Here is a 144,179-nt window from a genome sequence, read left to right on the forward strand (position 1 = left end):
TGTTGATGTCCAGCAACTCGCCATTGCTCCATACTGGGGCTTGCCTGGCACGTGGAGGCATGGTCACCTGGAAAGATTTGCTGAGAGCACTCCACGCCTGGCTGAGCAAACAGGAAGGGATTTTTCAAAATTCCCAGAGAATTTAAAGGGCAGGTTTGACGGTTAGTCACCTGAGGGCAGGGCAGTAGTGTTCAAAGGGATGACCAGAGTGGCTAGCACAGGCATTGTGGGACACTTCTGGAGGCTGATCAGAGCACACTATAGGACCAGGGCATTCACACTGGCGCCGTGGCGCTCCAGCGGGGGAGCAGCAAACGTTATTCCACTCGCCAAGGTGGAGTGCTGTAGCCGTGGAGTCAGAGTGCTCTACGTGCCTTGCCAGTGTGGATGGGTAGTATGCTTGTGTGCCTGGGGCTCCTTTATTACGCTGTAACTCGCAAGTGTAGCCAAGGCCTCAGTCAAGTACCATCTGCCATACCACTAACCCCACTTCCTTTAGTAGCCAGGATTCTTAGAGCTCTCCATTTAAATATTGGTACAGTTTAATGCTGTATGTTGTAAGAGCTGACAGGATCACAATGCAAAGTGACATGGGCAGAGGTTATATTCAGCATACCTTTTCGACTATATCTCCAAGGATCCTTATAAATATTTTCCACTATCCAGGATATTCAAGAATAAAGAGAGCTACGACAGTGCAACAGTCAGGCTTTATTTCTTCCTCTGTACTATCCCATCAATCATTTCCCAAAAGTGGCATTTTCCATTTCCTAGTCTATACATAAGCATATTATAACATTTGCTATTGGGAAGCTATCTGTCATAACTGGGCTTAGCAGAGTTCAATTTTTATTAATTTTATAATTGACAGATATCCATGTTTATTTTATGCAATTGTTAATGTTTGATTTAAATTTTCAGTTGCACAAAATTATGAATTTTAAGCTTTATTTTTAGCAATTTACACTGTTCAGTATGAGAAGTTATGGGGGCAGATAATAATTGTCCGTAAATGTTTAGATTCAAAAAGTGAATCCTCTAATTATTAACACATTGTCAACATCATGTCAAAACATACCAAGTAAATATTCTTAAATCAAACCAAGTGCTCAAGCAGCATTTTTCTTACACTACGTAGCTGTAAATTTCAATAATTATCAATGGAAATATTTTTTCATCACTTTGTCTGTACAGTGAAAGTGACAGTTTCTGATAAAAAAATCTTTCAACCCTAATCATAACCTTGAATAGATATATGATCAGTAGGTACATTTCCTTTTGCAGCTGTTTGCCTATCATTTAAAAGAACCTTCATTAGAACAATGAATCTTTAATTCATGAGTGTCTGAAGAACAGAGAAGGTGATCCAATGTATTGGACGCATAAAGAGAACTGACTAGGCATAGTTTCCTCGCATTACTACAGATAAAATATAGTCCATTTAGAAGGGCAGCAGCTACATCTTGTGGAAACATATGGCATTGCAATCTTGTTCTTAGAAAAATCATAAAAAGAAAAGGAGGACTTGTGGCACCTTAGAGACTAACATTCATTTGAGCATAAGCTTTCATGAGCTACAGCTCATGCATCCGATGAAGTGAGCTGTAGCTCACAAAAGCTTATGCTCAAATAAACGTGTTAGTCTCTACGGTGCCACAAGTCCTCCTTTTCTTTTTGCGAATACAGACTAACACGGCTGCTACTCTGAAACCTAGAAAAATCATGAAATCCATGAAGATTCATCACAGTAACTAGTTCCCAAAAAATGTTTAATGGAAATAATTAATATTCAAAGAAAAATTCCAGGGAGCGATAGATCTTAAGACGACTGATAGAGCAGAGAGCTTTCCACTACAAGCTGGTTAAATCCATTGCAAATCAGATCAAAAGTCAATATCCTCCAGCCATCTCTACTGGCTAAAGTTGAAATGGGCACAGGAAATTTTTGCTGTATGTGAGGTACCTGTTCTGGGAATAACGTTACTATCTTATAGGAGTCTGTCACTTTCATGCCCACTAAATTAGTTTAAGTAAGGAAAACAAAATGGGTAGTAAAGCAGTATGAAGAGGGAGAGCTTAATACAGGGCTGTAAGGAGGGAGAGGGGTCAAAGCTGGTCCTTAGCATGGACTGGTTAGTGCTTGCCCTGCAGTGTGAAGCTCTATATTGTACCCCAAGTTGCATATGAGTGGCAAAATTCCTCCCTCCAATGCTGAATGTAATAGGAAACACTGCAGGGCCTTGAGGCATATTTAAAACCACAGCTCCTGTTTTGAAAGAACTGAATCTAAAATAAAGGCATTTGAGATTGTCACACTGGCTCCTTGAGCAAGGGTCCCGTGTTCTTTGCAAACAACTCTCCTCTCAGTCCTGACAAACTCAAGTCAAATACATAAAATGACATGTGTACGATCTCTATTGAAAGCTTGCAACTTTTCAATGTTAATTATCCTGGCATGATGGGAAGTGACAATTTAAGGAATAATGTACCTATATGAAGTTTATGCCCTTAAGGTTAAGAGGAGTAATCAAGTACTTAGTGATAGCCTATTTATACCAGAGGGAGTTGGCACTGGTTAGCCAGTGATGTAATGCAATGCTCAACTGTCTACCATTGTCCCATTAATATGAAAACTTCAAAAACACCGAACACCCACAACAACAACTGCAAACAATAAAACAGACAAGGGATGACCCTATGAATAAAGGCAAGAAACTGTTGTACGCTAACATGAGATGGAGAAAAGGTACTTTGGATCCCATCAATCAGAAGGCATCATGTTGATCTGGGCTGTTTTTCCATGAAAAACTGGATCCTGGTTCCTGTTAAACTAGCCAGCTCTGAAGGATGAACATGGTTGTGGGGGAGGCCTACTTAGACAGGAAAGGTAACTATTAGTAAGTTTCGGCCCTGTTTAGATTTTATGACTGTTTTGTGTTGTAATCATATTTTTCTGTCACTGATTTCTAGAGAAATCCTAATCTTTCTTAAAATAAACCTTTTGTTTTATTACAAGTGTAGATATAAGACAGGACTGGAGATTTAAGGTAAAACTGGGGTGCACTTTGGGGGCAAAGTATCTGGGATTTCTGTGAATAATCAGTATCGGGCCTGGATATCATAGGGGAACGCTTCAAGGATATTTGGAGTGCATATCTTGTTAACGGCAAGGCAAACAGAGGCCTGGTGTAGCCAGTGGGATATTGAGGTCTTTAGTCCAGAGCCCCTGAGAAGATTGCCACAGCTAATGGATTAAGAGCCATGAGTGTCCAAATTTATTTTATTTACAAAATTTGAGTGAAACTTACACTTGCTCATTTATTCAATTGACTTTTCATAGGCATTTGATGAACCTGCTCATTCTAGTGTATTTCTAAATTAGGCAGACATTCCACATTCATTGCCAATATACAAACATTACGTGAAGGAACAAGTGCAAGTGAAATCTATTACTTTTTATTACTTTCCACATACATAATTAAAAAGTCACTGAACACACAAAGAAAAAGGACAGAATGAATCTGAGAGTGAACATATGTACAACAGTCCAAATATTAGATTTTTTCCATCTTTAAAATCAAGTCGTCACAGATTTTTGTTAATTCATCATTTTCTTTTGCCTGTTAAGAAGACAAAGAATTAGTGAGTCAAGAACAAACTGCAACTCTCATTCATAGCACGAAATTGCAGTCACAGAGTCATAGCATCTTTGGTGTTGTGTGGAACAGGAGTTCCATTGCAAATGCTCAGATTCTGTAAATGCAGTAAAAGACTTGGAACAAGGCATCCTAAGGAGGCATATCTTGATTAGATTTTAAAGGGACAGCTACATTACATTGTTTCCTTAACTTTCCAGGCAGTGTCTAAAATTTAGACTGTAAAGACTATTGTTAGACTGTTGTACACACTTTTGTAAGTTCTCTTCACAACTAAATAGAAGATACAACCATCAACATACCTATTACTGGTGCCTGTTTTTCCACTTCCTAAATGGCTGAAGCAATTCAATATGATATTATGTTTATAGCATGCGTGATGCTGGTTCTCAATGCTTTCATTCTCCTAAAGCAAAGAGTATTTAAAAATGCTTTTGTGGTGCCATTAGTTAATCCTTATGATGACAAGTGGAAAGTGTGATCGCACTACACAGAATTTTAAAAAGTTAATTTGGAGGAAGTAGGTTGGGTGTGGGACTTCCCTCCACAACAGCTGGATACAGGGGGAAGACACATCAATGTCAGTAGCATCACAGAATTAGTTGCCACTCTGTTCCTTTCAGCAGCACTATAGGATCAGTTAAATATAGGGAGCAGGATGCTAGTGACAAGCGTTGGTTTTGCTGACATACCAAAAGCAGGGAAAAAGCTTTGCATGTGTATTTGAAGAACTTGCAATGAGCCAATCTTTGGTAAGCCCATTTGTGCCATTAGACTACACAATAACAATTTACATGCAAATATGAAACCCTCCACTTGCAGAAAACTAGATTTTCAGACCTCACTATTCAGGCCATTGAAAAGATGACAGCCAACAGTACTGTCTATTGGATGGTAGTGGTCTACAAGTTTACATACTGGAACACGATAGTCTATTCTATTAATATCAAAATCTATCTAGAACTGATACAGTGCAATCATATTTAAGCCTCATTCCCAGGACAAGGTGTACTGTTCACTTTCAACCTGAACCTATATTTTAGTTACACCCTTTCAACAGTTCAACTAGTATCCAGTCTTGAAAGTCTATATATTGTTAGTCACTTCTGAAGTTCATCTATGCAAATGAACCCATTATTCACAATAGATCCCTGTGCAAGGATAGATGGATTCCATCTCTCAGTATCAAAGGGTTCTGCCATATCAAAATTTGAGACATAAAATCAAGACTCCTATTTCACAGTATCAGGGGGTAGCCATGTTAGTCTTTAAGGTGCCACTGGACTCCTTGCTATTTCACAGGGGTAATCCTGAGAACACCAGTTCTGATGCTAGTTTAGAACGTAGCTTATTACAAGTTTAAACCACACAAGTAGCAGATACTTAAACTGACCTTTTGTTCAAGGCTTCTTTCTAGAGACTGTACCCTCATTTGTTCTTTACGCAAAGTCGCTTGCAGTGCTACAGACTCTGTCTTGGCTTTGCCCCGTACCTGGGCAATCTCTTCATTTGCTCTGGAATGAAAGTGAGCTAATGTTTAAATCTGACTTAATTCAAAACAGCTAGCAAGTTATGGTCTGAAGTCAAGTTAGGTTCTTCCACTTTAGAAGTGGTTACGATAGTTCTAAGAGAGGTTTTGAGATTGAGACACTAAAGTGAAATCTTGGCCCCACTGAAGTCAAGGGGAGTTTTGCTTGTGAATTCACCCTCCATATAACGTAAACATGAGGAATTAAGAATGAGAAAGTACTCACTGATACAGTTTTTCTTCAGCATGTGCCTTCAGTGCTTGATATCTCTGCTCTTCCTTCTTAATCCTTGAAAGATAATCCTCAGCACATTTCTTCAGAGCCTCTTCATTCTATCCCAATATAATTGGAGAGTTCAGTTAGCATCAAGGTGGTTGTTTGAATTTAACCTCATTATCCCATAGGCAGGCAAGACTCTACTACTGCAGGGGTTTTTTTTTGGTTGTTTTCTTGAACAGGTCCTTTGTTTAAGAAAACAAATAGATAGTTAAGGGCATAGCTGAATGTCAGATCTTTCCTCAACACCCAGCCACTAGTTCTTGCTCACCTCTGTTTAGGCTCACTTATCTTCAAAATGCTGAGAAAAGGAGAAATTCATCCTAGTTTGTATCCTCAACTTTGTCTCTTTCTCTCTTCTCTTACCAAAAGCCACCATGTTCTTGAAATTTTTTCATTCTGTGCCACTTCTATTCGTTCAATCAATGTACCCCCTACTCTGGTTCAAACCAAGGCTAAATCAACCCTCTTCCAGGAAAGGCAGAAGATGACGGGGAAAATTCAGGATTTAGACCCTGCTGCAGTTGAATCAAATATTAAATATTTAATACCAAGTATGAAACCATGCAGTGCAACAAAAAAGTCGCTACAGTGAGATGGGAGGAGAAAAGATAAGTCACTTTCCCGAGTGAGACTTTAGAGCAAAGGCCTGGTCCGCCTTGGTTCGTACAGTTCTGGCACAAGGGAGTCGCGATATAAAAGTTAGGGTCTCCCAAGGGCTAATGTAACAGGCAGACTTCTCTTGAACCTGATCCTTCTAGTAGAAATGATCTTGGCCCTTGTGATCACCTAGTCTGACCTCCTGCAGCCTTGGAACCTATGAATAATCCAGAGACAGGCTGTCTTTGGACACATATCTAATCTCCTCCTCAGAGTCACTCATTCAATTGTTTGTGATAGAAAAGGACACTGAGCTAGTCACATTTTGATGCAACTCTCAAGACAGCCAGGAAGATGTGGAGTACCTTCAGTTAAAAAACAAACACACACACACACACACACACACACACACACACACACCCCCCTCCCCAATGGATTTTTTTAAACCACACTTACTGCATTTTAAAAAACATGACTTGAACCTTGTCTACCCTATCTACTAACATCTTTGAGACTTTAACCAGCCACATTTCTAGGGGGAGTCAAATTTTGACTGTGACCTAGTGTAAAGTGAGGTGTTTTAGAATTTCAGCTATTTCCCCAGTCTCAAGAGGGCCTTAGTCTTGTTTGGGATTTGGAAGCACAGTACCAGTGTCATTCCATCATCTTACTTTGCGATAACCTTCTAAAGCCTCTTTCTGTTTTTCAAATCGTTTGAAGAGTTCAGAGAAAGACTTCTCCATGGAGTTCAGATCTGACAGAACTTGCTGTTTCTCCTCCAGCATCTTCTGGTTTTCCTTTTTTGAAAGCTCCTTCTGTTTTTGGGCATCCTCTAAAGATGAGAAAAAACAAAACAAAAACACACAACACAAGAGGGCTGGGTGTTTTTTGTTTTTCTTAAAGCAAAGCACCCCCTCATCCCAGTTACTAAAGACACAGGACCAGACATTACTATAGCATAATGAGAACTTCCTTAGAATCTTTAATTCTTATCAGCACACGCAGCCATATTACCTTTCCTGCAGAATTCTCTTTAAAAGGACCAAAGGACAAGCATTGTAGAACTGTCATTCTTGTAAACATGAGTCTTCCTTAATTAAGGATTTAATCTAAATTATGCACAGCTTTAGCATGCTTACTTGTAAAATGATGACTAAATATATACCCCAAATTAAATAGGAAAAAAAGCCACCAAGGTTAAAACAGAGTAAAAGAAGCTGTTAAGAGGCATCCTTTAAAAATTGGAAGCCAAATCCTATTGAGGAAAATAGTAAGGAAAAAAAACACTCTGGTAAATCAAGTATAAGTAGGCAAGCCAAAAAGAGCAACCAGCAAAAGACTAAACAGCAAAAATAAATAAAAGTACATCAGAAGCAGGAAGCCTGCCAAATAATCAGTAAGACCACTGGACAACTGAGGTACTAAAGGAGCATTCAGAGAAGACAAGGCAATTACAGAGAAGCTAAATGAATTCTTTGCTGCAGTCTTCACTGCAGAGAATGGGAGAGCAATTTCCACACCTGAGCCATTCTTTAAGGGACAAATCTGAGGAACTGTCTCAGATTGAAGTGTCAATAGAAGTTGTTTGGGAACAATTGATAAAATTAAACAGTAATGTGTGATCAGGACCAGTTTTGAAGGAACTCATATGAAATTGCAGAACTACTAACTGTGGGATGTAATCTGTCACTTCTGTACCAGATAGCTAAGGTGACACCAATTTTTTTAAAAAAAAAAAAAAAGACTCCAGAGATGATCCTGGCAATTATAGGCTGGTAAGCCTAACTTCAGTACCAAACAAACTGGTTGAAACTACAGTAAAGAACAGAAATATCAGACTTGGATGAACACGATTTGTTGGGGAAGAGGAGAGATGTCTTTTGTAAAGGGAAATCATGCCTCACCAATCTATTTGGATTCTTGCGGGGGGAGGTGGGGAAGGAATCAATAAGCATGTGGACAAGGGTGATCCAGTTGATATAGTGTACTTGGACTTTCAGAAAGCCTTTGACAGTGTCCCTCACTAAAGGCTCTTAAGCAAAGTAAGCAGTCATGGGATAAGAGGGCAGGTCCTCTCATGGATCAGTAACTGGTTAAAAGACAGGAAACAAAAAGGGTAGGAATAAAATGGTCAATTTTCATAATGGAGAAATAGTGTCCCCCAAGGATCTGTTCTGGGACCAGTGCTGTTCAACATATTCATAAATCTGGAAAAAGAGGTCAACAGTGAGGTGGCAAAATTTGCAGACGATACAAAATTACTCATGACCATTAAGTCCAAAGCTAACTGAAGAGTTACAAAGGGATGTCTTAAAACTGGGCGACTGGGAAACAAAATGGCATATGAAATTCAATCTATACATACAAAATGATGAGGTCTAACTTAGCCATTACAACTAAAGAAAAATCTTGGGGTCATTATGGATTGTTCTCTGAAACCTTCCGCTCAATGTGCAGTGGCAGTCAAAAAAAAAAAAAAAAGCTAACAACGTTAGGAACCATTAGGAAATGAATTATAAGATGACAAAATATCATAATGCTACTATATAAATCCATGGTATACTCACACCATAAATAGTGTGCAATTCTGGTCATTCCATCTCAAAAAAAGATATTAGAAATGGAAAAGGGCAACAAAAATTAAGGGTATGGAACAGCTTCCATCTGAGGAGAGATTAAAAAGGCTGGGACTGTTCATCTTAGAAAAGAGAGAACTAAGGAGTGGAGGGGGTATGACAGAGGTCTATAAAATCTTGAATGGGGTAGAGAAAGTGAATAAGGAAGTGTTATTTACCACTTCACGTAACACAAGAACGAGGGGTCACCCAATGAAATAGACAGCAGGTTTAAGACAAATATGAACAAATACTTCTTCACACAATGCACAGTCAGCCTGTGGAACTCATTGCCAGGGGATGTTGCAAAGGCCAAAACTATAACTGGTTTAAAAAAAAGAATTAGATAATTTCATGGAGTATGGGTACATCAATAGACAGTCAGGGATGCAACCATGCTTTGGTTTTCCCTAGGCCTGACTGACAGTTACTGGGACTGGATCACTTGATTACCCTGTTCTGTTTGTTCCTTCTGAAGCATCTGTCATTGGCCACTGTCGGAAGACAGGAAACTTGGTTAGATGGACCATTGGTCTGACCCAGTATGGCTATTTTCATATTCTTATGGACTCAAGATGCAAGCTTTTGGATGACATGTTAATTAATGCCTTTGCAGGTTAGAACAATAGTGTCCACCAGAGGGTTCCACTGACATTTGGTCAGAAGTGATATGGCTGTGTGTGATCTATAGAAGTGGAACAGATTATTGTTCTCATTTAGTAGCAAACTGTTGACATTGCTTAGTAAGCAACTGGAACTTGTAGCATCAATGGACCATCTAGAATTGAACAGCTATGAGACATATTGTGGCTACTACTGTGCATGCCTCAGTTAGGTACAAATCAGGCACCTATCTTGCTACGTGCATGTTTGCTTGACTTGTACAGACACATGCAAGTACCCCAGTTGTATAATTAAGATGCATACAACTGTGCACATTCTACTTTAGAAGTCTGTCCATAAACACATTAATTTGTCTAGCTCCGATCTCTGTTCCAAGGATTCAGTATGATACAAGTATGACATGTAATGCAGTATTGACAGCATGACTAAAGTACTAGCCAGAAGAGTACTAAATATTCTTGTGTCAAAGCCAGCTATATATTTAGTGTCCCCTTCAGGTCTAAGCAAAAGCCCATCTCAAGCAGTGTTCCATTTACTCAATATACTTACCCATCATTTGGGTTATTGTACCTTCAAACTCTGCAACAATTTTTCTAAAAAACAATATTGAACATACATTAGAGAAAGCAATCAAAAGCAATAAGTCAAGCTGTATAATTAGCAGGCACTAACCCCATTTCCAGGTATTCCATATAAAGCCTGTCGTACTTCTTTTTCCATTCTAAAACTTCCATTTGCTTTTCTTGAACCTTAAAAAAAAAAATTCTAAATTTACTTAACAGGAATTGAGATAAACTGACATTCAGAACAACCTGAAGGATATCTTAAAAAGGTGTTGACAAAAGGTAAAATTTTCCCTATGGACACTATTTCATAAGTATCAGTTATGGCAGAAAGCTCTAGTACTAGTCACAGTCAGAGACAGACCAGTAGACTGGGTGATGTAGTGTTATCACTAGTCTCATGGTTCATTGTAATATTCAACACTTCTCAATCAAAAAGATTCACATAAAAAATTGTTTTAAAGCAGATTACAAGTGACCTTCCCATGCTATCCCTGTACACGCAGCACTGGTGTTTGTTGCATCACACAGCAAGACTAAGTTTACTATTTCTTCATACATTGATCATAGACTTGTTTTTTCCAAGTAGACTTCCCCTCATTTGTGATATAGGCATCTTACTCCCTCACTGTTAGAGGTTTTATACTATTGACTCTCACAGCATGCAGCCAACTCTTTTAATCTATTCAAGTCAATGATAAATTGCAGGTTGAATCAATCTGTGTTTACACAAATTTGGAGAGAACAAGGATAACCTTACATTCTCAGAGAAGTTATATTAAGATGGAGTTACAGTTGAGAAAAAACATTAGCTATGTAGGAACTATCCTAGTAGTAAGCATTATAACCCCAGGAAATTCACAGTCTTAGTTTAAAATTGTTGGCTCTCTTTTAAGTTATAAAATGCAGTTAAGGTCCCCAGACAAACATGACTCTGTCATGTAGTAAAGCCATGCAATAACCATGAAGTTATATTCATGTTTGTGACTCCAGATTAGAAGAAACTGATTTGTAAAGATAAGATTCTTCCCCTTGTGTTGTCACTACAGGGCATTTTAAAAATAATTAAAAAAAAAAAAAAAAAAAAAAGGGGTCTTCCTCCTTCAGAGGAACTCATCAAGAATTGTCTTTTCAGGGCATCTGTCATTTCTTGTTCTTGTCACAAATATTGCTTTTGGCAAATATGGCCTCTGCCTCCCGCTGGAGTCACTCCCACGGGAGAACAAACTGTGTAAGAAGAGATGGTGCACCCCATGCTATACGGAAGAAGAGCGGAAACACTAAGAAGTGCAGATGGACTGTAGATATTAGCCATCTTTACTAAGGACATTCTGTACACTTAGCCCTATTGTTCTCAACGTGACTTGCCAATTTAAAAACCTTTTTGAAAACAATGAAGAAATTCTATGAAGATAAGGAAGAGTGATTATTAAATCTGAAATTTCTCTTTACAAAAGCTATCCATATACAAAGCACACCTCCACCAGTTTAACTAGACAACGCCTGAGCAGAGATATTTGGGACAAGAGATTTGTCAAAGAGTGCTCACTTCTTACATAAGTATCTCTTAAATTGGATGTTTAAATTCTACAGTTTATTCAGTATTTTAAGAGCAAGTGCAGTCATTTAGGGATGGCTACACTGTTCATAAATTAGCACTGAATCCCTGTTTCGTGACAAGCACCTTTTGTAGCATGAAGAGCAGGGGTTGCATTAATATAACTCCTTGCCTGCTCCTCTGAAATATGGTCCCCACCACCTGTAGTTCAGTGCAGCTGGCAGACTTTGTTCCTTTTCCCCTCCACACTGCTTGCCCAGGATCAAGTCACTAAGGCAAATGTCATCTTGCCTCACTCTCACCAAAGCTTGTTTTGGAATGAAAGTTACATTAGTCCCTTTATGTGGGAGTTTAAAATTTCTCTGAAGGCACCAATCAAGGCAAAAGATTTCTTGCTAGTAGTCTCCTCCACCACTGAGGAGAGCTGTTTGGAGACTACCTTAAAAGGTAGTAAGTCAAGAAGATTTAACACATGGGATATGGCAGGTATATCTCCAACTCTGAAGAGTGCTGGTTCAGGCTACTCTACCCACTTAAGCAACAAGCAGTAACTCATTAGGAATGGGACACTGTACAGTAACTCCTCACTTAACATTGTAGTTATGTTCCTGAAAAATGCGACTAAGTGAAACAATGTTAAGCGAATCCAATTTCCGCATAAGAATGAATGTAAATGGCGAGGTTAGGTTCCAGGGAAATTTTTCTTGCCATACAGTACAGTACTATAGTTGGGAGGTGCCCCCACCTTACCCCACACCGGCACAGCCCACTGGCACTGGAGACAATGAGGCAGGCAAGGAGGCTGAAGGTGCTGTAGGCTAGAAGCACATTGCACAGCAGCAGTGGCAGTTTCCCCTACTTTGCAAGCACTAGGGGTGGGGGGCTCAACCCTCAGCCCGCCCACTTCACCAAGCCCCCACTCTTAACCCACCTCTTCTTCCCCCCCACCTCCCTCTTTACTTCACACGCTGCATCCTCGCTCCTCCCTCCCTCCCTCCCTCCTGCCCGTAGCAATCAGCTGGCTTGCGGTGTTCAAGAGGCAGCGGAGGGAGGGGGAGCCGGCGCACTGTGTCCTCGCTCCTCCCCCCCCGCCTCCTGAATGCCGCAAGACAGCCGATTGCCACGGGCAAAGGGGGAGGGGGAGGAGGAGTGGCAGAACGCTGATCCATGGGGTCTGCCAGCAGGCAGGAGCGCTGGGGGGCGGCGGCGTAGGGGAGCTGATATGGGGGCTGCCAGTTATGGACAAAGCAGGCAGCCAAACAATGTTATAGTGAAGCATTGCACAACATTAAATGGAGCACGTTCTGTAATTGAGCAGGGACACAAGATCGAAACAACGTTAAGCGAGACGACGTTACGTGAGGAGTTACAGTACTTCAAAACCTAAAAAGGGGAGGGGGGGAGAACAACAAGTGTTGAAATAGATGCCCAGTATTTACTGAGTAACTCAAAGAGGGGAATGTTTGCATGTGTTGGATCATATTAAAGAAGTTCTGTATTAAAATCACAAATGAGTTTGATTCCCCATAATTAATAATACCCTGGAATTTAAACTAAGATGTCTCTTGGTTTTTGGTACTGTTTCTCTCCCTCTATGCGTGAAACTTGCAAGCTGCTAATTGTGTTAGTACATTCTAAGACAGAGTCTGTTCTCAAAGCAATTCTTTGTAACAACTACTCACACAGAGAGAGACTCAAAGCAATACTCTAACAACAGAAACCGCACCCAGAGACTCCCCGCCCTTCTGTTGTATTCATCTCACTTTGTTAACAATTGTGATTAAAATAGAAATAAATAGAGGATGTATGTGGATGGATGCTTGGTGTAGGTAATAACTGAATGATCAGGGAGGTGCCAGCCTAAGAATCCAGTGTCCAGGCGTCAAGTGGAAATAACCAGAGGATCCTGGGAGGGCATACTGGAATCCACCCAACAGCCTCAAGGATGGGAGAACCAAAGAACAAAACAACATCTGGCAGCACAGAGCTGTCAGGAACGTGCTATCTGCTGATTGATTCAGCAACAGCATGATGAAGCAATTCCCATAGACTGGCACAGGAAGAATTTCCTATAAAAATGGACTCTAGAAAGTGAGAATTTTGGGGTCTGATTCTGCAAACCAACTTCCAGGATCATCAGGTGAGCATCTGACAAGGCCCTGCTCCCTCCTCATGTCCAGGCCACCTGGCCAGTGGCTTGGCATGAGCAACTCTAAGGCTGGTAACTAGGACAACAATCTTGCAGTACACGTGTGTGTGTGTGTGTATGAATATGAAATTGAATGGAATGTTATAGCTATAACTGCTTACTATGATTCTTTCTGTATTCACAATAAATGTGGCATTTTGCCTTTTCCCCTTTAATAAGATCCTGCTGGTTTTTATTTTATTGGTATAACATGTTATAATGACACGCCTTTTCAAAGTAAGTGCTACATTCCTCAAGGCTTTTAAAGCTTTCTTCTTACCTCTAGTTTAACTGTTTCAACAGCTGCATCCATATCTTTTTGGCTATATTTCAGCACTTCTATAATAGCGTCAACTGCAGTGTTGGTTGACGCAGCAAAAGGAGAGAGCGGTGAAGCGTTACAGGTTGAGATATCTGGAATTAGAGGAACTGTATCCTTTGTGGAGAAGAAAAACAAAAAGTTTGAGTGGCTATCACATCAGTTGCAATAATCTGAATAGATTCTAGTGTAAGTTACTTTAACCCTGAAGCTATCCCTATAAATTACTTAGTCATTTTCCTAGCTTGATAAAGAGATGTGGTAATACTATAACTATATTGAGATGCAGCACACTGCACTATTTGCCTATTCATGAGCAGCAGACAAAGAAACAGCTCCCCCCACAGCAAGTTAAGCATTACTGCTGGACAAACAGAAAAGGAGTACTTGTGTCACCTTAGAGACTAACAAATTTATTAGAGCATAAGCTTTCGTGAGCTACAGCTCACTTCATCGGATGCATTTGGTGGAAAAAACAGAGGGGAGATTGATACACACACAGAGAACATGAAACAATGGGTTTATCATACACACTAAGGAGAGTGATCACTTAAGATAAGCCATCACCAGCAGCGGGGGGGGGGGGGGAGGGAGGAGGAAAACCTTTCATGGTGACAATCAAGGTAGGCTATTTCCAGCGGTTAACAAGAATATCTGAGGAACAGTGGGAGGTGAGGTGGGGTGGGGGGAGAAATAACATGGGGAAATAGTTTTACTTTGTGTAATGACTCATCCATTCCCAGTCTCTATTCAAGCCTAAGTTAATTGTATCCAGTTTGCAAATTAATTCCAATTCAGCAGTCTCTCGTTGGAGTCTGTTTTTGAAGCTTTTTTGTTGAAGGATAGCCACTCTTACGTCTGTGATCGAGTGACCAGAGAGACTGAAGTGTTCTCCAACTGGTTTTTGAATGTTATAATTCTTGACGTCTGATTTGTATCCATTCATTCTTTTACGTAGAGACTGTCCAGTTTGACCAATGTACATGGCAGAGGGGCATTGCTGGCACATGATGGCATATATCACATTGGTAGATGCGCAGGTGAACGAGCCTCTGATAGTGTGGCTGATGTGATTAGGCCCTATGATGGTGTCCCCTGAATAGATATGTGGACAGAGTTGGCAACGGGCTTTGTTGCAAGGGTAGGTTCCTGGGTTAGTGGTTCTGTTGTGTGGTTGCTGGTGAGTATTTGCTTCAGATTGGGGGGCTGTCTGTAAGCAAGGACTGGTCTGTCTCCCAAGATCTGTGAGAGTGATGGGTCATCCTTCAGGATAGGTTGTAGATCCTTGATGATGCGTTGGAGAGGTTTTAGTTGGGGGCTGAAGGTGATGGCATTGTGGCGTTCTGTTATTTTCTTTGTTGGGCCTGTCCTGTAGTAGGTGACTTCTGGGTACTCTTCTGGCTCTGTCAATCTGTTTCTTCACTTCAGCAGGTGGGTATTGTAGTTGTAGGAATGCATGATAGAGATCTTGTAGGTGTTTGTCTCTGTCTGAGGGGTTGGAGCAAATGCGATTATATTGTAGAGCTTGGCTGTAGACAATGGATCGAGTGGTATGAAAGTGGATGAAAGCTGTCGGCATGTAGGTAGGAATAGCGGTCAGTAGGTTTCCGATATAGGGTGGTGTTTATGTGACCATCGCTTATTAGCACCGTAGTGTCCAGGAAGCAGATCTCTTGTGTGGACTGGTCCAGGCTGAGGTTGATGGTGGGATGGAAATTGTTGAAATCATGGTGGAATTCCTCAAGGGCTTCTTTTCCATGGGTCCAGATGATGAAGATGTCATCAATGTAGTGCAAGTAGAGTAGGGGCATTAGGGGACGAGAGCTGAGGAAGCGTTGTTCTAAGTCAGCCATAAAAATGTTGGCATACTGTGGGGCCATGCGGGTACCCATCGCAGTGCCGCTGATTTGAAGGTATACATTGTCCCCAAATGTGAAATAGTTATGGGTGAGGACAAAGTCAAAGTTCAGCCACCAGGTTAGCCATGACATTATTGGGGATACTGTTCCTGACGGCTTGTAGTCCATCTTTGTTTCTGGACAAACAGACCTTCATCCACATAAAGAGTTATACAAGGAGTCAAGTTTAAAACTTTACATTTAATTGTAGAATTTGGCACAGAGTGCTGCTTATTCAAGAAGCAGAGGAACTACAGTGAAAACCCATTTCTCATCTTACATGGGTTCAGTTGTATGAAAAAAGAATGCTTTGACTGAAATAGGAATTTGAGCTGCCTCTAGGGGACTGAAAGGCAACATGCAATAACACCAGTCTAGGAGCCCACTATCCAAGAGCAAGCCTGTTTTAGTGTTTAACATCAGAAACACTGTATATCATTAATAGCACCAATTTTCAGAGATATGATCAATGCTATTAGGCATCAGAGAACCATTTAATCAAGTTTAGTTTAAAGGATCATGCACAAAATGCTTCTCGTCACACAAGGTTTTGTAAGAGTTTAGCTTAAGGTTATGGTAAGCAAGTGAGATTTCCCCTATCCCCCCCAAAGGACCAGTGCTTAGTGCTGGAATTTCCTCCTTATCCTGAATTTCTGTACTCAGGCATACAATATCTTCGCCTAATTTTAAGCCAAAAATGAAATACGTTGAGATTGTAACATTTAACTGCTCTCTAGAAAGAGATGGTGTGGAAGATACTAGGAAGAGAAATTCAGGGCGTGGAAGATACTTTTGGAGATTTGGTTTTACTTGCCAGAGTAAAACAAAAGCACCAACAAAAATGTTATTATATAGCACAATTATAGGACAGTGACTCTGGTGAGGAGGCTTCTATCAAGCTTGTTTTGATATCAATGATAACAGTTCACTTAAACACTAAAAATTAAGCTAGTTTTAATACCCAGTATTGGGGCTAGAAAATATTGTAAATATGAAGATCTTGTGAATAGGCCAACTGCCTCTTAAGCACCTCTTCATGGCCTGAGATTACTCTGCAGGTACCTGGCTCTATTAACAGAGTCATCACACTCAATCAAGCTACCTAAACAAATTCTAATGTTTAGCACAACCCTCCTTGGGGTTGTTTTATCAGAGTAATCAAAAATAATAAAAAACAAAGTCCTCAAACCTCCATCAAGGCTGCACTCTCCATTTCCTGCCGAGGGTCTCCTAGGCCTTCCCTACCTGAAGCCCTTTTCCCTAAGGGCTCAGGATTTCATGCTGGAACCTGCTCACTCCCAGCAGTCTCCAACTTCCATTTCACTGTTCTCTCTCCCTGAGCACTCCCATTTTTGCAGCTTCCTGCTGCTTTTTATAAAGGAATCTGCTCCTCCATATACAGCTGGTTCCACTAACTAATCCCCATATCCGATCTGAGGTGTGGCCGGCAGGGCTAATTGTACAGGGCTGGCCAGCTAACTAACTTTAACATTCAGTTTTAAAATTTCCAATTTGGAATATCATGGGATTCTGATCAAAAACCCAAATAATCTGGTTCTGTGGATCCTGCCAAGACTATGACAATGTGACCTGTGGCAGCCCTCACTAGAAATGCCAAGGGAGAGCAGATACTCCCAAGACTGGTGGGAAACACTGAAGTTTAGCTCCTCAACCAGTCACAAACCATGCTTCTGATTCCCCACACTGGTTATCAAGAAGCAAAAAAGGAAATCACACAGCCCTCGTATTTCATTCCAGTTCTCTGGCTCCCAGTCAGCACCTAGTCCCAGTACAGTGAGAAGTTTTAAAAACTAAACTACTCACATATACAAAAGTGTTCTTCTGACCCCAAAGGGCCAGTCATGTTACCAGATCAGTACAGGTTTGGATTTTACCCAAAATACCAAGCTGCTGGCCAGTCCTTTACAGGGGAGGGATAGCTCAGTGGTTTGAGCACTGGCCTGCTAAACCCAGGGTTTCGAGTTCAATCCCTGAGGGGGGCCGTTTAAGGATCTGGGGCAAAAATTGGGGATTGGTCCTGCTTTGAGCAGGGGGTTGGACTAGATGACCTCCTGAGGTCCCTTCTAACCCTGATATTCTATGATTTAGTGTCTAAAACTAAAGGTTTATTATGAGGGGAGGGGAGGGGAGGGGAGGGAGAACCAGAAGAGAGATGTTAAATGGAAAAAGGATGTTCCATTTAACATCCTTTTTCCAAAGACTTCAAAAGTCCATATATCAGGCTCCTAGCAGTACTGGTGATTTTGCTGGCTTGAAAGTCCCTCTGGAATACATCCACAGCGTGGATGGGTCATTCAGTCCTTTATTCAGAGTTTCAGTGTGTAGCAAAGTTCCTCCAGAGGTAAGAAGCAGGATTGAAGCCAAAATGGAGAAGAAGGCCTTTTTACAGTCTTTTGCCATGTGGCTTGTGCTTCCTTTGTTTCAAACAAACTGCCCAGCATATGGCTTGGAAGCCTTTTCTGTCCTTAGGCATGCCCTACATGCCTTGTTGAGTCATAAGATGTATCCCTTTACCTTCTCTCAATGGGTCAGTTGCATAGGTGATGGTCCTTAATTGGCTATCAAGCAGACTAGATAGTACTGACGCCAAACTGTCTGGGGGTGTCACCCAGAAGCATAGCACAAGTTTGAAATACAGATATAGATATCTAGAACTCATAATGAACACGTAAATCAGATCATCAGATCTGGCAAATTATAACATTTTTGCAGATACCTTACATGGCATCTCATTACAACATGGATATTCATAATATCCTCAAGTGTACCCCAGATTCCATACATTGTCACAGCTGCTTTGTCATTTTAAAACTCAGAGACAATCTATATGTATTAAGCCATTTAAAGTCTCTTGGCAACACTTATAATGCCATTCACCCAATGAATGCATATGTTCTGTTTGGGGGTACTGGCAATTGTAACACCAACACTAACCCACAGCAGTGCAGGAACACTAAGCAGCCAAGAAATTGATAAAGGTTGTTTATTCTTCCCACTAGAAGAACGATCCAAAAATCCACTAACATGAAAATTTACTTACTGGAGCTGGGAAAGTTCCCAGAAGATCCAATCCTTTAGGCTTTTCTTCATTTTGAAGAGATTTCACTGCAGGCTTTGGGGTTTCCAAAGGCAGGCTATTGAAGTCAGAAAGAGGACTAAAAACAAACAAACAGTTAAAATGAGAGTGTTCAAAACCAAATTTATGTGCTATAATTTAGATTAAAATCTATACTTACCCACTTTGAAATGATGCATTGATTACACATGTGCTTATTGTTCCAGGAGCCAGCTTTTTGGGGCTGTCTCTGAGCAGAGGGTCAAACTTCAAATACAGTGATTGCTTCCTCAAAGCAGACTCTTTAAACTGGGGAGAGATAGGCGAGATATTACTCACATTGAAGGATATGTTAACTTTGTAGCATAGCCAACTCAAAAACTTCAAGTGGTGTGTTCTCTCCAGAAGATAGTCTAGCCAAGGCTGAGGTTTGACTAAGCTTACCAACAAGGACAGCAGCTAGTTGTAGGGGGATCATGTGAAACACTGAACTCAACCCATTGTCTATCTACTCATGAGATGGTACATAAACTACTACTCTCAGCTGGGCCACATTTGAACCTACAACCTAGCAGAGAAAGGCTTAGATCTTATTATTCTCTCCCCATCCCTAACTCTTGAGCCAAGAAGTTTAACTGCTTAAATATCAGATACTTACTGAGGATGTACCAAATTGTTCCAGGTAGTCTATTTCTATGCCCATTCCTAGAACTGGAAAGGGCAAATATTAATAAAAAATGATTTAATGCAGTCATACGGTTGTTAATAGAGCAGGATGAAAAATGACATTGATATGAAACTGATGGAAAGCAAAGAGAAACTCCTGTCCCCCATTTAGATTAAGTTATTAGCAGGAGAAAAAAAACCCTGAACTTCAGCCTAGAAGGCAAAGAGTTGGCATTTTAAAAAAAAAAAAAAAAAAAACAAAACAAAAAACCCACAACCCCACCGCTCTTCTTAAAACTCAGGTTATTTATTTATTTGGGGACAGAGGGAGTTAACACAATGATTCAAGTGTCTTGATGTAGTTGAAAAGCTAGTGCCATCTTTAAGTTTAAGATGGAGGTATCCTCAAGAATGGACACACTGCTCTTCTATGAGCTCTGTCCTTTTAGTACATCATTGACAGTTCAATCTATGCAAATTTACACACAGCTGCTATTACCATAGTCATTGTTTTCCAAAATGATCCACCAACCCGAGTATTAAGAGGTTAGTGATAGATTGTAGAAAGGGAACAAGTAAACTTAATGTGCAATAATAGACCTAGCCCTCTAGTTTTGAGCATAAACAATCTTTTGAATTATGCAGCATACTATAGAATTTTTTTATTTTTTAATAAAATTGCAATTCTAAACTTGATTTCTCCATTTAAGGTATGAAAATTCAGAAAAGCCATTTGTACCATAACAAGGACAGGGTGGGTTTTATGGGTTTGTATGAAGTAAATGTAGTATCAAGATTGTTCAATAGATTTGTGTTTTGTATAGCTGGCACTGGTAATGTGTGGTTTTATGACCTGAAAAGAATAATTCAACATAAAAGTGCTTTTCTAATGTTACAACCTGCCAAGTGAAACCCATTAGAAACCGTATTATTGTCACCAAAACAGGTGAGGTGATATTGTTTGGATTATAACTGGATTTGGCACCTGGTTATTTAGTGTCGACTGCTTGACAGGACAATGTCAACAGGAAATCTAGTCAGTTTTTGAAGGAGGAAGGAAAAGGAAAGAATATTTTGGATACTCCAACAGCTCCGACAACCCTGCCAGTTTTGGTGGCTTTAAAGTTACTCCTCTCCCCCCTCCTTCAACTTTAAAAATAGCTATTGGGTAGTACTTCCATGAAGGAAACAGTAAAAGAAAACTATTAGAGGGAAACTGACAGTAAACAATGCTTTCAAGCGTTAAGTGTAACAAGTCTTCTTTAAACTTCTATCAGTTTCAATAATCTTAGGGAAAAAAAAGTTACCTGTCTGAATTTAAGGATTATCCCTTTAAAAGGTAGGCAGGATGAAACATTAAGAACTAGAATTGGTAATGAGCTTTATGTTCCTGTAACTTAAACCGAAGTAGCGGAAAAACAGCATACAGAGCTGTTTTAACAGCATGTGTGTCCAGTTCTGTTGCAGCGCCTTGCTAAGAGCAACTGCTCTTACCTTCTGATGAGGGTCTGAAGTACTCTTCAAACTCAGTGACTACTGTTGGATCATTTATATCAACTGCCATTTCAGTTTTCTTGCAATTGGCTTCATGTTCTTGGTCAGCCAAAGGGGATGTTCCACTGCCAATTAAAGGCAAGTTATCTTGACTGTGGGCATCAACTGGTGAGGTATTTGAGTTTGTTTTTTTCTCCTGGAAGGCGCACACACATTTAGTTTGCAATATGGAACACGGAGTATGACTAGCATAGTGTATTTATGGCACTTAAAAACATTAGTGATGGTTAAATCAGTTTGTTACACAACAGTTAAAAGGGCTGTCGAAACAGAATCCATGGGGAAGATTTCAACAGCAGCAGGAATTTGTTAACCCAACACATTGTGTTAATCCTCATCAAGCAGAACTGCATTTTATCAGATTCCCCACCTTTGATTTAAGTTTTTAGCCTGAGCACTTTATGCTGTCAACTAAAATAAAGATATTTTAGATGTTCCATGATACTGATTTGATCCCTTCAGTTATGTCAGGCTGAGTTTATGGATTTAATACAGAAAGAGCCCAACCCCTCTTTCATTGGTTTTTAAAATAAACTTTTTTTCACTATAGAAGTCTAAGAATCTGTAAAGAGTTACAGTTTTAGACTGAAGGGCATGCAAGAAGGGGAGAACAGCAACTTTATTAGAAATTGAAAACTGCTTTAACATAATGGTTTTGCCAAGAACTAGATATCTTAAATATAGATACACATTACCATAGTTAGTTCTCTTGAAGATTCCTCTTCAATTTCTGCTTGAACTACAAATTTGTCTTCATCTTCACTCGGTTTTTTTTCAGGGAAGCTACTAAACAAACGGTTAAAGTCATTGTAATCTAATCAGTTCTAAGGTCTAAACATGTTCCTAGACCTGGCTAAGAGTCATTTAAGCAGAGGAAACTTGTTTGACAGCTTGCCTTACCCCTGCCCCACCCCAGCCTACCACTAATATAGTGGTCTCTAAATGGCAACAAGCTCTCCATTAACAAAAAAAATCAGCAGGTAAGAATGAATTTACATACCTCTCCCATGAAAGCTAGAATGCTATCATGGATGCATAGAAAGTCATGACTGTCACAGAATGGCCAAACAGCCTTTTCCATTAACAAAAAGCAGGGAGATTAGATGTAAAGGAGTTTCTACTTCTAAAACCTGCAGCATTTCTGTGAAAACAGCTCTGTTTGAGTTAAACCCCAGAACTCATAGGGTTCCCATCCTCCCCTTAACAACGGTCTAATATCAGTAGCAATGTTTTTATAGGCACTCCATAAAGCCTCACTGTAGCAGTCCAATACTTTAGCTGATGGCAGTGTAAATTTAATAATTTACCCTAAGTTTAACAGTAATAGGTGGCTCTGTATGCTTGACCAGGATAGTGAACACGTATTACTCATTCCTGTCAAATTAATATAACAAAGTAAATAGATTCTACTCTGGATAAACAGCTAGTTGTTTCCAATATGTTCCATAGTAAAGTCGTTGGCGTGTAGTGGTTAGAACTGGACTTCAGAACTCAACACCCTACCCCCTAAAATTAACTAGGGGAAGAAAGCTCCAGTCCCTTGATTTTACTACTTTTTCCTCCAGCTCCAGATTTTGTGAGAAGCATTTATATTACAGATCGTGTTCACAACCAGAAAGCAGTGTTAACTCCCTACTATAGAATAATAGGATGAACAAGAGTCATTTCAAGAACAAGGGTCATCCAAGAACATTAGGGTTAGGTACCAGAGGTGAAGTGAAGAATTGATTTTAGGCTAAGAGTGTAAAACAGAACAATTGTCCAGTTTGTTCCGCTCTCTGCTACTGAACCAGACATTATCTGGTAGCTCTCCAAGCTTTAACATCTACAATGGAACGAGTGTGACAGATCAGTGAATGGGAAACAGGGTAGATATAATGTGTTTGGTTTTTTTTTTTGAAGGAGGGGGCGGGCAATGGTGAAGGGAGAGCAGGCAGGCACACAGATCTGATGCTCTTTTATCTTTTACTTTCTGAAGCAAGGACAGAGAGGTATTTTTAATTTGTTGACTGTCAACACACACACACACACACACACACACACACACACACCTGTTCAGAGGCACCAGCACAGATTTCTCAGAACTGTACAGATTTCCTCACCCACAAATTTTTGGCATCATCTTGCCCTGAAAAAAAAGTCTTTGATGCAGTTCTACAAATTCAATTAAAGATTTACTTACTGAGTTTCAGGCACTATTTCTTCAGCAGTCTCATCTGCAACAACAATTCTGTTAATCTGCTCTGGTGGAAGAGATTCCCTTTTTGGTAAGGTGTTATCCTGTTCCTCTTGCTGATTAGCTTTTTTGGTGTTGGGTTTAAGGCATTTGGGTGAGCTAGAAACTTTGGAACCTCCTCCAAATGGATTAAAGTTTGGATCATCAAATTTGTCCCAGTCAAAGTTATAAGATGCAGTGGAAACAGGAATTTCATTTTCTGTTTTACTCTTGCTTTTTGCCTCAGAGTTCTCCAATGTTTTCCCTAGAGCTATGGTGGTTTTCTTGGAAGGAGGCTTAATTCCAGGTCTTTTGCCTAGTTTCCTTGGAGGTGGCCTTTTACTAGCTGTGTTATCAGTGAAATCAAATTCTAGTTTTACAGATTCGGCTTTGGAGAAGCTAGCCTCTTCTTCAGGTTTTGACTCTCTTGTTGAAGTTCTTTCTGCTACTGGAGAATTCTGTAGCTTTGATCCCCTAGTTTCGAAAGGATGCGTTATATCAGAGCTGTTAGGATCAAAGGTGTAGGATCCTTGTACAGGTGGTGGAGAAATCTGTGTTTGTGTTGATCCTTTGGAAGAATTGGTTTTGCTGACTTCACCAGAAGTAGGCTTTATATCCTGTTCAGTGTCATTAGGAATTGGTTTGGATTCATTACCAGACACCACGACATCCATGAAAACAGTCTTTTTTGTTACATCAATAAAAGCGTCTGCATTTAGATTTGTACTCTCAGACACTGCAGCAATAGGTGGGGAAGTAACAGGAAGTGTATCATCCAGTGACAGAGAATTTGTATCATTTTTCTCAGAAACCTTTTCAGGGTTGCTAGACAATATAGGAGACTTTTTTAGGCTCTCAGGAGAATTCTGCATCTGAGAGGAACTCTGGAATGGATTGATGTTGTTTAAGTTATCAAAATCAATGCTATATGTACCACAGCTTTTCACTGGCATCTCATCATCTGGATAAGGAACTACACTGGCTTCCTCCTGCATTTGTGCATCTTCTCTAGTAATTTTAGTGTCAAATTCTGTTACATGTTGATTTCTGTTACACAAAAATAAAGTCAGTGTGAATTTATAATTAGCCATTTTAAGACACCATTTAAAAAATAGTTTTCAAACTCATATGCTGGAGTTTGCAAAGCTTTATGCTACATCAAAAGAGTTGGACATGAGAGGGCTGAGATCACCATAAAAGCAAGAGAATTTGTCTGCTTTCTAAAGAGCCTACCACCCTTGTATCTTACTGTTCAGGGATTAGAGAAAAGCCAGCAAAATCTCTCCTAAAGAAGTCAGTTCTCCACCACCACGTTGTGCTCATATAGAAACGCACTGCTGAGTCCCCTTCCTTTTCTCCTTAACCCCACATAGGAATGCTTTACAAGGGAGGCTGAAATTCAAAGCATAACTGTCTGGAAAGGCTAAATATGTACCGCAGTAGTAAAGAACCAGTAGTACTGAAAACCCCTACAGCACTTAGATTCAGAGAATGGTACACATTCCTGGACTACTGTAGATATTCACACAGGGTTTTTAATAATGGGAGGTGACCATCAACATAATGTATCAAGTTATAACATAACTCACTTCTTCCATTCCATCCTTTGGCTTTCTCTGGTCACTGCTGACTTTTTTTTTTTTTTTTTGCTGTCCCTGAACACTCCCTCCCCTCCCCCACCATCTATGAAACATGTATGCCAGAATTTCATAGACTGCTCTGAATACAAAAGTTGAATGCTAAGACTTACTAAAAACAGAGGAGCAAGGAAGAACATGGGGGGGAAAAAAGAAATGACCGACTGCTGTAAATGAATAGATTATAGAAAGATCATGCATAATCACTACAGACACATTCTAACGTTATGTTCCCATGTCACCCCTGAGCTCAAGTTTGCTTATTTGTAGCTCATGTACACACGATAGAGCATTAAGACATTACTTCCTGAAAAAGTATTTCCTCCCATTGTTTTGCCCCTTTTGCAAAAAAGGGTACAAAATAGTTATATAAATGCCACACACAGAAGAGCTATACAGCAAAACATAATTAAAAGCCAACCAGTTAAAGTTCCAGCACGACAAAGTTGGAAGCAAGAAAGGATATAGTTCACTATGATCTCCCCATCCTGTGAGTCTCTTCTCTGCAAGACTTGTTGTCTAAGTAATCAGACCCCACCCATCCTCTTTCAGTACTTAACCAATAAGAGAGCCTGAGAACTATGCACCACTGTGCAGTTCTTTGAAAGTTTCCGTCTGCAGTACTTTCTTCCTCCTAGTACTACAATAAGTCCTCATGCTCCTTACCATAACACAATACTAGACTGTGCAGCAACACAAGCATTCTCAGTATAGTATGGAGAAAGGGAGAGGAGATATACAACAACAGGGGAATGGACTAGATGACCTCCTGAGGTCCCTTCCAACTCGGATATTCTATTATTCTAACAAAAGCAGTAGCTCTTGAGATGCTGTTACTTGTGCCTGAATCATGACTGTACAACACCATCAATAAATGTTCCACTTTGCCATTGTAAAAGTCACTTAATTCCTACATGTCAGACCGTAACATTTAGAGACATAGGAGCAAGAAGTTTAGCTGGCATATGAATTATAACTAAGAAATTAGTGACCGTGCCTAAAGAATTAGACTCAAATACTGCTGTTCATTTCATAGGGGCTGCATGGATTTGAGATCAGAATTTGACCACTAGTCAAAGATTATCCAGTTCTTTTTTAGCCAGCTTGGAGATAGTAATTTTCTCAAAAAAGAACAAAATGCCATACAAGTAGGGTTTATAAGTGATTAAACAAATTAATCACAATTAATCACGTGGTTAAATAATAGATTATTTAAATACTTTTAGATCTTTTCCACATTTTCAAATATATTGATTTCAATTACAACAGAATACAAAGTGTACTGTGCTCACTTTATAATTATTTTTATTTCAAATATTTGCACTGTAAAAAATAGTATTTTTCAATTCACCTAATACAAATACTGTAGTGCAATCTCTAACATGAAAGTTGAGCTTACAAATGTAGAATTATGTACAAAAAATAACTGCATTCAAAAATAAAAAAAACAAACAAACAAACAAACAAAGTAAAGCTTTAGAGTCTGCAAGTCCACTCCTTCCTACTTCAGCCAATTGCTCACACAAAACAAGTTTGGTTACAATTTGCAGGAGATGATGCTGCCTGCTTCTTATTTACAATGTCACCTGTAAGCGAGAACAGGCATTCATATGGCACTTTTGTAGCCAGCATTGCAAGGCATTTACATGCCAGATATGCTAAACATTCGTATGCCCCTTTATGCTTTGGGCACCATTCTGGTGGACATGCTTCAATGCTGATGATGCTTGTTTAAAAAAAAAAAAAAAAAAAAGGTATTAATTAAATTTGCGACTGAACTCCTTGGGGGAAGAATTGTACGTCTCCTCCTCTGTGTTTTACCCGCATTCTGACATCTATTTCATGTTATAGTAGTCTCAGAAGATGACCCAGCATGTTCTTTGTTTTAAGAACACTTTCACTGCAGATTTGACAAAACGCAAAGAAGGTACTAATGTGAGATTTCTAAAGATAGCTACAGCACTTGAGCCAAGGTTTTAAGAATCTGAAGTGCCTTCCAAAATCTGAGAGGGACGAGGTGTAGAGCAAGCTTTCAGAAGCCTTAAAAGAGCAACATTCTGATGCAGAAACTACAGAACCCGAACCATCAAAAAAGACAATCAATCTTCTGCTAGTGGCATCCGACTCAGATAATGAAAATGAACATGCGTCGGTCGGCACTGCTTTGGATCGTTATTGAGCAAAACCCATCATCATCATGGGTGCATGTCCTCTGGAATGGTGGCTAAAGCATGAAGGGACATATGGATCTTTAGTGCATCTGGCATGTAAATATCTTGAAATGCTGGCTACAACAGTGCCATGTGAATGCCTGTTCTTACTTTCAGGTGACACTGTAAACAAGAAGTGGGCAGCATTGCCTCCTGCACATGTAAACAAACTTGTTTGTCTGAGCGATTCGCTGAACAAGAAGTAGGACTGAATGGATTTGTAGGCTCTGAAGTTTTACACTATTTTGTTTTTGAGTGCAGTTAAATTACAAAAAAAATTCTACATTTGTAAGTTGCACTTTCACAATAAAGAGATTGCACTACAGTACTTGTATGAGGTGAATTGAAAAATACCATTTCTTTTGTTTCTCATTTTTACAGTGCAAATATTTGTAATAAAAATATAAAGTGAGCACTGCACACTTCGTATTCTGTGTTGTAATTGAAATCAATATACTTGAAAATGTAGAAAAACATCAAAATATTTAATAAATTTCAACTGGTATTCTATAGTTTAACAGTGTGATTAAAACTCTGATTAATCGCGATTAATTTCTTTGAGTTAATCGCTTGAGTTAACTGCGATTAAATCGACAGCCCTACTTACAAATGAGTACCACTGAAAAAAAATCTTAGTCATGTACATGTATTACAAAGGAGTAGTCTAAGGGCTCGTCTTCCCAGCATCGTTTTATAGGTATAACTCAAGCATTGCCTCTAGTCAGGCTCCTTTGACTAGTACCAGTGAAAGCACTGGTCATAGAACGTGGGAATTACTATTGTAATACTATTATAATTACTATCGTAGTACTGCTTATTACTAGGGTATTTTTGCTCCAGCTATGTAGGCTCCCCATATCATTTTTAATTGCAGCACCAGATTGCTTTACTTGTATAATTTAGAACTTGCTGACAAGTATGAAAATGTCAGAGTTGATTATGCAGACAAATTTCTAATGGGAGATAGTCATCCTCAACATATATTGCATTCACAAACCAGTCACTCTTAATAGCTTTAATTTGCAAGCCTTAATAGCCTTAATTTGCAAGAACATTGAGAGTATTACTCACGCAGCACTGCTGGATTCAGACAGATGAAGGTCTCCTAGAACTTCAGTACAATCGTCTAGTGTGAAAGTAGTATCAAGTTTGTTTTCCATACTAGGACTCAGGATTCTGAGAGTCTGAGGATCCCTCATAGGAGTTTGAAAAGTTACCTTTGAGGTGAAAAAAAAAGTAGTTTCTGATTGAATATTTTTAAGCCCCCAACAAAACATACATGATTTTTTCTCTTAAGAGTGAGGTCCTGAAAGCGTGAGAAGGAAGAGGCTAACATAAATGCAACCATACCTTCATAGCTTTTGCTACACTTTTTGGTGGCAGATTTTCTTTCTGTGATGGACGAAGGATAGAAGGTCTCCCTGTGGTCTCTGGTGGCGGGAAAAGGAAGGAACAGCTTTCTGCTGTTAGATCATCACTGATGTTTTCGCCATTTAAAATGTGCAGACTCATTCTAGAAAATGAACACATTTACATTCCCACAATGGGAATGAGAGGGTGTGGTCAGACAGCTGTGCTTTCAGATAACTGACACTTAACAGTCAGCCTGTCATGCTAGTGAAGGAATCATAGAATATCAGGGTTGGAAGGGACCTCAGGAGATCATCTAGTCCAACCTGCTGCTCAAAGCGGGCACAATCCCCAATTTTTGCCCCAGATCCCTAAATGGCCCCCTCAAGGATTGAACTCACAACCCTGGGTTTAGCAGGCCAATGCTTAAACCACTGAGCTATCCCTCCCCCCTAAGACTGAAACAGCCCCAGAACTGAGTTTTTACAACTATTCTAAACCCTTATGCAAGTTAATGTATTACAATACATTGAAAAAGCAGATACATACAATATTACATCAGCAACTCTGCTTTTAAACACAACATGGTCAAAACAGTTCTCTTCTCTTCCCTTCCCTCACTCAAACCTGACAGGTATGTGCAGTCATCATGATATTCAAGCTATGCATAGCCACAGTTTTTGCAGGGGAAACAGAATGCCTGCAAAATTTCTACATTTTAATTTATAATGCATCAGGATTAAGCTTCCAGAATCTCCTTATTTGAACAGAGCTTTTAATAGTCAATGTTCTGAAATGGTACAGAGGACATATAAGCATAATATGCATTTCCTCCCACTTTCTCAGGATGTCAGTTATTCATCCCCCTCAAATATAAATTGTGACTCAACAGTTCAAGCAGACATAATAAGGCACGTAGAACCATAGGGTCCTGTTTACATAAATATTGTGTATAACATTTTACCATGAGAACCAGAAAAGTTTTATAGGGAATATAATTTTTCCATGCACCGTTGACATTAAAGGAGCCTATACACAGCTCATCAGACTTTGTAAGCTGATTTGTTTTATGAGTGATCTAGGGGAGCACAATTAATAGTATGCTTACTTTTCAGAGTAGCAGCCGTGTTAGTCTGTATTCGCAAAAAGAAAAAGGAGTACTTGTAGCACATTAGAGACTAAGGTGCCACAAGCACTCCTTTTCTTTTTACTTTTCAGTGGGTTTTATATCAAGGACAAAAGATAGAGAAGTTTAGAGCACAGTGAAAGCAAGTATTCAAAAAATTATTATAAAAATCCTAATGTTTTTGATTCTGGCACTGGACTCAAACTCTGACGATTTCTGACACTCTTTTCATTTGTCTGTCTTTTTGTGGGTATGATTGTGATAATAATTACAGATGCCTAGTATTACTCTTGAATGTTTAAGAGCTATCTATGAGGGTTTTTTAAAAATGGACAGGGTACGCAAGAAAGTTTAGCAGGATTTAAAGCACATCTGTTATTCTTTTTAGTCCTCATCTTGTTTTAAAGGGACAGTGTCAACCGAAACTTTGCCCCCAAATTACAGCTCTAAGAATCTTCAAGGGAAGTTAACCTCACTGCTTTTTGTCCAAGCAAAAAAGGGTGGGAGAGGGAAGGGGTTAGCATGCATGCAAACCTGTGAGCAGCAGCGAACTGAATTTTTAGAGTTGTAGTTGTAATAGTCACTGTAGTAGTCAGTGAATAAAATAGAAAGTTTAAGATAAGATTTAAGTTGACAGCATCCTTTTAATACCAGATCTCTTTACACAACAAGGACCATTTAGAAACTTGTTTACTTATTCAATTTACCTGCCTTTGCTCATGCTGGAAAAGTTAATAAAAGACCACTAAAAAGACATATGGATGTGCACAATAGGGATCCAGCATCAAGTTAAAGATACTATATATACACACACCACATATCTAGATTTCCATACATTAGCAACCATTTCTACATTCTGAAACAAAGTCATTATAAATACTTGATATCTGAAGTAGCGTTGCAGAGAGTAGACTACTTTAATGTAAGATTTGATTGAGAACACAAGTTAGTTTTCACAGCAATTAACTATAACTTGATCTATTTGCATAAATATTAATATACCATGAGATACAACTGCATAAGAATTGTCATGTGTAAATGTGATTTAGTATGTGAAAGCCATCACCGAGTTTTCCGTCTTATAAATATATAAATCTCAACAATTTAACATTTAATTGCTTTAGGTTTTAGTGAAGGATATAATTAAGTGCATTGGTGCCAAACTGTCAATATCGTTAGATAAAACAGTCAACTCAAGTTTCTCAGACCAAGTGCTGTGTATGCCTCAGAATGCACAAAACCTGAAATTAGAAGATACGCAGCTAAAACTGTTTAGTAATAGTTCATTTTGGCATATATGTCAAACTTTAAGATCATGGCAACAGCATACCCAAATACTGATATGGCTGTGCATACTTAAAGTTTGCATTGAATATTCAGCGTAGAGAGAAGAGACTAGCGTGGAGCATTATGAATAATGACTTCAGTTCTTCAGCAGAACACAGGACATGAAGAACAGGTAGCTTCAGTGCTTTGCATGGCCAGTGTTCTATACTGGCATGTGCACGTTGTCTATGTTCAGTTTATAGAACTGTGGTTCTCAACCCATGGACCACTTGGGGCCCAATCAGCACACAGCTACAGCCCATATGACATCCTCGGGGCCATACAGGTAGTATATATTGTGTGGACGGGGTCCACATAACACATAGGGAGCTGGATATGCAGCCCACAATGGTAAATAGGTTGAGAATAACAGTCATAGAATAACATGGATATTTAAAAAAGAAAAGGAGTACTTGTGGCACCTTAGAGACTAACAAATTTATTTGAGCATAAGCTTTCGTGAGCTACAGCTCACTTCTTCGGAAAGATACCTTGGGCACATGTGTAAAACATACCACATTTTTTAAAAACTACATTTTATTTTTTTGCAATATTTAGCTCTTAGATTTAGCACTCAATAAGAGCATAGTCATTAGGAGGACCATAGCAATGTTTAAAAAAAAAAAAAAAAACACAAAAAAAAAAAAAAAAAAACAGTATTTAAGTTAGTAGCAAATGTAAACGAAAAAAAATCAATTTTTATTTACAACTAGAAGACACGATTGCCAGGCTGATTTTACTCAGACTTCCCAACCACAAAAAAGCCATCCTGTTTAGTAAGTTACAGCCCCACAGGCAAGTCTGCGAAAGTAACACACAACTCAGAGGAACGGTCATAGGGTGACACAGCCTCATCAAAAAGAAATGTGGCACCTTAGAGACTAACAAATTTATTTGAGCATAAGCTTTCGTGAGCTGCAGCTCACTTCATCGGATGCTACTCTGAAACAGGCTCATCAGGGAGCAGAGGAAATCCTGGTCATGCTACTGCCAAGTCAGCTGATGATTAAACCCCCTGCCCCGGTAACGCATTTCACGGGAACAAAAGATGGCCTTTTCCTGGTGAATCACCAAGACATTGGGTTACCAGTAATGGAGCAGCGACTCCCACACCGAGTAGCCGCAGAAGTGGCCACTGAGCGGCAACAATGGGGAAGGGAGAACAGCCTAGAGAGGTCTCAGAGCAGCAGCCGGGTTCGTCTGTATCCGCAAAAAGAACCGGAGGACTTGTGGCACCTCAGAGACTAACGAATCTATTTGGGCCGAAGCTTTCGTGGGCTACAGCTCACTTCCTGGGATTGGACCGGAGAGAGGGAGAAGAGGGGGCGACAGGAGATGGGGAGGCTTAGAGGCCGACAGACGGACGGCCGCCCCCCGCAGTGTCGTCAGGACACCTTCACCCTAGCCTCAGCACACGAGCCAAATCCACCCTGCCCAGGGAGCCCCATTAGTCCCCCCCACCGCAGACTCCCTCAACGGCGAACCCACAAACCTCTCCCCGCCCCGCCGCCTCCCCGCCAGCTTCCCCGCAGCGGGGGGGGGAGGGGCTGCTACCTGCCGGCGACTTCCAGGCCTGAGGCCCTGCCTGTGCGCTGGGCTGCCCGGCTGTCGCCCCTCTTCGCCCCGCAGCCGCTCTCCCCGTCACCGGCAAGCAACCCGCCGACCCCGCTCGCCGCGGCCCCCGCCTCAGGATTTCAAATGTCAACGTTAGCTCGACTCTGCCAATGACAGGCCAGGAGCCAATCAAGTCAGAGGTGACCTCGGTATGAACAGACCAATCAGAGAGGGGGCTGGAGGACGGGCACCCAGCCAATAAAAGCTCCCCAGAACTAAGCGGTGCTGCGTGGGGCATGCTGGGAAATGTAGTTTTCAGGGATGAGGGTGTAACACGAGAACCTTTTCATCTTGCTCCCGCTAGCTAAGCATCAAATTCTCCCCGCTGGCTTCAGGGGGCTCAGAATCAGGGGCTGATGTTGGTGAGCTCAGGAAAGCTAAGGAGAGATCTCAATATATTCTGCTTCAAATAAATGTTTCTTACAAGGAACATGCTGTAATATTTACTAATAAAGAGCATAGGTCACTAAAACAGTCCCACAACTGTCTTTTACAACAAAATTTAATGAAAAAAAATAACAACAAAATTTAACCTGGGCAAATAATTACTTTAATCCTACACAAATATTATTTAAAAATCTTACTGCAATATAAATATTGCAATTATGTATTTCAAGTCCCAGTGCTGCAAGGATTCTTATGCTCACATGGGCACAAATGCCATAATAAGTTGTAGGTGGATAACGACACTTGCATCAATCTCACGTCAGGATTCATTACCTGGACATGCATAGGACTTTGTGTGAGCAAGGGGTCTGCACAAGTGGGTCCCTTTTGCAGGATAAGGACCTTTGGTATTTATAAAGCACCAAGCCAATGCTACAAAAAAACTTATTTCTGAAAAATGTAAATGTTAACAACGACATAAAACATTGCTCTGGAAATAACTGAATAAAATACTTTTGAAATGACTAACGTAAGGCCCAATCCTGCAATTCTTACTCACATGAATCTCACAGTCAACCTGTGACCCTCAATGCCATAGGATGTAGTGAAGGCTAAAAGTAACTGGGTTCAAAAAAGCATTAGATAAATTCATGGAGCATAGGTCCATCAATGGCTATTAGCCAAGATGGTCAGGGAGGCAACCCCATGCTCCGGGTGTCCCTAAAGCACCAACTGCCAGAAGATAGGACTGGACTCAAAACTGTTCTGTTCATTCCCTCTGAAGCATCTGGTGCTGGCCACTGTCAGAAGAAAAAAGAAAAGGAGTACTTGTGGCACCTTAGAGACTAACAAATTTATTAGAGCATAAGTTTTCTCACTTTGAAGTGAGCTGTAGCTCACGAAAGCTTATGCTCTAATAAATTTGTTAGTCTCTAAGGTGCCACAAGTACTCCTTTTCTTTTTACCTCTTACCTTGTACCTGTTGATTTGATCAAAACATCTCTGTCCATCAGTCTGTCATCCTGATCTTATCTTTAAGAAGGGTCAGTGGTCCCTGTATCATCTTTGGGGAGTGTGTTTACACCATATCTTGGTATCGGGGTGTTCTGGCACAATCCTTCTAGAATGTGCTTATGCAAGTGTCTAGCACTTCTTAGGAATGTTTGAATTTCTACCATATCATCCCTGTTCTTGCCAAGTTCATGTATTGAACAGTGAACCTGCAAGTAGGCCTCTAAGGTGCCACAAGTACTCCTTTTCTTTTTGCGAATACAGACTAACACGGCTGCTACTCTGAAACCTGTCAGAAGAAAGGATCCTGGGCCAGATGGACCATTGGTCTGACCCAGCAGGACTGTTCTTATGAATAACCCCTACTTGTGTGAATAATCCGGACATGCAAGCTATCACTTTAAAAGTGTGTGTGGAGGGAGGAAGTTCCAGGTCCACTTGCAGGCTAGGTACCTTAGTCATCTGGGATGGGGAGCAGTACCATAGTCAGTCTGAAAAGAACAAGGGGAAGGTGAGTTGTGCCTCTCTGTCTTAGGGAACAGCTTTGTCTCTCTTTGGTTCTTGTGTGTTATCATTCTGAATTATAAGAAATAAAGTAGTGTTAAGTTGCAACCTTCTAGCAAGCGGACTTTACTTGTTTATCTAACTTCTCTGTGTTTATGCCATGAACCACTTTGCAAAGGGGGAAATTTTACAAAAATTAAGCTTAGTGATCACAAGGCCACATAAGGACATGGGATGAAATTACAAGGCAAGGTTCTGAATTTGAAGCCTCAACTGGATTTTTATATGGTGTATTGGTGGAAGCTATGAAAACACCTAGACCTCAATTCTGGAATGAACTCTTCACAGGTGGACTTCTGCACTTCATGAAGCACCATTGACGTCAGACAGGCATAAGAGTCCGCCCATGCAGAATTCAGTGCAGGATCAGGTCTCTATTTAACAGTCAGAAGTCAAGAGGCTTATAGAAGGCTGAGCTCCACACCTAGGTCTCTGTTCTGTAAAGAGAAAAGGAGGACTTGTGGCACCTTAGAGACTAACAAATTTATTTGAGAATAAGCTTTCGTGAGCTACAGCTCACTTCATCGGATGCATTCGGTGGAAAATACAGTGGGGAGATTTATATACACAAGAACATGAAACAATGGGTGTTACCATACACACTGTAACCAGAGTGATCACTTAAGGTGAGCTATTACCAGCAGGAGAGCAGAGGATGGGGGGGACCTTTTGTAGTGATAATCAAGGTGGGCCATTTCCAGCAGTTGACAAGAACATCTGAGGAACAGCGGGGCGGGGAGGGGAATAAACATGGGGGAAATAGTTTTAATTTGTGTAATGACCCATCCACTCCCAGTCTTTATTCAAGCCTAAGTCGTGCTGAAAATTGTGGAAAAGCAGCATCACTTGCCCCATAACCTCAGCCGTGCAGAACACAATGCCATCCACAGCCTCAGAAACAACTCTGACATCATAATCAAAAAGGCTGACAAAGGAGGTGCTATCATCATCATGAATAGGTCGGAATATGAACAAGAGCTGCTAGGCAGCTCTCCAACACCACTTTCTACAAGCCATTACCCTCTGATCCCACTGAGGGTTACCAAAAGAAACTACAGCATTTGCTCAAGAAACTTCCTGAAAAAGAACAAGAACAAATCCGCACAGACACAGCCCTGGAATCCCGACCAGGGGTATTCTATCTGCTACCCTGTTCTGTAAAGGTTTCAGAGTGGTAGCCATGTTAGTCTGTATCAGCAAAAACAACAAGGAGTCCTTGTGTCACCTTAGAGACTAACAAATGTATTTGGGCACAAGCTTTCATGGGCTAAAACTCACTTCATCAGATGCATGGAGTGGAAAATACAGTAGAGTGGTATAAATACACAGCATATGAAAAGGGATCCCTGTAAAGGGATCCACATAGGCAATCAAAACCACATACAGTTCTATTGACTTAATCCTCACATTCAGCCCCCCTGATTGTTGCAGTGCTTTTTTCCGCCTGCTCAGATAAACCAATTGTCTCTCCTTGTTGTATTCTGTACTTCTAAGGCCCCCTGTACTTCTAAGGTCCAGATCATCAAAGATATTTAGGCACCTAACTCCCATTTATTTCAATGGGAGTTAGGCACCTAAATACTGTTGAGGTTCTGCACCTAATATCCTCAAGAATAAACCCACAAAGGGAAAATTTACCCTACCCGGCCTCCCCTGTTTATTTATTTATTGTTGAGCCTGCTAATCTATCCCACCTGCTAAAACTGTTCTTAGTTTCTCTCAGTGAGACTTCTTCTGTCAGAAAGGCTACTTCACATCCTATATTAGACAGAGTAACAGCTGCCACATAGTAAAACGCATACAAATTCAGTTTAATTTCAGTATATTTTTCTAGGCACAACAAAGTCATTCAAGACAAGTGTTGCCAAAGTGTAAAAAGGACCAAGAATTCTCGTCACTTAGGGCTCCACAGTGTATTTGATACCCTGTACCCATTTGGGAGGAGTTTATTATTATTTATTTAATGGCAGATTACAACACTGAATTATGCTCTTTCTGTTATACATCTGGAGTTATGCAGTTTTTCTCTGTTTTTTAATAGAAAGTGTTAATGATTATTATGAAGTGCAGACAGTGCACTTTGATGCTGTAGAAGAAAAAAAGACTTATTCCTTCTGATGTTATTAGTTACGATTGCATTACAATAGTACCCAAAGGGTCTTGGCCTCACTTGGCTTGGCAATGTACAAACACATATTAAGAGACAGTCCCTGCTCACAATCTAAGTAGACAGACAACACAAACACACCAAGAGGCCCAGAGGAAGGTTTGTTCACTCATGGGCCCCAGTCCTACAGATTTCAGAGTAGCAGCCGTGTTAGTCTGTATTCGCAAAAAAGAAAGGGAGTACTTGTGGCACCTTAGAGACTAATACACCTGTATGAAATTCCAATGCCTTCCCAGGGACTCTATCTGCACATTAATAGTTAGCTGGTTTAGAATTTAGAGTAGCCCTTACCATTTTTAGCTCAGCCCGTAAAATACTAAAATTAAAAGTGGCCTAACTCTCAGATTTCAGAGTAGCAGCTGTGTTAGTCTGTATTCGCAAAAAGAAAAGGAGTACTTGTGGCACCTGAGAGACTCACAAATTTATTTGAGCAAAAGCTTTCGTGAGCTACAGCTCACTGCATCCGATGAAAGCTCACGAAAGCTTATCCTCAAATAAATTTGTGAGTCGCTCAGGTGCCACAACTACTCCTTTTCTAATCCTCAGAGGTGCTGAGCACTCAAAGCTCCCATTTAAGTCAGTGGGAGCTAGCAATGGTGGGCACCTCTAGATCTGGTTGCCTAAAGTTAGGTGCCCAAGTTGGAAAGACCAGGGGAATCCGTATCAGGATCGATCCCCTGCGGCCAGTCCCTTGTCGAGCCCCTGGGACCAGAGCTCCTGCTGTTGGCTTCTCAGCAGAGGAAAAAAGAAAAGGAGTACTTGTGGCACCTTAGAGACTAACAAATTTATTAGCGCATAAGCTTTCGTGAGCTACAGCTCCCTTCATCGGATGCATTCAGCGGAGGAACTGACTCAGCCCCAGGCTAGTAGGGAATTACAACAGCCCCCCGGGCAGTAACCGGGGCACGCAGGACAACCCCCCCCCCCCGGGGTGAAATGGCCACGGCCCTTTGTGAAAAATCAAGGGACCGATCGTCGTGACGTTTTTTCCGATGCAAAGCCCAGCAGCCCCGCTGCTTGTGGGGAGCACTTCGGCTACCTGGCTCCGGAGCCGGTTACGTGTTCAAGGCTCGCGTCGCGGGGGCTGGGACCCGGACAGCCGCACCCGAAAGCCGAGCTGGCGTTGGCGGCGGGCCGGGAAGGCTGCTCGCGGCCCGGGGACAGGCCCACAAGCCGCCGGGGCCTCTCCGTGCTTTGCCGCCCGCAGGACGGTCCCGCGCCGGCTCCGCTGGGGGCTGGTCTCCCCGCTGGGCGGAGGCCGCGCCGGGGATCGCCGCCTTCTGTCTCGCCGCACAACTTCCTCTGCCCCGGGGGCCGGGGCCGGGGCCGGGGCCGGGCGCGGGCGGACTCGGAGCCGCGTGTGGAGCGGGCCGGGCCGGGGCCATGGACAGCCCCGCCGTGACCTTCACGCTGGCCTACCTGGTGTTCGCCGTCTGCTTCGTGTTCACCCCCAACGAGTTCCGCTCGGCCGGGCTCACCGTGCAGAACCTGCTGGCCGGCTGGCTGGGCAGCGAGGACGCGGCCTTCGTCCACTACCACCTGCGGAGGAGCACGGGCACCATGCTGGCCCACGGCCTGCTGCCGCTCGGTGAGGGGGGCTGGGGGAAGCAGCTGCGGGGAAGGGCTGGGGGCAGAGGGGCCGGGGGGAAGGGGGGGCTGTGGGGAAGGGCTGGGGGCAGAGGGGCCGGGGGGAAGGGGGGCTGTGGGGAAGGGCTGGGGCAGAGTGGCCGGGGGGGAAGGGGGGGCTGTGGGGAAGGGCTGGGGGCAGAGTGGCCGGGGGGGAAGGAGGGGCTGTGGGGAAGGGCTGGGGGCAGAGGGGCCGGGGGGAAGGGGGGCTGTGGGGAAGGGCTGGGGCAGAGTGGCCGGGGGGAAGGGGGGGCTGTGGGAAGGGCTGGGGGCAGAGTGGCCGGGGGGGAAGGAGGGGCTGTGGGGAAGGGCTGGGGCAGAGTGGCCGGGGGGGAAGGGGGGCTGTGGGGAAGGGCTGGGGGCAGAGTGGCAAGGGGGGAAGGGGGGCTGTGGGGAAGGGCTGGGGGCAGAGTGGCCGGGGGGGGGAAGGGGGGCTGTGGGGAAGGGTTGGGGGCAGAGTGGCCGGGGGAGCTGTGGGGAAGGGTTGGGGGCAGAGTGGCCGGGGGGCTGTGGGGAAAGGCTGGGGGCAGAGTGGCCGGGGGGCTGTCGGGAAGGGCTGGGGCAGAGTGGCCGGGGGGGAAGGGGGGCTGTGGGGAAGGGCTGGGGCAGAGTGGCCGGGGGGGAAGGGGGGCTGTGGGGAAGGGCTGGGGCCAGAGTGGCCGGGGGGCTGTCGGGAAGGGCTGGGGCAGAGTGGCCGGGGGGAAGGAGGGGCTGTGGGGAAGGGCTGGGGCAGAGTGGCCGGGGGGGAAGGGGGGCTGTGGGGAAGGGCTGGGGGCAGAGTGGCCGGGGGGGAAAGGGGGGGCTGTGGGGAAGGGCTGGGGGCAGAGTGGCCGGGGGGGAAAGGGGGGGCTGTGGGGAAGGGCTGGGGGAAGAGTGGCCGGGGGGGAAAGGGGGGGCTGTGGGGAAGGGCTGGGGGCAGAGTGGCCGGGGGGGAAAGGGGGGGCTGTGGGGAAGGGCTGGGGGCAGAGTGGCCGGGGGGGAAGGGGGGGCTGTGGGGAAGGGCTGGGGGCAGAGTGGCCGGGGGGAAGGGGGGGCTGTGGGGAAGGGCTGGGGGCAGAGTGGCTGGGGGGAAGGGGGGGCTGGGGGGAAGGGCTGGGGGCAGAGTGGCCGGGGGGGAAGGGGGGGCTGTGGGGAAGGGCTGGGGACAGAGGGGAAGGGGGGGCTGTGGGGAAGGGCTGGGGCCAGAGTGGCCGGGGGGGAAAGGGGGGGCTGTGGGGAAGGGTTGGGGGCAGAGTGGCCGGGGGAGCTGTGGGGAAGGGTTGGGGGCAGAGTGGCCGGGGGGCTGTGGGGAAGGGCTGGGTTCAGAGTGGCCGGGGGGGAAGGAGGGGCTGTGGGGAAGGGCTGGAGCCAGAGTGGCCGGGGGGAGGAACGGGAAGATGGTGGGGGAGAGTAGCCAAGGGGCTATAGGGGTGGGGGAGAGTAGCAGGGGGGCGGTTGGTGAAAGGAGGGGGAAAGTGGTGGGGGAGAGTAGCCAGGGGGAGGAGAAAAAGGGAGTGGGAAAGGATAGCGAGGGGGCTGTAGGAAAGGGTGGGAGGATGGGCAGGCAGGAGAACAGTTCGGGGGTTGGAAGAGATTAACCAAGGAACTATGGAGAATGGGGAGTATAGCTTGAGGAGAGGGGATGGAGGGAAATAGCCAGGGGGCTGTGGTGAAGGGGGTGGGGGGATAATACCTAGGTTGTGTGGTAAGAACTGAGGGGATGGAGAAGGAGGAAGAAGGTGACAGCAAATTAAAATAGGTATTTGTACAGTCTCTGCTGTCAGACTGTCCTGTTGCACCTTCAGTTAGCAGTGACTGTGCGGAAAGCTTGGACCCTGGTGTGTCATCATTTAGTCAATCTCCTGACAGTGTGGTTTCCCCTTCTCATCTCTTTCGCTTGCTGTGATTTGTATCCCCACTTCTTTACTGAATGTAGCCTTGTCTGCACTGAGTTTGAAATATTTGCTCTATTGTGTCCCCTTGACATGGGTATGGCTGTGTGAGCTGAAGGAAGGCAAGAACCAGATCTTGAAGGTTGAGGGATTGTCTATGGCTTCAGTGTCTTTACATGCTTCTGTCTCTTTAGCAAATCCACAAACACATCTGAAGTACTTGTGAGGTAAAGCAGTTCCTTCATATGCATCAGAGCCTCATTAATTTGCACCAAAATAACAATGGTCTTGCTCTGCCTATGAGTGGAGATCTAATATCAGCTCTAGTGAGATCTGGTATTACTAAGAATTCATTGTTTTATAAAAATTCACTATTAGAATATTTACTCAGACATTACAGAATATTATAAATAAAACAAAACTACATGTCAATGAAAAAATACTATAAATTATAGCACCTTTTAACTGACTGATCATCAGATTCTGCAAATTATGAAGTAATCAAAAATGGGTTTCCCAGCAAATGGTGCAAATAGCGAGGTTCTGCTTGGGGCATTAGATGTGAACGCTTAGAGCCGCTATTGAGGGTGGCCCCTAGGGAGCATGTTGTAGGGAGGTAAAATTCTGTGTAAACAGAAAATAAAGACAGTCTTGCATTCACCCCAACCATGGTTCCCTGTATATCTAAACCACTCTAATAAAGCAGTGTAAGTGAACATATATAATACTTGAGCTGTAGTGTTAAACAAAGTAATCCATTGTGGGAGGAGAAATCTTGTAATTTCATACTTGTGAGTTACATCTGCATGTGAATTGTGAAACTGAACCAATCAGCTGAACCACTGTCCCTCTGTCTGTTGTTGTCATCAGAAGACCTGCTCTGGCAGGATTAACTAACCCCAGAGAGGGAAGGAAGCAAGCACAGAAAGGCAGTACAGGGTGGTAGTGCAGTGCCATTTATTATAAAGTTTAAAAAAAAACCCAAACTGTGAAATTTTAAATAATGGGGTTAATTCTATCTCTGGGACCTGCATATTATATACATACCACTTTACTTTTATTCTCGGTAACTCCCAGTTGGCTATGTTTGACTATATGTTATATAGGGATATGGGTTTATTTACTCAGCAAACTGTAATGACCTTCCTGTCTAACTGTATAACTTACGTAAAAATAAATGTCTTCTAAAGACTCAGGCTAGGAAAGTTGGAATTGAACCCTAAAAAAAAACAAAAAAAACAAGTTACCCAGAGTTGAGCACACCCGCCAGATGAACTATAAGATCAATTAGTGTGAATGTGTGTGTATATTCTATTGTCTTCTGAAAGCAAATATCTTTCTTTGCAGGTTATTACATTGGCATGTGCTTTGCAGCACCAGAGAAGCAGCTTTTCTATTTTTACCAGGCCTCAGAAAGCTGGAAAATATTCTTCTTGCTGGCTGTTCTTGCTCCAACAGTCACTGGCATCCTGGCATATTACTGGTCACGGAATGGCTGGGATAACCATCCTTTAGCTCGGACACTTGCCTTTCATGCTCTTCCACAGTCTGGTTGGCGGGCAGTGGCTTCTTCCATCAATACAGAATTCAGGAGGATTGACAAGTTTGCTACTGGAGCACCGGGAGCAAGGGTGATTGTTACGGACACCTGGGTGATTAAAGTGACCACTTACAGTTTACATGTTGCCCAACAGCAGGACATTCATATGACAGTGACAGATTCCAGACAACACGAACTGTCACCTGATTCAAACGTGCCTGTGCAGTTCCTCACCATCCGTGTTGCCAGTATTAATCCCTATGTGAAAGCTTTTGATATCCGGTAAAACAAGTTAACCTTGAAATGTTATGCCGTGTATAGTATATGCCATTTGATGATGGATAGGGAAGTGCATGTGTCATATCTGCTGCTGCTGTGACAGATCCCAAAACTTTTAGGGTGTTGACACCTCCTCTTCACTGCCGACAGAGAAAGTTGTGTCTAGCCCTGTCACGGTGCAGGGAAAAATGCTGTTCAGGGAGATTGCTACTCTGTAAGGCAATGAGGGCATATTGGCCAATCAGAGGAACAAGTTACTCATTCCCAGAGCAGGTTAAAGAGGGAGAGCAAAGCCACTAGAAGAACTATGGGTGAGGGATGGGGGAGAAGAGGGAACAAGGGAAAATCTCCTGTCAAAATTGTGATAAAAATCTAGCAAAATTAGCCATGATTCATCCATGATTTCTCTCTTCCTTTGAGACATACATACCCTTACGAACTGTGGTTGTGTTTTCACAGTGACATATTGCAAACAAGCCTAATTTAAAGAGAAGTGGACAAGTAGTTTTGACCCCAAATTTCACCTTATTTAAATTTAAAATCCTGCTAGTTTCCATATAAGGAGAGAATAATAAGACTGGAACTTTTCAGCTTGGAAAATAAATGACTAAGGGGGGGATGTAATGGAAGCCTATAAAATCATAACTGGTGTGAAGTAAATAAGGAAGTGTTATTTTACTCCTCATAACACAAGAACTATGGGTCACCAAATGAAATCAATAGACAGCAGGCTTAAAACAAACAAAAGGAAGTATTTCTTCACATAACACGCAGTCAACCAGTGGAACTCCCAGCCAGAAGATGTTGTGAAGGTCAAGACACTAACAGGGTTCAAAACAGAACTAGAGAAGTTCATAGAGGATAAGTCCATCAATGGCTGTTAGCCAGGATGAACAGGGATGGTGTCCCTAGCCTCTGTTTGCCAAAAGCTGGGAAAGGGGGCAGGGCAGGGGATGGATCAGTTGATGACTATCTGATCTGTTCATTCCCTCTGGGGCACCTGGCATTGGCCACTGTCGGAAGACAGGATCCTGGGCTAGATGGACCATTGGTCTGACCCAGTATGGCCATTCTTATGTTCTTTGTGAATGTCCTCTGGATTGTAAATGCCTATTTTCTGTTTTCTATGTTGTTCCTCTCTATTGCTGTTTTTGTTTTTCAAGTCACTGTTTATGTAGGAGCTAGATGAACCTACAGTTCTGCAGCAAAATGTAGTTAACAAAGGCTATTTTTAGTGATGCTGAAATCCTTAGTAATGCTGTCTTACAAAGGAGTGAGTAAACAAACAAAGCCCTGTTGTTTGTTTTTATTCATGCTTCTAAAAGGATATTTAAAACTATATATTTGAAAAGGTAGCTGACAGTGTCCATTTGCATGGCTGAATCTGTAAGCTTCTAGTCTGTGGGACAGACTGTGGATATGACTGACAGACTAAATCGTAAATGTCAGAGGGCTCTGAAGTCTAAACTAGAATAGCAGATATATTCAGGCCTGATCTAAGATACTAATCCATCAATTTCAATGTATTATTTATTTACAGTGGCATCCGCCAGACACTGAAAACAGATGGTCCCTACTTCTAGGAGCTTAGTATAAGGACAGTTAAGTAGACAGATTTCAGAGTAGCAGCCGTGTTAGTCTGTATTCGCAAAAAGAAAAGGAGTACTTGTGGCACCTTAGAGACTAACAAATTTATTTGAGCATAAGATGTGAGCTGTAGCTCACGAAAGCTTATGCTCAAATAAATTTGTTAGTCGCTAAGGTGCCACAAGTACTCCTTTTCTTTTTAAGTAGACAGAGTTTAAGGAAAAGGCCACAGTAATGGACAACCTATATACAAATCAACTTGACTTACTGCATGACAGAGGTGTGTCTAAGAGAGATTTAAAAGTGGACCAGGCAGGATCCTTGCAGGATAGCTCAAGGAGGTCATAGGAAGCATGGAAGAAGGCACAAGGGTGATTGTGAAAAGCTGACAAAGCTGGAACATTTGCAGAACTGTGGAGATTGTGGGGGGAAGGGAGGAGCCCAATGCAATCCTTGACAAAGGTATAAGTAGGGAGGGTCAAATGTGTGTAGGAATTTGAAGGTGGTGACATAAAGATTATTCATTAGCTGATTATTTCAATTGTGTTTTAATGAGGCAATAGTAAAGTCACATCCACTGTTAAGAATCAGACACTTATCTTGGTTTCAGAGTAGCAGCCGTGTTAGTCTGTATTCGCAAAAAGAAAAGGAGTACTTGTGGCAAATTTTTCCACCAAATGCATCCGATGAAGTGAGCTGTAGCTCACGAAAGCTTATGCTCTAATAAATTTGTTAGTCTCTAAGGTGCCACAAGTACTCCTTTTCTTTTTACACTTATCTTGGTAATTTTTTCCAAAGAAATATCAGGGCCTTCCTTTTCCTAAATAAACTAGTACCAAGAATAGTTTTTGTAAAGTCAGAAAGTTCTTGTAATAAGAAAATGCAGAAATAGCAAACCTCCAGAGGTATAATGTAGATGTAACATAACTAAGTCATAATAGGGCATCGGACAACATTTCCCCTTCCCCCTGTGTGCAGTATAGGTACATACCCACAGACTGAGTTGCACCATTGTTAGCAACAGTGGAAAGTTTTTGTAAAAATTGACATCACACATATTCAACATGAGAACCTAGGACCTTCTGCCCTGAACACACAGGCCTCTACCGTTTGCACTGAAGGAATACCTCTACTTGCTATCAGCAATATTACCTTTAGCTATAATTCTTCATTTAGTAGTGCACTGGAGTAGCTCTCCAAAGGACTGTATCATGCCTTTCGCACATAGGTGATTGATTTTTTTTTTTTCAGTTTCTCTTACATATCTCTCCATTGACCCTCAGGCCCAGCCCCAGTTTCTACCATCTTGCAGCTGGCCAGCGGTTCTAAACAACACTTGGGCTTCCCTTTCTGTTCCTAGTATCCCACTTTTTGTGCTTCTTCAGCCACTGCAAGGCTTCCTGCATCTGTGTGCTGCTGAAGCTCTGTGCACCACTAGTTTGCTCTCCAGTACTTCACAATCCTGCTGCTCCAGTTAACCCCACTTCCTGCCCATTAAACCCTTCTCCCAGGTGCAGCTGATTCTCCTCCTGAGCTTTCAGAAAACATTGGGGGTTAGGGCATTTATCCACTCTGTAGTCTGCAGCCACCAGAAGGTAGCATCACAAACACTTGAGCAGATGTGATTCCATTCAGCCAAGGGCAGTGGTGACACACATTCTAGCCAGCACATTATGAATATGCATGTTATCCCAAGAATGTCTCATTTAAAGTATCTCCTAGGTGCAGTCCTCATGAACTTTTCCTTTTTTATTTTTTACAGACTCCTACATATTGTAACTTGAATGGAGTAATATTCAGTGTGATTGCAGCCCTACATTAAAATATAATAGAACTGTAGGGCTCCGTTAGTCCAGCCCCCTCTGCTGAGGCAGGATTAATTTTACCTTAGGTTAAATTACCAAATTATCAAAATGATTCTCAGTCTACTGAAGTTAAGATGTAGTCAAAACAAGATGTGTTGTTTTCAGATACATATGATCAGTGTGAAAGCTTAACTTGTAAAGGCTGAAAAGCTGATTACTAGAGACTACAGTATATGGCTGTAGACAAGAGTTTGATCTGTTAAATCAGCTTAGCCTTAGCCTTGAAAGATTTCTTTCTAGTAATGGATGAGTATTCTTTATCAGTTCTGGCTGTGACAGAACCAAACAACTAGTTGTGTCCCTGCCAACTGCACTTGCCAAATAGAAAAGGAGTACTTGTGGCACCTTAGAGACTAACCAATTTATTTGAGCATAAGCTTTCAAAGGTGCCACAAGTCCTCCTTTTCTTTTTGCAAATACAGATTAACACGGCTGCTACTCTGAAACTTGCCAAATAAGATCTTATCATGCTCCTGAAATACTCTCCCAATGAAGGGGGTTTGTGTTAGAGACATCTGTTTCCTAGAAAGACCCAGCAATAATTGCCTTTCACATCCTGATGTTTCCTTTGTGCCATCACTATTTAAAGCAAAATTGCTGTATCGCCATCCTGCCTCAAAATGGGGGAAGAGCAGGTTTAAAAAGGAAAATGACAGTTAAAGAACATGGGTAGCTCAGAGAATTGGCAATAGGATGAAGAGCCTTTACCTCTATGGCCTTGTCTATATTAGGACATTTTTTGCTACAGTTTCTTATTTTTGCTGCCGCAGGTTCAGTTCCACCAGTGATAGCACATATGAGAGCCCTACTATAGACGAGTTACCCTCTGCAACAGGTTTTATGCCCCATGTCGTGGTGACCTGTGCTGAGCAGTGCTTAAAACAATGGGGGCCATCAGGAGCCGTATCTTAACTAGCATTGCCGCTGTGGCTGCCACCTCCAGAGCTGAACTGGTGGTAGCAAGAGTGGGAAACTTTAGCAAAAATAACTGAATGTGGATCCGGTCAATGATGCTGGACAGTAGTGACACAGAGTTGTTACCATCTAATGGTTGTAGGTATAGCCTATGTGAAACATGAAAACTCAGTTGTGTTACCCATAATTCTTCATACAAAGCATTACAATGGTTGGCACTAATTAACATTCTTTATTTATTTATTTTAGGGCTATCAAGCAATTAAAAAAATAATCACAATTAATAATTGAACTGCTAATAACAGAATACCAATTATTTAAATATTTTTGGATGTTTTCCATATTTTCAAATATATTGATTTCAATTACAACACAGAATACAAATTGTACAGTGCTCACTTTATATTTATTTTTGATTACAAGTATTTGCACTGTAAAAAATAAAAGAAATAGTATTTTTCAGTTCACCCAATACAAATACTGTGGTGCAATCTTTTTACCATTAAAGTTGAACTTACAAATGTAGAATTATGTACAAAAAAAAGCATTCAAAAATAAAACAATGTAAAATTTTAGAGCTTGCAAGTCCACTCAGTCCTACTTCTTGTTCATCCAATCACTCAGACAAACACATTTGTATAAATTTGCAGGAGATAATGCTGCCTGCTTCTTGTTTACAATGTCATCTGAAAGTGAGAACAGGCATTCTCCTGGCACTGTTGTAGCCAGCGTCGCAAGATATTTACGTGCCAGATGCACATGCTTCAATCACCATTCCAGGTGACATGGGTCCATGTTGATGACAGGTTCTGCTTGATAACAATCCAAAGCCGTGCAGCCTGATGCATATTCATTTTCATTATTTAAATCAGATGCTACCAGCAGAAGGTTGATTTTCTTTTTTGGTGGTTCAGGTTCTGTAGTTTCCACATCGGAGTGGTGTTTTAAGATTTCTGAAAGCATGTTCCACACCCTGTCACTCTCAGAATTTGGAAGGCACTTCAGATTCTTAAACCTTGGGTCGAGTGCTGTAGCTATTTTTAGAAATCTGACATTGGTATCTTCTTTGCGTTTTGTCAGATCTGCAGTGAAAGTGTTCTGAACATGAACAACATGTGCTGGGTCATCCTCCGAGACTGCTATAACATTAAATATATGGCAGAATGCAGGTAAAACAGAGCAGGGGACATACAATTCTCCCCCAAGGAGTTCAGTCACAAATTTAATTAACACATTTTTTTAATGAGCGTCATCAGTGTGGAAGCATGTGCTCTGGAATGGTGGCCGAAGTATGAAGGAGCATGTTTAACATATCTGGCACGTAAATACAAAAGTGCCATGCAAACGCCTGTACTCGCTTTCTGGTGACGTAAATAAGAAGAGGGCAGCATTATCTCCTGTAAATATAAACAAACTTGTTTGTCTTAGCAATTGGCTGAACAAGAAGTAGGACTGAGTGGATTTGTAGGCTCTGAAGTTTTACATTGTTTTTTTGTTTTTGAGTGCAGTTATGTAACAAAAATCTACATTTGTAAGTTGCACTTTCATGACAAAGAGATTGCACTACAGTACTTGTATGAGGTGAATTGAAAAATACTATTTCTTTTGTTTATCATTTTTAAAATAATATAGACTTTGATTTCAATCAACACAGAATACAATATGTATTAAAATGTAGAAAAACATCCAAAATATTTAATACATTTCAATTGGTATTCTATTGTTTAACAGTGCGATTAAAACTGCGATTAATCGCGATTCATTTTTTTAATCGCGATTCTTTTTTTTAGTTAATCGCTGAATTAACTGCAATTAATTGACAGCCCTAATTTATTTATTTATATTGCACCTAGCTATGTGATATGTGCCTGACAGGAGCAATAACTAAATTAATATCTGCCCCAGAGAGCTTACAAACTAGAATTTAGACATGATGTAAATGAGTGAGTGCAAATGGGGCGGGGGAAGGACTGGACAAGGTAACATATGTAAATCCTGCAAAGATTCAGTAAGTTGGTTTCCACTTACTGGTGAACAAGGTTTATTTTGGTTTTATGTAATATTTTAATTCATCTCTTGTATTGCCCCTATTGACAGTCTTGGCAGAGAAGCCAAGGACTTGAATGGGCATGAAGTCCAAACTACCCTTTTGGCCCTAGTAGCCTTGCATCTCGGTCTGGTTGAGGCATGATGATGGTCAGTGTGAGAAGCACAAACTATCCAGGTTATATCTACCCTGTAGCTAAAGGGATGGCTTCACCCTTCAGGATTGTCAAACTAACCCCTTTCATGCATGCTTAAAACCAACATTTTCAGAAGTGGCTTCGGGGTTGTGGTGTCCCAATTTTTGGAACCCCAGCTTGACTGAACTTGGCCATGATTTTCCAAGGTGTCATACACCTGCAATTCCATCTGAAATCAGTGGCAGTGTTGGTGCATAGCATCTCTGAAGAAACAAGCCAAAGGTGTCTCAAGTTGGGCACTCAAGACGAGAAGCCAGTTTTGAAAATATAGTCCCTCATGAACCAACCACAGCAATTATAAAAAGAGTGAACGGGTTTAGGGTTTCAGGGTTTGTCTTGACCTGTGGAAAAGGAAAATAAAGTTTTTCCTTTTACTACCTATTAAAAAAAAAAAAGCCCATAGAGTATTTATTCTGACTAGATACCAGACTGCACCAAGCTACACAACTTTTCTAGGTATTCACTTCTTTGATGTTATGCTTCAAAGTAGCAAGCAAGATGAGTTTTCTCTTCTTATTTAAATGGATGATGAGGTGACATTCTGTTCCATCCTTTCTTTAGGTTGAACTCCTCAGAGTATGGGGAACTACGAGAGAAACTTCATGCTCCGATCCGTAATGCAGCTAACGTTGTGATCCATCAGAGCCTCAGTGACTTGTTTCTGGAAACCTTTACATTGCTGGTGGAAATTAATCAGACATACCCTGTTCCCAGCAATCAGGTAGGAGTTTCTAATCACTTGACGTTATAATAATTGTAGTTTCTGGCTTAGTCAATTCTATGATTACTGTGTTTGCATAGCAGTTATCTTACAGTTCAGTAAATATTTAGTAAAGTAAACCTGGCTGTTTTTTCTGGTGTTTGCTCCAAGAGAAGCCATTGATTGATTAAGTTTGGGGGATGATGGGAAATATCATAATAAGGAGTTTCATTTTAATGTAATGTCAACGCTAGGGTTTTACCTGGGGAATTTGGAAAAGATGGAGTTACATTTCCATGTGTTGTCTAGAGAGCTGGAGTCACAACTCCTATTAATAATTGAAATTGATGGGCATACCCTGTCTTGACAATTTGCCTTAGCTAGTCTCACACCTTACATCTTGTATTTCTGAAGAGCTAAGTTACTTTAGATCTGGGCCCAGATCCTTAAAGGTTTTTAAATACCCAATGTCCTTTGAAAACAATGGAAATTAAGTGCCTAAACATCTTTATGGATCTGGGCTATTATCCTTTAATGTATTGAAATGATTCCTAATCTGGATGTTATTTTCATTGTAAACAATATTTTGAATCTTTTCTTCAGTAATAATAAGGACCAAGTGTCAATGGAAACAAACCTTCAGGCTCAGAACCGTACAGCTATTGGGTTGAGAGAGAATCACTTTATTTCAGTCCTTTTAGCTTGTGATATCTTTAGGTGTAAAATATTTGTGCTTATGGGTTTTGGTTTGATACTAATTGATCCATAAGTAATGGTCTACGTTGAAAAAGAGAGATGATGATTTGGGGGTTAAAACACAGAAATGGGAATTGGGAGATCTAGGATATCTCCCTAGCTCTGAGACTGACTTTCTGAGTGACTCTAAGCAATGTACTCAATCCCTCTGTGTCTGAGCTTTCCCCCTCTGTAAAATGAAGATAATATCTTGCAGGGGAATTATGAGGCTAATTTGATTGTAAATACTACCTGGCACTTTTCATTTATAGAGTAAAGTGCTGTATAAAGTATGGTAAGTATGAGAAAGGCCATTTTACAGATGAACAAAGTGAGGCACTGACTAGTTAAGTGACTTGCCCAGGGCCACACTAATGATTGAAAAAGCTGAGAGTAGAACTCAGGTTAATCCTCCCAGTTTAATGCCCAATCTGCTGGACCACATAAATGCTTTGAGGGTCTGGACTGGAAAGCTCAATGTCGATGCAAATTATTAATATTAATAAAACCATTAAAAACTGTTCTTCCAGCCTGCACCTTCCCAAGGGGACTGCAGGTGCACACCCAACATGACTAACTGTGGATAAATGCCCAGATAGTCTGTCCTTTTCAGTTATACAAAATTTGCTGGAAAACTCCCAGAGGGTGAAATCCTGGCTGTCTTGAAAAACACCCATTAACTTCATTGGAATCAGGATATCACCCAATATATCTTCCTTCCTTTTGGGAGAAGGAGAATACATAACAAACATTACATTTCAAGTACCTTCGTAAATGTTGTTGAAGAGCAATAATTTGCTATACGGTTATGCTTTTTTACCCTTTTTCTCTTTCTATAGGAGCTGGAGCCCTGTATAGGGTGTATGCAGACGAATGCAAACATCAAGCTTGTTAAAAATTGCCAAGAGCCAAACGAAGGAGAATGCCAGCAATGCTACTGTCGTCCTATGTGGTGCCTGACTTGCATGGGGAAATGGTTTGCCAGCCGGCAGGATCAGCAGCACCCAGAGACCTGGCTATCAAGCCAAGTGCCTTGTCCAACCTGCCGAGCGAAGTTTTGCATTTTAGATGTTTGCATAATACAATGAATAATATCTTGGTACAATTTACCTTTTGAAACCTGAATGTATTCACAGCAGGGTTGGATGCAAGCCCCATTAGATTTGTTTCTTGCTCCTCTGCTTTTGAAGAGGTAAAAGCTCTGGAGTTTTCTTCCTCAAAGCCCTGAAAATGGCAACCCAGCATTTTCTTTTCATTTTCTTCCCCCTCCTCAAAATGAGTTCTCCGTTTTTATTCACTAACAACATAATTAAAATTTTAGATTGTTGAGTTTTGGGGTTTTTTTTGCTTTTCATTTCCAAACTCTTGGATGCACTTTAAACCAATAAGAGTGGCCCATTTGCTTCCCTTATATCATAGGTGAAATCCTGGTAAACTAGCTATATCTTAAGTGCTATTCTAGTTACAGGATTAAGCCTAGGTGTTTAATGATTCTTTAGCTAAGGGCTAATTTTCCTTTATAATAAGATGTACTAAGCAAGTTGCTATTGCTAAGGATAGTTGGCTCAAATTGCAACCTACCTTTCTTCATCTTGAATCCATTTGTAAAGTCTATTTTAATTTTTGTGGACTTTCCTCAAAATGTCTCAGTGCTGTGTTTTTTCTTTCCACCAAAACAGGCCCACAAATCAACTGCTATAGAGATCTTGGAAATTACACTGTAACTTCTGCAGGGAGTTTAGCACAAAGAAGAATAGAAAATAGTTTGTTTCCAGATATATTTAGTATACAAGGAAGGTCATTCAAAAAGGGTTGTTAATTTAGTTCCTTAACCTGAAGTGCTGTTGGTACTGTGTAGAGCATCTTATAGCTTGAGCTATTTTTTCCCTGTTTGGAGTCTCAGCACTCTCCAGCTAATGCTAATGTTAAGCATGACGTATCCATATTTGGATGGAGAGCAGCAATCCTCTCAATTATCTGAATAATCCAAAAGAATGTTCGGCTGCATCAAAACCTGCAGCTTTTTCCTAGGCAACTGCTTTTCCAAATGAATGGGGTGTCAGGGCTAGATAAGGACTATAGCCGTGCTGACTGTTTCAGGTATAGACAGTGTGGGTTAGACAACACAGTGGTAAAAATGCCTGTGCCTGTGCTTTCCTATACGACAGCTTCCACAATGGAGCTGCACCAGTGCAGAAAAGCAGAGAGATTTTCCTGGTGCAGACAAGACCGTAGTACTAGCGCGTCAACCTGTGTGGCCTTGTCTACTCTGGCACTTTCCTTAAAATCTCCTACGGATGCAACTCCACAAGGGGTAGGTAGTAGCAGTGGGAGTATAGACAAGGTGCTAGTGGTTGCCAGCATTTGAATCACTGTAGGTTATGTAGGACCACTTTGAGCAAAAGTAGATGGCGTAGTGTAAAAAATGATAGCAGCCACTCTACACTCGAGCTCCCACCATTGGTAATAATTATGCTTTGAAGAATTAGATTTTTATTGGTAAATGTCAGGAAACGTTGATTTCACCAGACATGCACAAACTGATGAAAAAATATTTCCGGCAATAGTAACTGAAATTTATAGATAGGCAAAGTGAGAAAAATGCTGCTTGAGAACTTATTAGAGTTCTCAATGTGTATAAAGCGGGTTGTAATGCTGGCTTAGCGGAGCAGAAGCAGGGATGCCATTTAGGTAGCTTTAACTTTTTGAATCTCAACATCTACTGTCATTAAATAATTATTGTCTGGACCACCACTACCCTCTTCTCACCCCCCATCCACCCCTAACAATTTCCTGCAAAGGTGAAAATTTAAATAAATACAAATCTAAAAAAATGCTTAAAAATAAACCTCTGTATTATCTGCCAAAATTATTTAAAAAAAAATAGTCAGTTTTGCCAAGCATAGTAGTAATACAAGCAATGAGCTGCAACAGCGGGAGATTTCATTTAAACTTTGGTGTAGCCACAGCCTGTGTGGTGCATAGACACAAGCCAGGCATGTCAAGAACTGGTTACAAATATGGTTAAAACTTGTATTGTGGACCGGGTTTAAGGACACTTAGAAATGACATATAGGCCTCTTTTTTGTTTTAATATTTATATATATAAACTGCCAGATTACTTGTATTTGGAGAAAATACTCACTTGAGCGTGCTGTTAGGCATGCACTCTTTACTATGAAATACTGGTGACTCTTTATACTATATATTAATTAATAATGATGATTTTCCTGGGTTTCATATCTCAGCTGTTTCAGATTGTATGGAATGGAAACTTGACACGGAGGCTGGCCATGTGGATCTGAATCTCTTTGATAAAAACTGACATCAGTTTTTTTTATTTGACCAGAATCCAATTGAATTCCTTAGCTTCAGGCTTGTGCTAAGTCTGAAAAAAAAAAAAATCAAGACACTAATCATTTAAAATACGTGATGCATGCTCAAGTGAGTATGAGTTTGTGGGAAGGTTATTTTGAAGTGACATTTACAGTATTCTTTCAGCCTACATCACACAGTCTTAGTGGGATGAATTCTGCCCTCAGATAGATGCGTGCATTTCCCCTCTGTAATAATTTTTGCAAATAAAGATAATTTAGTATTTATTTCAGTCAAGTTTGCTTAACACAATGGTAAGGAGGTGTGGTCTTTGATGGAGTAGGTGCAGCAGGGAAATGGGTAGTCTGACCGTGGCTTTCTCACTGACAGTCACTCAATTTCTATGTCTGTTTTCCCACTTGGAATAATAATCTTCTACTGGAGAGGTGTTATGAAGCTTAATTCATAAGGAAGTTGAGATCCTTGGATGAAAAGCACTATAGAATTGCAGAGTATTTTTTTAATAAAGTAAAAATAAGATGATTGCCAGTATGTCTTTTTAATACGAGCTTTCCTATCTGAGCAGCTTGCCCAGTAGATTCACTGTATATTTCTTTTTTTTAACTATAAAAAGCCTCTCTTTGAGGTGACTGGAAGTTTTAATTTCAGTGGATCTTTGTGTCATAAGAATAGAGCTTAGTAACACTTTATAATATTGTAGTATACCAAATGCACTAATACATATAAATGTAAAATATTCTTGCATCTTTTAAGGGTAGTGCTGTATCTTCAGAAGTATAGTGTTTCTCAAATACGGCCACATGTGGTTACCAGCATGTTTTCCTGTGGCCATGACAGCCTCCTGGGTAGAGATGGGGGAGGGGTCAAACAGAAGCGCATCCCTGCAGTGTCCAGATGCTCCAGGGGAGGGCTTCAGCCTCCCTTTTTCCCCCTTTAGCTGCAGGACTGCAGAGGTGGGCTTCAGCCCCCTCCCCTGGTTCAGCCAGAAGTGGGCTTCAGCCCCTCCTTGAGCCCTGGAGCTCTGACAGTGGGCTCCATGCTTCAGCCCCTCCCCCTGCCAATCTTCAGCTGAGCGGCTCTGGGCTTCATTCTCCCCTGCCGGCTGGTGAGGCTTCAGGCCCCCTTCGACCCTCCCTCGGCTCCAGCCATAGGGCTCCCGCTCTGGGCTTCAGCCCAGGGCAATGGGGCTTCAGCAGTGCCGGACTTACCAGGCACTGTGATCAGGAGGCATGGAGTGGGATGAGCCTGGGGTGTGAGGTCCAGGGGAGCAGGGGGGTGATTGGGAGCGGGGGAGGGATCCATGGGGGGCTGGGGATGGCAGCAGGGGCTGAGACACCAAAATACAACTGCACATTGTTTTTATTATTTAGTCTGCAAGGGGGAAAAAACCCTACATAAATAAATTACAATGATTTGGACATGCATATGTGCTTATTTATTTGTTTTTCCTAAAGTTAATTAAGTATTTTAGGAAAATTTTGTCAGACCAGCCACCAGTAAGAGTTGGTGGCAACACTCTGAGGCCATCAAAAAATTTGTTGTGAGATCCTCTGTCTTAGAAGACTCACTAATATTTACTAAATAAAGTGGTTTTTGTAATGTCATGAATACTAATTGACATAAATTCCTAAAGCCAACAACATCTGAAGTTTAGATTGTTTGAATGAGTCCAACATGCCTCTAAGTTCTGCAAACATCTTACTGGATGTGTTAGACAAGAGAACCGAGTGTTTTCAAACCTCAATGAGCTTTACTTTTAGAGCTAGTAGAAAATGAACAATGAGCCAATGGCCTCTTACTACACAACCCCCCCTAACTTTTTAATTGACTTGCATAATTTAATGGAGACTAAGTGATATAGTGTCAAAATGGACATCCATTTTTGTGGCTTCATCAGGTCGATGGTCTGAGAAGTATATGGTAAAATAAGGTCCTTTTTCTCTCTTCCACGGAAAGTAATAAACTTGCATTGAAGAATTGCTTTAAAACCGTGTTCCATCCACCCAGTCCCGTTAACGTGTAACAATAAGAGCAATATTTAGAACAGTTCTTCTCACTGTTCATCTTTAAAAATAGCCAAACTCATTTTGTAAAATAAAATATTTATAGAATAATAATTTCCTGGAGACAGAGTTAAGGTGGAAATCCTAAAAAGTGTGTGTGCACTTCTACATTCCCTTGTACATACACAATATCAGTACAGTAGGCATTGTATATTTGCGTGCAAATCCCCAGTTTCCATGCACAGTAGTGTTGGGCATGCATTTCTGAAAATTCAGGCATTAGTTACACTAGTTTGTGCCACTGCCATAGTGTGACTATTTAATGTCTAGAAACTTGTTAGACATTAAAAGCTGTGTAGTGTAGACATAGCCTTAGAATGGTATTTCCCTAGAGGAATAGTTACATTGGTCAGATCATTTATACAGTGCTACAGCCCTCTATTAAAAAAATCTTTATACCAAATCTCACCATTATTTGGGAATTTTGAGTGATGATAACTTTCAAGTAGTACTGCCACTTTAGTTGCATTTTGGTTGGATGAAGTTGCAGTGACATTTAACTTGATTGCTAATGGAAGACTTTTTATTTTATTTTTCAAACTTTCCAGCAGTTTACAACCGCCAGTTTGCTGGTTGCAAAGACGGAAATGATTCAGATTCCTTATGTCTGATGAATACCAGTATGGCATAGACTGCATGTAGGGGCATCTGAAGATTCTACAGATTCAGTGCTTGACATTGAAACAACACAAAATGAGGTGCCATTGTCCCTTTTTTTTCCTTTAAATAAGAATACAACTTTCTAAATTTGTAGCCTTGAGCTTTTTATTATAAAACATTTAATCTAATAGTGTCAAACCAGCAAAAGATGATCTATCTATTTGACCTCTATTATATAGGAGTACAGCTTTCAGTCTGGCTACATAATTGGTTAAGTTAATGTAATAAAATCAGCAAACACTTTATTTTAAAAGGAAAAAAATTTACTTGATGAGATAGTAACTGAGGAAACTGTCATTGCTGGAATCCTGAAAAGTTTCTTCTGCAGTAATGGGAAGCCATATGTTTTAAATTCTGTACTTTGTCAATATGTCCCTTGCCATGAGTGTGGACAGTCACGATGCGTGTAAATAGAAACCTCTTTCTTTTTTAACATGTTCAACCCATTCAGTACAATCTGATAGTAAATATTTATCGTCTTTACAGTCATTTACTGGTGACAACTCAAAATGAGATCAGATGTGGTAACTAGTTTCCAAAGTGTTCTGTGTTTTTACTGTTGCAAATTTTAAAAGAGCGGGTATAGGGAAATGGTGGAGATAAGCATATACTTTCTGGTGTCTGGCAGCAGAAACAAAATCAAACAAAGTGCTGGGATGTATGCAAATAAGTGGAATGCAACCTGGAAGAGAGCATGAATGATATTGCTGAACAAAAGGCTAGGAGTATTTTGTACAGTTTTGAGGACCATGGTACATGAAGTTTACTGAACTGAAAAGTGGGTATCAAAGTGGGCAACAAAGATGATAAAAGAGTCTCTTGGATTATAATTGAGGAGAAGATAGGAAATTCAAGATTATGCTAGTAGAGGTACTAATGTCTTGGAGAGCAGTTTCCACATTAAGAATATACTAATTATTGGAATATTGTGTCACAGGTCAAACTGGAGACCATACTGCAAATCTTGAGAGGTAGGAGGAGTTGAAAGAGATGTGAAATAGTTTAGAAGGAGTCTATTTGTACACCCATTCAGAATCTTTCTGTTATACAGAACCTGAGCAACTTTAACTGTATTACTACCAACACCAACTGTAATGTATTGAAATATAAGGACTTGAGAGGATATGGTTATAATGCATAACACTAAAGGACACAGATGTGGATGGCATTTTTGAGGTACTAACACAACAAAGGTGGACAGGTCTAGTTAGGACACATGGCCTCCTATTGTCCTAACCTATTGCAACACTACCCAATTTTCAGTTTGTTTGATTTAAACATTAGGGAGTTGGGTGAGTTTCTACAAGGTCACAGGGATGTTAGTGGCTCAACCACTTACTGAAGTAGAAATTTCCCAGCTCCCATTATTTTGCTTTAAATGACAAATCCTACAGCCTCCGACTCTGAAAAGAAATTCAGGAAAAGTATGAAACATAATTGGTATTCTGTTAACAATTAAATTTGCTCAAATGGTGAAAACACTGTTTCATAAAGAAACCTTCCTCTCCCTCCTTATTCTATGTTTGCTTGGCTGCTTAGTTTTGAAAATGACAACATGCAGTAAGGAGCCTGGATACCATTACTTTGACTTGAAGTAATATCAAGTTCTGTACTACCTGACACTACCATGAAGCTGGGGTGTTAAATATAGGCTAGGTTGCTATCAGTTAAGTGATAAATTAGCAGGGGAAATTGAGCAACAAATGTCAGTGTGGAGGCTTAATTATTTTTCGTTTTTTCAACATCAGCAGGCTCTAGGCCCCTTTCAAATTGCTCAATTGCTGGGGAAGTACAACTGAAGAAGGCAAAACAATAAGGACACCAATTAATACAAAAATTGCCATGTAAGTGCTGTGTGATTATTTAATGATAATACTTTGCATTTCTAGTGCCTTCTGTCTCATGATTTTCAGGCACTTTACATGCACTAGTGAAGACTCGTAAACACCTCTGGGAGATACGTAAGTGTATTATCCTGCCTCTCCAACATCTCCTCCCAGATTTCTCACCATCAGGTTACACTTAGCATGGCCGAAACCAAATGCCCAGCCTTTCTTCCCAAGTCTAAAAGGAAACTTGAAGAGCTGAAAAATCCTGTTCAGTACTTCAGAAGCTGCTGACACCATCTGCCTAATTGCTCTTGCTTGTAAACACTAAATTGCATAATCTCTATGTAGAGTAAACTTTTCATATTTTCCAAAAGTATTTTCCAATACAAAAAGGAACTCCTTTCTCTTTTCCTAGATTCATAGAGTTTAAGGCCAGAAGGGACCATTAGATCATGTAGTCTGACCTCTCGTATATCCCAGGCCATTACGTTTTGCCCAGTTACCCCCATATCGAGCCCAATAACTTGTATTTCAAGAAGGAGGTTATACACACATGCTAGAATTAGCTATTACATGGTTTCCTTATTTTGGATCTAATCATAAATTCTGATATGAAGATGTCCATACTACTGCAAATGGCAGAAACATGTTAACTAAACAATCACTTAACCAATAAATTTGATAAAAATGGAGAGGGCCTGACTCTTCTCATTTTAGTTTTTCACTGTGTCGCTCCACATGCTTCAATTCTCCTAGTCTACACAGGTGAAAATAAAAGAAAATAATAGCCCAGTGCCCCAAACAATGTCCATAGTTCTAGCACCTAAGCATCAGACTTCTGGCACCATTTAAAACAAAAAAAGATTTCTAACTCTTTTTCTAGGTCTGTTTCAAATGACTCTACTAGATCAGTGGAAAAGGAAATGGATGAAATGATTCTGATGAGAAGAATAAAACAGATCACTTTTGGAAACAACACACTTGCACATCACAGATACGTTAAAGAAATTCCAAAATAACTTGTGTGCATTTCAAATCCCTGTTAGGTGAATATTTGCAACTCATGCATTCAGTTCAGTGCACTGCTTGCTTTTTCCCATTAGGTTGATTTGATATGTTTTATGAATAAATCCTTGACTAAGAACTGTGTTCAAATAGCAAACCTAAAGAGAAATTCTCTACATAAGCAAATTTGGCTGGGGAAAGATCATTTTATTGTCTATTTTGCTAATAATGAAGATTGTTAATATTCTTCTGCTCGATCCTACTTCCTATGACTCCTGTTCTAGCAGGCCTGGCCTGCAGTATACAATTGTGTCAGTCATGATTGTCAGCAATCACGTTAGCTGACTGGGGGCTGAACAGGGTTTAGCACTGAAATGTAGACAAGCAGAGTGTAGATTAGATTAAGCCCTAATTCTTTTGCTCCTTTCTGTTTGTTAACCTAGCAAAAGGAGGAACCAGAGTCTGCAAGTCATGCCATCCAAATGTGGATTTCCAGTCAGCCCCGTCCCTCTATATAGACAATCAGCAGAAGAGCTCAGAAACCAGTAAGCAGGAACACGTGGAAATGCAGGTGTTTTGTGCATGGGTGACATCTTACTGCTGCTGCTCTCTTCTGATCCTGCAACACAATTGTATCATGTAATATAAGTCCTGCTTGTCTATAATGTATTGTCGCCACTGCAGGATCAAAAAGAGGAGTAAGGCTGGAAAAGAGCAAATCTTCCGGTTAAACAAATATTTCAGTGTATTACCTTAGTTCCTTGGGACACCAGGTAGAAAAGATTACTATACAAATCCTCTGAGAGGTACTGTAAATAACCTGAAAGTTTTCCACAATATGATGATGTGCATAGCTTCATATGAAACCTTTTCTCCCAAAGGGTCTCAAAGTGCTTTACAAACTGTACAGACGAGATCATTTCAGCTATGGAAATGCAGCCAGCTCCAGGGTGAAATCTGGCATTTGTTTAACTGAGCACAGCAATGCTACATGATAGTTTGAGGGCAGAAAGTGAAGAATGTCATATCCAGTAAAATGTGCTGGGTAAGTTATATAGGCAGAAAAAAAGGGGTGGGCAACGACCCCCTCGTGGGGTGAGGAGGGAACCCATTGTTAAGATTTTCGCAGATCATCACTGGACCTATCCTCCATGAATTTATCTAGTTCCTTTTTAAACCTTTTCTTCCCCATGCATGATTCCTACTCTAACATGATGTGGCTACAGCATGGTTTTTATTTTTGTAGTGGAGAAAAGATTAAAGAGTGCCTTTGGCTCCCCAGTGATCATCAGTGGGCAGGTTCCCAGTTCTAGATCTTGCATGAAAGATGTCCCATCAAGCTTCACTAATGTTTCCTAACACCATTCTTGGAGCACTTGTTCAATGCTGACTCATTGGTAAGCATGCCACCTACTGAATTGCCAACACCACTGTCCACAGCATCTTAATAGTCTTCTGAAATCCCCCACCCCATTTAAAGGATACCATGCTGCAGGAAGTGTAACAATCTTTATAATAACTTCTTGTATGATGCGATGCTAATACGAACTGTTAACCATATGCTCCTATCCTATTTCGTATTTCTGACACTACTAGTGGTGGATCAATTTTAGCACCAACATATTTCAGTTAAGCCATAAAGTTTAATGAGAATGTGATTTAATAGGTTATTGATGCTTGGGTAAGTTAACGCATTTAAAACATGTTTGCAGCGTGAAAATGGAGTATTTAGAAATTTTAACATTATTGTGTGTGTATATATAGCAACCAACGAATACCAGGAGTTCATCCTAAAACTCCCAACACATCTAAGAAAGCCAGGGATTCTGGTACCAGCAGATCAGACTGTGGAAGATTGTTTTGCATGCTTGGGACCCACCTGCTGAAGAAAAATGAGATCTGCAGCCAACATGCGTATAGATCACACAATCTGCACTCTCTCTAATCTACTGCTTCACAGCAGGGTTGGTCTTATTTTCCCTAAAGCAGTGGTTCTCAACCAGGGGGTTGCAATTCCAGGGGAGTTACAGGATGGGTTTAGAGGGGTCGCAAATGCAGGGCCAGCGTTAAGGGGTGGCAAGCAGGCCAGTTGCCCAGGGTCTCATGCCACAAGGGGCTCCGCAAAGCTAAGTTGCATGCTTTAGCACTGCTGCCCAGGGCTCTGGCTTCAGACATGGCTCACAAGTGAAAAACAGAAAGACAAATCTGACTTCTGAAAGGGGTACAGTAAGTATGCCTGGAGGAGGCAGAGAGCTAGTCCAAGTCTTGACTACTTCCCAGGAGGGATCTTCTACAATCTCCTTTGGCATCTTGTTTCATTGTCTACTTTTCTCACAATTTTAAAACTTTTCCCGACACTTAACCTAGACTTTTTCCCAGCTAATCACTCAGGGAATGAAGCCTTTGCTCCCCCGCAGTAGCTAGCTCCATTTCCATGTGTCTCTGCCTCAGTAGCAGCAAGATAAAGTTCCTGTTTTTCTGGAGAAGATTGGGAGTGCATGGAAGCTTTGTTGAACTGGTGATTGCCTTCCCCAGCATTGGGCCTTGATGGTAAAGTGCCCCTCTTCTCCACATGAGTAGACAGTGGGAACTTCTGAACTATTTTGCCCTCCGCCCTTCTAATAAAATTATTTATTTATAAGAGAATTTTAGGGGATTTTTAGAATGATCACTGAGATGTTGATGCTGATCTCTTTATCCAGACTGATCAATGGTAATTGCTACTGAAGTGAATGAACTGTTATATTTCTTGGGGTGAAGAATTTCTTTTGGGCTTTTTTCCACTATTAAGAACTTTGAAGTTTGGGTCTCTGTATAAGATGTTGGCTAATAAAGCCAGCCTTTCCAAATATTTTTTGGAATTGAGCTACTTAATTGAGAGAAGTGTGATCAGGATTGTCTTTTTTGTTTCTGCCACTGTATTTTGTAAATCACTTCCACAGCAGTGTTGTAATCTGCGTACCATTTTTTGTCATTTCCACTCCCTCAGTCTCGGGAATTATAATGGGAGCTAGTTGTTATTGCAATTCCAGTTGTGTGTTGGGCAAAGCTGACAGGCAAGTACTCATGTCGTTTCCTAATTACTGGTTTTTGCTTTTCAGTAGTGCAGTACCTTCAGGCAGTTCTCAGGAATGGAACTGCAGACATGGGGATGGCCCTGATTCTTCAATGTCTAATGAAAAGCAGAAAAGAAATTCATATGAAAATCAATACAAACACTGAAGAAATATAATTCCTGTTGGATTTACTGCAACAATCCAAAACAGGCTGCTGTCATCAGTTTGTATTAGTAAGCAGTTTAATATAGGAAGGAATGCAGGCCGTAACTGCCCGATTTTTTTAACTCTGTGCTTAGACGCATTGCAGCATGTGCTCTCCTCTTTTAGTATAAAGTATTGAATGTGACAGAATACCAACATTAAACATCAGTATAATTAACCATCGATAAGGGAAGCATTTTGGATAGTTGTATCTTCTTGTAGTAAAATTCTAGGTGGTGTGTACTTCTTGAATCTTAACTGTCAAATGTATGGCACCTTTAATGAGCAAGAGTGACAGCCTTGGATAAATAGTACTCTTCCTCCCTACTTTCCCCATAGAACAGGATGGATACTGGTAGTAAGGTTCCTTGCATAGCCCATTAGCGTGCCTTAATTCTGACCCTAAAGTGACTGCCTGCAGGGTTGAGGGTAGTTTAGCTTCTAAGCCAAGTCTGGTGATGGTGAGTTCTCTGATGTAGACAGTTATATACCAGCAATGAACTGAGTTAAATTTTTTTCATGGCCAAGAAATGATCCTGTTCAAAAACAGTCAAGTCGGTAGAAAATAATACAAAATATTCTTCAGTATTTCCCCAGCTATTTTTTGAGTTTCATGCTGTAGGTAGGTAGAAAACTCCTAAATGGCATAGATAGTAAATGCACATAAAAAAGGTCTACAAAATAAACCCAGATAGGATACCTCAAATGATCAATGGAAAGTGCAAAAGAAATAAATGCAACAAATGTGGATTACACAAATTTGCAGTACCCCTTCCCCAGTATGGAAATACAGAAAACAGAATGATTCTTTTTCTTCATGTCTGATGATGGCAAAAGCTGGTACAGACATCCAGACTACAACGTGGAGAGGTATGAAGTGCAGCCTACATGTTGGAGTATCTTACAGAAATGATTATTTGATTGAAGAGTTTGTGTTTGACTTAAATTATCCAAAATGAGCTGCTAATTGCTTCTGGTTTTAATTTGAGAAGGAATTCTTGATTTAATGCTGGAAGCAATGGAATATAAAACAATTACTGTATTTCACCGTACAGGTGAATTTATTTTAGTGGCAGGAGAAGTAGCACAAGTCTAGTGCTTAGCCAGACTATCAAACCAAATATAACAGTCTATAGATTCATAGATACTAAGGTCAGAAGGGACCATTCTGATCATCTAGTCCGACCTCCTGCACAGCGCAGGCCACAGAATCTCACCCACCCACTCCTACAAAAAACCTCACCTATGCCTGAGCTATTGAAGTTCTTAAATCATGGTTTAAAGACTTCAAGGAGCAGAGAAGCCTCCCTCAAGTCACCCATGCCCCATGCTACAGAGGAAGGCGAAAAACCTCCAGGGCCTCTCCAATCTGCCCTGGAGGAAAATTCCTTCCCGACCCCAAATATGGCAATCAGCTAAACCCTGAGCATATGGGCAAGATTCACCAGCCAGATACTACAGAAAATTCTTTCCTGGGTAACTCAGATCCCATCCATCTAATATCCCATCTCAGGGGATTAGTCCTATTTACCTTGAATATTTAAAGATCAATTACTTACCAAAAATCCCATTATCCCATCATACCATCTCCTCCATAAACTTATCAAGTAGAATCTTAAAACCAGATAGATCTTTTGCCCCCACTGCTTCCCTTGGAAGGCTATTCCAAAACTTCACTCCTCTGATGGTTAAAAACCTTCGTCTGATTTCAAGTCTAAACTTCCTGGTGGCCAGTTTATACCCATTTGTTCTTGTGTCCACGTTGGTACTGAGCTTAAATAATTCCTCTCCCTCTCCGGTATTTATCCCTCTGATATATTTATAGAGAGCAATCATATCTCCCCTCAACCTTCTTTTAGTTAGGCTAAACAAGCCAAGCACCTTAAGTCTCCTTTCATAAGACAAGTTTTCCATTCCTCGGATCAGCCTAGTAGCCCTTCTCTGTACCTGCTCCAGTTTGAATTCATCCTGTGGTTACTTTTGGAGGGAAATTGAGGTATAAGAGTATAGTATTTTATCTGGAGTTTAAAATTTGTCAGCTTTATCACATCAGAAGATCATATACCCCTTTCAATGTATTCAGACCAGAGAAGTAGGGGTGCTAAAGATAAAATAACGAGACAAATATAAAATAGTAAGGCAAGTTCTTAATTACTTAAATTTCCTACTATATTTTGTTTGTGGATTGGGGATGCCTATGAACTAACTGTTTACTCCAAACTTCTGGCCAGTCTAGCCAGATTATTCTGTTCCTGTGACTATTCCTTTATTCTGTGGTCAATATTTTTCTCCTGTGCATTTATCCCAATGCCTGAACTGAGAAGATCTCACAGTGCATGACACTTAACATGAGTCAACAGCAGCTTAAGTAGCTGGGTGTTGCTACTGCTGAGCAAACAAAATTATAGATTTCAACCAGAAATTTCTCCCTAATCCCTCTCCTGCATGGCAGTAAAACATGCTGTTGTCAAATCACTAAACCCGGGTTAGTGTGTATTTAAAGATGATGGTAAAAAGAAAATTGGAGAATGAAAAATTTAATCTCTCCTAGTACTACTACTCCAGTGAGGCAATTAGTGGGCCAGTCTGTGATCTGGACTTGAACTCACTACGTTAATCTCGTCCAGGACAAGCAAGGGAAGCTGGGCAGGCTTTCTGCAAAGCCTGTTCTTATGGGCAATAGCCATAATGGTGCTGCCAATACTGTCTTTTACCTTTACTTGAATCCACTGTATTTCTATCCTTTGGACTAGGAAGTCAAATTATTTATAATCCATTCAACTACACATCAGTAGAGTGTACATTTTAACCTTATTACTAAGAAGGAGAATTTTTTAATTCTCTATTGACAACATAGTTTCAATAGTGGCTTTCTTGTGTGCTCACTTCCCTTCATTCTGCAATGACATCACAATCCAGCATTTACAGCAATAGACCATAATGAAAATTCTCTAATTCATTATCACTTCTCTGCAGTACCAAATAGAAAAGATTAGTCTGTAAAGGAACAAGTCCTCAAGTTAAACATATAGCATTATTATGTGGTTTACTTGAGAACTTGTTCCTTTACACATTAATCTTTTCTGATGTGTTAATTAGCAAAGATATCTGAAAATCATGTGAAAGGCTAATACATAGTATATCTTAAACTAAGTTTTCCATTATATATTACATAAGAATGGCCATACTGGGTTAGACGAATGGTCCATCTAGCCCAGGATCCTGTCTTCCAACAGTGGCTAATGCCAGATGCCCCAGAGGGAATGAACAGAACAGGTAATCATCAAGTGATCCATCCCCTGTCGCCCATTCCCAGCTTCTGGCAAACAGAAGCTAAAGACACCATCCTTGCCCATTCTGGCTAATAGTCATTGATGGACCTATCCTCCATGAATTTACCTAGTTCTTTTTTGAACCCTGTTATTGTCTTGGCCTTCACAACATCCTCTGGCAAAGAGTTCGATAGGTTGACTATGTGTTGTGTGAATAAATGCTTCCTTTTGTTTGTTTTAAACCTGCTGCCTATTAATGTCATTTGGTGACCCCTAGTTCTTGTGTTCTCAGAGACAGCCCAGAAATTTTTAGCATGTGGGCATAGAGTTCCACTGGGTATTGCAACTGGTGGATGTGGGACAGAACACAACACACACACTGAAAATAGACAAGAACAGACAGAACAGCAAAGGGAAAAACAAGAGAACCAAGCAACAGCCTGTGAGCACAGCATGACCCTGGGAAAAGCTAGAGAGAGGGCCTTTGGCTCTGTTAGCTAAAGAGGCTTTGAGCTGTAAGATAATAAACTGTTCCTTTTGGTTTTGATTCTGCATGTGCAGACTCAGGACTTCGTATATTCTTTGTAAATAAAAAAACTGCAAAGAAATACCCAACTATGATCAATTTCTAATCCCAACTAGAACATCCCCAGAGCCCCAAAATTCGACTAAGTGCTCAAGACAAAAAGTGGCAACGCTATTCTTAATATCACATGTACAGTAGCAGCCCCAACCTAGATCAGGACCCGACTATGCTAGGCTAGTCCCTGTCCAAAGAGCTGACACTCTCAATAGACAAGACAGACAAAAGGGAAACAGAGGCACAAGGAGTTGAAGTGACTAGCCCAAGGTTAGACAGACTATCAGTGGCAGAGACAAGATAAGACCCTAGGTCTCACTGATTTCCACTCTCGTGTGCTATCGACTGGATCGTGCTATCTGGCTAAGGCAGTAAAGCCCCATTGATAGGTAAGAAATGCCTGAGCAAGGGAGTACCAAACTCGGTTTGAGACAGTTTTGGGGATAACTCTGTATCAAATGATGAACTCCATTTTGTTTTGTGAAGACATTTATGATGGTAGCTTTCTTTGTGTATTACAGCATCCTTTTTGTAGCACTGGTTTGTCAGTCAGTGAATAGACTGTGTTTGAAAATCTGTGACATAGCAATCAAGGGCTGTCATAAATATAAAGGGAAGGGTAACCACCTTTCTGTATACAGTGCTAAAAAATCCCTCCTGACCGGAGGCAAAATCCTTTTACCTGTAAAGGGTTAAGAAGCTCAGGTAACCTGGCTGGCACCTGACCCAAAATGACCAATGAGGGGACAAGATACTTTCAAATCTGGAGAGGGCGGGGGAAAGGCTTTTGTCTGTCTGTGTGATACCTTTGCCGGGAACAGATCAAAGATGCAAGCCCTCCAATTCTTGTAAAGTTAGTAAGTAATCTAGCTAGAAAATGCGTTAGGTTTTCTTTGTTTTGGCTTGTAAAATTAGCTGTGCTGGAGGAAATGTGTATTCCTATTTTTGTGTCTTTTTGTAACTTAAGGTTTTGCCTAGAGGGATTCTCTATGTTTTGAATCTGACTGCCTGTAAGATTATCTTCCATTCTGATCTTACAGAGTTGTTCTCTTATCTTTTTTTATTTTCCTAATAAAGTTCTGTTTTTTAAGAATCTGATTGGTTTTTTTGGGTCTTAAAAATCCAAGGCTGGTCTGTGCTCATCTTGTTTATTCTCAAGCCTTCCCAGGAAAGGGGGTGTAAAGGCTTGGGGGGGATATTTTGGGGAAATAGGAACTCCAAGTGGTTCTTTCCCTGATTATTTGTTAAATCAATTGGTGGTGGCAGCGTTTACCTAATCCAAGGGCAAAGACTTTGTGCCTTGGGGAAGTTTTAACCTAAGCTGGTAGAAATAAGCTTAGGGATCTTTCATGCAGGTCCCCACATCTGTACCCTAGAGTTCTAAGTGAGGAAGGAACCCTGACAAGGGCCATTGAACTGAACAATACTTCCCGAGTGAGCTTTCTACCAGAAGGGTCATTGACTTTGTTTCTCTATATAGAAACTGATAGGGCAGGGCTGGGGGCTGCAGCCTGGATCTCCCCCATCTTGCAGCACCTGGGAAAACACAGGACAGAGTCAGATTTAAAATGGGTGATCTCCAAGCAAGGGAAGCTCATTGTGGGAGGTCCTGGATGATTGGAAAAAGGCAAATATAGTGCCCATCTTTAAAAAAGGGAAGAAGGAGAATCCGGGGAACTACAGACCAGTCAGCCTCACCTCAGTCCCCAGAAAAATCATGGAGCAGGTCCTCAAGAAATCCATTTGGAAGCACCTGGAAGAGAGGAAGGTGATCAGGAACAGTCAACATGGATTCACCAAGGGCAAGTCAGGCCTGACCAACCTGATTGCCTTCTATGATGAGATAAGTGGTTCTGTGGATATGGGGAAAGCGGAGGACGTGATATACCTTGACTTTAGCAAAGCTTTTGATAAGGTCTCCCACAGTATTCTTGCCAGCAAGTGAAAAAGTATGGATTGGATTAACTCTATCCGCTATAAGGTAGATAGAAAGCTGACTAGATTGTTGGGCTCAACGGGTAGTGATCAATGGCTCAATGTCTAGTTGGCAACCAGTATCAAGCGGAGTGCCCCAGGGATCGGTCCTGGGGCCAGTTTTGTTCAACATCTTCATTAATGATCTGGATGATGGGATGGATTGCACCCTTAGCAACTTCGCGGATGACATTAAGGTGGGAGGCATGGTAGATATGGTGGAGGGTAGGGATAGGGTCCAGAGTGACTTGGACAAATTGGAGGATTGGTCCAAAAGAAATCTGATGAGGTTCAACAAGGACAAGTGCAGAGTCCTGCATTTAGGACAGAAGAATCCCATGCACTGCTACAGGCTGTGGACCGACTGGCTAAGTGGCAGTTCTGCAGAAAGGGACCTGGGGATTACAGTGGACGAGAAGCTGGATATGAGTCAACAGTGTGCCCTTGTTGCCAAAAAGGCTAATGGCATATCGGGCTGCATTAGTAGGAGCATTGCCAGCAGATTGAGGGAAGTGATTATTCCCCTCTATTCGGCACTGGTGAGGCCACATCTGGAGTATTGCATCCAGTTTTGGGCCCCCCACTACAGAAAGGAGGTGGACAAATAAGAGCGAGTCCAGAGGAGGGCAACGAAAATGATCAGGGGGCTGGGGCACATGACTTACGAGGAGAGGCTGAGGGAACTGGGCTTAATTAGTCTGCAGAAGAGAAGAGTGAGGGGGGAATTTGATAGCAACCTTCAACTACCTGAACAGGGGTTCTAAAGAGGATGGAGCCAGGCTGTTCTCAGTGGTAGCAGATGACAGAACAAGGAGCAATGGTCTCAAGTTGCAGTGGGGGAGGTCTAGGTTGGATATTAGAAAAAACTATTTCACTAACAGGGTGGTGAAGCACTGGAATGGTTTACCTAGGGAGGTGGTGGAATCCATATCCTTATAAGTTTTTAAGGCCCAGCTTGACAAAGCCCTGGCTGGGATGATTTAGTTGGGGTTAGTCCTGCTTTGAACAGGGGGTTGGACTAGATGACCACCTGAGGTCTCCTCCCAACCTAATCTTCTATGATCCCTTTGTAACTCTTTGCAGTCTGCTTTGGATTTAACTATCTTGAGTAGTTCTGAATCATCTGCTAATTTTCCTACCTCACTTTTTACCCTTTTTCCAGATCATTTATGAATATGTTAAATAGTACTAGTCCCAGTAAAGACTCCTGGGGGACACCAGTATTTACCTCTCCATTCTGAAAACCGACCATTTATTCGTACCCTTTGTTTCCTATCTTTTAACCAGTTATCTATCCATGAGAGGACCTTCCCTTTTATCCCATGACAGCTTACTTTGCTTAAGAGCCTGTGGTGAAGGATCTTGTCAAAGGCTTTCTGAAAATTTAAGTACACTATATGCACTGGATCCCCCTTGTCCACATGCTTGTTGATCCCCTCAAAGAATTCTAGTAGATTGGTGAGGCATGATTTCCCTTTACAAAAAACATGTTGATTCCACCCCAACAAATCATGTTCATCTATGTGTCTGATAATTCTGTTCTTTACTATAGTTTCAACCAGTTTGCGTGGTACTAAAGTTAGGCTTACTGGCATGTAATTTCCAGGATCACATCTGGAGCCTTTTTCAAAATTTGGCATCACATTAGCTATCTATCCTCCAGTCATTTGGTACAAAAGCTGATTTAAATGATAGGTTACAGACTACAGTTAATAGTTCTGCAATTTCACATTTGAGTTCCTTCAGAACTCCTGGGTGAATGCCATCTGGTCCTGGTGACTTATTACTGTTTAGTGTATCAGTTTTTTCCAAAACCTCCTCTATTGACAACTCAGTTTGGGACAGTTCCTCACATTTGTCACTTAAAAAGAATGGGTCAGGTTTAGGAAACTCCTTCACATTCTCAGCCGTGAAGACTGATGTAAAGAATTAATTTAGTTTCTCCACAATAGCCTTATACTCCTTGAGTGTTTCTTTAGCATCTTGATCGTCCAGTAGCCCCACTGGTTGTTCAGCAAACTTCCTGCTTCTGATGTACTTACAAAAAATATTTGCTATTACTTTTTGAGTCTTTGGCTAGCTGTTCTTCAGATTATTTTTTGGATTTCCTAATTATATTTTTACACATTCATTTGCCAGAATTTATGCTCCTTTCTATTTTTCTCAATAGGATTTAACTTCCTCTTTTTAAAGGATGCCTTTTTGCTTCTCACTGCTTCTTGTACTTAGTTGTTCTATTCCATCATATAACTTTATATCCATAAGAAGGTGACAGTCCTTTATCAGTGCATAATACAGGATGTTAATATTACAGTCCACTAAAAATATGGTGCTGATATTATATTTATTTATACATTACACATATTTTCTGATATTACAGGTAATGCATCAGTTTTAGAGCTTAGGTGTGTTTCAGCAAAGTCCAAAACACTCTAACAATGAGATTTAGGGCCCCCGGCCTCCAGAGACCAGTTATGTCAGTGGAAAGTCTCCCAAGAACGCCAGTGGTTTTTGCATCAGGCCTTTAAGGAACAGGTTTCCAGTTGACAGCCAAATAGGTAGATTTTAATTGTTTTTAAAAGTCCTAATTTAATATTTGAAAATATCTAGTCTATCTTTGGGTATAGAAGAAGTATTAAAGAACAAGGGCTTCAGTCATACATTGTAGAGAATCAGCAGATCCAATCCTGAAAAACTAATTTTGACTCCTGGGATTCTTGCACTGAAAAAGAAACAGATTTACAATCAGAGTATGTATAATCAGTGCAACCTGAACTGTAGAAGTAAACATAAGTTAAAAAGAGACTTTCCAGTCATATTACTAGTTAGCTAATATTTGTCCATTTTAGGTCAGTCTAACTATCAAATAAAGGCTTTTTATTAGCATATTAAACAAATATTATAGAAGCTGTTCAGATAGCATGAACCTAGCCTTATGCCATTTTGACGCTATGACAAATCTTGGCCATACAGCTAAATACGCAAAAAGAGCACCTTACTTTTCATAAGCAGTGTTTCTAGCTTTTAATAGACACATCAACGTGCCACTCCCAAAATTACAGAAGCAGAAGAAAATACTGCATGTATCTCAGAGTACCATGGGGTAATTCTCCTCATCTCGCTATTCAGACAGCAGACAGGATGTTGTATGTGAGACCTGTGTAAGCAGAGGAAGGAGTAGAATGCTCCCAAGAGGTTCCATGACAGTTGTGGGGGAGAGCTCTTGTAACTGCTGAACAAGGCTATTACATGGTCCCTTAGAAAAACACCAGATTGGTGGTGAGGAAGTGATGGGCCAGTGCAGAACTGGGAGGGTTTTAAAATATGTTTCAGTGAGACCCATGGTGATAGAGGCAAGGGGAAATATGGACTATTTAAAAACAGATTTACAGTGTTGGCCTTTGGGAGACAGGGCAGGTATGCGAGGGGGCTTGGTGACATGGAAGGTGTTTATGACTTTGGAAATGAGGAAAGAAATACATTCCCTTTCTATTTCCCACAGTATCACTTCCTGCAGACCAAGTTTGCAGAAGACCTCTCCCTTCCTGCCCAGGTTCCAAAAGTCTAACCTAATGCCTTTTTAAATAAAGATATTTGCTCTCTTGCTCCTTGAGAGAGAATCTCTTTACCCTAAAAGCATCACCATTTTTTACCACTGATAGAGCTACAAAAGGGTGAATTCCAGCCCCTAACTTTCCCAGTAGTAACAAGGCCAAAAACACAACATGGTATCTGGTTATAGTCTGTTCACATTGGAAGGCTTTTTTCACAGCTATAAGAGTTAAAAAAAAAAGTTTTCTAACAAAAGCTTAAATTCTGCAACAGGAGATGGATTCCATAGCAATCCCCCAAACTGCTTCTCCATTAACGCTAACAAATTTTGGCATACACCAGGTCTTGTTCATGAAAAGAGATAAGACTTTTTATGAGTAACACTATATGGAATTATAATAGTAAATATTGAATTGCTTGGCATGGATGCAAACCCTTATATTGAACAGCCTAAAACCAATCTCTACTACTGGGCATCCGGGGGAAGCTTTCCTGTGGGCAGGGTATATTACCTGCCTGTTGTAATGTTTTGTGAACCTTCCTCTGAAACAGCGAGTACCAGCCATTGGTTAGACACAGCATAATGTACAAATTGATCACTCTGTTTCTAGGGGTATGTCTACACTACAAAATTAGGTCGAATTTATAGAAGTCGGTTTTGTAGAAAGTGTTTTTATACAGTCGATTGTGTGTGTCCCCACACAAATGCTCTAAGTGCATGTAGTCGGCGGAGTGTGTCCACAATACCAAGGCAACCGTCGATTTCCGGAGTGTTGCACTATGGGTAGCTATCCCACAGTTCCCACAGTCTCCGCCGCCCATTTGAATTCTGGGTAGAAATCCCAGTGCCTAATGGGGCTAAAACATTGTCGCGGGTGGTTCTGGGTACATATCGTCAGGCCCCCCTTCCCTCCCTCCTTCCGTGAAAGCAAGGGCAGACAATCATTTTGCACCTTTTTTCTTGAGTTACCTGTGCAGACGCCATACCACGGCAAGCATGGAGCCCGCTCAGCTAACCGTCACCGTATGTCTCCTGGGTGCTGGCAGACGTGGTACTACATTGCTACATAGCAGCAGTTTATTGCCTTTTGGCAGCAGACAGTGCAGTATGACTGGTAGCTGTCGTCAACATAGTCCTGGGTGCTCTTTTAACCGACCTCAATGAGGTCAGGGGTGCCTGGGCAAACAGTGACTCAGCCAGGTAATTTCCCTTTTAAGTTTCATCTCATGGCGATTGAATCCTACCGGCAGTGCACTGTCTTTTAATTAGCAGCCAGCAGAAGATGATGGCCAGCAGTCATACTGCACCATCTTCTGCAGAGCACCCAGAAGATGACGATGGCTAGCGGTTGTACTGCACAGTCTGCTGCCAGCAAGATGTATAAAGATAGATGAAGTGGCTCAAAACAAGAAATAGACCAGATTTGTTTTGTATTCATTTTCTCCTCCCTCCCTCCGTGAAATCAATGGCCTGCTAAACCTAGTTTTGAGTTCTATGCTTGAGGTTTTGAGTTCTATCTTTAAGGGGGCCATTCAGTTTCTCGCAAAGTCACCCCCTTTATTGATTTTAATTCCTTGTAAGCTAACCCTGTAAGCCATGTTGTCAGTCACCCCTTCCTCCGTCAGGGCAACGGCAGACAATCGTTCCGCGCTTTTTTTCTGTGCAGATGCCATACCATGGCAAGCATGGAGCCTGCTCAGATCACTTTGGCAATTAGGAGCACATTAAACACCACACACATTATCCAGCAGCATATGCAGCACCAAAACGTGGCAAAGCGAAACAGGCGAGTAGGCGACATCAGCGTGGTGACGAGAGTGATGAGGACATGGACACAGACTTCTCTCAAAGCACAGGCCCTGGCAATGTGGGCATCATGGTGCTAATGGGGCAGGTTCATGCGGTGGAACATCGATTCTGGGCTAGGGAAACAAGCACAGACTGGTGGGACCGCATAGTGTTGCAGGTCTGGGACAATTCCCAGTGGCTGCGAAACTTTGACATGCGTAAGGGCACTTTCATGGAACTTTGTGACTTGCTTTCCCCTGCCCTGAGGTGCAAGAATACCAAGATGAGAGCAGCCCTCACAGTTGAGAAGCGAGTGGCAAGAGCCCTGTGGAAGCTTGCAACGCCAGACAGCTACCAGTCAGTCGGGAATCAATTTAGAGTGGGCAAATCTACTGTGGGGGCTGCTGTGATGCAAGTAGCCAACGCAATCAAAGATCTGCTATCAAGGGTAGTGACCCTGGGAAATGTGCAGGTCATAGTGGATGGCTTTGCTGCAATGGGATTCCCTAACTGTGGTGGGGCCATAGACAGAACCCATATCCCTATCTTGCACCGGAGCACCAAGCTGGCAAGTACATAAACTGAAAGGGGTACTTTTCAATAGTGCTGCAAGCACTGATGGATCACAGGGACGTTTCACCAACATCAACATGGATGGCCGGGAAAGGTACATGACGCTCGCATCTTCAGGAACTCTGGTCTGTTTCAAAAGCTGCAGGAAGGGACTTTATTCCCAGACCAGAAAACAACCGTTGGGGATGTTGAAATGCCTATAGTTATCCTTGGGGACCCAGCCTACCCCTTAATGCCATGGCTCATGAAGCCATACACAGGCAGCCTGGAGAGTAGTCAGGAGCTGTTCAACTACAGGCTGAGCAAGTGCAGAATGGTGGTAGAATGTGCATTTGGACGTTTAAAAGCATGCTGGCACAGTTTACTGACTCAGTTAGACCTCAGCGAAACCAATATTCCCACTGTTATTACTGCTTGCTGTGCGCTCCACAATATCTGTAAGAATAAGGGGGAAGACGTTTATGGCGGGGTGGGAGGTTGAGGCAAATTGCCTGGCTGCTGATTACGCACAGCCAGACACCAGGGCGGTTAGAAGAGCACAGGAGGGCGCGCTGCACAACAGAGAAGCTTTGAAAACCAGTTTCATGACTGGCCAGGCTACGGTGTGAAAGTTCTGTTTGTTTCTCCTTGATGAAACCCCCCACCCCTTGGTTCACTCTACTTCCCTGTAAGCTAACCACCCTCCCCTCCTCCCTTCCATCACCGCTTACAGAGGCAATAAAGTCATTGTTGCTTCACATTCATGCATTCTTTATTAATTCATCACACAAATAGGGGAATAACTACCAAGGTAGCCCAGGAGGAGTGGTGGAGGAGAGAAGCACCAGGAGGGGTGGTGGAGGAGGGAAGGACAAGGCCACACAGCACTTTAAAAGTTTAAAACTTTAAAACATATTGAATGCCAGCCTTCTGTTGCTTGGGCAGTCCTCTGGGGTGGAGTGGCTGGGTGGCCGGAGGCCCTCCCACCGCGTTCTTGGGCGTCTGGGTGAGGAGGCTATGGAACTTGGGGAGGAGGGCGGTTGGTTACACAGGAGCTGTAGCGGCGGTCTGTGCTTCTGCTGCCTTTCCTGCAGCTCAACCATATGCTGGAGCATATTAGTTTGATCCTCCAGCAGCCTCAGCATTGAATCCTGCCTCCTCTCATCATGCTGCTGCCACCTTTCAGCTTCAGCCTTCTCTTCAGCCTGCCATTTACTCTCTTCAGCCCGCCACCTCTCCTCCTGGTCATTTTGTGCTTTCCTGCACTCTGACATTGTCTGCCTCCACGCATTCGTCTGTGCTCTGTCAGTGTGGGAGGACAGCATGAGCTCAGAGAACATTTCATCCCGAGTGCGTTTTTTTCGCCTTCTGATCTTTGCTAGCCTCTGGGAAGGAGAAGATCCTGTGATCCTTGAAACACATGCAGCTGGAGGAGGGGAAAAAAAAGGGATAGTGGTATTTAAAAAGACACATTTTATAGAACAATGGGTACACTCTTTCACAGTAAACCTTTCGGTTAACATTACATACGTAGCACATGTACTTTCGTTCCAAGGTCGCATTTTGCCTCCCCCCAGCGTGTGGCTAGCCCCTCCACCCTCCACCCTCCTCGTGGTTAACAACGGGGAACATTTCTGTTCAGCCATAGGCAAACAGCCCAGCAGGAACGGGCACCTCTGAATGTCCCCTTAAGAAAAGCACCCTATTTCAACCAGGTGACCATGAATGATATCACTCTCCTGAGGATAACACAGAGAGATAAAGAACGGATGTTGTTTGAACGCCAGCAAACGTACACTGCAATGCTTTGTTCTACAATGATTCCCGAGTATGTGCTACTGCCCTGGAGTGGTAAAGTACCCTACCATGGTGGATGGAATAAGGCTGCCCTCCCCAGAAACCTTTTGCAAAGGCTTTGGGAGTACATCCAGGACAGCCGCGAATGCCAGGGCAAATTAATCATTAAACATGCTTGCTTTTAAACCATGTATAGTATTTTAAAAGGTACACTCACCAGAGGTCCCTTCTCCGCCTGGCAGGTCTGGGAGGCAGCCTTGGGTGCGTTCACGGAGTACTGGCTCCAGGTCCAGGGTGAGAAACAGTTCCTGGCTGTTGGGAAAACCGGTTTCTCCGCTTGCTTGCTGTGAGCTATCTACAACCTCATCATCATCATCATCTTCCTTGTCCCCAAAACCTGCTCCTGTGTTGCCTCCATCTCCATTGAAGGAATCAAATAACACGGCTGGGGTAGTGGTGGCTGAACCCCCTAAAATGGCATGCAGCTTATCATAGAAGCGGCACGTTTAGGGCTCTGACCCGGAGTGGCCATTCGCCTCTCTGGTTTTCTGATAGGCTTGCCTCAGCTCCTTAAGTTTCATGCAGCACTCCTTCGAGTCCCTGTTATGGTCTTTGTCCTTCATGCCCTGGGAGATTTTCACAAATGTTTTGGCATTTCGAAAACTGGAACGTAGTTCTGATAGCACGGATTCCTCTCCCCATACAGCGATCAGATCCCGTACCTCCCGTTCGGTCCATGCTGGAGCTCTTTTGCGATTCTGGGACTCCATCATGGTCACCTCTGCTGATGAGCTCTGCATGGTCACCTCTGCTGATGAACTCTGCAGCTTGTCACGCTGGCCAAACAGGAAATTGAAATTCAAAAGTTCGCGGGCCTTTTCCTGTCTACCTGGTCAGTGCATCTGAGTTGAGAGTGCTGTCCAGAGCAGTCACAATGGAGCACTCTGGGATAGTTCACGGAGGCCAATACCATCTAATTGTGTCCACAGTACCCCAAATCCAACCCAGCAAGGCCCATTTCAGCGCTAATCCCCTTGTTGGGGGTGGAGTAAGGAAATCGATTTTAAAAGCCCTTTAAGTCGAAAAAAAGGGCTTTGTCGTGTGGACGGGTGCAGGGTTAAATCGATTTAATGCTGCTAAATTCGACCTCAACTCCTAGTGTAGACCAGGGCTAGGTTTTAAGAAAAGCACTGGGGTCTGCACCTCTCCACCCTGTAACTTTCATTTATTTAAAAGGAGAGTTTGTTTGAGATATTTTGTTTACAGATTACAACGTATGTTCAATAAACTTGTTTATGTATTATAAATGCTACATATAGAAACTGCACCCAATCTTACTGTGTGCAGTTCTCAGCAATATGAGAAACCCATGTGCTCCTAGGGACAGGGCTTTTGTTCTTTGGACAGCACACAACCCACCTGTAAAGACACATGCACATGCTATATAAGTGGATATATATTACATATGTATCCTGTAATATAGTGTAGTGTAACAAATCCTTGACAATATCATCCACAGAAGCACATTACACATCTAGGATAGTGATACCAAATACTCTCATACCTTATCCTTCAGGCAAAATACACTATGCAGTACAGTTCGATACACCGCAGTGTAACTCAACATACCATCTATTAGGTATCAGAGGGGTAGCAGTGTTAGTCTGTAACCAGAAAAACAAGGAGGAATCCTGTGGCACCATAAAGACTAACACATTTATTTGGGCATAAGCTTTTGTGGGTAAAAACACCACTTCTTCAGATGCACGGAGACCTAAATCTATTAGGGCTTGTCTAAAGTTGAAAGTTAGGTAGAGGATTGAGGTAGAGGGTGAAATGTAAAGTGCAGTAGCTATTCTGGAATAACTCCAGGTATGGACAAGCCCTTGCAGCGCAAGGTGCTAGCAGTCACAACACTGCAATGTGCCCTGATACAAATGCACCCACGTTGGGCACCGTGGTGTGATACAATGCACCCACGTTGGGCGCCGTGGTGTGATACAATGCACCCACGTTGGGCGCCGTGGTGTGATACAATGCACCCACGTTGGGCGCCGTGGTGTGATACAATGCACCCACGTTGGGCGCCGTGATGTGATACAATGCACCCACGTTGGGCGCCGTGGTGTGATACAATGCACCCACGTTGGGCGCCGTGATGTGATACAATGCACCCACGTTGGGCGCCGTGGTGTGATACAATGCACCCACGTTGGGCGCCGTGGTGTGATACAATGCACCCACGTTGGGCGCCGTGGTGTGATACAATGCACCCACGTTGGGCGCCGTGGTGTGATACAATGCACCCACGTTGGGCGCCGTGGTGTGATACAATGCACCCACGTTGGGCGCCGTGGTGTGATACAATGCACCCACGTTGGGCGCCGTGATGTGATACAATGCACCCACGTTGGGCGCTGTGGTGTGATACAATGCACCCACGTTGGGCGCCGTGGTGTGATACAATGCACCCACGTTGGGCGCCGTGGTGTGATACAATGCACCCACGTTGGGCGCCGTGATGTGATACAATGCACCCACGTTGGGCGCCGTGGTGTGATACAATGCACCCACGTTGGGCGCCGTGGTGTGATACAATGCACCCACGTTGGGCGCCGTGGTGTGATACAATGCACCCACGTTGGGCACCGTGGTGTGATACAATGCACCCACGTTGGGCGCCGTGGTGTGATACAATGCACCCACGTTGGGCGCCGTGGTGTGATACAATGCACCCACGTTGGGCGCCGTGGTGTCATAAAAACCCAGCAAGGCAACGCAGTGGCACTCAAAGAAAATAATGGACAGCGCGCTCTGCCGTATCATGCAGGACCGGCGCTCAGGGTGCAAGGAAATGCTGTAGCACGAGCACCGTGACGCAACACCCCCGGTGCAGGGCGGGCGATGTACAGCCGCCAAGCCATGGGCTGCAACAATACCACCCCCTCCGCGCTGCCGGGTTCAGATTCTCCCGCCAACACGCCCCTGGGCGCGGAGCCCTTCAGAGAGGAAGGAGGGAGCGGGCGCGCGGCGCCAGCTGCTGGACGAGCCCACGAGGGCACACGTGGGGGGGTAGAGAAACATGCCCCTCCCCCCCGCCGTGCGAGGACTTGTGCCCGTTCCGAACCTCCATGTTCCCCTCAGGCGCGGATGGGGCAGGATCGCTTCCCGGGCCGAAGGGGGTGAGGGGCTCTCCCGGCTTGAGACAGCAGGTTCTTTCTCGTCACAGGCTCACGCCCCTCTCCACGATGGTCGGGCCCTGGCCGCCAGCGCATGCGCTCTAATAGGAGGCGGGCGAGGGGCGTGTGTCGCGCGGGAGCGCAGCTTCCCGGTCAGTCTGCGCCGGCGGGAGGCGCGAGCGGGGTGAACTCGAGGAGGCTGCGGCAGCGACCCCCCTCCCCCCCCGGCCCGTCACCACACGTACCGGCTGTGGCCCCGGCGCCTCCCGCGCGCCATGTCCTTCCGCCAGAGGAGCCCCCACAGCGGCGGCGAGAGCAGGTGGGCGGTGGCGGGGACAGGTGTCTCCGGTCCGGCCGCCGCCCGCAGCAGCGTCGCGGGGGAGCCGTTTCCCTCCCCCCCCCCCCCCCCCCCCCCCCCAGAGCGGCGGGGAAGCTTCCCGCCGCGAGGCAGCGCGGCCGGGTGACCCCCGAGCCCGCCCGCCCGCTCCCGTTTTCGGGGGCAGTCCCTGGGCTCGTCCACAGGCCGGGCTTGGTGTGAGTCTTTCCCCGAACCCTGGCGGCCGAGGGCGCCCAGGGCCGGGGCATTTCCCCGGGCTGGTGAAAGCGGGGCGGGGCGGGGGGATCACGTCTCATGAAGAGAAGCGCCACCCGGAGTCGGGGCGAGTGTCCTGGGGGCTCGCTTGAAGTGAAGGAAGGGTCGGGCAGGGGGCGAAGAAACACATGGTCTTGGCATAGGCTCCCGATACGGGGGAGGGGATGCAGATTTGAGAGAGGCAACACCCAGGTCTTTAGATTCCCTTCTAGGGACAGCGGTTCCTGTGCAGATTCGGGTTGAGAAGCCTTTCGGGGACAAAACAGGGAACGGCTGGGTGTTGCGTGCGAGGTAAAAGAGCCCCCATGTATGCTGCTTATTGCAACCTTTGTTGCCTTGTGGCTGTAAAAGCTTACAAAGCCAGCGTGTAAGTTTTGCTTTTTAAAGACTGACCTATTTCCCAGCAGCCCACAACACCCCGCTCGTTGGTCTCAAGGAAGGAAACGTGGAGCAGATGGAAAACGCAGAAAACAGAATGATTCAGATTCGTCCGTTTTTGATGATGAAAACAAGTATGGACCCTCTGACAACAGGTTGGATAGGTATGTTTAATAAAGGATTTGTCCATAGTGTATGCAGCTGAAACAGGCTTGTGCTTCTTGTGCATGAGAAACAGTGAAACTAACCAGTATATTTTCACTTTCCAACTCTCATGTGATAAATCACTATCTAGTAACCTGGGGGGGGGCATGGGGAGAGAGAGAGACAGGGATTAAAGTACTAGTAGAGTGTAAAAACCAAGGAGTGAAAAATATTGCTTAGTGACTTTGTACCTTTTTATCTTGGAGCTACTTCCTGTGATGAGTAAATAGCTGGGTTGTTCTTTTATGCCCTGTTGTTTTTTTATTAACGGCACCCCTGGTCGCCGGAAGGCCTAAATCTGCTCAGCTTGCACAGACTCTCAAAGCTAAATTATCTGCATCATGTGACCTTATTGTTGAGATGAGTGAGCAGAGAAGAGGGACTTGAGGGAGTGGCATGAGTTAAAGCTCATGGGAGCAGTTCCCAGGACTGGATGCTTTAGGGCTACTGCAGGAGCAGGGAAGCAGCATGGATGGCTTTCCAAGGAGCTACTTTTAGCTTTGGAAGAATGCATGCAGGGGATCAATTTGAGGTCCTACATTGTTCCCTGTTCATGCAGCTACTTTTTGCCCTGATCCGACCGGGTGGGAAACGTCAGTTGAGCAGCAAAATAGGTCTGATAAGTAGGAACATTGCGATAAAATTAGAAAAGGTAAATTTGAGCTGCATACTGGAAAACATGCTCTCATGGTGAGGTTTGTTAGGTTACAATAGTCAAAAGGGAGATTGTGGCTTCATTAATTAAAATATTTAAGATTGGTCTGGACAGAGGACTGGACAACATACTGTAATGCCAGAGATCCAAAGTTTCATATTGTGATGCAGTTCTGTGAGCTGCAGCAGCTCTAGAGCTCGCTTACATGAAAAGGCAAGCGTTAAGTAAACCAAGGTGGGGGAAAATGCACCTTGCTGATATTGCCTTTCTGTGACAGTTAAATTACATTCTCCTTTATTTTATTTTATTTTATTTTTTGTAATCTATGTAGTTGAATTGACACAGTCAATTAAAGAATGCTGTTGTGGAGGGAGGAAAATTGTTCTCCTTAACCTCTGAGAATATGACAAGAAGCAATGAGCTTAAATTGCAAAAAGAGCAGTTAAGGTTGGGCATTAGAAAAAAAATTCCTAATTGTCAGGGTGGTTAAGCACTGGAATAAATTGTCTAGGAAGGTTGTGGAATCTCTATCATTCGAGATTTTTAAGAGCAGGTTAGACAGACACCTATCAGGGATGGTCTAGATAATTAGTCCTGCCATCAGTGCAAGGGACTGGACTAGATGATCTCTCGAGATCCCTTCCAGTCCTACGATTCTGTGATTAAAAATATAAAAGGGGGGGGAAAAATCCAACATGCATGATACACACACACACACACACACCAAGCATGGCTGTATTAGTATAAATTCAGATGCCTGGAAAAGCCCCTGGAAAGATTAGAAAAGTCCTGAAACTACTTCTATAGGTCACAGAGAAGTACTCTGCAGACTGCCAATTATCTACCGGTAGGGCCCTGGGAAAATTGTGATTTCACAGACTGCATGGCAGGGTGGATTTAGTTTAAATCACTAGTCAGGAAGACTTGATTTAATCATGGTTTTCTACATAAAAATGCATTCTTCTTGGTTATAACCTTAACACACGCTCTTCACAACTCGAGATAGATGTAGGTTTCATTTTTAGAAGGTACAGACTATACATTTTTAAACAGTGATTTATTTTGAAAACTTTTCAGATTAGTTTTACAGCTATATCAGAAAATTAATGATTGTTTATTTCATTTAACAATGGTAATTGAATCAAATATTTATGAAGTCACTGGAAGGTGAACTATCTCCATTTCAACAGATTAATCATATTATGAGGCTTTTCTTGCCGTGCTGTATTAGGAGGAGAACATCACCAGACAGACATTTAAATTGTTTTATTTAGCTAAAACAACAACATTAAGTATTCTGGATTTTTTTTCTTCAACAGCAAACATACAATATTTTAACAAAAACAAGCCTATGTCCCTTGCTTCTCACATTTATCTGCAGACTTCTTCTCATTGCCCAGGTCTATTCTGCCCCCAACAATCTTCTATTCATTGAACTTTTTGAAACTTTGCACTTTTAGAAAGAGGTAAGGGATTGACTCTGTGTACACATATTTGCAGAGGGACAATAGAGTTGAGGTCTGTTATTTCTCACCTCTCTATCTATATTTATTTATTTTAAAACATTTTTGCTGTTAACAAGCATGTTACCTCTGAAGACACAAATCCACAGTTTGAGAACTGCAAAACTAACCATTTCTGATGGTATCTTCTAGACTGAGTACTGAGTCCCATTGGGTAGATGGAGAGATTAGCCTAAATAATCTATACAGAAGCCTGTGGAACCTCATATAATTGGGTCCCTAATCCATTAACTACTGGAAGTCATTTACAAACCTTTTCTTAAACATTACCTGAATATATTGTCTCATACTATAGAATTAGAATATACAATCCCTATTCCATGATGAGATATCTTTGAGCTATAATGTATAGTCATTAAAAAGGTTTTTTTCCTCAAAAGGCATTTTATAAAAAAAAAAAATCTGATCTAAATAAAAAAATTTTTTTTTTTTTTTAAATCATTGATTTTTTTTTTTTCCCCACCCTGCTGCATGGGAATTGTGAAATTAGCCCATTTTTTTCCAACTGCTGGGTGGTGGAAGCAGGCATCCCTGCTTTTGCCTCCCCACTGAGGACACGTCCGTTGGTGGAGAGGTTAGTGGGGCAGTCCCATCCTGGAGAGGGTCAGGGTGGTGGCAGACTGGTCCTATACTAGAGGGTAGGGGGAGCGTCTTTCACCAGTGGCCAACATCCAGGCTGCTGGAGCTTGCTGGCTGGCAAGCATGGGGGGGTGGCACTGACAAGGTGGCCGTTAGGAGTCCTGACCTAGCCCACCCCAGAGTGAGCCACGCAGGCCCTGGGGAGACACCACAGTGCTATCTGGTGAGGAACTGAGTGGGTCCACACACCCTAGCATAGTGGCCACTATTGCTTGGGACATAAGCAGGTGTGTGTGTGTGGGTCTCCTACTCCAGTGGGGTTATCAGGGTGGGGAGATGGATCCTGGTCTCCTCATTAACTAACCCTGGACCTGCTATGAATTTAAAAAAAAAAAAATAAAAATTGTGATCCCTCACCCCAGGGCCACAGTGAGAACTAGTGCTCTAAGAAGTAGTCTTGCATCAGCAGAGTGATGAACTAGATTGTCTAAAACGACTTTTCCCATCTCTGACTTTTACCATAAACCACTCCTGGAATCTTGTGCACAATTTTGGACACCATATTAGAGGAAAGATAGACTATTCAGCCTCCTAGTTGCAGTAACTGAAAAACAAATCCAGAAACATACTCGGAGTTTAGGCAAAATGTCAGATCTGCTTGTAGTGGTTTTTAATGTAATATAAAGCATGCTATTTTTTTCCCTTCCCTACTTAAAATCTGTGGTTTTTGTTTAACTGCAGAAGCCAGCATTATAAATGAGAAGCTACGCTACTGAAATGTGATATTTTGAAAAGTGAATTGTCATTGAGTTCAGTGTTTGTGTCCACTTCTGTTTCAAGGTTTCAGAATGTGCTTCATTTACAAGGAAGAAGTTTCTTATCATATGACCCTGCAAACTCAATTTAGCAGTTGAAAGTCAAGCTTTGTTTTTCCCTTGTCTTTTGGCAGGCCAGATTCTCTCACCTGTGCATCCCCATTGCCTTAAATTACACTTGCATGGTCCCATTATCAGCTTTGCAATTTGTTGATGCAAAAAGCATAACAGAATACAGATCATTCTTCGTAGCTGTGTCACGCTGTCTGGAGCGAGTGCCTACCTCAGGGCGGACACCTGGATCACTGTACCAGTCTTAACCATGGAGTCAGTCTTTAGCCTTTCCAGTCTATCTTGCCATCCAGACAAACTGAACATTGTGATAAAAGGTTATTAAAACCTAAAATCACACCAGATCTGGTTTCTCCCAGTCCCAAGAGTCCATTTACACCAGATCTGTTGATACTCCAGATCTTACACCAAAGATGATGCTGGCAGCCAGTTCTATAGTAAACTAACTATAGATTTATTAGCTTAAGAAAAAAGTTATTGAGAGGTTAAAGCAGGTAAAATATGTCGGGTGAATCAGTTTGTAACTCCAATGGTGACAGTGATGTGATTAAACTTCCAGTTTCCCAAAAGCCTTTCAGGGCTACCCAGATTAATTCTGGGGATCTCCCTCTTCTCGTTCAGTTATTCTGCCCTGTTAGAATCCAGACAGTCCAGAGATGATGGCTCATTTCTTGAATCCATATTTATAGCTCCTTTACACAAAAGCAAGCTGACAGTCTATCACCTGAGCTTTTCCCTTGAAGACAATGTGTGAGGAATGCACATAGACTTTTGGCCTCCCAACATATGCATAATGGCCACTCACTTTGAAATTAGCATTTTCTGTTAAAGTCCTTAAGTCCTTCTTTAGCATTTCACAAAATTTCCTTGATGGGTAATTTAGTTGTGTAAATGTTTGCTACTACATACATTATGACGGGAATAGATAAATGAAAACAGTACCAGTAACATTCAACTAGTTTTCATGAAGTTTAAAAATCTGAATACATGCTTATATATTTAACCATTACTTTGATGTATACAAGTGAATTGACCTGAATATGCTCCAGCATGACCTGGTTAGCCAGTGTCACAAGCTGTACAAGCTCTGCAATGGTAACTAGTCTGAAACTTTGTAAACTTTTTTATTGGTGCATGTATATGATTGGATATACATAAGGAATACAATGAGTAAGCAGTTCTATTGAAAATACTTTAATTAGCTACCAAATTAGAGATTAATTAGGTGGGGGAATTAGGATGATATTCCAGTTTTCATGCAGAAATTTTATTTTTCAGTTTTACAACACCAGAAGGTCCTGGGCCCTTTTCAAGATGTTCAGACTGGGGATCTGTAGTTGAAGAAGATGAAATGAGGACCAATGTTAATAAAGAAATTGCAAGGTACCATAGGTTGTATATGATTGGTGTTGCAAAAAGGACCTGTTCTTGTAGAGTCATAGCTGCTTTTTTACCTTCGGTATTATTGGAGTACAATAATGAAATATCACTTATGGCTGTCATATGTAGGGACAAGTTCTGATATCTGTTCCCAGGCCAGTTTAGACTTAGAAATACTGTAAAAGTGATGTGATGTAGTCCTTTTGAAGGAGGTGACCAACATCACTGAACTGCCAACAATCTAGCAGATACCGGATTGGCTTGCTGTGAGATTGACTCTTTGAATGTCATTCCATCCACTACTCATCTGTTTGCATGGTAATTATTGTGATAAGACTTGAGGTGGAGTTTTGAAAGATGAATCTTCAGATTCCAAAAAAGAGATGAAGGACCCATTTCCATGATGGAAAAATGCTTACCGTGCACCTATGATTTGAACTTTACAGATGATTAAGGTCAGAAGGAACCCACTATCATCATCCTCTAGTCTGACCTCCTGCACACTGAAGGCCACAGAACCTCACCCACCCACTCCTGAAATAGACCCTTAACCTCTGGTTGAGTTACTGAAGCCCTCAAATTATGATTTAAAGACTTCAAGTTACAGAGAATCCACCATTTACACTACTTTAAATCTGCAAATGACCCACGCCCCATGCTGCAGAGAAGGGCAGAGACCCTGGGTTTTTTTGCTTATCTGACCTGGTGAAAATTCCTTCCCAACCCCAAATATGGCGGTCAGTTAGACCCTGAGCATGTGGGCAAGGCCGGCCAGCCAGCCAATGTTGCAGTGAAGATGAACATTAATAGAGGTTACATTAATTATGCAGTGGAAACAATTTATGAAAGTTACATTTTTTTTTTCTTATTTTAAATAAGTATTTATACTGAATAAACTGTCTTTTCTAGATACAAAAGAAAGCTCTTGATAAATGAATTTGCAAGAGAAAGGAAGTCCTCTTCTGGAAGGTAAGTGTAAATTCATCTCTTGAGATCAAGGGAAAAATATCCTGCAATAGTTACTTTTAAACTCCTTGCATGTCCATGATTTTCTTGTTGTAAATAATCAACTTGAAGTAATTTGTTTTAACAAGTTCGCCTTGAAACATGCTAATTCAACAAAATCCTGAACAGTTCAGAGATAAACCGAATGAGTGCAGCAGGTCTCAGGATTGCTGTAGCTGTGGGGGCTTGTGTGTTCTGGTGCTCACGAGATCATAATGCAATTCAAATCTAGATATTTTTTTCTTTTAGTTCTGATTCAAAGGAATCCACTGTAGCAGTAGAACTTGAGACAGATGAAGTGGTTCTGATGAGAAGGCAAAAACAGATAAATTATGGAAAAAACACAATTGCATATGACAGATACATTAAAGAAGTTCCAAGGTAAGTTTCAGTGGTGTACTATGTAAATGTACTATGTATGTAAACATTGTGCATGTCTGGTTCTTCACATTTGATTACTTATTAAATTTGTTTATAGACCAGACTTTCTGGGGTGGAGGAGGGAGAAACCTGAGCCGCACAATAATCAAGCAGCTTAACTGTCTTAAATACCTGCCTGGGTTTAAAACCAATCCAAAATATTCTGAGAATGGGATTTAATAGGCTTCCAGTGTTAGACAAATTCAGTCACTTTAAAGATTTGAAAAGCTATAGTGGAATTTTCATGACAATTTTCTAAATAAATAGGTGTCATCGAGTACCAGGGGTCCATCCTAGAACTCCAAATAAATTTAAGAAGTATAGCCGTAGGTCCTGGGACCAGCAGATCAGACTCTGGAAGGTTGCTTTGCATTCTTGGGACCCTCCTGCTGAAGAAGGAAGTGACTTGCAAGCAATGTATGTATCAAACAAAACAATTTTTCTTCTAATATATTACAGTTCCTTCAGAAAATGACTATGCTATCATCTGACTCATCTACTGAACATTTTAATTTATTCATCTGCAGCTTTTCAAAGTGATTAAAGCAGTATTAAGTGTTCACATTGTATAAACACTTTTTTTCTATTTTTAGCTGAGTTCCAATTCAGTTCACCTTTAGTCGGAATATGTAAGACTCACCTGGCTCTCCATATTTTAGCAAGCCTGTGGCTTCCACATGCATTGTCATCAAGAATAACTTCTGTTCCAAGTCCTTAAGGCTACCTTTTGCCAAATTTTAGTGCTGTATCTTAGTAAACCCAAGAAGCTACTACTAAGGGCTTGAAGGCTCTGCCTGTCATAACCTAAAGGTCATTCTAGTCAGTAGATTAAACAAGCCCCACTGTCACCATTATTTCATATCTGAAGCACTGTTCTAGCACAACAAAAATTGGCAGAAGCTATTAGATCTATCTTATGTTCAGAATGGTATAAATCAGCGATACTTGCAGCTCAGGAGCCTCTGTTTAAGTGGCTCTTTGCAGCACATGATATTAAAATGTAAGAGGACTTGTGGCACCTTAGAGACTAACAAATTTATTTGAGCATAAGCTTTCGTGAGCTACAGCTCACTTCATTGAATCCATTCAGTGGAAAATACAATGGGGAGATTGTGTCTATTTATTCTTTTACATAGAGACTGTCCAGTTTGACCAATGTACATGGCAGAGGGGCATTGCTGGCACATGATGGCATATATCACATTGGTAGATGCACAGGTGAACGAGCCTCTGATAGTGTGGCTGATGTGATTAGGCCCTATGATGGTGTCCCCTGAATAGACATGTGGACAGAGTTGGCAACAGGCTTTGTTGCAAGGATAGGTTCCTGGGTTAGTGGTTCTGTTGTGTGGTGTATGGTTGCTGGTGAGTATTTGCTTCATGTTGGGGGGCTGTCTGTAAGCAAGGACTGGCCTGTCTCCCAAGATCTGTGGGAGTGATGGGTCATCCTTCAGGATAGGTTGTAGATCCTTGATGATGCGTTGGAGAGGTTTTAGTTGGAGGCTGAAGGTGATGGCTAGTGGCATTCTGTTGTTTTCTTTGTTGAGCCTGTTCTGTAGTAGAGCCAAAAGAGTACCCAGAAGTCACCTATCAATCTGTTTCTTCACTTCAGCAGGTGGGTATTGTAGTTGTAAGAATGCTTGATAGAGATCTTGTAGGTGTTTGTCTCTGTCTGAGGGGTTGGAGCAAATGTGGTTGTATCATAGAGCTTGGCTGTAGACAATGGATCATGTGGTGTGGTCTGGATGAAAGCTGGAGGCATGTAGGTAGGAATAGCAGTCAGTAGGTTTCCGATATAGGGTGGTGTTTATGTGACCATCGCTTATTAGCACCGTAGTGTCCAGGAAGTGGATCTCTTGTGTGGTCTGGTCCAGACTGAAGTTGATGGTGGGATGGAAATTGTTGAAATCATGATGGAATTCCTCAAGGGCTTCTTTTCCATGGGTCCAGATGATGAAGATGTCGTCAGTGTAGCGCAAGTAGAGTAGGGGCATTAGGGGACGAGAGCTGAGGAAGCGTTATTCTAAGTTCTTCCTCAGCTCTGCACTGTAAAAAAGAAAAATAGTTTTGTTCTGTTTTTTCAAATACCACTTACAAGTACTATAGTGCATCTTACAAACGTAGATTTTTTTTTTTTTTTTGGTTACACAACTGTTTTGTTTTTTGAATGCAATGTAAAACTTCAGAGACTAGTCCTTTCAGCCAATCGCTAAGACAAACAAATTTGTTTACATTTACAGGAGATAATACTGCCTGCTTCTTATTTACAATGTCACCTGAAAGTGAGAACAGGCATTGGCATGGCACTTTGGTAGCTGGCGTTGCAAGGTATTTACGTACCAGATATGCTAAACGTTCATATGTCCCTTCATGCTTTGGCCACCGTTCCAGAGGACATGCATCCATGATGACAAGTACTGCTCGATAACCATCCAAAGCAGTGCAGAGTGACGCACATTAATTTTCATCATTTGTGTTAGATGCTGCCAACGGAAGGTTGACTTTCTCTTGGTTCGGGTTCTGCAGTTTCCACATTGGAGTATTGCTCTTTTAAGACTTCTGACAGCATGTTCCACATCTTATCCCTCTCAGATTTTGGAAGGCACTTCAGATTCTTTAAACCTTGGATTGAGTACTGTAGCTATCTTTAGAAATCTCACATTGGTACCTTCTTTGTGTTTTGTCAAATCTGCAGTGAAAGTGTTCTTAAATCAAACGTGCTGGGTCATGGATCTGAAACTGCTATAACATGAAAAAAATGGCAGAATGCGGGTAAAACACAGTAAGAGACATACATTTCTTCCCCAAGTAGTTCAGTCACAAATTTTAATTAATGCATTATTTTTTAATGAGTGTCATCACCATGGAAGCATGTCCTCTGGAATGGTGGCCGAAGCATGAAGGGACATATGAATGTTTAGCATATCTGGCACATAAATAAATACCTTGCAATGCTGGTTACTAAAGTGCCATGCCAATGCCTGTTCTCACTTTCAGGTGACATTATAAATAAGAAGCGGGCAGCATCCTCTCCAGTAAATGTAAATAAACTTGTTTGTCTTAGCAATTGGCTGAACAAGAAGTAGAACTGAGTGGACTTGTAGGCGCTAAAGTTTTACACTATTTTGTTTTTAAGTGCAGGTATGTAACAAAAAAATTACATTTGTAAGCTGCACTTTCACGATAAAGAGATTGCACTACAGTACTTGTATTTTCCAATTCACCACATACTATTTTTTACAGTGCAAATATTTGTAATAAAAAATAGTGAGCACTGTACACTTTGTATTCTGTATTGTGATTGAAATATATTTGAAAATGTAGAAAAAGTCCAAAAATATTTATAATGTTCAATTGGTATTCTAGAATTATTCTAGTGCAATTAACTGTGATCTTGTTAATTGCAATTATTCACAATTATTTTTTTGATCATTTGACCGCCCTAATAGTTGATAAAATAATGACCTGGTCAGTCATTTTGCTGTGAGAATAAAATAAATAAATATTTCCCCTGTCATTCCATTTAAATATGAAATGTATAGTAAATGAAACAATGAATTCACTCTACTGGCTGTGTTGGGTAATGTTGATCCCTAATTTGGGTCCTGAACCCCTGAAGTCTGAGCATCACTGGTATGAATAACGCAAAGAAAATTAGGCATTGTTTGGTTTTGCCATGGCATTGGCCTCCCCCCACCCTCCTCTCCAAAAAAAGGTTATGCCTCCAGATTAGCGGGCTCTTAATACAATGTTTTCGCCTTTCAGTCTCCAGGATGTACCAAATCCTGTGACTTTGCAGGGTTGTGGAAACAGTGATATTGTTCCCTGGCTTTGCATGTTTTGCTGCATAAGAGCTTTTTGGCAGGAACAGCCTACTTCCCCTTAATTCCCCTTTCCATTGTATCTGATATTGGTATTGGTGAGAAAACTTTCTGAAATAGTCAAAATGGACATGGCCCCATGTGATATAAATGTAAGTAGAAATGCAGCTTCACAAAGAATCAAGATTAAGCTGTCATTCTGACCTTCACATCTGTAAAGTGGTTTTAGTGCAGGGAAATGAGCATAACCATGCTTAAAGTTGAAAACCATGGCTTTTGACTGAGCTGCATTGGTGCTCTCTTCATGGATTGAAGGAGAAGTAGGTAATGTTTAATGTGTGTTTGAGTGGAACTGAATTTTCCCAAGTTTCTAAACAGTGTGTGTTAACCTCTTTATCGTGTGGCATAAAATTTACAGCTACTTTGCCTCAATCACAGAAGAGTCCACTCTGCTCTCTTCCCACTAAACTTCCTTCCATAATGCTAGGTTCTTCACAAGTATCAATATCTTTCACTATTGCATTGCTCTTCAGTCCCAAGAATTTAACTTAGAATGGAATAAGGACTTTCTCAGTAGCTTGATTATCGCCTCAGCAACTCCTCAAGAGTGTTTTTGCTGTCCACTGCTAGGGCCTCTTTACTCGAGTAGTTCCCCTTGTGCTGTTCTTGACACCATCTCACGTATAGATGACATCCTGCTATCACTTACTCTGTTTGCCTCAGACATAGCAAGAAGACTTTTGAAGCCAACACTTAAATGGTGCCTAGATTCCTGCTCATTTGAATCTGTTGGATATTGGTAGTGTGGGTCAGTAGTCCCAAAGATTATATAACTTGCCCTTTTTTAGTGGTTTCAGATGTACTTTCTATGTAGTCTTTTTAGCCATACAAATAGAAGAATAAAACATCTTAACCCAAGAGAATGAAACACAAAGGCTTATCTTCCTGATGAAATCAGGAAAAGACTGGAGGATAAAGGGCAAAGGTTGATCAGGAACAGTCAGCATGGATTCACCAAGGGCAAGTCATGCCTGATTGATCTAATTGCCTTTTATGACGAGATAACTGGCTCTGTGGATGAGGGGAAAGCAGTGGACGTGTTGTTCCTTGACTTTAGCAAAGCTTTTGACACAGTCTCCCACAGTATTCTTGACAGCAAGTTAAAGAAATATGGGCTGGATGAATGGACTATAAGGTGGATAGAAAGTTGGCTAGATTGTCAGGCTCAAAGGGTAGTGATCAATGGCTCCATGTCTAGCTGGCAGCTGGTATCAAGCGGAGTGCCCCAAGGGTCGGTCCTCGGGCCAATTTTGTTCAATATCTTCATTATTGGACAAACTGGACACATGGTCTGAAGTAAATAGGATGAAATTCAATAAGGACAAATGCAAAGTACTGCCCTTAAGAAGGAACAATCGGTTGTACACATACAAAATGAGAATGCAAAGGAAGGAGTACTGCGGAAAGGGATCTGGGGGTCATAGTGGATCACAAGCTAAATATGAGTCAACAGTGTAACACTAAAAGAAAAGGAGTACTTGTGGCACCTTAGAGACTAACAAATTTATTAGAGCATAAGCTTTCGTGAGCTACAGCTCACTTCATCGGATGCATTTGGTGGAAAAAACAGAGGAGAGATTTATATACACACACACAGAGAACATGAAACAATGGGTTTATCATACACACTGTAAGGAGAGTGATCACTTAAGATAAGCCATCACCAGCAGCGGGGGGGGGAAGGAGGAAAACCTTTCATGGTGACAAGCAGGTAGGCTAATTCCAGCAGTTAACAAGAATATCAGAGGAACAGTGGGGGGTGGGGTGGGAGGGAGAAATACCATGGGGAAATAGTTTTACTTTGTGTAATGACTCATCCATTCCCAGTCTCTATTCAAGCCTAAGTTAATTGTATCCAGTTTGCAAATTAATTCCAATTCAGCAGTCTCTCGTTGGAGTCTGTTTTTGAAGCCTTTTTGTTGAAGGATAGCCACTCTTAGGTCTGTGATCGAGTGACCAGAGAGATTGAAGTGTTCTCCAACTGGTTTTTGAATGTTATAATTCTTGACGTCTGATTTGTGTCCATTCATTCTTTTACGTAGAGACTGTCCAGTTTGGCCAATGTACATGGCAGAGGGGCATTGCTGGCACATGATGGCATATATCACATTGGTAGATGCGCAGGTGAAGGAGCCTCTGATAGTGTGGCTGATGTGATTAGGCCCTATGATGGTATCCCCTGAATAGATATGTGGACAGAGTTGGCAACGGGCTTCGTTGCAAGGATAGGTTCCTGGGTTAGTGGTTCTGTTGTGTGGTGTGTGGTTGCTGGTGAGTATTTGCTTCAGATTGGGGGGCTGTCTGTAAGCAAGGACTGGTCTGTCTCCCAAGATCTGAGAGAGCGATGGCTCGTCCTTCAGGATAGGTTGTAGATCCTTGATGATGCGTTGGAGGGGTTTTAGTTGGGGGCTGAAGGTGATGGCTAGTGGCGTTCTGTTATTTTCTTTGTTGGGCCTGTCCTGTAGTAGGTGACTTCTGGGTACTCTTCTGGCTCTGTCAATCTGTTTCTTCACTTCAGCAGGTGGGTATTGTAGTTGTAGGAATGCATGATAGAGATCTTGTAGGTGTTTGTCTTTGTCTGAGGGGTTGGAGCAAATGCGGTTATATCATAGCGCTTGGCTGTAGACAATGGATCGAGTGGTATGATCTGGATGAAAGCTAGAGGCATGTAGGTAGGAATAGCGGTCAGTAGGTTTCCGATATAGGGTGGTGTTTATGTGACCATCGCTTATTAGCACCGTAGTGTCCAGGAAGTGGATCTCTTGTGTGGACTGGTCCAGGCTGAGGTTGATGGTGGGATGGAAATTGTTGAAATCATGGTGGAATTCCTCAAGAGCTTCTTTTCCTTGGGTCCAGATGATGAAGATGTCATCAATGTAGCGCAAGTAGAGTAGGGGCATTAGGGAACGAGAGCTGAGGAAGCATTGTTCTAAGTCAGCCATAAAAATGTTGGCATACTGTGGGGCCATGCGGGTACCCATCGCAGTGCCGCTGATTTGAAGGTATACATTGTCACCAAATGTGCAATAGTTATGGGTGAGGACAAAGTCACAAAGTTCTGCCACCAGGTTAGCCGTGACATTATCGGGGATACTGTTCCTGACGGCTTGTAGTCCATCTGTGTGTGGAATGTTGGTGTAGAGGGCTTCTACATCCATAGTGGCTAGGATGGTGTTTTTAGGAAGATCACCAATGGACTGTAGTTTCCTCAGGAAATCGGTGGTGTCTCGAAGATAGCTGGGAGTGCTGGTAACGAAGGGCCTGAGGAGGGAGTCTACATAGCCAGACAATCCTGCTGTCAGGGTGCCAATGCCTGAGATGATGGGGCGTCCAGGATTTCCAGGTTTATGGATTTTGGGTAGCAGATAGAATACCCCAGGTCCTGGCTCCAGAGGTGTGTCTGTGCGGATTTGTTCTTGTGCTTTTTCAGGGAGTTTCTTGAGCAAATGCTGTAGTTTCTTTTGGTAACTCTCAGTGGGATCAGAGGGTAATGGCTTGTAGAAAGTGGTGTTGGAGAGCTGCCTAGTAGCCTCTTGTTCATACTCTGACCTATTCATGATGATGACAGCACCTCCTTTGTCAGCCTTTTTGATTATGATGTCAGAGTTGTTTCTGAGGCTGTGGATGGCACTGTGTTCTGCATGGCTGAGGTTATGGGGTAAGCGATGCTGCTTTTCCACAATTTCAGCTCGTGCACGTCGGCGGAAGCAGTCTATGTAGAAATCCAGGCTGCTGTTTCGACCTTCAGGAGGAGTCCACCTAGAATCCTTCTTTTTGTAGTGTTGGCAGGAAGGTCTCTGTGGGTTAATATGTTGGTCAGAGGTGTGTTGGAAATATTCCTTGAGTCTGAGACGTCGAAAATAGGATTCTAGGTCACCACAGAACTGTATCATGTTCGTGGGGGTGGAGGGGCAAAAGGAGAGGCCCCGAGATAGGACAGATTCTTCCGCTGGGCTAAGAGTATAGTTGGATAGATTAACAATATTGCTGGGTGGGTTACGGGAACCATTGTTGTGGCCCCTTGTGGCATATAGTAGTTTAGATAGCTTAGTGTCCTTTTTTTTTTGTAGAGAATCAAAGTGTGTTTTGTAAATGGCTTGTCTAGTTTTTGTAAAGTCCAGCCACGAGGAAGTTTGTGTGGAAGGTTGGTTCTTTATGAGAGTATCCAGTTTTGAGAGCTCATTCTTAATCTTTCCCTGTTTGCTGTAGAGGATGTTGATCAGGTGGTTCCGCAGTTTCCTTGAGAGTGTGTGGCACAAGCTGTCAGCATAGTCTGTGTGGTATGTAGATTGTAATGGATTTTTTACCTTCAGTCCTTTCGGTATGATGTCCATCTGTTTGCATTTGGAGAGGAAGATGATGTCTGTCTGTATCTGTGCGAGTTTTTTCATGAAGTTGACAGATTTCCACTCTATACGGCTAAATTCAGTGTAACACTGTTGCACAAAAAGCAAGTATCATTCTGGGATGTATTAGCAGGAGTGTCGTAAGCAAGACACGAGAAGTAATTCTTCCGCTCTACTCCACGCTGATTAGGCCTCAACTGGAGTATTGTGTCCAGTTCTGGGCACCACATTTCAGGAAAGATGTGGACAAATTGGAGAATGTCCAGAGAAGAGCAACAAAAATGATTAAAGGTCTAGAAAACATGACCAATGAGGGAAGATTGAACAAATTGGGTTAATTTAGTCTGGAAAAGAGAAGACTGAGAAGGGACTTGGTAACAGTTTTCAAGAACGTAAAAGGTTGTTACAAGGAGTAGGGAGAAAAAATTTTTTTCTTAACTTATGGGGATGGGACGAGAAGCAGTGGGCTTAAATTGCAGTAAGGGAGGTTTAGGTTGGATGTTAGGAAAAACTTCCTAAGTGGTAAAGCCTGTAAATAAATTGCCTAGGGAGGTTGTGGGCTGCTGGGACCATGTGCTGAGTTTGAGGAGGATGCATTTGGTGCGGGGGGCAAGAGGGGAAATCTCTTCTCCCCCAGGGGAAAGTTAAGGATTAAGCGCATAGTCATTTTTAGCTTTTTTTTTCAAAACTGATCTGAGCCCAGGAAACATCTGACATTTCCAAAGTATGAAATGGGAACCATGCCTTCAAGAAAATCCCAAAGCTGTTTTTTACTTAACTAATTTATTTTCAGATCAAATTATGGATTTTCTACCCCATGCCTTCATTGTGTGGTAGATATCGAGAGAATGTGGCTTGGAGATTAGAACATCAGCAATCTGGCAGGTGGGGCACCCTGCTTTAGTAATATCTAGCTCTTGTATCACACTTCCCCTCCCCCCCCCCCATTGATTTCAAAATCCTTTATAAAGGAGGTCACTATCATCCTCATTTCCCCAGGGAAACTGGCACAGAGGCAAAGGTACTTCAACATCCCGTGCTTTGCTTTTGAAGGCCTTGTCTACCCTCGATCTATTTCTCTAAAAGTTGACTATCAGCAGTAGTGACAGTGGAATGCTAGAATAAACAAGGTGCTAGTAATTTACTAACATGCTGTCTAAACAAGTTCTGAGCAGAGCTAGATGACACTAGGTAAAATGCTAGTAGGAAGTCAAAGCTAGCTTTCCTACTGTTTGTAGCAAAAATGGGAACATTTAAAAAGCTGCCTACTGAACAAATAGGGGAGTGTCTAAAAATAGCAAAAAAAATAAAGGCTGCTACTAGAAGGGAAGGGAGAAGAGATCTCTTCATTCACCAAATTCTGAGCTGAGGGGGACCAGGTGTGGCTTTTTTTGTTTTGTTTTTGTTTGTTTTTTGTTTTTTTTCTTCTTGCTGCATCTTCCTTGGAGACAGCTGCAGACTACTGGCAAAACACTTCTCTTCCCAGGTTGCTACAAGCTTTCTCACTAGTTTCTATTACTGCATATTGAAGGTCCTCAGAGTTGATCATCATCCCCTCACTGATGCATGATACCTTTCCTGGCACCCCCACCAAGGTTAGACAGGTTCCTAGAAGAACAGCTGCAACTCACCATGTTAACTGGTAGAATCTTGCTTTGATCTCTTGCTCCAAACATAGTAAGAACACGCTGGTTGTTTCTAATATCAGCAAGTGGATTTTTAGAGTAAAAGAGCTTTGTTTCTTTAATGTGACTTTTGTGAGAGACATTCTTTAAGATTCATGTTGTCATTTCAGACAGTTAAACTTACAAAAAATTGACCTCTGAATTGAAAAGAACACACAAGGTTACGAATTCCTAAAGTGATGCACCAAGTTCATTGCAAGCAATGTAGGATTTTTTTATTGAATCTGAGTGTTGCATGCAGCGAGTTCCCTAAGTGACACAGCTGTTGGAATCGCACTACTTAAACTATACCATAGTTTAGTAGACTGCATCATTGGGAGATTTTAACTTGCTCTGAATCGTTTTAATTTTATAGCAGTCCAGTTGATCTTGGTGAGATGGAGATAGAATCCATAGGAAGTAATTCTACTGAATCTCAAGCAAGCTCTCAAGACAATTATGTAAGTAGTAATTTGCCATAATTATTCATCTAAACTATATTTCAGATTAATATTAGGGCTGTCAAATGATTTAAAGCACATTAAAATTGATCACTACTTTTTAATCTCGCTATTAAATCACCCTATTAAACAATAATAACACAATTGAAATGTATTATAAATAGTTTGGATGTTTTTCTACATTTTCAAATATATTTATTTCAGTTACAACACAAAATACAAAGTGTACAGTGCTCACTTAATATTTTTATTACAAATATTTTCACTGTAATAAAGATCAAAGAAATAGTATGTTTCAGTTCCCCTCAAAGTACTGTAGTGCAATCTCTTTATCATGAAAATGCAACTTTAAAAATGTTTTTCTTTTATGTAACTGCACTCACAAAACTATGTACAAATTTTTAGCGCTTACAAGTCGAAGCATGAAGGGGCATATGAATGTTCAGCATATCTGGCATCTAAATATCTTGCAATGCTGGCTACAATAGTGCCATAAGAACACTTGTTCTCACTTTCAGGTAACAGTGTAAATAAGCAGGCAGCATTATCTCCCATAAATGTAAACTTGTTTGTCTTAGTGTATGGCTAAACAAGAAGTAGGACTGAGTGAATTTGTATGAGGTGAATTGAAAAATACTATTTCTTTTGTTTATCGTCTTCACAGTGCAAATATTTGTAATGTAAAGTGAGCACTGTACACTGTTTTCTGGGTTGTAATTGAAATAAATATATTTGAAAATGTAGACAAACATCCAAAACTATTTATTTATAATTTTAATTTGGTGTTCTATTATTTAACAGTGTGATTAAAATTGCAATTAACCACAATTTTTCAATCTAGTTAATTTGGTTTTAGTCACGTGTTAACTGTGATTAATTGAAAAACCTATTAAGAATAAACTTTTTGATGCTTTTACAGTTAACGTTTCCTAAAGTATGCGGTCGTGCCCCCCCCCAGATTAGCCAGGGATGTGTGAACAAACCACTTAATTGTTCGCCAGGGTCTGAGTTTTCATTTAAAGACTCTAGCTATATGGTTGTGAAAAAACTCTTGGTCATATTTTCAAGTATAACTAATCTAGCAATGCCTGAGTTTGCAGAAAGCCTGAAATAATACTTCAGTGGGTACTAACTCAGATGCCATTGATATTTTTAATGTTAACATTAAATATTTCACTTTTCAAAGCATGTAAGAAAGGAGAACATATCATGTGAAATCACTCATTTTGGGTATGCCTTTAACAACACATGAAGATTGAAATGGGGCATAAGGCTATGAGTCAGTCACTGATTCTGTGGTGGGTGGTTTTTTTTTTTTTAAGAGGCCTTCACAACTTCCTCAAAATTCCACTAATTCAGCCCCTGGGTGGTGGGCAGTTGCCCTGCTTGCTACCTCCCAACACTGGCCCTGTGTACACTTTTGTGATTTATTGTTTGTTTCCTGCATCCTGTCTAATTTTCAATAACCATGCTTGTGCCAAAATCAGAGCCTTTGGCCTAAAGAGGACTCAGCTTTCAAAAGTTTGGAGAAGACTGAAGTAGTCTAAAATGTTGTGACCTCTTGAGCAAAAAACAGCAGTACAAGGAGGACTAGCATTCTGTACAGACTGATTCCAACTCTCTGCTGCTTCCGCTATAGTACTGTTTGTACAGAGCTTTAGTAGACACTTGTGATAGATCATATACATAGATGAAACATCCCAAGGGCAGTCTTTTAAAAGGTGGTGTATGTTCAAGCATTCACTAATACTAAGTTATTGAAATTGGTTTGGATCTGCCGTTAACACATCACATATGATACTTTAGTGAAAATAGGAAGGTCTAAATGAAATAGAGAAATAATGGAATATGAAGATGAAATATTAAATAGATGAGGTGCACGCTTACCTTAATTTCTTAATCACTAATGTAACTTTCTGTTCTAGGATACCTTTTCTGGCACGCCCACCAAGGTTAGACATGTTGACTATCAGGTGGAAGGCGAATTTGACTTGGAGGCATGTTTGAATGAGCCACTTAAAGACTTCAGTACTGTGAGCTAAGTGGTGCCCTGTGCAGGCTGTTTTAAGGGAAACATTCTTTTAAAAGTTTGTGAAATGTTTGCCTGGTATTCTCAAACTGGATGTTGTTCCCTACCTGTCAATAGTGCAGAAGCTTAATCAAGTTAAAGGGCTGTTCCCTAATTTGTGGTCTGTCTACGTATTTTCTGGACCAAATTTGTGTAAAGAATAGAACTTAAGTTGTGACTTCCTGTTTGACTTCTAATTTATGTATATCAGATGGTTTTACAAGACTACTTTTTTATAATTATTCAGAAGATGGAACTCTTCATAGAAGAAACAGCCAAAGGCAGCACTGCTATCCTTCAGCAAACTTAGTTCTGTATAACTTCAGGTTGTCATTCATTTCCCCATATGTGAGTTTATTGCTTAAGTGCTCTGTTGGCAGTCCACAGAGCAATGTATCCACAGAACAGGATAAGCAGGTGTGGTTTGAGATTTTGCATACTGCCCTGCTACTGCATGAACCAACTCTCCTGCAAAGCCTGCCTACAGGGGGTGAGGGGAATTTAAATTCAATACCAGCTGAATCTATGGACTCAACAGATAAACTGAATTTTTTATTTCATGTAGCTACGATGACCGGTAACAACTTTAGCTCATTATTGGACTAGATACTTGAACTATTGATCTAGAAGTGTGGAGGGTTCTGTCCTTGTTTCAAGAATCGCCCAACCTCTAACTTTCTTTTTGATTTCCCTTAATTGGCAAAGATATTTGTGTAAGTGCTTTTTCCACATTACAAGGTTTTCCTTTTGTCTGATTCATTTAAAGTAAATTCCTTTCGTTTGCAAAAGCTTATTTTGTAATGGTGGGAAAGGACGTAATATGTAAGTTAATATTGAAACCTCATTTAAAAAACAAAACTGAAGTGTGGCAGCGATGCATTAAGAAGCTGTAGCCTAAATTTGGTACCTGTAAATAGTCATGGATAGACATAACTTATCTAACACTTAGAGAAAAATAAACAATATATCTAGGGAAAGTGCTTGATTTGTATTCACTGTTTTTAATATAAAACTGTTGTAAATGATAACTTTGTACATACATTCTGCTGAAAGCAGTTAATGTTTCTATTGCTTTTGTATGGGACAGTGTTGCTAAAAATAAATACATTAAATATGAAATATTTACAAGTAGTTTTTCTTGTAAAATATAACTAGCTCTCCTGGACTCCCTTCCCCCTCATATTAGCCTCCCAGGGGATCCTGCTCATCAGTTCCCTGAGGGAGTCAGTTTGCTTTTCTGAAGTCCAGGGTCAGTATTCTGTTGCTTTGCTTTCCTTTCCTCCTTTCGTCAGGATCCTGAACTCAACTATCTCACAATCACTGCTTGAGGTATCCTTTCCTACTGATCGCCATAATGCCAGGGCTCCTGAGAAGGCAGGCTGGTGATCATGATAGGCCCAGTATGGCTAACCAGTTCTGGTATTCTGATCAGTGAACCTTTCAGCACTGCCCTACTCAACCTTACCTGCTCTGTCAGACATAATCTCTCAGAACAGCAGTCAGATCACTACATCTGACAGCCTGGCTGATGTCCACTGAAAGAAGCTCTTCAGCTGAAGTTCAGAACATTCTGCTCCAAATTAAGAAAGTCTCCACAAGCTACCTTGTAAAGCCAAGTGGAGGTGTATTTTTGTTTGGGCATCTTAGCACCAGCTGTCTCCCTTGACAAAACTATTTCAGAAATATTGGGCTACTTAATAGCCCTGGAGCAAACTGGACTTTTAGTTCCACAAGGGTCCATCTAGAAGCAGTACTTATCACCCTTGTAGCTAGGGCGACACTGTATTTACTCTCTACAGTGACTAGATTCTTTAAGGACCTAACTCATGTTTTCCCCACAGTTCAGGAGCCCTCTTCCTCTGGGGACTTCAATATAGTATTAACAGGGTTGATGGGTTCCCCCACTGAGCCTTTCAGCAACCGCTTCCTTAGAGGTAGGGCTTCTGATTTTTTGTTTTAATTGATAAACACCAGTGAAACACCCCTAGTTTAAAAAAAAATTGGTATTTAGCCAGTAAACACCATTAGAACACTGGAAATAATTACTTGTATCTAAGGCAGAGGTGGGCAAACTATGACCTGCGGGCCTGTCCTGCCCGGCCCTTGAGCTCCGAGCTCGGGAGGCTAGGCCCCAGCCCCTCCCCTGCTGTCCCCCCTCCCCTGTAGCCACACCTCTATGTGACTAGCACAGCTTGTGCCCGCTCACCTCCCAGGCTTTCCAATAAGCCAGTTCCGCTGCTCTGAGCGGCCTGGGAAGGGGGCAGGGAGCAGGGGTGTTGGATAAGGGTCAGGAGGTCCCTGGGGGCAGTCATGTGACGGGGAGCAGAGGGGGTTGGATAGGTGTGGGAATCCTGGGGGGCCTGTCAGGGAGCAGGGGGGTGGATGGGGCGGAGCAGTCCAGGGACAGGGAGCAAGGGCAGTTGGATAGGGGGTGGAGTTGTGGGTGGTCTTGGGAGGGGGTGGTCATGGGACAGGAAGCAGGGGGGGTTGCATGAGTCAGGAGTTCTGAGGGGCAATCGGGCAGGCTGTTAGGGGAGACACACCCTTCCCTACCCAGCCCTCCATACAGTTTTGCAACCCCGATGTGGCCCTCAGGCCAAAAAGTTTGCCCACCCCTGATCTAAGGGCTTGCCTACACTGATCAGTAATGCAGGCTACAAGGATATGATTTCTAAAGCACATTAACCTTGCATGTTAATTGGTCCTTCTAGATCCTGCTGGTGTTCACTAAAAGTCCTGTAGTGAGCTTTAACGAGCGCTACATTAAAGCGCACTAGAGAACATTACAAAGATTGCTCATGGACATATACACTATAAGGAGTAATGTATGTTTTTCATTACTGTATCTACAAAGAGCCCTGAAAACTGATTTTTAAACATCTACATAAAACTCAAAATTGCTAAAAACAAATGAAATTAATAAACCCTGAAAAACAGAAGCCCTACTTGTACCACCTAATGTTGAAGGTGTTGTGTTTTGTTTTTTTTAAATAGCTATTATCTCAGCTTGGACAAAGGAGATTCAGACCCTAAGTGCGGGGTTTGCCTTATAAGTATTTTGTAAGAACAAGAATACTATCAGTGCTCATCCTAAATTCCTACCCAAGGTTGTTGCTGAATTCCATGTGAACCAATTCATTCATTTCCAGTTTTCTTCCCCCAAACCTCACTCTCTGCCACAAAAGATAAACCACATGTTCTTGCATGACAAATGGGAAGGAGGATATAGAGGTAGATATTACCATATCAGAGGTAGAAGCGAAACTGAAACAGCTTAATGGGACTAAATCGGGGGGCCCAGATAATCTTCATCCAAGAATATTAAAGGAATTGGCACCTGAAATTGCAAGCCCATTAGCAAGAATTTTTAATGAATCTGTAAACTCAGGAATAGTACCGAATGATTGGAGAATTGCTAATATAATTCCTATTTTTAAGAAAGGAAAAAAAAGTGATCCGGGTAACTACAGGCCAGTTAGTTTGACATCTGTAGTATGCAAGGTCCTGGAAAAAATTTTGAAGGAGAAATTAGTTAAGGACATTGAAGTCAATGGTAAATGGGACAAAATACAACATGGTTTTACAAAAGGTAGATCGTGCCAAACCAACCTAATCTCCTTTTTTGAAAAAGTAACATTTTTTAGATAAAGGAAATGCAGTGGATCTAATTTACCTAGATTTCAGGAAGGCATTTGATACCGTGCCACATGGGGAATTATTAGTTAAATTGGAGAAGATGGGGATCAATATGAACATCAAAAGGTGGATAAGGAATTGGTTAAAGGGGAGACTGCAACGGGTCCTACTGAAAGGCGAACTGTCAGGTTGGAGGGAGGTTACCAGTGGAGTTCCTCAGGGATTGGTTTTGGGACCAATCTTATTTAATCTTTTTATTACTGACCTCGGCACAAAAAGTGCGAGTGTGCTAATAAAGTTTGCAGATGATACAAAGCTGGGAGGTATTGCCAATTCAGAGAAGGATCGGGATATTATACAGGAGGATCTGGATGACCTTGTAAACTGGAGTAATAGTAATAGGATGAAATTTAATAGTGAGAAGTGTAAGGTTATGCATTTAGGGATTAATAACAAGAATTTTAGTTATAAGTTGGGGACGCATCAATTAGAAGTAACGGAAGAGGAGAAGGACCTTGGAGTATTGGTTGATCATAGGATGACTATGAGCTGCCAATGTGATATGGCTGTGAAAAAAGCTAATGCGGTTTTGGGATGCATCAGGAGAGGCATTTCCAGTAGGGCTAAGGAGGTTTTAGTACCGTTATACAAGGCACTGGTGAGACCTCACCTAGAATACTGTGTGCAGTTCTGGTCTCCCATGTTTAAAAAGGATGAATTCAAACTGGAGCAGGTACAGAGAAGGGCTACTAGGATGATCCGAGGAATGGAAAACTTGTCTTATGAAAGGAGACTTAAGGAGCTTGGCTTGTTTAGCCTAACTAAAAGAAGGTTGAGGGGAGATATGATTGCTCTCTATAAATATATCAGAGGGATAAATATAGGAGAGGGAGAGGAATTATTTAAGCTCAGCACCAATGTGGACACAAGAACAAATGGGTATAAACTGGCCACCAGGAGTTTAGACTTGAAATCAGACGAAGGTTTCTAACCATCAGAGGAGTGAAGTTTTGGAATAACCTTCCAAGGGAAGCAGTGGGGGCAAAAGATCTATCTGGTTTTAAGATTCTACTCGATAAGTTTATGGAGGAGATGGTATGATGGGATAATGGGATTTTGGTAAGTAATTGATCTTTAAATATTCAGGGTAAATAGGCCAAATCCCCTGAGATGGGATATTAGATGGATGGGATCTGATTTACTATAGAAAATTCTTTCCTGGGTATCTGGTTGGTGAATCTTGCCCAGGTGCTCAGGGTTTGGCTGATTGCCATATTTGGGGTCGGGAAGGAATTTTCCTCCAGGGCAGATTGGAGAGGCCCTGGAGGTTTTTTTGCCTTCCTCTGTAGCATGGGGCATGGTTGACTGGAGGGAGGCTTCTCTGCTCCTTGAAGTTTTGAACCATGATTTAAGGACTTCAATAGCTCAGACATGGGTGTGGTTTTTCATAGGAGTGGGTGGGTGACATTCTGTGGCCTGCGCTGTGCAGGAGGTCGGACTAGATGATCAGAATGGTCCCTTCTGACCTTAGTATCTATGAATCTATGAATCTAGTAAAAACATTATCCTATTTCCTTAACAGGACAATCATTCAGGAACACACCTGGATAATTAATGAAGTTTGGGGAGCGTATGGGTCAACCTCTGTGAGAATTGTCTATTAGAATGGGTTTCCAACTGTATAACAGCATGTTACAAGTTAGCCAGGTTAGGTCCACTGAGCCATCTCAGAACTCATGCAACTAGAGCTCAAACAATCTCCGCTGCCTTTTTGAAGAATGTCCTTATTTCTGAAATCTAGGGGAGCCACATGGAGTTTGGTTCATGTCTTTACAAGACACTATTCAGTGGACGCAACCAGATTGGATGCCCATTTTGATAGAGCTGTCCTACAATCCTTGTTTAAGTGAAACACAAACACATTTATTTGAGCATAAGCTTTCGTGAGCTACAGCTCACTCTGCTGTAGCTCATGAAAGCTTATGCTCAAATAAATGTTTAGTCTCTAAGGTGCCACAAGTCCTCCTTTTCTTTTTGCGCATACAAACTAACGTGGCTGCTCCTCTGAAACTTGTTTAAGTAAGACTCAGCACCCACCTCCCAAACAAAGGTAACTGCTTATTAGTCACCAAGAATGGGATCTTGTGGGGGGAATAGTTGAGGATGATCGGTTACGGACCTTATAGAATTTGGGGTTCTTTGAGATGGGTTGTCCGGATGGATTCTACACATGCCCCTTTTTCCCTGCTGTTACTGAGCCCTGCCTCTCTGGGATTCTGTATTGATGAAAAGAAAAGGAGTACTTGTGGCATCTTAGAGACTAACAAATTTATTAGAGCATAAGCTTTCGTGAGCTACAGCTCACTTCATCGGATGCATTTGATGAAGGAACTGAGGGATGGTTGGTCCTACTCTTGGGTGGGGTGGCACAAATATATCTAGGGTGCTGGCATGTCCCCAATGGACACTGATGGCCCAAAGAATCTAATGCATGTAGGCAAAGCATCTCTGATGATTATAGTTACTGTAAGGTCAGTAACCAGGCTGTTTTCTTAATCTTTGTGCCATTTTGCATAATAAAGCAGGTAGCAATGCATTTACCCTTTGGCAAAATGGGAATAATCGCTACCTTACTGGGATATTGGGAGATATAATTCACTGCTTGCAAGAGTGGTGCTGAGGTGGAAGGAACTTAGATGATCAACTAATTCATCTGCACTAATCTTAGGTTTCCACCCTTTATTCTTTGCCTTTGGGATCTGCCTTGATAGGGAAGCACATGCCCAACAACCACAATGAGATCATGGAATGATCCTAGTTAACTGCCTGCAGCCCCTTTTACAGTCTTGCTTGCCAATGCCCAAGTAAGGCTAAAGGGAAGCGAACATGTGGCTGTAATAGTTGCTGCTTTGGAGACAATTCTGAGCTTGTGCAGCAAGGCATGTTCTCAGTAGGGTAGCTGTGTGGAGGCAATAAACTCAGCTCGTTACTGCAAAGTAACCTCTCTGTTGCACTGGTTGTCTGTGGTCTAAGGCCAACGCTTTCAAAATTAGCTCTTGATATCATGTGGCTCCGTTTTTGTGTGCTCAGCTTGAGACACTTTGAGCTCAATTTCCGTAGGTGCTGAGCACCCAGAACATCCACTGAGGTCAATCAAAGCTGAAGGTGCTCGGTACTTCTGACATTCAGAACCACTGTGTTCCAAATTGGATACCCAAAAATGAAGCCACCTGAAATCAGCATGTGCTTCTGATCATAAGTTTGTAATTTAGGCAGTTGTGTTCCAGATATAATCTACACCATCCTCCTCTCTCTATTTTCAAAAGAACTGGCTTGCTTTCTTGAATGTAACTTTCCTGGTTTACAACTACTGTTCCACTTAAAAAATGTTTGTTATGATGGTTCATTTAGTTAAGACAAATACTGATCACAACCAGTTTGGGAGAAAGAGTTGGGGTTTTTTTGTGCTTGAGACTAAAGGAATATTTAAACACTTTGCAATTAAAACTGGGCTTCAGATTTTCAGACCAGCAAGCTTCTCCTTACGGTTCAATCAGGAGAGGCCTCTGGTGGATAAACATGGTATAATTAAACCTATTTAGGTGAATGTGCAGTAATAGAGTCTTAATATCCTTACATTCAACAACAAGTAGCTATTTTGGGTGAAAATTACTTCTTTGTGGAGGGCTGTCAGGACCTATGCTCAATTTAAGACCTATTATTACAGAACACAATAGAAAATTAATCAGAAATAATATCTGTTTGTTTACTAAATCAAAATATACCTATTCAACCAACAGAGTTCATCTTATACAAATAATAGTAAAAAGGATTTTACCTGCTCAAGAATCAGCACGAATACGTGCTTTGCCATGATGCTAATATGAATAGAAGATATTTATTGGCATAAAGAGGCAAATCTTGAGCTAATTATCCTTGAACCAGATGTCTGTGTGTCCTTTTGGGAAGTGCCAATATATTTTATCAAAGTACTTATAAAAACATGCAATTCCTAGTCTAGAGAGAGCTTTTCTGATTGATGTCTATATTTACTGAAAGTCCCCTTTTGTTTGGTTTTCTTTTTATGTTATATCTATGCACTTTTGTTCTGAAATTCTCAGCATGAATTAATCAGTCTTAAGTCTTTGCCTCTGAACTCAGCCTGAGATAAGCATAGGTGGGGGGCAGGGAGAAATAAACCAAAACCTCAATACCAGTTGTGGGTGAGACATTGTAAGCTTTTGGAGCAGGGAGGGACAGAAGGATATTATGGAAAAAAGAAAAGGAGTACTTGTGGCACCTTAGAGACACACATTTATTTGAGCATAAGCTTTCGTGAGCTATAGCTCAGTTCATCGGATGCTGTAGCTCACGAAAGCTTATGCTCAAATAAATTTGTTAGTCTCTAAGGTGCCACAAGTACTCCTTTTCTTTTTTGTGAATACAGACTAACACGGCTGCTAAGTATCTAAAAAGGATACTTTGGGTGCAGTATAAATGATAACTGGATGGGGAAGCTAGTAGTGTTGGTGAGACGCCCCTGTCTAATCAATCCAATATTTAATCATCGTGGTATCTAAACATGAATTGTATTTAAATAATCCAGATATAGCATCTGTCATTTCTGCCCACCATGATATATTTGGATCAAGCATTACTAATGCTGGGTTCATTCTTTGAACCTTTCATTTGTGTCATTTGAATCATGTTTGAATACAATAGGTAGCTAATTTATCCAAATATGTCTCACTCTGATGCTCAAGATACAGCTTAGCTTTAAGTCAAAAAATGTGAGCTTTCTCTCTGGGTTAATTGAGGTTCAGTTGTATGTGTTGGGAGTTTTCTATGTGCTGGTCTGTATGGAAATGAATTTCTGAAAGGTATTGAAAAAACACTCATTATTAGTAGAAACACAGTCCCCTTTTGTGTCCTGTAAAAAAAGGGCTATTCCATTTATTTTGAAAAATGTTTTTTTTTTTCAGAAATATGAATATAATACAGAAGTGGAGCACTTGTATCTGCATCTGGTCTTTCAATAAGCTTTCATGTGTTGTAATCAAAGTAACTTCACAATACTGCAGAGGGCAGTAAAAGTGCATGTTTAATTACAAGCACACAAAAGAAGTCTCGCAGTTGCTTTACATTTGTTGTAAAGGCCAGGAATCTAATTATACTTACTGATTCTGACCTTAGGAGTAACCCATAGTCCCAATAAAATCCCTTCAAGTCTGTCATCTTTCACTGTTCTTTCCATTTCCAGTTTCACTTGATGTTAAGCCCATTATTACATGAAATGGAGGATAATAGTAACTTAACGGCAAAAAACGAAAGAGGGAAAATGGGGTCTGCATCTTTGACTACTAACAGCCCTGCCTGCACTCACAGCCCTACTCCTACATAGTAGAAAGATCTCAAAATGCTTATTTAAATTGCTTTAGAGAAGACATTTGTTTTTCTTTATGCAAAGGTTAAATGGAATTTACCTTGCCCGAAAATAATTCAGTTTAGGGTTCTGGCCTTATTGAATGTTCTTTCAGAACCTTCCCTGACAGCAGTGGGTTCATTAAGATATAACTAGTTCCATCGGTGCCTCTGCCTCATGGCAAGGGATAAAACAGAAATGGAGTCTTCTTTGCAATGGGATTTTGTCTGAATAAGGACTGCAGTATCAGATTGTGTCCATATTCTTGTGTATTGGTGAGAACATTTTTTCTATAGTATATATAATTAGCATAACTTCCACAGAGGGAATAAAATCATGCCTCACTAAGATACTAAAATTTCTGAGCACGTCAGTAAAATAGCCGATAAAGGAGAACTGGTTGACAAAATTTATTTGGACTTTTAAAAAGCCTTTGAGAAAGTCTTTCCCAAGAGAGTACTAAGGAAAATAAGTAGTCATAAAGTGAGATGCAAAGTAATGTTGGGGATTAGAAACAAGCTAAGAGATGAAAAAATGAATAAAAATAAATGGTCAATTTTCATAAAGACCAAAGTCTAACAGTAGGGTGCCACAAGGTTCTATACTAGGACTTCTGTTGTTTAATATATGTATCAAATATCTGAAAAAGGAGGTGTGTAGTGAAGTAGCAAAATTTGCAGATGGTACAAAATTATTGGGGTTAGTCAAGTCTGGAAAAGACTATGTGGAACTTCAGAGGGACCTAACTAAGCTAGGTGAATGGGTAACACATTGGCAGATGAAATTCTGTGTTGACAGATGCAAGGTAATATATTTTGGAAGGAATCATTTGGATTACATGTACACTTACAGGGTCCTAAATTATTTGTAACAACTCAGAAAAAGAACCTGGGCTGTTGCCAGCTTAATGAAGACTTCTTAATGTGCAGCAGCAGCCAGAAAAGCAAACAGGTTCAAATGCATAGGGAATAGGATGGCAAATAATTTAACATGATGTATCCTCACCCAGAATTCTGTGTTCAGTTCTGGGCACCATATCTTAAAGGGGTGAAATACAGTGGGTTCACAGATGAGCAATGAGAATGATTAAGTGCATGGGAAACTGCCATATGAAAAGATTTGAAAACCATTTACTTTAGAAATGAGATTAATAAATGGGAACATTTTAAAGGTATACAAAATAATGACCTAGAGAAGGTACATTAGATGCTGCTATTCATGATTTCTCTTAAAAGAAAACAAAGGAACAGTCAATTAAACTTAAAAGCAGAAAATTAAAAACTTGTAAACAGAAATATTTTTTTCATACAGTGCATCATTAGCCGTCGGAACTCCTTGCCACATGAGATCTTAGAGGACTGGAAAAGAGCAAACATTTGGTCCCCTTTTTAAAGATAGGTATTAAGAGGACCCAGGGAATTATAGACCAGTCAGCCTAACTTTGATACCTGCAAAGATACTAGAACAAAGTAAGCTTTCAGAGTAGCAGCCGTGTTAGTCTGTATTCGCAAAAAGAAAAGGAGTACTTGTGGCACCTTAGAGACTAACAAATTTATTAGAGCATAAGCTTTCGTGAGCTACAGCTCACTTCATCGGATGCATCCGATGAAGTGAGCTGTAGCTCACGAAAGCTTATGCTCTAATAAATTTGTTAGAACAAAGTACTAAATAATCAATTTATAAGCACCCTCTAGAGGACAATAGGAAATGCTGTATTATTTTAGATGGGGCTGTATGGGCCCAAAGAGTAAAAGGTGTTAATATGACCCTGTTAGTGTCCAACACAAACAGTTTTAGGGAAGGTTCATCTTCTAGTGGATGCAGCCGTGTATTCCACGTAAGTGTGTGGGTGTGTACAGCACTCCGGAGCTGAGAATTTTGCATAGCAGTACCCATAGAGGGGTGGCATTCGTGCCTTGTGGCCATAACCTCTCTCCTGGCTATATAAGGTGGCACTGCCCCGACCCCTCTCAGTTTCTTCTTACTGCCTGTTGCTGGAGTCGGAGCCCTGTCTACTCTTAACCTCACATTCTCTCACTAGTGTTTTTTAGTTATATCTTGTTAGTACTCTGAGTATTAGTTAGATTAGTGTTAGTTGTATTTACTCTGATGCCCTCACCGGGGCTTAAGCTTGTCTGCCATGTGGGGGAGTGATCCCTAACAACGATCCCCACATGTGATGCATGCTGTGCTTGGGTGAGGCCACATCAAGGAGCAGTGAACAGAGGAAAAGGGTGCATAAGACCAATTGGATCATTCCAGGTCTCATGGGAAGACTCCTGCCTCCCCTGGGAAGAGTGTGGACTGGAGTGCGGGAGCCTTTAACCACTCCCCGGTACCAAGGAGGGGGCTTAGAGACCCTTTACTGTCGACTCCGGTTCTGGCCCTGGGGCATCTGTTGATGGGCGATGCCGGCACCAACTGTTTCCATGTCAGTGGCATACCAGGCAGCTAGAGGCCTCCGCTTCCTTTCCATCCTGCCCACTCCTTTGGTCCAGGATTTGGCCAACACTGAATTGTTTAGAGCCCCCTTGGCTGGACGAGCTGCTGAACCTTTGTGTTGGTCAGTTCCGCACAGCTTATGGAAGCAGGATCAGTATGTGGCTAAGTGCAAGCAACCTCGGCAACAGGAAACTCCTCAGCACCTTGCAGTTGGCATCACAGATGTCATTGGGGCAGCTTTCACTGCCTTCCACTTCAACAGTCAGCAGTTTTGGTGCTGCTGACAACTTTGGGGTCAGCATCACTTCCAGCACCAGCATACTTGGTGCTGGCAATCCAGCTTCCATCATCAGCACTGGTCTCTACCGCATTCTGGGGAACAGATGAGTCAGACCAGTTACTGGCTCCCTCAGGACTGGCTCCATCTTTATCCCCAGAAACCCAATGCTCCTCGGCATCAAGGGTGGGATCTTCCTCCTCCCACTCTCCATTGCCTGACCCACATTGGGGACCATTTATGGAGCACTATGGTCACCAGGATTGGCACTCATCTCGCACTCGGGAAGAGGGTCCCTGGCCTGGCACCTACTGGCTATCAATGCCCTTTCCTTATCAGTGGCCTCCATGGAATCTATGGGATGCTCCTCAGTCACAGAGGTCACACTTCTCAGCTTGCTCTAAAGCAAGGTCACTGGGCAGATTAGTGGCAGAAACTCTGGACCCACTGGTTCAGGTACCAGTGAGCCTTCCAGGTGTGGAGCCCATGGAGCTGCCCCTTTCAGCTCCATCAGTCCAGGAACGAGAGCCCCCTTTGGTACAGTTAACTGCCTCTACTTCATCCCTGGACAATTCAGCAGTGCCTGGCTCTTCCTATCCTTCAATATCAGAGGATTTCAAGGCCCATCAGGACATTTAGCGGCATGTGACTGCTTGCCTGGGGTTCCTGCAGGAGAATGCCCATAAGTCAGTGAATATCCTGCAACTGTCTGCTCCTGGAAGAGTAGCCCTGCCTATCACTGACGCACTTCGAGAAACTGGAGCATGCCAGCTTCAGTACTGCCTACTGTATAACACACGGAGAAACACTATTTTGTCCCGGTGCAGGATTTGAAGACTTTTATTCCCGTCTGGTCCCAAACTTCCTAGTTGTAACCACAGTGAATGGTAGAGCCCAGCAGGGCAGGTTTAAGTCCACTAGTAAGGACCAGGACTCCAAAAGGATGGATTTGACGAACTGGAAGATTTACACCTTCTGCTCCTGCAAATGTGGATCATAAACCAGCAGGCATTGTTGTCCAAAGTACAACTTTGTAAATTGGACAGCTATGTCTAAGCTTGTGCACCAGCTGCCTGAAACCTCCAGAGGGGAATTTTGGGTGTTTGTCCATGAAATCTGTTTAGTGGCCAAGACCTTGTTGTAAGTCTGCTTTGGACATCATGGATGCTTCAGCCAGATTTACGTCTTCTGCAGTGACCATGAGAAGGGCATCCTGGCTGCAGAATTCAGGTGTTGCTCCAGACGTGCCATAGAAGATTTGCCCTTCAATTGCTGGGTGTTGTTTTTGGACAAGACAGATGAAACCCTGCACTTCTTCAAGGATTCTAGGGCTACCCTACATTCCTTGGGGGTGGGGGGGGGTCTATACACCATCAGTGCAGAGGAATCACTTTGGTGGCCAACAGCAGCATTAATACTGTCAGCAATGCATCTTTGGGCAGCCTTTTCTTCCCTTGAGGCAGCGGGATTACCCAAGAAAGGGGCGTAGATCCCAGAGGAGGAGGCAGCAGTTGGGTCTAGGGTTTGGCCAGTCAACATACCCTCCCCTGATACCCCTGCCCCAACCACACATTTTGACTCCTTGGTCCAGAGCAAAGGTCCAGTCATCACTTTACTCCACCTCCTTTTGTTGACAGGCTAGCTTGCTTTTATGTTTGGGGCTCGATTACAACTGACAGCTGGGTCCCAAGCACCATTAGATCGGGATATGCCATCTAGTTCCTCTTCAATTCTCCCCGTCCCTCTTCAGGGACCCCTCTCATGGGATACTGCTCCTTCATAAATGTAAAGGGTAAACATCTTTAAATCCCTCCCGGCCAGAGGAAAAACCCTTTCCTCTATAAAGGGTTAAGAAGCTAGGATAATCTCTCTGGCACCTGACCAAAATGACTAATGAGGAGACAAGATACTTTCAAAGCTGGAGGGGGGGTGGAGAACAAAGGGTTCTCTCTGTGTGTTGTTTTGCTGGGACTAGAGCAGAATGGAGGTCAAAACTCCTGTAAAAAGTCAGTAAGCAATCTAGTTAGATATGTGTTAGATTCTGTTTTGTTTAAATGGCTGATAAAATAAGTTGTGCTGGATGGAATGTATATTCCTGTTTTTGTGTCTTTTTGTAACTTAAAGTTTAGCCTAGAGGGATTCTCTATGTTTTGAATCTGATTACCCTGTAAGGTATTTACCATCCTGATTTTACAGAGGTGATTCTTTTACTTTTTCTTTAATTAAAGTTCTTCTTTTAAGAACCTGATTGCTTTTTCATTGTTCTTAAGATCCAAGGCTTTGGGTCTGTGTTCACCTATGCAAATTGGTGAGGATTTTTATCAAGCCTTCCCCAGGAAAGGGGGTGTAGGGCTTGGGGGAATTTTGGGGGGAAAGACGTTTCCAAGTGGGCTTTTCCCTGTTATATTTGTTAGACGCTTGGTGGTGGCAGCAAAAAAGTCCAGGGACAAAAGATAAAATAGTTTGTACCTTGGGGAAGTTTTAACCTAAGCTGGTAAAAATAAGCTTAGGGGTTTTTTCATGCAGGTCCCCACATCTGTACCCTAGAGTTCAGAGTGGGAAAGGAACCTTGACAGGAGCAGTGGAGGAAGTTCCTCTGGAACATTGGGTCAAGGTTTCTAGTCCCAGTACTTCCTGGTTCCCAAACCAAAGGCCATAGATCCCAGAGGAGCAGGCAGCAGTTGAGTCTGGGGTTTGGCCAGTCAAGAAACCCTCCCCTGGTGCCCTCCCCACCCCCTCCCAAGCACCCATTTTGACTCCTTGATCAAGAGCAGAGCAACAAATATACCAGATACATGAAGTTCCCTATGGTCACCCTTTCACCTGTTGTCCCCGCATTGACTCAGAATGACTGGTTTGCTGCACTGGATCTTCAAGACGCTTACTTCCATGTGACAGTTCTTCTAAGCCAAAGAAGATTTCTCCGGTTTGTCGTGGCAAACTGCCATTTTCAGTACAAAGTCCTTCCCTTTAGGCTGTCTTCTGCTCCCAGGGTTTTTACCAAATGGTCATGGTGACGGCGTACTGCAGGAAGTAGGGAATCCATGTCTTCCCATATCTGGACGAATGGCTGTTCAGGGGCAGGTCCAGGGAAGAAGTTCTTTCTCACGTCCGTATCACACTGCCTTTATTCAACCATCTGGGTTTCATCCTAAACACATGAAAGTCAACTTTGATCCCCACTCAGAAAATCCAGTTCATTGGGGCCCTAATAGATGCTATAAGTTCGAGAGCATTCCTGCCAATTGACCATTTCCAGACAATTCGCTGCCTTTGTCCTGGTCTGCAGTCTCAGCCTTCCACAACGGTTCACATGTGCATGAGGCTCTTAGGCCATATGTCTTCATGGACGCAAGTGTTTTAATTCTCAAGGTTGTGCTTTTGTTCTCTGCAAATGTGGCTCAGGACTTTTTACAGTCCATCCCTTCATCCCTTGGACAGGTTGGTCCACCTCCCTTCATCAGTCCTGGACTCCTTACAGTGCTGGATGGTTCAGGGGAATGTAAGTTGTCCAGCCCTTACCTACCAGGACTATTGTCACTGGCGCTTTTTTGATAGGTTGGGGAGTGCATCTGGGCTTGCTGAAGGTTGAGAGCCTGTGGTCAGAGCAGAAAGCTCCACTGCATATCAATATCTTGGAGCTTTGGGCCATCTACAATGCCTGTCTTGCTTTCCTAGACCACATCAAGGGTTTGGTAGTTCACATACTTTCTGACAATACTACCACAATGTATTACGGGAACAGGCAAGTGGGAGCACACTCCAGGGTGCTCTGCCAAGGGGTGATCAGGTTGTGGCCGTTCTGCATTGACAAGAGTATCTCTCTGATAATCAGTCACTTGCCCCGTGCCCAGAATCCTCTCGCGGATTATCTCAGCAGGAATTTTTCCCCAAACCCCACGTGGTCTCTAAAGCCCAGTGTTCTGCGAGTCATTGCAGTGTGAGGCATCCCAATGATCAACCTGTTCACTATAAAGGACAATAGGAAATGCCAGCTGTTTTTCTCTCAAGGGGGCCTTAGTCCAGGCTCTCTGACCAATGCCTTCCACCTCAGCCGACAGTCAGCTCTCCTGTATGCTTTTCCTCCGATCCCAACCATTGCACAGGTTATCCTCAAGCTGAAAGTGGATTGGGCCACGCTGATCCTCATTGCCCCGGCATGGCTGATGCACTGCTGGTTTTCTGACTTTCTTGTACCGTTGATCCCACCTCCCATAACCCTTGCTCTCCATCCCGACCGGCTCATGCAAAATCACCATCACAGTCTGCATCCTGTGCTGAGTGCTCTGCATCTCTGTGACATACCCAAGGTATGGTCTAGGCTGATGAACAGATGTGTCACCTCAGCCCTCTTATCTGGGATGCCCTTTACAATGCTTTGCTGCTCTAGCTACCATAGCCACCAGCATGTAAGTCACTCCCAGCTACATGGTATGAATGCTGCAGTCAGCCACTCTTGAACCGCACTGCCAAATGACACCAGCATGCTCCCAGTGCCAGACTTTCCCCAGAAATGCACGTCTTATACTGCCCAGCTTTCTCGTAGACAATATAAGCTTATATAAAGTCCGTCATTTTATTAATAGAAAATGAAAAGCACAAAGCTTGTTATCCCAAATTGAGTTTCCCAAACACTTCAGTTCAAACACACTGGTTTAGATAAAACAATAAAACAAGTTTATTAACTACAAAGAGAGAGATTTTAAGTGAACACAAGTAATGAGGCATAAAAGTTAGAACTGGTTACAAGAAAAAAAAAGGTAAAACACAATGCCTAACAACAAACTAGAGTAAATTCAAAGCAAAGTCTCTCTCACCACATGCTTTGGCAGTTCTACTGGCTGAACATTTTTCAGTCAGGATCCCTCCCCTTGCCCAATGTTGCTTCCTTTGTTTGTCGGGTGTCATGAATGTTGTGGGCAGAGAGAAAGGGAGAGATCATTTTGGGTGTGTCCCCTTTCTTTTTATAGTCCTCACCCTTCCTTGACAAGCTTCCCACGCTGGGAGCAGGGCACCAGGCAGTTTGCCTGGATAGGAACTCTATGTTGTTTCTTTGCTAAGATGTAGATTTTCACCCATGTCCCTTTACCTGTCAATGAATAGCCACTTAGCAGGTGATGGCCCATTTGACTTTCTTTACACTGGCTGAGGCATCAGTTTGCCCTTTGTCTCTGAAGAACTGGTTTGGCCGCTGCCCAGATTTGGAACTTGTTTTAGTAAAATCATGGAATCTTGTAACTTTACATATAGAGTGACCACACATATTTTACCAGGACAATAATGATCAGGAAATTATGAGTTTCCAAATAATACCTCACAAGGCGTAGTTTGTACAAAGATTATTATAATAGTATGCAAGGGTTGAATATGGGGCACAGATTATTACAGTCTCATGGAGTGGCTGCTCCATGGTTGAACGAGGAGGAAGAGCAATGTTCAGCAGCTGTTCAACAGGTCCTACTCAGTGGTAGAAAACTCTCTACCTTGATGGCCTATTTGGCAAAGTGGAAATATTTTTCAATGTGGTTATTGGCCCTCACGGTTCAGCTGATACTGGCTAGATATCTTGGAGTATTTGCAGCATCTTCAGTCCTCAGGCCCTTATACTTAGCTGGTTGAGGGTGCATCCGCAGCTTTTCATCCACCCATTCATGGAAGATCATTGGTTTTCCAATGCCATGGTGGTGAGATTCTTTAAAGGAATCTTTCATCTCCATCTGCCAGTGCAGGAATCAGTTCCCTTGTGGGACCTTAACACACAGTCTTATTGGCTCTCATAGGACCCCTGTTCGAGCCTCAAGCATCCTGCCCCTTTTCTTTCTTACATAAAAAAACGGGATTCCTTGTGATGATGACATCTGCAAGCAGAGTGTGAGACTTGCAGGCTTTGATGGCAGAGTCTCCTTTGATGGCAGAATTCTCCAAAGACAAAGTGGCATTGTGGCCACACCTGAAATTGGTGTCTAAAGCGATCTCTCAGTTTCATTTAAACCAGGCAGTGTATTTGTCTATGTTTTTCCCTAAGTCACATTCATCGCCAGAGGAGCAGTGTCTGCACGCTTTGGATGTCAGACGATGTCTGATTTTTTATCTGGACAGGACTAAACCCCTTCTGGCTTCGCTTCATCTGTTTGTGTCATATGCAGACCGTATAAAGGGACAGGCAGGCGCCTCTCAGACGATCTCTAAGTGGATAACTTCTTACATCATGACTGCATCTGAAATGGCTTCAGCTAGGCCCCCTCTATGGGTGCGAGCTCATTCTACAAGAGCGCAAGCTGTGTCAATAGTGTTCTTAAGTGACTTTTCAGTGTGGATATTTGCAGGGCTGCCACATGTCATAGGTCGGGTGCCCATGTTTAAGAGGTCTCCCCATCTTTATATTGCTAATAATTTTCATGTATCCCAATGATTTCTGTTGTTGTTTTATCTTTTCCTTCTACTCAGCTTGCAGGTTTTTTAGGGGGTGAAGGTGAAGGGTAGGGAAGGGGTAATGTATTTGAAGTTTATTCTCTGAGCCTGCTCTGCCCTCACTTAGGTATGTGAAACTCTCAGCAAAATCAGTGGGAATTGTGCAGGTATCTACATGGGCAGGACTTAGTCATCTGGGTATGTACTAGACATGGACCTGAGCAGTTAAATCTGGATGAGATCCACATTTTGAGGTAATTATGTGTAGGAATTCAGTTCAGTTCCTCATGGAAATAAGAACCAGCTGTGACTCAGGATCTAAACTTCTCTGAAGTTTGAGGAGTGGTTGGACCTGGGCTTTTGGTTTCAGTCCACTTCTAATAGATCTCAAACTACCTTGCAAGATTTTTTTTACTTCCTCAGATTTGCAATGTCAGATTCCTTGTTAATATTATGATTTGTAAACCTCGTTTCCTTTACTGCGCTTAGGTGAACTAATCTCATGGTGGCTCTGCAGACACAGGACAAAACTGTCATCTTCCCAAAACAACTAATCTCAAATTCAAAAATAATTCTGAGTTGACCAGAAAGCTCTTTCTTCTGTTTCTCAGTGGTTTTAAGAGCACCCTCATGTCAAATGAACGAGAACCAACTTTCTTTCCTTTTAGACCAGAGAGAGTGTTCAGGGCAGAGCAAAGTGATGAGGTTCTCTCAGACTTTTTCTATAAATGTATGCCTTTTTTAATGAAAATATCTGGTTCTTCAAACTCACGTGCCATTAAAAAGCACAGTTCTAATGAAATACAGACATAAGTGCTTCCATCATTGATGGTTGCCATGCCTTTTAATGGGCTTGCTTTTTCATTAGATACTAATGGAAAGGTGAAGTGAAAAATGGCAGATAAAATGTGTTTTCTCAGAGTAATAATCACTCCATGGATTAAATGAGACGTAGTTTTATTACTGGAAATTAAAGTAGGGATGGATGAATGGTATTCAAGGTTTTGCGAACCTCCTGAAAGCTAAGCTGCCAAAAGCGGGCACCTTCGATAGAGTGAGCTAGATATTCAGCGGGTGGAAATTGGTGTTGCTTCATGGAAGTGAATTTTCAAATTGAAGCCTGAGAGCTCATGTGGAAGTTAGGTAGTGCTTTGTGTTAGAATTCTGCACAGGGACAAAATTTATCCCAAAGATGGAACAGCACTTAAAGGTCTGCTATGAAAATGCAAAGTGTGTACATTATTACTAGTAAGACTGGGGAAAGAGAGCCCAGGCCGTGTAACCTGCCATTTTGATTGGTTTTCTGAAATGGCATCACGGGATAGCTTGAGAGCAGAGTCTTTTGCTTATTTAGATTAAGCCTCTCTTCGTTTAAGCCTCTCTTAGTCTGAAGTCTGTTGCATTCACAAAGAAAGCAAATTCACAAAGGAACAGCCACACAGTCTGAAAAAATATCCACATCACCTTACTGATGGGACGGGGTGCCTAGTTCTCTGCTGAGCACAGTGTATCCTCCCTAGGTCGTGTGATTTGAAGGCAATCTGCTGGAGGTCAGCCCCCAGCATTTTTCAAACCGAGACCAGTACTTCATCTCCAGTCTCTTTATTGCTGAGAGCTGCACTTTGTACAAGGGTATAGATGCGAAAGGGACAATCCCTTTAAGAGTTCGACTGGCTAACTCAGGAAATACCTGTCTCGCACACCAGGCAAAAATGTGCTAGCAACTGCTGGGAAAATGACAACTGCACTGTCTAATCGCTCATCAGATCAATGAGGCTTTTCTCTCCTTTGGCTGAGAATTTATTCGCAGGGGTTGGTGAGCTGAGAAATAAAGATTCCTGACCGAATAGTCATCCCCATCGATATCTCTTTGTGGGAAATACTCTTTGCTTGTAGCCTGCTCAAGTGTTTGGCAATGGCAACATGGATGGATATTCTCAGTTGGCAGGGTTTTGCGTGCTTTCTGTGTTAATAATGCTGCAAAAGATTCCTTCCTCAGTGCACAGCACCACACATTGAGATTATGAATGAATGTGTGCTTTCATTTTGTCGTTTGCAACAAAAATATTCCAGTTTCATCCCTGAAATGATATGCTAAGCAAATCCACACCCACACCCCCCCACACACACACATCTAGCACTCAAATGCATCCAGAAGGCAAACTGAGCAAGCACTTCTAAACACTATAGCTGTCTTTTTGCAGCCTTTAGGGACTTCATGGAAAACATGAAATTGGCCCATTTGCCATGAAAAATCTCCACGAAAAATGTGAAATGCCAATGTTTCCAGCAAGGTTTTGCTAACAGCATGTGCACAGAGAATAGCCCGAGAGCCATGTATGCAATTGTTAGTCAATACGGCTGAGCTTGAGAGAAGAACACAGGTGGCAGTGAGAGATACAGGCTTGAGAAAGGGCCATCTGGTGTCTGCTCTTGGGCTGTCTCAGGCAGAGTCTGCAGGCCAGACCATTAAGAACAGTTGGGGGGAGGAGAGGGACTGAAAATACAGAAGCTTGGGGAGAAAAGGACCCCAATTCTCCCAAAGAAAAAACTACCCCTTCTCCTAAAGTCCTTGGGGTTATTTTTTCATCTCCCCTCACACACAAACCTGATGCTATCAGTGGTCTAATCTCCAGCATTTTAGATGCTTGGGGTGAGGGGTTAAACTATTCAGAACAATTTAGGAGAAAGGGGACCTTCCCACAAACTCTAACACTGATAGAGAAGCTATTTCTGTCTCGGGGCAGAGGAGCAGACCCCTTCCCTGTGGGTGCCTGTCCATGTTCTCCCTCTGCTGCTCCTTGGTTTAGCCCCATTCAGGTCAGGCAGCCCCTACCTACTCTGCTCAGTGTAAAGGTGTGAGACACTTCAGGTGAGGCTTGGTGTGTGTGGAGGGTAAGGTGCAGAGGCACTGAGAAGTAAAATCAAAATAAGGAAATTGTAACACTGCCCCCATCCCCTTATTAGATCACTGTAGAGTTAAGGCCGAACACTGCAGGTATCTGGTGACCTTGTCCTGCCGTGTAACCTGTTCTCCGAGAGATTTAGTGCCCCTGCTTCTCTAATGGCAATGATCAGTGCACAATAAATTCAAGGCAATTTGATGCATGGCTCTGTAATTCACATAGATTTCATCACTACATATGTGCCTCCACCCACCTTTCTTTCAAGGAAATGTATGTATTTGCTTAAAATAGAAGTAGTTACCCTATCTTGGCATCATATTTACTTGAATTTAAAGATTTATGATTACAATCCAGTTATCTGCAGTTGCAGGATGATTATCTAAGCAGCTCTGCAATATCAACCTAAAAATCATTAGGCAAGAAAATTATTTGTCAGGAATTATAGCAGAAAGATTATTTGCTCTGAATTTGAAACAGACACAGTTATTTGCAGCTGCTTTGGCTGGGCCCCGCTGATGTTGTCCAAACAGGACGAGATACACATTTGTGCTGTTTCTATCAGTGTTTGCAGACTTGAATGGGAGACACTGTGGTCATATTTCTATTAATATTTATTTTTACAGCCATAAGTTTTCAGTGACCAAGAAGGAACTTTAATACTCTTTGAAAGATACTTAAATTTGTTAGTCTCTAAGGTGCCACAAGTACTCCTTTTCTTTTTATGAATACAGACTAACACTGCTGCTACTCTGAAACCTTTCTCTTCAGTGTTTATCTTCAGAATTTTCATGAATTTTCAGGGATTTACAATATCATATATTTAATATATGAATTTATAGATTTTAAATAGTTCACACATGAAATACTGAGAGATCTCGAGCGTGTGGGAGTTTAAAGTAGAGAATTCCTCTGCGTCACCAAGCATTCACTACTGCCCGAGTTCTAATCTCTTTAACAAAACAAAGGATGAGCCCAGTGACCAGTAAGCCAGTTGCTTCTGTATGATTTCTTAAAGCTACTGTCAACTTTTTGCAACTCTTCCAGGGCAAATAGTGAAAAGTTGGACTTCCGTGGATTTGCCCTTCAGAGTGAAAAATCTATGCAAGTTCCTTGGCAATGGAAGGATCACTTGTAGGTCTTTTAAAATTATAATTATTTCATGAAGAGATGCCATCCCCTTAGTCCAGACACCTCCAGCAGTCCTACAGCTACACTCTCAAAGAACTTCAGCACTAGTAGACTTCACAGGGACTACTCATGTGCTTAAAGTTGCAAACGTGTTTGAATGCTGTACTGGACTGGAGTTGGGGCTAGATCCACCCAGGGTCTTGGACACAGCATTGTAACACCTAACTCTTAGGGGCTCTGCTGCCTACTGGAATGCACAGCCCCGAGTTAGGTGTGGAATACACAGCCCTGAGTTAGGCACCCAGGCTCCCTATACAATGCCTAGGGACAATTAGGCACCTAAGACTAAGAATGGGATTCTTAGAAGCCAGCAAAATGAGCAGGGAGCTGTCTAAGTTAGCCAGTAGGAAATGTCAGGGAGAGGGGTGGGGCCTAAGCCCCGCCCCTCAAAGGCAGTTAGGTGGCTAACTCTAGGCCAGAGGGAAGCACTTTTCTCCATTCGGGATTCACAGCCCTATCCTGGAGTTAGGCACCTAAGCCCAAAGGTGCTGGAACTTGGGGTGCTGCTGCACCCCCCGGCTTGAAGTGGTTTCCATCCTATACAGGGTTTTTAGTTTGGTTCAATGGCTCTCAGCATCCATGCCTAAGCCAGGGCAGCCCTTTCTTGCAAAAGATGGAGGCGGAACAGCCCCTAAAATCAAGAGAACTCACTAAGGATGTAGGAGACCCAGGTTCAAGTCCCCATTCTGCCTGATGTGGAGCAGGGATTTGAATCCAGGCCTCCCACCTCTTGGGAGAGTGCCCTAGCCACTGGGCTAGGGGATATTCTGATTGGGGGGAGGGCTCTCTTAATCTCTCCTGTTGAAATTGTTGCACATTGTATGAACTATTTAAATATTCACTGCAGCAGAGAAAGAGAGCGAGAATGATTATATAGCCTACTGGTTGGGTTACTCACCTCAGAGACCCGGCTTCCAGCTATCAAGACCGTGCACAGTAAATGTATTCTGTACGGAGAAGATTCTGTTCCCCATTCAATCCTCTGTTTTCTTGCCAGTTGCAATGCCTTAGTCCACAGGATGAGCATACTGGTGTTTGCAGTGCTGTTCTGACTAAATGGACTGTCACAGGTGAGCTGGACCCTTAACAGGGTTGGGGTGCAGCCTCACCCCCCATGTCAGGTTTAGCTCATCTCCCCCAGTTGAAGGAACTGACACCAGGGGTCACATGATGGGAGCACATGACTAGCAACTGGGCCTGCTTGGGAATATAAGGGAGCCTGCATGAACTCCGATGAGGCTATGTCTACACTATGAAATTAGGTTGATTTTATAGAAGTCCATTTTTAGAAATCGATTTTATACAGTTGACTGTGTATGTCCCCACTAAGCGCATTAAGTTGGCGGAGTCTGTCCTCACTATTGTGACAAGCATTGACTCACAGAGCGGTGCACTGTGGGAAGCTATCTCACGGTTCCCGCAGTCTCCACTGCCCATTGGAATTCTAGGCAAAACTCCCAATGCTTGATGGGGCAAAAACCTTGTTGCGGGTGGTTCTGGGTACATGTCATCAGTCTCCCCTCCCTCCCTCCCTCCCTCCCTCCGTGAAAGCAACTGCAGACAATCATTTTGCACCTTTTTTCCTGGGTTACCCATGCAGAACCCATAGCATGGCAAACATGGAGCCCGCTCAGCTCACTGCTGCTGTTGCAAGCATTGTAAACACCTCAGGCATTATACTGCAGTATGTGCAGAACCTGGCTAAGAGACGGCAGCACGAGGATGATTGTGAGGAGGACATGGACACAGACATTCCTGAAAGCATGGGATGTGGCAATTGGGACATCATGGCCACAGTGGGGCTGCTTGATATAGTGGAATGTCGATTCTGGGCCCGGCAAACAAGTACAGACTGGTGGGACCGCACAGTGTTGCAGGTATGGGATGATTCCCAGTGGCTGCAAAACTTTCGCATGCATAAGGCCACTTTCCTGGAACTCTGTGAGTTGCTTTCCCCTGCCCTGAAATGCAGGAATACCAAGATGAGAGTTGCCCTGACAGTTGAGAAGCAAGTGGTGATAGCCCTTGGAAGCTTGCAACGCCTGGCTGCTACCGTTCAGTCGGGAATCATTTTGGAGTGGGCAAATCTACTGTGGGGACTGCTGTGATCCAAGTAGCCAATGCAATCACTGACGTTCTGCTATCAAGGGTAGTGACTCTGGGAAATGTGCAGGTCATAGTGGATGGCTTTGCTGCAATGGGTTTCCCTAACTGTGGTGGGCCACAGACAGAACACATATCCCTATATTGGCACTGGACCACCTTGACAACCAGTACATAAACTGCAAGGGGTACTTCTCAATGGTGCTGCAAGCACTGGTGGATCACAAGGGACATTTCACCGCATCAATGTGGGATGGCCGGGAAAGGTGCATGACGCTCGCATCTTTAGGAACTCTGGACTGTTTGAGCAGCTGCAAGAAGGGACTTCGCAGACCAGAAAATTACTGTTGGGGATGTTGAAATGCCAATAGTTATCCTTGGAGACCCAGCTTACTCCTTGCTCCCATGGCTCATTAAGCCATACACAGGCAGCCTGGACAGTAGTAAGGAGCAGTTCAACTCTAGGCTGAGCAAGTGCAGAATGGTGGTAGAATGTGCCTTTGGACATTTAAAAGCTTGCTGGCACTGTTTGCTGATTAGGTTAGACCTCAGCGCAACCAATATTCCCATTGATATTACTGCTTGCTGTGTGCTCCATAATATCTGTGAGAGTTAGTGGGGAGACATTTATGGCGAGGTGGGAGGTTGAGGCAAATCACCTGGCTGCCAATTCTGAGCAGCCCAACACCAGGGAGATTAGAAGACCACAGGTAGGTGCGCTGTGCATCAGAGAGGTTTTGAAAACCAGTTTCATGACTGGCCAGGCTACGGTGTGACAGTTGTGTGTGTTTCTCTTTGATGCAAACCCGCCTCCTTTGTTGATTTTAATTCCCTGTAAGCCAACCACCCTCCACCCTTCGATCACAGCTGGCAAAGGAAATAAAGTCACAATTGTTTTGAAACCATGCATTCTTTCTTTATTAATTAAAAAAAAAGGGGAGATAACTGATAAGGTAGCCCAGGTGGGGTAGGGTGGAGTGGGGGAGGAGGGAAGGACAAAGCCACATTGCTTATTGTAGCCACACTACAAATCAAAACTGTTTGAATGACAGCCTTCTGTTGCTTGGGCCATCCTCTGGAGTGGAGTGGTTGGGTGCCCAGAGCCTCCCCCCCCCCGGGTTCTTGGGCGTCTGGATTAGGAGGATATGGAACTTGGGGAGGAGGGCAGGTGGTTGTACAGTGGATGCAGTGGGGGTCTGTGCTCTTGTTGGCTTTCCTGCAGCTCCACCAGACGCCTGAGCATGTCCGTTTGCTCCCCCATTAGTCTCAGCATTGCATCCTGCTTCTTCTCATCGTGCTCACTTAATGCTTTCCTGGACTCTGCTACTGAATGCCTCCATGCATTCAGCTGTGCCCTATCAGTGCAGAAGGACTGCATGAGCTCAGAAAACATGTCATTGTGAGTGCGTTTTTTTCGCCTTCTAATCTGCGATAACCTCAGGGAGGGAGATGATGGGGGAGTCTAGAAACATTTACACCTGTGGGGGGATAAAAAGGGAGAGTAAAATTTAAGATGATACATTTCTGAGAACAAAAGGGGGACTCTTTCACAATGAACCAAGCAATTCACAGCAGACAGCACATGTGCTTTAGGTACAAGGTCGCATTTTGCCTTTTATATTGAGCGCCTGCCACTATGGTGACACATCACACACGGCTGGGCAACAGAATTCGGTTTCATAACATGTGGGAATGGTTTCAAACTGCAGTGTCCTCCTTTCCCATGGCAAGCAATGCTGGTTGGGTTTGCCATTTAAAAGGAGGGGCTGCGGTTTTCAGGTAGATGTGCAGCACACACTTTCCCCCACCCCTCCGCATAGCTATTTGGGATGATCCCTTCACCCCTCCCCCTGCTGCATGGCTTTACTCAGGGATGATCCATTTTAGCCAAGCACAAACAGCCCAGCATGAATGGGGTCCTTTTACTGTTCCCTTACAAAAATTCCCCTATTTCAACCAGGTGACCATGAATGATATCACTCTCCTGAGGCTAACACAGAAAGATATAGACCGAATGTTGCTTGAATGCGACCAAAACCCAGGACCATTCGCTGCCATGCTTTTTGCTGCAGTGATTCCAGACTACTTGCTACTGGCTTGGCATGGTAAAGTGTCCTACCGTGGAGGACAAAATAAGGCAGCCCTCCCTAGAAACCTTCTGCAAAGGCTTTCAGAGTACCTCTAGGAGAGCTTCATCGAGATGGCCCTGGAGGATTCCCACTCCATCCACAGACATGTTAACAGACTTTTCCAGTAGCTATACTGGCTGAAAATGCATCCAAAGTCTTCAGGGAAATCAAACATTAAACAATAGTGCTTTTAAACCCTGTAGTGTAGTTACAAATGTGAACTTACCAGAGGTGCCTTCTCTGCCTTCAGGGTCAGGGATTCCATCTTGGGAGGGTATTGGCTCCAGGATGATGAAAAGGTCCTGGCTGCTGGGGAGAACGGATTCACCGCTTGCCTGCTGCACATTCTCCTCCTCCTCCTCTTTCTCATCCACAAAATCCTCCTCCGTGTTGCATGAGACTCCCCCCTTGCAGGTATCAACAGACAGTGGTGGGATAGTGGTAGGGTCTCCCCCATAGAATGCCATGCAGCTGATCATCTTTAAAAAAGGGAAGAAGGAGGATCCTCGGAACTACAGGCCAGTCAGCCTCACCTCAGTCCCTGGAAAAATCATGGAGCAGGTCCTCAAGGAATCAATTCTGAAGCACTTAGAGGAGAGGAAAGTGATCAGGAACAGTCAGCATGGATTCACTAAGGGCAAGTCATGCCTGACTAACCTAATTGCCTTCTGTGACGAGATAACTGGCTCTGTGGATGAGGGGAAAGCAGTGGACGTGTTGTTCCTTGACTTTAGCAAAGCTTTTGACACGGTCTCCCACAGTATTCTTGACAGCAAGTTAAAGAAATATGGGCTGGATGAATGGACTATAAGGTGGATAGAAAGTTGGCTAAATTGTCGGGCTCAACGGGTAGTGATCAATGGCTCCATGTCTAGCTGGCAGCCGGTATCAAGCGGAGTGCCCCAAGGGTCAGTCCTTGGGCCGGTTTTGTTCAATATCTTCATAAATGATATGGAGGATAGTGTGGATTACACCCTCAGCAAGTTTGCAGATGACACTAAACTGGGAGCAGAGGTAGATACGCTGGAGGGTAGGGATAGGATACAGAGGGCCCTAGACAAATTAGAGGATTGGGCCAAAAGAAATCTGATGAGGTTCAACAAGGACAAGTGTAGAGTCCTGCACTTAGGACGGAAGAATCCCATGCACCGCTACAGACTAGGGACTGAATGGCTAGGCAGCAGTTCTGCAGAAAAGGACCTAGGGGTTACAGTGGATGAAAAGCAGGATATGAGTCAACAGTGTGCGATTGTTGTCAAGAAGGCCAATGGCATTTTGGGCTGTATAAGTAGGGGCACTGCCAGCAGATCGAGGGACATGATCGTTCCCCTCTATTCGACATTGGTGAGGCCTCATCTGGAGTACTGTGTCCAGTTTTGGGCCCCACACTACAAGAAGGATGTGGAAAACGTCCAGCAGAGGGCAACAAAAATGATTAGGGGACTGGAACACATGACTTATGAGGAGAGGCTGAGGGAACTAGGATTGTTTAGTCTGCAGAAAAGAAGAATGAGGGGGGATTTGATAGCTGCTTTCAACTACCTGAAAGGGGGTTCCAAAGAGGATGGATCTAGACTGTTCTCAGTGGTAGCAGATGACAGAACAAGGAGTAATGGTCTCAAGTTGCAGTGGGGGAAATTTATGTTGGATATTAGGAAAATCTTTTTCACTAGGAGGGTGGTGAAACACTGGAATGCATTTCCTAGGGAGGTGGTGGAATCTCCTTTCTTAGAAGTTTTTAAGGTCATGCTTGACAAAGCCCTGGCTGGGATGATTTAGTTGGGGATTGGTCCTGCTTTGAGCAGCGGTTGGATTAGATGACATCCTGAGGTCCCTTCCAACCCTGATATTCTATGATTCTATGATTCATGTCTGGGGCTCTGACAAAGAGTGACCGTTTGCCTCCTTTGTCTTTGGTAGGCTTGCCTGAGCTCCTTGACTTTCACGTGGCACTGCTGTGTGTCCCTGTCCATGCCCTGTGCCATTTTGGCATATATATTAGCATTTCTTTTTTTTGATCGGAGTTCTGCCTGCACAGATTCTTCTCCCCATATAGCAATCAGATCCAGTGTCTTCCGTTCGCTCCATGCTGGAGCTCGTTTGCGATTCTGGAGGGACTGCATGGTCACCTGTGCTGCTGAGCTCGCCATGCTGACCAAACAGGAAACGAAATTCAAAAGTTCCTGGGGCTTTTCCTGTGTACCTGGCTAGTGCATCAGAGTTCAAAGTGCTGTCCAGAGTGGTCACATTGGAGCACTGTGGGTTAGCTCCCGGAGGCCAATAATGTTGATTTGCGTCCACACTACCCCAAATTCGACGCAGCAAGATTGATTTTAGCACTACTCTCCTTGCCGGGGAGGAGTACAGAAGTCGATTTTAAGAGCCCTCCCTTTAGGTCAATGGAACGGGGTTGCTTGTGTAGACACATTCATTATAAAATCGACCTAATGTGGCTAACTGCGACCTAACCCTGTAGTGTAGACCAGGGCTAAGACTGTAGGATGGGCTGTAAGGAAGGGAAAGTCCTGATAAAGGACTGGGAAGACTTTTTATGCCAGAGAGCTGGCTACATGGATGCTGAAGCCCATTATAAACTGAAAGGGCTAACTCTTCCTGAGAGAGGCTGGGTGGAAGACTTGTGTTCTGAACGTTGTTAATAAACCACAAAAACAACAAGGAGTCTGGAGGCACCTTAAGGACTAACAGATTTATTTGGGCATAAGCTTTCGTGGGTAAAAACCCCACTTCTTCAGTTAATAAACCAGACTCCCCAAATGCGTGAATTAGTGAGAAAACACTCACGGGCTGAAGTCAGGGTCCCTCGGGATTAAGAGAAAATGGAGACAGTACATAGTCCTGAAGCTTGGAGAGTAAGCTCCTGCAATGTATACCTTATTTCAAAAGAGATGTCCCAGGGAAGGCTACTCTAGCATGGTATGGAAGTTGCTATTTTTAAGGGGTAACTGCAAGTGAAGGCATTCTTAGGATAGGACCCAGGAAGAATACTGAGAAGGAAAAATAGACACTTTGGTTGAGCACAAAACTCACTTCTAATTTCATTGCCACTGAGAGCTTCAAATAAAATAAATCATATGACATTGGTGCTAGTCATGGCAAAGTGTGTATTAACTTTAATCATCTCTATATATTGCACTGAAATATTTATAGGCTTATTTTGTAAATAAAATGTGTCAGATTTACAAGCCTGAACAGCAGACATAAAATAATCGATGTAACTCATAACAGTTTATGAAACATGAGATTCCATTCCTGCGATAAAGTACACTGCATTGCCAAGCCTACTGCATGGAGACTTCCCAAGTCAAGGGCCAGGGGATTTCATAACTCTCAATGCATAACACTTTACTTCACAAGTAGTTGTCATGCAATGCACTCACTGGACCACTGGTGGGGCAGTACATTATTTAGTATGAATAAACATATTGCAATCTGGCCCCAAACTAAAGGGCACAAATAGGAATTTGCTAAGAAGCTCTCACAGCAGAGCAAAGGTCTCTGGCAATGTTTCAGAGCAGACTGACCTAAAGCTGCAGCGTTTTCAAGACTTGTTCTTTCTTGATTTAAACAAAGGTTATGTACTTGGTATTGTTACCCATTTTAAGCTGAGCAGTTAGCCAATATTTGGGGCCTCGAGGGTTGTTTCTTTTCTTATATTCCTCCGCTGTGAGAAGTCCTTTTATGGATTTCAATTCCAACAGGGTTTGTATTAACTTTAATGATTTTAAAGCTGTCAGTCCCAATACTGGCTTTGCTGGTGCGTTATTACACAGAACTCTCACTTCAGACATTTTCCTTTGTACCTGCATTTAATATTGCATTTTTCTGGTATGTGGCATGGATTCCCCCACTGTCTGCTAACCTCATGGATCCAGGCAGTGTCAGTGTCCTGGTGTAGGATTGGCTTTTCCTATATTTTGTCTCAGGGATGCAGTTTACTTGTGCCCCAATATACCCAGTGTCAAGTTTGAATTTCACAGGTATTTATTTTGGACCCATTGCGATAGTTACAAATGCTTCATCACTGGCCTTTTCCTTATTCTTTATTGTAGCCAAAAAGGACACTGTGTCATTGTTATTAAACTCCTCTCCTTGGAGGTGCTCTCCCGTTATCTAACTGTGCATGAATACAATACAAATGAGACTGTCTCAGGCCCCTCTGAAAAACCCCGCTTGAGTCCACAGCCAGCAATATCTCTGAGCAGTAGGGATTCCCAACTGTGGTCTGCAAAGCACTTGCTGGTGGTCTATGGCTAGTCACATGGGCTGCACTCCCTTCCTTTCTGCTAAATGTCACTAAAAGAAGCCAAAAATATACTGCCTCTATCATTTTTTGTGTAAGCAATTGCTGTAATTGCCTCAGGGGTGTTATGTGATGGTGGATGGGAGCAGAGGGGTAATGTCACTGAAGCAATCTCTCTATTTAGATGTAGTCCATGCCATGGAAAAGTATGAGAACTGCTTTTGAGTGTTTGATCATTTGAGTGGAATTTTCAAAAGCACCTGTCAAGGTTCCTTCCCCATTCTGAACTCTAGGGTACAGATGTGGGGACCTGCATGAAAATCTCCTAAGCTTACTTTTACCAGCTTAGGTTAAAACTTCCCCAAGGTACAAACTATTTTACCTTTTGCCCTTGGACTTTTGCTGCCATCACCAAATGTCTAACTGGGTTTTTTTTTATTAGGAAAGAGCTGTTTGAAAATGTCTTTACCCCCAAAATCCTCATCAAAACCTTGCACCCCCCCTTCCTGGAGAAGGTTTGGTAAAAAACCTCACCAATTTGCATTGGTGACCACAGACCCAAACTCTTGGAACTTAAGAACAATGAAAAAGCATTCCGTTTTCTTAAAAGAAGAATTTTAATAGAAGAAAAAGTAAAAAGAATCATGTCTGTAAAATCAGGATGGTAAATACTTTACAGGATAATTAGATTCAAAACATAGAGAATCCCTCAAGGCAAAAACCTTAAGTTGCAAAAAGACACAAAACCAGGAATATCCATTCTATTCAGCACAGCTTATTTTCTCAGCCATTTAAAGAAATCATAATTTAACGTATATCTAGCTAGATTACTTACTAAGTTCTAAGACTCCATTCCTGTTCTATCCCCAGCAAAAGCATCACCCAGACAGACCCAGACCCTTTGTTTCTCCTCCTCTCCAGCTTTGAAAGTATCTTCTCTCCTCATTGGTCATTGTGGTCAGGTGCCAGCAAGGTTATCCTAGCTTCTTAACCCTTTACAGATGAAAGGGTTTTTCCTCTGGCCAGGACAGATTTTAAAGGTGTTTACCCTTCCGTTTATATTTATGACAGCACCTAAGAAAGTTGGGGGATTCACTGCTATTGGAATGACAACCTCAGCACATAAAGGCCCGATCCTGTCTCCCCTGCTAGGACAGATTCTGCTATCGTCACTCTCTGTGAGTACTACCTTGAAGTCACTGGGACAATATGTGGAGAAAGATGCTACTTGAGCTAAGTAAGGGCTAGATTCTGACATCTGATGTGCAGAGTGAGTAGGAGTTGCAGGATTGGGCATTAACTGGATAACTGAAATCAACGGAGGGATCTGCTAGTATTTTGTGTTGTTGTCATTTCCTTCTTGCCAAAGGTTCTCAGGGCATAAGTAATAAGTTTGCAAAATGCTTTTGAGATCCTCAGATGAAAAGAGCTGATAAGAGTATAAAGCACAGCTGTGTTTTTAAAACCAGTGCTTGTATGTGGGAAACTTTGAGAAAACATAATTGTTTTCTACTGTTTTGAGTTTTTGTTCAACAAAAAATCAAAACCCCAAAATTTGTCAGTAAATATGTTCAGTTTCTGAAAACCAAACACTTAAACTGAAATTTTTGTTTGTCGGTTTGTTTTTTAATTAAAAAAAATCCTGAAAATTCTGACCAAACTGAAAATGTTCTGAATTTTTGTTTTGGGTATAAAAGCCATGCCAGTAAAAAAAAAATTGGGGTGGGGGGACATTTTGACCGACTCTAGTGTAAAGTATTATTGCCATCACAATATTACTACTCTATTTCTGATCTGTTCTGGTGGCTTGAGAATATCCCGCATTTACTGTATAAAATTAATCACTCAGTTCCTATACCTATCTTAATGTGAAGGAAGTCTCCCTTCCTCCATTCCCTTATGTAACTGAACCAGTCTTTCCTTGGTGAGAAATATCCAGGGGAAGGTAAAACCTGGGGATATTACAACACTGCTTGTACACCCACTGCAGCATGCTAAGCTTACCAATTCCTAATGTAATTGTTCCCTTTCATCAGGGGAGGGCTGAGAGAGTTGTGAGAATCTCCTTGTACCTTGCAGGCAAGGCTTAACATACTTTGTTACGGAAGCAAAGGGCAAGAGGGGAAAAATCTCCAGTGCTGTCTCATTCAGTTGAATCTATTGTCTTCCTCCTTATGGCCCTGATCGTGCACTATTAAAATCAATGGAATCTTAGCTACTCACTTCAATAAGTGTAGGACTGAGCCCTAGACTGGGACCGGTTGCTGTAGTATGAGTATAGGGAGTCTTTTGGCTCATGTTCTAGTTTTTGCCCAACAAATATGGGGCCTGATCCACCATTGCATTACTCCAGCTTTATGCTGATGTAACCAGTGAAATCAGTAGTCAAACCAAACAGCGTGAAAGATCAGGCCCACTTACCCTGCCTAAATTAAAACAACAAGGAGCCCTTGTGGCACCTTAGAGACTAACAAATGTATCTGGGCATAAGCTTTCATGGGTTAGAACCCACTTCATCAGATGCATGGAGTGAAAATAAGTGACCTAAAAGTGGCAATTCTTCAACAAAAAAAACTTCAAAAACAACTTAAAGCTGCAGAACTGGAATTAATTTGCAAACTGTATACCATCAGATTAGGCCTGAATAGAGACTGGGAGTAGTTTGGTCAATACAAAATCTAAACTTAATTTCCCCAATACTAATTTCTGCCTACTGTTACTTACACCTTCTTGTCAACTGTTTGTAATGGGCCATTCTCTTACCACTTCAAAAGTTATTTTTCCTCCCTTGGTATCCTGCTGTTAATTGATTTATCTCATTAGATTGACCTCACACTTGGTAAAACAACCCCCATCCTTTCATGTATTTATACCTGCTCCTGTATTTTCACTCCATGCATCTGATTAAGTGGGTTCTAACCCACAAAAGTTTATGCCCAAATACATTTTTGTCTCTAAGGTGCCACAAGGACTCCTAGTTATTTTTGCTGATACAAACAAACTCAGCTATCACTCTAAAAACCTGCCTAAATTAAAAAACTTCCCACAGTTGGTAACAGTGGGTCAGCTCCACCAGTGTTGGCAGTGCTGGGAGCCCTGGTGCAGATGGCTGGCTGGATGCTGCCAGAGATTTACAGACCAACAGGTCTAATCCATCTGGCATTAAAATGCCAGTGGCAGTCAGCAGCTGCCTACAGCAGGGCTCCCAATGTTGCTAGCACAGGTGGAGCCAAACTGGCTGTACCAATGGTGGGAATTTTTTAGCAAACTTCCCTAGTGTAGACAGGGCCTGTGGAACAGGACCAGACATTGCAATCTGAGTCACCCCAGGGGTGGGGTTGTTCATGAGGAACTTTGGCTTCAGGCTTCTGTTTCCTGCCTTGATGGTAATTGTACCTTCTTACTCAGGCTTACCCTGTGCTAATTAACATTTATTTTGCAGAGATTAAGCCTTCTTTTTTAATCCTGATTTTTTATCCTTATTTTTTTCAGTCTGGCTGTCCGTTAACAGCTGTGTGATGCTCAACCAAGCTAAATGCAGTGGCAGAATTCTTACAGCTGCTACGCAATGGCCCTGTTCGCTGGCAAGTTTGGACATGAGTCCATCAGCCCCTGTATTTCTTGAACAGGTGACTGTGGCTAAGGCTGAGTCATGGATTCTGTGAATTTTCGGGACCTGTGAGACTTCTGCAGTGGCCGGTGCGGCTTGCTCTGGGGCTGCCCAAGCAACTCCGGCAGCCCCAGGGCCAGCTGCATGGGCTCCTGCTGCTGCTGGGGCAATCTTGGGCTGCTGTGTCCCCCCTCCCCCCAGCAGCAGAAGTGGGGGGGAGGTTTCAGCTGCTGTGCCCCTCCCCCCTCCAGCAGCAGCGGGGGTCCTAGGCTGCCACTGCCTGCCCCCCCCCCAGCACCAGCGGGTGTCCCAGGCTGCATGCCACCGCCCGCCCCCCCCCCCCCAGCACACATGGGGATCCCAGGCCATGCGATGCCCCCTGCCCCAGAACACCCACGACATCCCCTGCCCCAGAGCACCCGTGATGCCCCCGGGCCGCCCCTACCTCAGGGCACCAAAGATTCAGTCAGGGGTTTATAGTACAACTCATGAACAGATCACGAGCTGTGAATTTTTGTTTACTGCCTGTGACCTGTCCATGACTTTTACTGAAAATAGTAAAACACCCATGACTAAAATGTAACCTTAACTGTGGCAAAGTGACTCTCCAGCTGGTGTGCCATCTTGAGGCTAGATGAATCATGACAGGATTTTTCTCTGTAGTCCAGGTCCACTGGTGGACCCCTTTTGCCTTCTGTCTCAGCCCGCCAGCTGGCTCGCCTTTAGTCTGAAGCATTTCAGGGTAAACCAGGGTTTTCTCTTAATAGTCCTAGGACCTTACACCATGTTGACGCTCCTGGTCCAGGCACACCAGTCCTTCTGGCTCCTTACATCTGGGGTCTTCCTGCAAGTCTTCCTGGTGAGGCTATAGGAGAACCCAGTTCTTCCCTCTAACCTGGGTTCCAGCCCATGGACTCTTTTAGCAAGTGATTAAGGACGGTCTGGTCAGACATCTTGCATCTTCCCTGGCCCACTTCCTACATTGGCCCACCTTCTCAGGGGGCTTGTATTCTCAGCAGGGATCTGCCCTGGAGTCAAGCCCCTCATCCCAGTTCTCAACATAACAAGGGAAAGGAAATTAAATGAACAGAAATAAAGAGCAGCACCAGCTTCTCTGTGCTACCAGGATCCTCCAACCAGCTGTCCTATCACTTTATGCTCCCAAGCAACCTAAGGTAGCTCAACTCTCTGCTGTGCTGCTCTCTGGGAGCTGAGGAGTGTCCACCTGTGCAGGCGGGGGCCTGTTGCACTGATCTGCTCCCTTTTTAAGGCTCCTCCTCCTCCTCCAATCTGGGTAGGCCTCACACGTGCAACGGGGGCAAAACTGCCCGAGCCCCAAGCTGCTCTTTAACCCCTTCTTGCCTGGTGCAGAGTTTGTACACCCCAACACAGAGACCCTGACACTATATCCATCTGAATGAGGGCAAATATGATGGCTAGAAGTGCCCCAGTTGCCAGAATAGTGTTCACTCCACTTTCCTCTTGGGACTCGTGCCTCTGAGCTGTGATCTGTTCCCTATCTTGTCTCTTATTCTTTGTGTAGACACGTTGAAACTGTAGAGATTCCTCTTGTAAGCCAAGTTTCTCTGTTAAGTTTTCATGTAACCACTATTACTGTGGTATCTAAGCACTGTTTTTGGCATTATTGAGGCCATGTGTATTTCCCTTGCATGAGCAGCCAGCTTTGCTGCCCCAAGAACAAGGACTATAATGCTACCTCGCCATTACGAAGGCTTCCTACCCCTTTATACATCTGCATAAGAGCAAGGCATCATCTGTCACTTTGTAATGCTACCTCACCATTACCAGGACTGCCTATCCCATTGCACACCTGCGTAAGAGCAAGGCTTCATCTGTCCCTTTGTGCATAATGATTGGGGTGTAAAAGAGGTGTGATTCCTTTCTATTGGGATTCTCTCCAGAATGGTGACATGCATTTTGGAGAATATCTGCCCAGGAATGGTCTTTTCTGATGCTCTGAAATACTGCTTCCCATTTTCCTCTTGTGTTGTAACTTACCCATTTAAGTACTCTCAGAGCTGCACAGAGGAAGACTGCTCGTCTTCCTGAGCCTTTGTCATCTTTTCAGCCCCAAAATGGCCATACCTACTATCCGGCTGGCCACCCCAGTCAGGACAAAGGTGATAATGAAGCTGGAGACATTTCTAACAATCTCTGAATCTTTTGAAGTATATATGCTGTGAGGACATGAGTGGGGTCCTGCAGAGATCGGTTCTGGGTCTGGTTCTGTGTCTGGTTCTGTTTAATATCTTTATCTATGATTCAGATAATGGCATAGAAAATACACTTATAAAGTTTGCAGATGATACCAAGCTGGGAGAGGTTGCAAGTGCTTTGGAGGATACGATTAAAATTCAAAATGATCTTGACAAACTGGAGAAATGGTATGAAGTAAATAGAATGAAAATTCAATAAGGACAAATGCAAAGTACTCCACTTAGGAAGGAGCAATCAGTTGGGCACATACAAAATGGGAAATGACTGCCTAGGAAGGAGTACTGTGGAAAGGGATCTGCGAGTCATAGTGGACCACAAGCTAAATATGAGTCCACAGTGCAACGCTGTTGCAAAAAAAGCAAACATCATCCTGGGATGTATTAGCAGGCGTGTCCTGAGCAAGACACGAGAAGTAGTCCTTTTGCTCTACTCTGCACTGATTAGGCCTCAACTGGAGTATTGTGTCCAGTTCTGGGCGCCACATTTCAGGAAGGATGTGGACAAATTGGAGAACGTCCAGAGAAGAGCAACAAAAATGATTAAAGGTCTAGAAAATATGACCTATGAGGGAAGATTGAACAAATTGGGTTAATTTAGTCTGGAAAAGAGAAGACAGAGAAGGGACTTGATAACAGTTTTCAAGAACGTAAAAGGTTGTTACAAGGAGGAGGGAGAAAAATGTTTTTTCTTAACCTCTGAGGATAGGACAAGAAGCAGTGGGCTTAAATTGCAGCAAAGGAGGTTTAGGTTGGACATTAGGAAAAACTTCCCAACCGTCAGGGTGGTGAAGCGCAGGAATAAATTGCCTAGGGAGGTTGTGGAATCTCCATCCCTGGAAATTTTTAAGAGCTGGTTAGACAAACACCTGTCAGGAATGGTCTAGATCAGGGATCGGCAACCTTTGGCATGTGGCCCATCAGGGAAAGCCGCTGGCAGGCTGGGACAGTTTGTTAACCTGCAGCATCCGCACGTTCAGCTGAACCCACGGGCCACAGTTTGCCGTTCCAGGCCAATGGAGGCTGTGGGAAGCGGCGTGGGCTGAGGGATATGCTTATATTGGTTTTTATACCAGATTAGTTAAACCAGAGCAAACCCCTGGGTGGACACCTTGTTTTGGTTGGAGTGGCTTTTCTGGTTTATCTTAAACAGACTCCCAATTCATTTAAACTACACCAAAATAAACCTAGCTTAATATGCAATTCGAGACCACACAGGGGGTTGCATTAGTTTAACTAAATAACGCCTAAATAACCGGTACAACTTTCTCATGTAGACAAGTCTTAAGGCTACTAAATAAACAAGTGATGTAAGAGGATTTTATAATTGCTGCAGCCCACAAGAACCTTTAACAATGGATTGAAATGTATCATTTTCCTTTTACATTTTCAGAAAAGCAAATCAGGGAACTAAGCTATTAAAATAATTAAGGGTTTGTGGAGAGGGGGTTTAACAGGAAAACAGAGGTTATGATGCTATAAAGTTATCATACCTTTGTCCCTGGGAGTGCCTTGTTCTGCAAACAGGAGAACTGCCAAGAGGCCACAGATGTACAGCATATGAATGGCTGAAAGACATGAATATAAGGAAAAGGCCTCAGGGCTAAATCCTGATCCCATTGAAGTCAGTGGAAAAACTCACATACACTTAGTGGAGTTAAGACTTGGCCCTTAGCCCTCATTCATTTGTTCCAAAGTGCACTTGTGCAATTGTGCTGATGAGCATCAGCTGCTTGAGGAAGGGAAAGCCAAGGAGGAGGTGGCACAAGAATCATGAAAACAATACGGACCCTGCCTGGGCCTAGCATTTCATTTCGGGGATCCAACTTGTATTGCCAGAGGGAAACATCCTTTTCCCCTCATGTTATATGCTACATCAAAGTGCAACATGCAATGCAAGATTTCAGTATCCCAGTTCAGTAAACAGTAACATTTTCAGAGGAGAAATTGCCTGTGTATTGGACAGGAATATGGGACTAACATACAAGGGTTCAGACTATTTTTGAGGCTATTCTGGAAAACCTTAAAACAAATAAGGATTCTCAGTGCAAATGGCAGCCTCTACATCAGAGTTGAGTCCTGTAGAAAAGTGCACGACAATATTATTGATCTCTTTACATAGCCCTTCTTACCCATAGAGATCAGAGTGCTTTGCATAGGAAGGTAGGCATCATTATCCCCTTTTAAAGATGGGGAACTTGAATCACAGAAGTGAAGTGACTTGCTCTAGGTCACATAGAAAGTCAGTGGCAGAACAGGGGCTAACACCCAGGTTTCTGGACTTCTAGGCCAGTGCCCAGTCCACAAGACCATGCTATAGCAAGATCACTAGTAATAATTAATACAGACACCTTTTAAAAAGAGTTGGGGGCAGGGACGCAGTGACATGCAGATTGAAACAATTTTTACACTGTGCCATTAACATCAGGAACAATGGATTTTTGTGTGTGTACTAGGTGTAAATCAATCCAATTCCAAAACATGGACTGAGCAATGGCTTAATTGTTCACACTGCTATGTATATTTTTAATAAGTTTTCTTAATGCATCTGTTTGACAAGGGATTTCGTTCAGCTGGGATATGTTTCCACTAACATCCCAAGTCAGCTGGAGAAACATGTCAGCAGTATAAATGGAATCATTCAGTAACCCTCAGATCCACAGTTGTTTTAAATAATAGCCAGATAATGAGAGGTTCCATAAAAGCCCCATTAAACCAGAACTACTGTAGTGATAGAAACCTACCTAAAAAGGCGTCCATGTGCAAAGCAAGATTGGTTACAAATACTCTGGGGTTTAATGCTGTCTATCATCATCTGAGTATACTTGAGGGCCATTATGGGGCTACGAGGTGGACCATGTGTAATGCAGCAAAAATGTTAATGGCTGTTTTATTAAGTGACTGTTTGCCATCTGCTCCTTTATTTTACCTATCCATCTCTAATTTCAGAGAGACAACTTGCTGCCCAGAAAACGAGGCCTCCTTATGTTGATCTGGGGCAAAGGAAGTGATGTCTGATCTAGCCTAATGCAGAGAGGGCAATTTATATTATAAAAGCAGGGTCAACGAGTCCTAGTGAGACAGAGTGCAGAGTGAGTCAATGCTCAGGAATTGAGCAATCTGTAGTTTCCTGGGCATATTTTCAAATCTCCCCGCTCTCATGAAAAGAGGGGCAGTTGAGAAACATCTTGGAAAGAGAAGAGAGGCTAAGTTCAAAATTATATATGCAGGCAAACTTCTGGACATGAATCAAAAGTGTAGCTGCACAAGACTCTTGTGAACTCCTCTCTGCCAGCACTATCTTATTGTGACATCTCCACCACTTCAAGATGTTATGGGGGCCAACCCTTTGTGCCCCCACAATAGCAATTGCCTGTTCCTATATGGATGGTCTAGAGAAGGTAAAAAAAACCTCCTTAAAATAACAAATATAACATTGAAATTGAAAGGCAACACATTTAAAATAGATACAAAGGATTTTTTTCCTCCTATAATACAACATGGGGAATTCATTGCCACAGGATATAATTGAGGCCAACAGTCCATTAGGATTCAAAAAAGGGATAGTCATTAGTAATGGTGATAGAGAAAGGGGGGTGAATTATTTTTTTTTTAGAAGGGATAGAAGTCCTGCATAACAGCCTTGGAATATGCAGGTGACACGGCTGCATCCTCACAAACTAATCTCAATGCTCTGAATCTATTTACAGAAGAAGCAAGTAAGCTTGGTCTCCAAATGCATTGGAAGAAGACCAAACTGATGGAAATGGCTGATGGACCTCTATTCCTAAGCATCCTAACGAATGGACAAGAAGTTGAATTTGTCAGCTCTTTTGATTATCTTAGCTCTGTTGTCACCAAGGAGGAGATTGTCTTTGCTGACATAGAGCTTTGAATCAGCAAGGCTGCAGGTGTTATGCACACTCTTTGGAAGCTTGTGTGGCGTCAACACCATATATCAACTTGGACTAAGATGCATATTTAACAAACAGCAGTGCCTTTTGTATAGCTCAAAGCTGGGCCAGCCCAGAGATGCAAATGCACTAGCTAGAGACTTCCAACATGAAACAGCATTGACATGTTGAAGGCATATGGTGTCTTTATCATATGATGAATAAGGGTGTCAGGCATCAGATGAGCCTGCTGCCAATGGCTTCCCAAGAGACTTAATGCCAGTCAGGTGGCTTGGCCATCAGTCCTGTATGACAGTCTGTACCAGCCTGCCAGCTTTATGCATTTGAGCCAACAAAAGCTGGATGGCGGAGACCTTGTGGGTGGCCTCACATATGCAGGAGGGATGTCATGGCTTCCGACCTCACCTGCCTCAGCCTTAACATAGAGTAGGCCACAACACTGGCAGGAAACTGGGCTTTCCGAGTGATCCAAAGTGCGTTCTTAGTGCTCCATGAGCAGAAGAATTAATGAATGAATACAAGTCCTCATGCTTTAGGGCACAACCCAAATTCTAACTCTTAGGGATTAGAAAGAAACCATCCTTATGGATTGGTCATCTCATAATTGTCCACTGTGATGTTTGTGTCTTCTGAAGTGGCTGATTCTTGCTGTTGTTAGAGGGGATACTGCACTAGAAGGAACAACTGATCTGATCCAGTATGGTCTCCATGTTCAAATTTCCTACTAGTTGCCAAAACCCTCAGTCTTCCCTAAATACTCCAGTCCTTGTCCATATGACAAATACCCATCTCCACTATGCTATGTGGAATAGTGGAGTCTGCCTGGCATCCTATACACAGCTTATTTTGTATATGGGGCCACAAAAATCTAGGATCAGCTCTGATTCTTTGCATAGAATTTTAGACCCAGATAACTCCCTAGAGTGTCAAGTGGTGGCTACACAGTGAAATTGCCCATGTCATCCTAGTTTTGATTCCTAAACAAAGTAGTAAGGAGAAAGCCATGTTAGTGCCAGTCTCCATTGGAAACCCTGGAACAAAGATCAGATGCCCAATTCCCCCTAACTCAGATGGTACCCCTTTGTCCCTAAGGGAAAAGGAGACTGTTCCTCTACTTTAAGTTGAGACAAACCCTTCCCACAAATGGCCAAGCTCTCCTTTTTTATAAGTGGCCTTAATAATGAGGCCCAAACCGGAACATGGAATCCAAATCCCATTGGTGCATTTCATATCTGAAACTGCTGGATACAAGCCTGCCTGTTTGGCTCTGGGTTGGATCCAAGCTAGGGAGGGACCTGTTTGCCAGGTCTGCTGCTGATGTGACTGACCAAGATGGCAGATAACTCATGAGAACAGCAGTCTGGATATACCAGTGGCGATGAGAGAACAGAGAGAGGTTGTGATGTTACTCACATGTGAATGGGGCCAATATCTCTTGAACACCTCACAACACTTCAACACATTTTTATTCAAAACTCTCTCCCTGATTCAGTCACAAACTCCAGCACTAACCTGATTCTGAACTGGAGCCAGGTCTGACCCACCACTTTCTCAGCCCCTTCTTAGTCTCTGTTCCATTGGGAGGCCATAATCAGCTTCAGCTGATGGCTTTTACCTCCATGCCTTATAATTAAAGCATCTGAAGGCAGGGCAGTTTTCCTTTCCTCACTTCAGAGAAGTCATTTAACCCCTCACTGCCAGGCTATTTGTGGAGTACGCCATCCTAACACTGTAGTTCCTAAACATTTTCTGGCAGAACTTCCCTTGCAAAGGATTGATTGATGGTTTCCCCACCTCCTGCGACATGGTACAGCAGTGGCCAGATTTTTTTTTTTTTAAAGATGATCTCCTCCTTTCTCTTTCCTGTAGTTCTTCAGATACTATCCTCCTACAAGACTTATGCTTTATTGTTCTTTGCTTGCCACTCATCAGAAGGATCCTGGAGCACCTATTGGTGGCTCCTAAAAGCAGGGCCTGGTATGTTCTTGCAGCTGGAGTTGTGTGGGAACAGAGAAGAGAAAACAGATTAGCTGGTGGCTGCCCTGGGAAGTATCATAGAATCATAGAATCATAGAATATCAGGGTTGGAAGGGACCCCAGAAGGTCATCTAGTCCAACCCCCTGCTCAAAGCAGGACCAAGTCCCAGTTAAATCATCCCAGCTAGGGCTTTGTCAAGCCTGACCTTAAAAACCTCTAAGGAAGGAGATTCTACCACCTCCCTAGGTAACGCATTCCAGTGTTTCACCACCCTCTTAGTGAAAAAGTTTTTCCTAATATCCAATCTAAACCTCCCCCATTGCAACTTGAGACCATTACTCCTCGTTCTGTCATCTGCTACCATTGAGAACAGTCTAGAGCCATCCTCTTTGAAACCCCCTTTCAGGTAGTTGAAAGCAGCTATCAAATCCCCCCTCATTCTTCTCTTCTCCAGACTAAACAATCCCAGCTCCCTCAGCCTCTCCTCATAAGTCATGTGCTCTAGACCCCTAATCATTTTCGTTGCACTCTTTCCAATTTATCCACATCCTTCCTGTAGTGTGGGGCCCAAAACTGGACACAGTACTCCAGATGAGGCCTCACCAGTGTCGAATAGAGGGGAACGATCACGTCCCTCGATCTGCTCGCTATGCCCCTACTTATACAACCCAAAATGCCATTGGCCTTCTTGGCAACAAGGGCACACTGCTGACTCATATCCAGCTTCTCGTCCACTGTCACCCCTAGGTCCTTTTCCGCAGAACTGCTGCCGAGCCATTCGGTCCCTAGTCTGTAGCGGTGCATTGGATTCTTCCATCCTAAGTGCAGGACCCTGCATTTATCCTTATTGAACCTCATTAGATTTCTTTTGGCCCAATCCTCCAATTTGTCTAGGTCCTTCTGTATCCTATCTCTCCCCTCCAGCGTATCTACCACTCCTCCCAGTTTAGTATCATCCGCAAATTTGCTGAGAGTGCAATCCACACCATCCTCCAGATCATTTATGAAGATATTGAACAAAACGGGCCCCAGGACCGACCCCTGGGGCACTCCACTTGACACCGGCTGCCAACTAGACATGGAGCCATTGATCACTACCCGTTGAGCCCGACAATCTAGCCAGCTTTCTACCCACCTTATAGTGCATTCATCCAGCCCATACTTCCTTAACTTGCTGACAAGAATGCTGTGGGAGACCGTGTCAAAAGCTTTGCTAAAGTCAAGAAACAATACATCCACTGCTTTCCCTTCATCCACAGAACCAGTAATCTCATCATAAAAGGCGATTAGATTAGTCAGGCATGACCTTCCCTTGGTGAATCCATGCTGACTGTTCCTGATCACTTTCCTCTCCTCTAAGTGCTTCAGGATTGATTCTTTGAGGACCTGCTCCATGATTTTTCCAGGGACTGAGGTGAGGCTGACCGGCCTGTAGTTCCCAGGATCCTCCTTCTTCCCTTTTTTAAAGATGGGCACTACATTAGCCTTTTTCCAGTCATCCGGGACTTCCCCCGTTCGCCACGAGTTTTCAAAGATAATGGCCAAGGGCTCTGCAATCACAGCCGCCAATTCCTTCAGCACTCTCGGATGCAATTCGTCCGGCCCCATGGACTTGTGCACGTCCAGCTTTTCTAAATAGTCCCTAACCACCTCTATCTCTACAGAGGGCTGGCCATCTCTTCCCCATTTTGTGTTGCCCAGCACAGCAGTCTGGGAGCTGACCTTGTTAGTGAAAACCGAGGCAAAAAAAGCATTGAGTACATTAGCTTTTTCCACATCCTCTGTCACTAGCTTGCCTCCCTCATTCAGTAAGGGGCCCACACTTTCCTTGGCTTTCTTCTTGTTGCCAACATACCTGAAGAAACCCTTCTTGTTACTCTTGACATCTCTTGCTAGCTGCAGCTCCAGGTGCGATTTGGCCCTCCTGATATCTTTCCTACATGCCCGAGCAATATTTTTATACTCTTCCCTGGTCATATGTCCAAGCTTCCACTTCTTGTAAGCTTCTTTTTTATGTTTAAGATCCGCTAGGATTTCACCATTAAGCCAAGCTGGTCGCCTGCCATATTTACTATTCTTTCGACTCATCGGGATGGTTTGTCCCTGTAACCTCAACAGGGATTCCTTGAAATACAGCCAGCTCTCCTGGACTCCCTTCCCTTTCATGTTAGTCCCCCAGGGGATCCTGGCCATCTGTTCCCTGAGGGAGTCAAAGTCTGCTTTCCTGAAGTCCAGGGTCCGTATCCTGCTGCTTACCTTTCTTCCCTGCGTCAGGATCCTGAACTCAACCAACTCATGGTCACTGCCTCCCAGATTCCCATCCACTTTTGCTTCCCCCACTAATTCTACCCGGTTTGTGAGCAGCAGGTCAAGAAAAGCGCTCCCCCTAGTTGGCTCCCCTAGCACTTGCACCAGGAAATTGTCCCCTACGCTTTCCAAAAACTTCCTGGATTGTCTATGCACCGCTGTATTGCTCTCCCAGCAGATATCAGGAAAATTAAAGTCACCCATGAGAATCAGGGCATGCGATCTAGTAGCTTCCGTGAGTTGCCGGAAGAAAGCCTCATCCACCTCATCCCCCTGGTCCGGTGGTCTATAGCAGACTCCCACCATGACATCACTCTTGTTGCACACGCTTCTAAACTTAATCCAGAGACACTCAGGTTTTTCCACAGTTTCGTACCGGA

At 42.6% G+C, this 144,179-nt stretch overlaps 3 protein-coding genes and 1 long non-coding RNA gene across 16 annotated transcripts; 3 read left to right on the forward strand and 1 right to left on the reverse strand.

The window, feature by feature from the left end:
* Window positions 1-3,440: 3,440 nt before the first annotated feature.
* Window positions 3,441-38,287, reverse strand: TACC3 (transforming acidic coiled-coil containing protein 3). Of its 10 annotated transcripts, none has more exons than XM_043512646.1 (16): window positions 38,149-38,287; window positions 28,535-28,697; window positions 28,256-28,401; window positions 23,305-24,384; window positions 21,818-21,905; window positions 21,063-21,258; window positions 19,561-19,613; window positions 19,084-19,211; window positions 18,888-19,002; window positions 13,890-14,045; window positions 9,973-10,049; window positions 9,850-9,893; window positions 6,733-6,893; window positions 5,411-5,517; window positions 5,050-5,170; window positions 3,441-3,620 (listed from the first exon to the last, which is right to left on the reverse strand). In XM_043512646.1, exons 2-16 carry the CDS (start codon window positions 28,694-28,696, stop codon window positions 3,555-3,557), a joined length of 2,700 nt encoding a protein of 899 aa, XP_043368581.1. In that variant the 5' UTR covers window position 28,697; window positions 38,149-38,287; the 3' UTR covers window positions 3,441-3,554. The 10 variants fall into 10 exon arrangements, with proteins under 10 accessions (XP_043368581.1, XP_038254283.1, XP_038254287.1 ...); XM_038398355.2 differs by having other exon boundaries at window positions 21,818-21,908; XM_038398359.2 differs by lacking the exon at window positions 38,149-38,287 and adding an exon at window positions 37,769-37,901.
* TMEM129 (transmembrane protein 129, E3 ubiquitin ligase) lies at window positions 37,591-53,948 on the forward strand. 2 transcript variants are annotated; one of them, XM_038398361.2, is made up of 4 exons: window positions 38,061-38,317; window positions 41,574-42,048; window positions 49,217-49,376; window positions 50,930-53,948. In XM_038398361.2, the coding sequence occupies exons 1-4, from the start codon at window positions 38,113-38,115 to the stop codon at window positions 51,176-51,178; spliced, it is 1,089 nt and encodes a 362-aa protein (XP_038254289.1). In that variant the 5' UTR covers window positions 38,061-38,112; the 3' UTR covers window positions 51,179-53,948. The 2 variants fall into 2 exon arrangements, with proteins under 2 accessions (XP_043368585.1, XP_038254289.1); XM_043512650.1 differs by lacking the exon at window positions 41,574-42,048 and having other exon boundaries at window positions 37,591-38,317.
* Window positions 53,949-78,756: 24,808 nt separating this feature from the next.
* On the forward strand, window positions 78,757-100,100 carry LOC119855205 (stem-loop binding protein). Of its 3 annotated transcripts, none has more exons than XM_038400855.2 (8): window positions 78,757-79,257; window positions 79,935-80,072; window positions 85,035-85,139; window positions 86,046-86,105; window positions 86,391-86,522; window positions 86,829-86,978; window positions 96,829-96,913; window positions 98,839-100,100. In XM_038400855.2, exons 1-8 carry the CDS (start codon window positions 79,214-79,216, stop codon window positions 98,953-98,955), a joined length of 831 nt encoding a protein of 276 aa, XP_038256783.1. In that variant the 5' UTR covers window positions 78,757-79,213; the 3' UTR covers window positions 98,956-100,100. The 3 variants fall into 3 exon arrangements, with proteins under 3 accessions (XP_038256783.1, XP_038256784.1, XP_043368589.1); XM_038400856.2 differs by having other exon boundaries at window positions 78,925-79,257; window positions 79,938-80,072; XM_043512654.1 differs by lacking the exon at window positions 86,829-86,978 and having other exon boundaries at window positions 79,052-79,257.
* Window positions 95,098-96,039, forward strand: LOC122459732. The gene is made up of 3 exons (XR_006280599.1): window positions 95,098-95,553; window positions 95,703-95,707; window positions 96,027-96,039. It is a non-coding gene; the product is annotated as an uncharacterized LOC122459732 (long non-coding RNA).
* Window positions 100,101-144,179: the final 44,079 nt, after the last annotated feature.

The sequence above is a fragment of the Dermochelys coriacea genome, chromosome 4, assembly GCF_009764565.3.
Source record: "Dermochelys coriacea isolate rDerCor1 chromosome 4, rDerCor1.pri.v4, whole genome shotgun sequence".
Classification (NCBI taxonomy): domain Eukaryota; kingdom Metazoa; phylum Chordata; order Testudines; family Dermochelyidae; genus Dermochelys; species Dermochelys coriacea.

Coding starts and splice junctions, on each gene's coding strand:
- TACC3 (XM_038398355.2), bottom strand. CDS start 28,696: ATGAGTCTGCACATTTTAAATGGCGAAAACATCAGTGATGATCTAACA. Junction 5,518..6,732: donor CTTTAGAAGGTTATCGCAAA/GTAAGATGATGG, acceptor ATATTGGGATAG/AATGAAGAGGCTCTGAAGAA. Junction 3,621..5,049: donor AAAGAAGCCTTGAACAAAAG/GTCAGTTTAAGT, acceptor TCTTCTTAACAG/GCAAAAGAAAATGATGAATT.
- TMEM129 (XM_038398361.2), top strand. CDS start 38,113: ATGGACAGCCCCGCCGTGACCTTCACGCTGGCCTACCTGGTGTTCGCC. Junction 38,318..41,573: donor CCACGGCCTGCTGCCGCTCG/GTGAGGGGGGCT, acceptor CTTTCTTTGCAG/GTTATTACATTGGCATGTGC. Junction 42,049..49,216: donor GTGAAAGCTTTTGATATCCG/GTAAAACAAGTT, acceptor TCCTTTCTTTAG/GTTGAACTCCTCAGAGTATG.
- LOC119855205 (XM_038400855.2), top strand. CDS start 79,214: ATGTCCTTCCGCCAGAGGAGCCCCCACAGCGGCGGCGAGAGCAG. Junction 79,258..79,934: donor CACAGCGGCGGCGAGAGCAG/GTGGGCGGTGGC, acceptor CCTATTTCCCAG/CAGCCCACAACACCCCGCTC. Junction 96,914..98,838: donor CAAGCTCTCAAGACAATTAT/GTAAGTAGTAAT, acceptor TTTCTGTTCTAG/GATACCTTTTCTGGCACGCC.